At 63.2% G+C, this 109,362-nt stretch overlaps 3 protein-coding genes across 3 annotated transcripts; 2 read left to right on the top strand and 1 right to left on the bottom strand.

Moving 5' to 3' along the window:
- The first annotated feature begins 1,001 nt into the window (after window positions 1-1,001).
- On the top strand, window positions 1,002-35,285 carry ADAMTSL2 (ADAMTS like 2). Its single transcript, XM_042911993.1, has 19 exons — window positions 1,002-1,115; window positions 1,923-2,013; window positions 2,578-2,720; window positions 3,390-3,465; window positions 4,501-4,603; window positions 4,979-5,124; window positions 5,262-5,385; window positions 7,844-7,924; window positions 10,405-10,580; window positions 16,223-16,571; window positions 19,168-19,531; window positions 24,129-24,226; window positions 28,378-28,504; window positions 29,580-29,793; window positions 29,891-30,046; window positions 30,588-30,758; window positions 31,454-31,630; window positions 33,686-33,830; window positions 34,555-35,285. The coding sequence occupies exons 2-19, from the start codon at window positions 1,924-1,926 to the stop codon at window positions 34,671-34,673; spliced, it is 2,859 nt and encodes a 952-aa protein (XP_042767927.1). The 5' UTR covers window positions 1,002-1,115; window position 1,923; the 3' UTR covers window positions 34,674-35,285.
- A 2,619-nt stretch (window positions 35,286-37,904) lies between these two features.
- FAM163B (family with sequence similarity 163 member B) lies at window positions 37,905-70,488 on the bottom strand. The gene is made up of 3 exons (XM_042911988.1): window positions 70,418-70,488; window positions 39,249-39,364; window positions 37,905-38,722 (listed from the first exon to the last, which is right to left on the bottom strand). Exons 2-3 carry the CDS (start codon window positions 39,339-39,341, stop codon window positions 38,324-38,326), a joined length of 492 nt encoding a protein of 163 aa, XP_042767922.1. The 5' UTR covers window positions 39,342-39,364; window positions 70,418-70,488; the 3' UTR covers window positions 37,905-38,323.
- Window positions 70,489-88,873: 18,385 nt separating this feature from the next.
- On the top strand, window positions 88,874-108,596 carry DBH (dopamine beta-hydroxylase). The gene is made up of 13 exons (XM_042912129.1): window positions 88,874-89,191; window positions 90,926-90,988; window positions 91,746-91,892; window positions 93,493-93,750; window positions 94,613-94,789; window positions 95,443-95,545; window positions 98,798-98,964; window positions 101,636-101,779; window positions 102,185-102,223; window positions 102,886-102,945; window positions 106,452-106,579; window positions 106,954-107,113; window positions 108,069-108,596. Exons 1-13 carry the CDS (start codon window positions 88,874-88,876, stop codon window positions 108,198-108,200), a joined length of 1,896 nt encoding a protein of 631 aa, XP_042768063.1. The 3' UTR covers window positions 108,201-108,596.
- The last annotated feature ends 766 nt before the right edge of the window (window positions 108,597-109,362 follow it).

Genomic DNA, 109,362 nt, shown 5'->3' with positions numbered 1-109,362 from the left:
AAGTGTGCGCCAGGCCAGCCGGCGGCGGGCGGGGGAGCAGCCTGGTGGGAAGTGTGAGTTCCTCCCTGTCTGCCTGACAGCTATAAAGGCGGCCGCGCCACAGAGCCGCCACTGGGCTGCGCGCCTCCCCGGGAACCCCCTCTCGTGGGTGCTCTTTGAAGTGGAGGACGGAGGCGGCCAGGGGGAGGAGGAGGGCGGGCGAGGGGCAGAGCCCGCGGCCCTCTGCACTCTGAGCCTCCCCCTGCTCCCGGCACCTGGCGCCTCCCTCGCACAGCGGCTCTGCCCCCTTCCCCGGGAGGACGACCTGCTGACCCGGGGGCCAGGTAGGCCACCTCCGCCTTCCCGCGTTGCCCCCCCGCGGCACGGATGGAGCTCTGAGGGGGCCGGGGGGCCGGGGCATCTCCTGGTCCCCCCCCCCCCCCGGGGAGCCGTTATGTAACAGGAGGAGGGCTCACGGGGAGGGGTCCGGACCCTCAGCGCGTGGCGACGGTGGCCCCTCAGCTCCCAGCCTCGGGCGCCTGAAGCCGGTCTTTGCACGGCGAGCCTCTCCTGCCGGCCGGTGGCTGTTTTTGGACCCCAGGGAGGGATGGATCCCGCGTGAGCCGGACCTGGCCTGTGGCCAGCGGTGTCTGGGAGCCTTAATGAAAACCAAGTGTGGGGCCGGCTCAGCACCTGTCTTCGGCTCAGCAGGCAGGAGCTGGGGCACCGACTGGCCAATGGGGCTGCCGAGGGGGGTGCTCTGTGCTTGTGTGAGGCTGGGGGGGGCAGGGGGGGCTGTAGGTGGAGGCCTGCGGGGGAGGGGGGCAGATTTGGAGTTGGCTTCGGGGCTGGCGGGGCGGGGGGGCGACTTTCACACCTTCTTCCTTGAAAGTAGCCGGGGGCAGGGGACGAGTCCCCGAGTCTACTCTGGTCTGGGTGGGGGGGCGGCGGGTATCTGGCCACCTTGCTGTGTGGCTTTGGGCGACTTGGCTCCCCTCCGTCGCTTCCAGGCTGTAGGGGGACAGGCTTGGCGGCTTCTGAAACCCCTTCTCTGACCTGCTGGCAAGTGACACTCAGGACCTGAGATAGACCCTGGACAGAGGCCGCCGAAGGCCCCCGTGCCTCCCTTCTAGGAGGTAGGCGTCCACACAGCGGAGGCAGATAGGGGAGGCTAAGGGCTCCCCTTGGTTTGACCCCTGGCAGGGAGGTCGAGGGGTGTTTGGGGCTGACAGTGCTAACTTGTTGGGGAAGAGACAGCCCCGTAGCTCTGGTCTGCCCTGACTCCACACCCCGGGGGACAAGGGAGGGACACAGGCGCCTGGACTCTGTGCGGCCTGAGATCCCTGAGGGTCCCGGGCCCGGCCCCCTCCAGGGCAGGGGTAGCAGGGGCCAGAGAGAGGAAGGGGCTGGCGGAGCGGGTAGCATCCAGGGGCCCCTCCGGCAGCCCCGTGTGGCTGGCAGGGAGACCACTGTCCCAGGTGGGCAGCTAGCACTGAGCAGGTGAAAATCCCCAGGGGCTCTTGTTCAGGCCAGTTCCCCCAGTGGAGATGGCGGCCTGAGTTCTGGGGCTTGGCTCCCTCGTCCAACGGGTGCGGCCTGGGCCTGCAGCCTCCTCAGCTGTCCCTGCTTTTCTCTGCAGGCCCTCTCTAGGGAGCTCAGGTGGTCAGAGGCAAAGCACACATCCCTGCGCACCCTTAGATGGGAGGTGGGGCAGGCTTTGCAAGCTCACCGCCGCCTGTGGGTCTCGTGCCTGTGGCAGGCATCGTTAATCACCCACCCGCCTCTCCCAACGGGGCCACCAGGCAGCCACTACCAATCAATCCCAGAGAGCCTCTGGGCCTCGGTGCTGGGCGGGCCCCCAGGGCTCTTCCCTTAAGTGGACCCTCCTCAGCTGTCAGAGGAGCTGGGTCTGGCCTGGCAGTGACCGTGGCCTTGCTTCCTAGGATGGGTGGCAGACGGCAGCCTTCACGCTGGGTCTGGTCCCTGCTGGCTGTGGCACTTCTGGCTGGGCGTGTGGCATCTACTGGGGCCACGGTGAGTGGGGAGCAGGGTCCCTCACCCAGATGGGCTGAGGTGGGAGGGGCTGCGCGGCAGGTGTAGGGCACGTGTCCAGCGAGCCCTGCGTGCACTCCCAGATCCCCACACAGCCCCGGAATATGTCTTACAAGCTGATCAGACCAACCCCTATCAGACCAGCCCCTACGGGGACTCTGGCCACTCTGGAGCCTGGCTGATTTGGGCAGGATGGGGTTGGAGGGGGCTGAGTGCTTCCTTCCGAGCAAAGTCCTGGAAGGAGGCGTGTAGACGGGGCGGGCTTGTGTCCCGCAGAACCCAGGCCGGGGCCCAGGCTGCTCGGGAGAAGATAAACAAGGACGGTGTGGCCTCAGGCTCCCGCCAAGCCCCCAAGATGTTCCAGATCTCGAGATTGGGAGGGCTTAAGGCCCACGACTTCCGGGGAGTTCCCTCCAAGACCGCCCTGGACACCTGGGCGGGGGTGCCGAGGGACCCAGCCGGGCTGTGTGCTGCTGACCACAGCAAGGGATGGCGGGCCAGTCCCGTTCCAGCGTCTTCTAACCTTCCGTGGGGACTCTCGCCCAGGACCACAGCCCGACGTCCAACAGCCTGGAGGGGGGCTCGGACGCCACCGCCTACTGGTGGGGAGAGTGGACCAAGTGGACGGCATGCTCCCGCAGCTGTGGGGCCGGCGTGACGTCCCAGGAGCGGCACTGTCTGCAGCAGAGGTGTGGGACTAGCACGGGGGTGGGCAGCGGGTGACAGGTGGGTGGGGGCTCAGGCTGGGAGGGGTCTTCAGGCGGAGGCGGCACAGGCCGGGTGAGTGAGCCTTTTTGCTGGCCTGTCAGGGCCGAGGCTCCTGACGGGTCCTGGGCGACCGTGTCCTGGGGTTCACCCTGTCCCGGGACTCTGGGGACAGACAGCCCTTTCGTGAGAAGGCATGGTCTGTTTCTTGGGATTTTTTTCAACGAGGGGCGAGGTCTTTCCTGGTCCTTCTTTTCTGAAAACCCGAGTCGAATTCACACAGGAAAAAACATAGGATAAAGTGGTTACCATCGGGCGGGCCCGGGTTCAAATCTTGCTTCTGCTACGTCCTTGCTGTGTGACCTTGGGCAAGTCGCTTCATCTCTCTGAACATCAGTTTCCTCACGTATGGAGTGGTACGGAGTAAACGTTCTTGGTATTATTATCAGTTCTGTGTACAACCCTGGGCTCTATGCCGGGGGTGCAGAGGTGAAGTGGTATCTTCCCTGGGCTGCGGTGGAGTCGTGGGGGGCCAGAGGAATTAGGGGGGGCTTCCGGGGCCCAGCCCAGAGGCCGTCTGGAGCAGGGGCACGGTCGGTGCCCACAGCCCGCGGCCCCCAGCCCCCAGCTCAGAGCCCAGGTCTTCCCTCCAGGAGGACGTCGGTCACGGGCTCGGGGAACAGGACCTGCACGGGCACGTCCAAGAGGTACCAGCTGTGCAGACTGCAGGTGAGGCCCCGCCCGGGCGGGACCGCAGCCCTACCCCCAAGCTCCTTAGGCCGGTCTCAGGTGGCCCCCAGACCCTCCAGGCACTCTGCGCCGGGTCTGCCCTTACTTCCGGTTGAAGAGAAGGAGGGTGAGGGGTCCTGGGCTCAGAGCCCCCTTCACGCCTCGGGTCACATCTGTGCTGTGCACGCGCAGGGGTGAGGACTGGCTTCTGCTGGGGGCGGGGGCTCACGTGCGGCCTCTAACGTGCAGATCTCAGGCTGCTCACAAGTCCTGTGCCAGGTGCTTGCTGGGAGACCGACAGTCACCAGGTGTCCCGTCCCCAGCCGTGAGAAGTCTCACTGCAGCTCCCCAGGGGGGACAGGAGATGCTGACTCTGGCTCAGCCTCTGGGTGCCCTTCAGTGGGGCCAAACCAGTCTGGACCTGAACTCCCCCCCCACCCCCCACCACCCAGAACAGGTGTGGGATAGAAAGACAGCAAGCCATAGGGGTCTTTGCGTCCCCGTGAGCGTCTCGGGGTATGTGCACGCCCGAGGAGTTAGGGCCTAAAGGGAGGCGGGTGGCCACAGCTCCTGTGTTGGCATCGCTGGTCTGCTCCCCTGCTGGACGCTTGTGAGCTCCTCCGAAGGGAGACCCACCTACCCCCCCGGCGTGACCGGCTGCCCCCCACCCCCAGGCCTCCCCCCTCTGCCCTGGGCCGCAGGCGAGTGGGGGGCAGCGCCTGCACAGCCGAGGCCGGGGGCCCCTTCCGCGCCCCAGTGCCTCTGGGGAGGAGGCTGGGGTGGCGGGGACGTGGAAGGACCCTGCCCGGAGCACCAGGAGGGCCAGCGCATGTAGGCGTTTGAGGGACGGCAGCAGCCCTTTCGGTTGCCCCCTGCTCCTTCCAGAAAGCGAGTGGGACTGAGGGAGAACGAGAGGCCACCCCAGCCCGGCCGCAGCCACTTCCTGCTCAGCCGGGACAAAAATGCCTTTGTCGGGCCGAGTTCCTCCTGGAGCCTCCTCTCTCTCTCTCTCTTGCTCTCTCGCTCGCTCCGCAGGAGTGTCCGCCGGACGGGAGGAGCTTCCGGGAGGAGCAATGCATCTCCTTCAACTCCCGCGTGTACGACGGGCGGACGCACCAGTGGAAACCCCTGTACCCCGGTACCAGGCCCTGGGCTGCCCAGGGGGGAGCAGAGTGCGAGGGCGGCCCCTCCACACCCGACGGCTCCCTTCTGGGGACGGTGGGGAGGGGACACCCTGGCCCGGGGTGGGCAGGTGGACGGTGAGGCCCGGCGGGAGGGGTCAGGTCACAGGCCACCGTGAAGAGGAGCCGGCCTCTCACTCACGGAGCAGGTGCCGGGCCGCCCGGGACCGCCGTCCGTCCGGGGATCCGTCCCTTCCGCTCTCCCGGCCTCAGTTCTTCCGTTCGCGCAATGGGTGGGAGGAGCTAAGGCGGGTCTCGGCGGGAGGGACAGGAAGTTCCTGAATCCCCCCCCCCCCCCCCCCCCACCCTGAGACCCTCCGTCTCCCCGTCAGACGACTACGTCCACATCTCCAGCAAGCCGTGCGACCTGCACTGCACCACCGTGGACGGTCAGCGGCAGCTCATGGTCCCGGCCCGCGACGGCACGTCCTGCAAGCTCACCGACCTGCGAGGGGTTTGCGTGTCTGGAAAATGTGAGGTTGTTAAACATTGTAGCAAAAGTACCACTGGTCTCACTGCGCTGACCGCCCCGCCTGTCCTCCTGTGGCAGTGGCGGCCCCGGGGGCCCGGGTCGCAGCGCCCTCCCAGCGGCCCTCTCCGCCTCCCTTCCTGCAGCCCATCGGCTGTGACGGGGTGCTCTTCTCCACCCACACGCTGGACAAGTGCGGCGTCTGCCAGGGGGACGGTAGCAGCTGCACCCACGTGACAGGCAACTACCGCAAAGGGAACGCCCACCTCGGTAAGAGCCGCGGCGCCTCCCCCCCTCCTTCCCCCCCGCGCCTCCCCCCTCCCTGTCCGGTCCCGCTGCGCGCTGTCTCCGGCCTTGGGTGCCTCCTCGTGAGCTCCTCTCCCTCGCTCTCGGCCACCTGAACGTCCCTGCTGTGCCCAGGCGGGCCGGCCAGGTGCTCGGAAGGCCCCCTCTGGCTGGGGATACTGAGCCGCTCTTTGTTGACTGCCTACTGAATACCGGGTGCCTGAGTGCACCCTCGCCTGGGGGATTGTGTTTGGCCTCTGCGGCAGCACCCAAAGGGGGGAAACCGAGGCACGAGTCCCATCCTCGTGTGAGGCTGATACGAGATTTGAGTCCGCGGCCTAAGCCCTCCAACCCGTTTCGCAGAGTCCGCCCCTCCCTTCCCTTGGGCAGTGGCTGGTCGGTCACCCAGCGTGCCCGTTTAGGCCTGGCTCCCCAGGGGCTGGTGGGGGTGGAGGACAGGTGGGGATTTGGGGGTCTCTGCCTGTGACAGGACTTTGTACTTTGCAACGGTGTCACTTTAGCACTCAGTACCACGCTGACTGCATTTCTGGGTCTCTCCAAATGCTTGTGGGGTCAACCCGGGTTATCACAGCCTTCAGACTGGGAAAAGCAGGGCGCTGGAAACCCACTTAGCAGATGGGGAATCCGAGGCCTGCACAGGATTGCCTGCTCAAGGTTCCCGAGCGAGGGTGGGCAGGTCCGGACTAGTTGGAGCCACCGTGGACCCGGCTGCCGGGGACCCTGACCGTGTCCACCCCACACAGGAGGGATAATTTCAGAGCTAACGTTAGGGCTTAGACGAGGGGCCCGGGGATGGGCCTGCTGGGCTGAGGAGGGACTGGATGAAGACCGCAGGGAGGGTCTGAAATGGAGGGCCCAGGGCAGAGCAGCCGGACAGGTGTCTGAAGGACCCACAGCCAGCGTGACAGGCAGAGGCTGCTCCTTGCCGGATGCCGGGACGTGTCTCTGAGCACCTGAGGGCCGTGTCCCGTGGACTCCCGGCGTGGGGGGCCTGGGGCTGACGCTTCCAACCCCGCGACATCCACCTAGTCCTTCCTGTGCCGGGGCCGAGGCGTTCGTGCCTCGCACATTACGAGGCAGGTCCTGGACGGGTGCCACAGACGCGGGAACAGGCAGAGAGGGGTGAAGACACCAGTCTGAGGTCACACAGCCGGGAGTGGCAGAGCGGGGTCTGAACCCAGACAGCCTGGCTCCTGGGCCTGTGGTCCTAAGCGCTGACCCACCGTCTCCCCTGATAAATGCGTGCGCCCTAACCACGCCGGCGGCCCTGGGCCGTGCAAGAGCCGTTATTAGATGCGCAGGAATCTTGTGAGCCGGTTGCTAATTTAAAAATGAACGTATTTAAACCCACATTTGAATAAATGGCAATTAAGCCAAATCATCATTTCCTGTTCATTTCACCGCTGTGTGTATTATGGGCGTGTAGGGGAGACGCTGTCGAGGGAGGCGAGGCGGGCTAGTGTGTGCCTCTTCCCTGCTCTGCCTGCACCCGGCCCAGCCCTCGGGGAGCCTGAGACGGGCTGGGGCGGGGGTGGGGGTGGGGCGCGGTTTACACTGCAGACCAGAGCTTCCCGCTCTGCCCCCCAAGGAGCCACTCAGCGCACTCTGGCTCAGGGCCTTTGGGCGCCTGCAAAGGGGGGCGAGGGGGGTACAGGTGGACGCCCCTCGCTGCCACTGTTCCCTCCTGGGAGACTTTTCTATCTTAGGGCTTTCGGAATCTCTCCTCTGGGGTCTCCTCCCCAGACCACCCTCTAGGCCGTGCTGGCAGCACCCGTCCCTTCCTCAGACCCCGGCCCCCCTAGACCCTCAGTCCCTCCGTTGGGCGTCTCTGTGGGGGTCCCCACGGCTGCCTCCCCACCTTCTACGGCCCTCAGCTGTGTTTGCCCACCTGCGTCTCTGAGCGTTAGCAAGTCTGTAAAATCAACATGGTGCTGGGCCAACACGGGCCTTTAAAATAGTAAGAGTGACTGTGCCCTTGGGGCCAGGCCCTGTGCTGTGCAGAGATCTTCCCACATGACGCAGAGTGGGAGCCATCATCCCTGTGTGCAGATGAGGAAACTGAGGCCCAAGAGCTCCAATGACTTTTTTCAGAATCATCTTGGTGACATGTGGCAGAGTAGGACCCAAGTCAGTTTGACCCCAGGCAGATTTAAGGTCCCTGTGGCCCACGGTGTCCCTCCAGAGGGGCTGGGGCAGGGCCTTCGTAGGAGAGGGTCATGGAACCTGGGTGAACCCGAGCCCGTCCCCGGGTGGCACAGTGCGTGTCTGCAGGGCCTTGGACGCGTGTCTGGGCCCGGGTGCAGCTGTTGAGGGTGGGGCTGCCCTTAGACAGCACCCCTCCCCCACCAAGAGCACAGGAGGGTGGTGACTTTCCAACAGAGCGGGGCCGGCCCGCGGCTCACTGTCATCTGATGTCCCCCAGGTTACTCTCTGGTGACCCACATCCCGGCCGGTGCCCGAGACATTCAGATTGTGGAGCGGAAGAAATCTGCCGATGTCCTAGGTACGCGTGGGGGGCCTGGGTGCTGCCTCATGTGGACTTGTGGGTGTGTGTGGGGCCACACGTATGGGTGGATTCTTGACCCTGGATCCGTCCTGCAGGAGAGAGTCAGGCCCCAGAAGCCAGAACTTGACCTGGCTGTGTGTAGACGTGTGTGTCGGAGAGGGGGCTCGTAGGGAAGCTGACCCCACCCCCACACGTGACAACACGTAGTGACTTCCTGTCCCTGGAGAGCCTGGCCCAGGCCAAAGCTGGAGGTGCTGGAGGTGGGGTCTCTGACCGCCCCTCCCCCAGGGCACAAGGATGAGACTCAGGAGGCGAGTAGGTTGAGGCAGATCCAGAGCCCGGAGGTGGCCCGGCTGGAGGCCTTCAGCCGCACAAAGCAGAAGTGAGACTCAGACTCGGGCCTGGCGGCTCCCTGGTGGAGGTTCTCGCCCCTGGATGGTCTCTGCGGGGCAGCTGGACCTTGGTAGGTCGGGGGCCTTCGACGTGAGGATTCTGGGCTTATTCGCATAAGTGAGGCCCCGAGCTGATGGCAGTTTCTGGAAAGGCTGCCTGTGTAGTTGGAGCGTTGTCCTGACAGCCTGCCCTGTCTGTGCCCCCCGGGGCGCAGCCCGAGGCCCTTCTGGCTCAGGTGGGTGGGTGCTGACACCACTTAGCTGCTCTGCACGTGGCCTTGCCCTGGGTGGGGGCGGGCGGGGGGCCCCGGGCAGGGAAGCTGGTCCCGACGCCTGGCTCACTCGCCTGTGTCTCAGGGCAGCGTGGGAGAGCCGGGACGGCTGGGTGAAACCCGCCCTTCTCGGGGGACGCCGCGGGTGGGGGACTCTGCTAAAGGTCCCCGCGGTGGAACCTGGGCTCTCGTCCCCCACACCAGCAGTTCTGCACACTCCAGGCCCCCGGCCCCACCACCCGAGTTCGGGAGCCAGGCCTCTGCCAGGCCGGTGGCTCTGTCCCCCGCTGGGAGGGTGGCGAGGCCAGGAAACACGGTGTTCTCAGAGCTGGCTGCAGAGAAATGGCTCTTGAAACAGCCGCGTGGAAACAGCAAGGGCAGCCTCGGAGCAGAGGCAGAGCCGCAGGAAGGAAGGTCATTACTGTCAGGAAACAGGCTTTGGATGCCGGCCGGGATTTAACCCTATGCACATACCTGGAGGCCGGGCAGGCACGCGCCCCAGGAGGCACAGCTCGGACCCTCACTCACGGTATTTTCTGACGTCGCTGCGTCGAGGGTATTTTTCCAGCAGACGAGTCTCGCTTGCTGCGTCTGCCTGATAATAAACGGATGCCCCCCCCCACCCCCCCCACCCCCCCCTCCCCTGCTCGGATTGCATCAGGAGCTCTGGAAACTGAACTCTTCCCCTCCCTCCGGCCAGCTTCCGGAACTGGCTCAGAGGACACCCTCTGAAAGACACGCTGTCCCCCACCGTGTGGAGCCTGCCTCCTCGCTCCCATCCCCTGGGCCCAAGGCCCCGAGCACCCTGCGAGCCCTCCGCAGCCCCAGGGAAGGGCCAGCTGCCCTGAAAAATCACCCCAGCTCTGGAGAGTTGTCCCGGCCTCCGGGGTTGGCAGGAGACGGGCTGCTGAGGGCTGCACGCACGTTCCTGCTGTCTGGGCGTCATCAGGCTTGGGTCAGGCCAGGGAGTGGCTGTCCTTCTGAGGTCCCCTGTTCCAAGTATCCACCCACACCCCGTCTCAACGAGAGGGCGACTGAGAATGTGCCCGGCGCTGCCGTCAGGCACGCCTGGGAGAATGGACTGATGGGGTAAAAGGTCAGCCTGGTCACGGCAGCACGGGCCACAGAATGTCACGGCTCCCGGTGTCGGCGTGGCGCTGGCCAGCTTGGGGTGGGCTGCAAGGGCCTGCCGGCGCTGGTGGGACAGCGTTCTGGGCCAGGCAGGCCAGGGCTGCAGTGTCGCTCAGTGTGGACCCTGGAGGGGCATGGAGGTCCCCTCCCCGTGTGTGGTCCCCTCCCTTCCCAAGGTGGGAAGCTGGGCAGGGATTACTCACCCAGGGTCACGAAGTGAGTTCTCAGCAGGGCCGGGCTGATGGCCCTGCCCTGAGCCGGCCAGTGCCTGCTGTCCAGAGCACGCCTTCCCCGGGCACTGACCTCCTGGTCCACTTGGCCGCTTAGCCTATGCTACTCATCACCTCGCAGACTCTGGCCTCTTTAGAGGTGACCAGAGACACCAAATGGGCCCCGGGCCAGCCACCTCCACCTCCTGATGGGAAAGTGCACTGACCTCTCCTTAGCATTCGCTGGCCGGGGCCACATGCTGGACATGGTCGGAGCTTCCGACTCCCCCACGAGAGGAGGTGTCCTGTCTTCGGGGTATTCGGGGAGGGTCGCGGGGGTGAGCTGGCCACAGGTGCCTGAGTGAGTGATACTGGCCACTCCCTGTCCGCCCCCCCCCCCCGCCCGCCGCCCCGTCCTCCCTGTGGCTCGTCCAGCTCATGTGACCAGGTGGCTCTGCCCTGTGCTCCTTTAGCTCTCGCGGACGAAGCCGGCTTCTACTTCTTCAACGGCAACTTCAAAGTGGACAGCCCCAAGAACTTCAACATCGCGGGCACTGTGGTCAAATACCGGCGGCCCATGGACGTCTACGAGACCGGCATCGAGTACATAGTGGCCCAGGGGCCAACCAACCAGGGCCTGAACGTCATGGTGCGTGAGCCGCGGGCTTCGGGCCGCCAACGCCGTGCCGTGGCCCCAGGGTGTGTGTGCACGAGGCAGCGTCTCCGCCCGGCGTGGCGAGGGTCGTGCTCGGTCACTCCTTGCGCACCCATCCGCTCGGGGTTTGATTCCTGTACTTAGCCTCTATCAGCTCATTAACGAGTTGCTTCATTTGCCCGTCCCCTCGCTCACCCAGCCACCCACTGTCTCAGCCCTCACCCAAGTAACCATTCATTCATTCACTTGCCACAGCCGTTAGCGCCCCTGGTGGACTGCAGTCATCAGGACCTGCGGGGTTGCTAAGGACAGGAAGTAGACGGGGACTCAGGCCCCCTCCCCCACTCCATAGTTGGGGGTTTGTACCCCCCGCGTACTTCCCTGCCCCGGCCGCATCGGCACTGTGGCCTCTCTGCCAGGTCCTCAGTGCTGGGGGGCCCAGGCAGTGCCTGTGGCCCCCCCCCCGCTACCCCCCCGGATGTTCACGGTTTCTGGGGGCACAGCACAGGGGCGAGGAGAGGGCGGGAGAGTTTGGACCTGCTCTGCTCAGCTCCCTGGGAGCGTTCCCATGGCTAGCGTCTAGAAACAAGTGTCGTTGCTTTGTGGCCCGGCGTCGAGGAAATGTACAAGGACTCGTCCCTGGAAACAGGTGACGCCCAGATGGGCAGTTCTGGTGTTTTTCAAGGTCTGCGGGTGTTCGTGGAAGCTGAGGGGTACAGTGGGGCCAGAGCCTACCCGCCCGACCTGGCATGATTTCTGGATCCCACCGTGGTGGGCGTTTAGATCCTCACTTTGTAGACAAGAAACCTGGGCACACAGAGATTACGGACTTGCCCATCACGGACCTGTCGGCGGTGCGGCCGGGCTTGGGGCCCGGGTCAGCCTGGTGCTGGAGCCGGTTGTGTGTCTAAGTGCCCTGCCAGAGGGGTCTCCAATTGCGGTGCCCTCCCCCCGCCACCTCCCCACACTGCTTCCTGGCTGCAGAGCGTCCCTGGATGGCCCCAGAATCTAATGGGGGCCACGTATCTCCTCGCCTGCCCCTGGAGCTGCCCCTGAGGCAGGCCGGCCGGCTGCCTGGCTTCCCTGCCTGCCCGCAGGAGCTGTGTTGCAGGTCAGGATCCCAGGAAGGGTCTGTGAGCAGCGGGGTTTAGGGCGTGGTGACAGGAGCAGTGGCCGTGAGGGGGTGAGGGGGACAGGCCTGGACAGAGGGAGATGTTGAGCCGTGCTGCCGGTGTGGTCAGAGCCTCAGCTGATCCCAGCGGGGGCTCTGGGGTCGCAGTGGCCCCTCGAGTCCCCTGGACTTGAGGCGGAGAGGCGTGGCCCGGTTGCTGGAAGCCACAGAGATGGGCGTGGCCTCGGGAGAGGCGGCTCTCTTCGGCTGGCCGAGGGACGTTCCTGGGGCAGGGCTCGCTATGAACTGTCCCCAGCACACTCCAGGCAGCTCACTGAAGGGTGGGGCCCGGGGGCTCGCCGCCGTGCCCGCTGGTACCCATTTGCCTGGTGGAATGCTTGGCAGGAAGGACTCCTCTAGAATTCTGGCTGGCTTCCCCCCCCCGGGAAGGCTGGCGAGGTGACCGGCAGCTAGCCTGGGGCTGCCAGCCAATCACATCACTTGCCTCCTGCGCTACCCACTGCGCTACTCCTCTGCTAGTCTAGGTGGCTCACCTGGCCAGGTGTCCCTGTCCCTCCTACCCGAGGGGTCTGGGCTCCTGGTTTCGGGGCCCTTTTCCATCCCTGTCCTTGTCCCGTGGCCACGGGCAGGGCGATACCAGGAGGAGCCCCCGTGGGGCAGCAGGGAACCAGATATATTCTCTGCCCCTAGGGTTGAAGCATCCCGACACGGCCTTGGTGGTCAGGGTCAATCCCCCTGCTGGGGCGGCCACTCCTCTCCGGCTGCTCTCTGCGCACAGGGTGCCAGATGGCCCAGGTGGCGGTCACAGCTTCCCGTTTGTGGAAGTGTTTCCCTGCATCAGGACCTGTACACCTGCAGACCCTAAGCCGCAGGGACTAGAAACCCCAAATGCCCACGGGGTCACTGGGAACGATTGCGGAGGCGACTTCCATTTTGTGCTTCCCGGGCCCACGCTGTCTGCCCGGTGGGGACGCAGCACCGACTGTGTCGGGGCGATTCCTTGTATATTGCGTCGTGGAGGGCACCCCGGCCCTCATCCTCGCAGGGTCCTGCCGTCTCTACGTGGCACCGTGGCCTCAGCGTGCGCGGTCGCATCAGGCCGCAGCGTCTGAGTGACGCAGCCTGTGCATCTGACGGTCACGTGCCTGCTGAGGCACCTCCTTTGCTGTGACGTGGGTCCCTTTGTCCGATGCAGTGTCACGTGCCATCCTGTCTCAGCGGATCAAATGCTCTGGGAGCCCTTGGGCTTGGGGGCCGCAGGCGCTGTGGTCAGGGAAGGCAACCTCGCGGTCACTTCCCTGCTAGGACAGAAGGGCGTCTAACGTAGCCCGCTGGCCGTCAAAGGGCTGACGGCCTCTCGAGGCACAGTGCTGCATGTCAGTCTCTGTCGGTGCTGGAGGGCTTGGTGAGTGACCGCCCTTGCCCTCGGGGCCACGCGTGGTGGCCCATCCTTGCCACCATGGCTATCCCCTTCATGCACCTGTTGTGCCATCAGAGGGGGGACTGATGGCAGAGGCTGGCCTGTGTCACCTGGCAAGGCCATTTCACCTATAACCTGGTGTCCGGTGTCCCTCCCATGGGGGGATGCTCCCAGGGGCGCGTTAACAAGGGACACGGCGGCTCCCATCTTCCGCCTATGGCGTGGACCCATCCCCACGTGTCTCCTCCAGACCTCCTCACCCCCTCTCAAAGCCCTTTCCACCCAGGATCCTGAGCCACCACCCAAACCGTGTGCACCGCCCACGAGGCAGTGTGTATTCTCACCTCGGGCTGCTGTGCGTTTCCTACAGATTAGATGATCCCACACGCGCCCCGCAGAGCCCCCCAGGAGGAGTTTCCCTCAGTGCAGTTTTTTTGAAGCCGCCCCTGAATGGGGCTCCAGTGAAACAGATCCCATTTTCAGCTCATACCGCCCTGCCCCGCCCCGTACCAAGCCGACCCGTCTCTGAATCAAGTTTGGCCCTTTCTCTCCTCTCAGACTTCACCCTAACGGCACCCCGTGCACCTGACGTTGTGAGCTGACAGATGTCAGGGCAGGGGCCTCGGGTGATGAGAGTCTCGGTCACCTGCTGAGCCGGCGGTCCTGTCCTCTGCTCTGATTGTGCCTAACCCCGGATGTGACATTTCCATCTTACGACGGGTGGCTGCGTGACTCCCGGCTGTGTCACTCGATGTCCCGTGGTCACAGGGTTCCATCTCTATAGGGCCTGGTAGCATGTCACAAGCTCTTTTCGAAATGATGTGATATTTGTCGTGGGCGGCATGGCTTCGCTCCGGAGCGCTGGAGGACTACGCGATCCTCTTCCTATCAAGGCCTGCCAGAAAGCCCGTGTGACGTCTTTCCCCGCCGCTATAGAACCAGCTGGGTGTTATGGCCCAAGTGGCAGGCTGTTTATCCCGCAGCCTGGACCGACTGTAGAGCCCCTTCTCCTCAGGACCCCCACTGAAAGCTGGCAGCTTTTACCCAGTATGTGGATTGGATCCACATTTCTGGATATGTGCCACGCTGTGTCCAGAATTCTTCTTCATAAGGGAGGGAATGCAATGCAATCCTCTGCCCTCTGCTTTCAAGGGTATGTCCTGGCATGCCCTAGGCCACTGACCCTGAAGCGTTCGCCGATGGGGGTGGGGCACTGGATCCCCACAGGGTTCAGTGTCAGGTCTTCTGGAATCCGTAGGCTTTCCAAGGCCTCCCGCATCACTTCCTGTTCAGCTGGCCTGGTAGACATGATGTCACCAACGTAGAGGACCCGTGTGATGTTCTGTAGAATGGTCCAGACCCCCCTGTACTGTATTACGTCGAGGAATGGGGCAGTTAGCACGGCCCCGGGTACAAACCCGCACGTGTATACTCTTGTCCGTTCCAGGTGAACGAACACCACTTCCTCCTCCCCACGGGGGTGGAAAAGAAGGCGTTTGCCACGTCGGCGGCCACAGGTGATCGACCTGAGGTCGTGTTAATCTGCTCCGGGAGCTGCATCTGAGGCTCCCGCTTGGCGGGGTTTGGAAGGGCTCCCCGTCATCCTCCCGGGTCTGTCTTGCTTTCATGGGCGCCAAACCGCTGAGTGAAGCGGGGCATATGGGGACCACCGCCTCGCGTCCTCCGGCAACCTCAGGAGTGGCTCTGATCTCTGTAGTTTCCCCGGGATGCAATTCTGTTTTGGATTTACTCCCTGGGATGGGCACGGGGGTCAGGGGCTGGGGTCACGGGCTTCCGCTGAGCTTTCCCTGCGATGGTAGCGCATACCCTACAGGCTGAGGAGCCGACTGCCAGCAGTGGACTTGGGAACCGGGTAAGCCTTGGACCCAGGGTGAGCCACACTGGGCGCACCGTGAGCCAGACCTGGGCCACACTTGTTTGTCACCCACAAGCTCTCGCGCTAACAGGGGGCGATGATGATGCTTTGGGTCCCTGATAAACAATGACAGCTTGGACCCTGGTTCCCAAATGTCTGTCCATTTCTCCAGCAAACAGTTAATCAAGTCGACGGCTGTAGGCTCTTTGGGGGAAGAACTGGGAGAATCATTACCATATACACTTGTGGTGGGTCCTTTGTCCTGGGGACCTGGCCGTTCCATCATTCCGTGGATCCTGGGTCCAAACGCTGGCCCAGGAAATGGGATAGGGCTGTGACTTTTCTGGGGCAGCTGTCCTCCGCCCCCTGAATATCCACCCTTGATACGTTTTGATCTTACATACTGAGAAGCCCCTCTTCTGGTCCCGTTTATTTGTCCGGGAGTCCTTTGTCCTATCCGCCGCGTGCAGACGTCTCTGTGGGTCAGGGCTCCCGGCCACCACGTCGGCCTCCCTTATTCTGATGATCGAGGGGAGTCTGGTTCTATCACAGCGTCTCCTGGCATCCGCCCTGGGCTGCGGTCACTCAACGGTGTCCCTCGAAGTGAAGTCAGTGCCTTCTCGCTGGCCAATTTCTTTTCACGCCGGTGAGCAGGATGTCCTGCAGGGGGCTCCTGCAGGAAACGGTCACCTGGCCAATTTTCCAGCCTTTCCCTCCGCTCCCACGCTCCCACTACCTGCTAGGCCTTTATTCTCCACTTAGTGCTGGCCTCACTTTCTCCAAGCTTCCAGGAACCACCCTGGGGGGTGCACTGGCACTTTCTCTCAGAGCTCCACCCGGGGTGGGAATAAAGTGCAGATGGGGTTTTAGTCGGCTTTATTACTTAGAGCATCCTGTGTGCTCGGGGCACCCTTCCCGGCCTGCGCCTCGAGTGGACAGCTCCCTCTGCCCCGCCCTGGGCGTGCGCCCCTGTTCGCGGGGCTCTGGAGGCCGGCTGCCCTTGGGGAGCAGCACAGCGCGGGCAGGGCCACCGTCCTTCAGTCGAGGGCGCGTCCCTGGGAAGGGCTGGGCTGTGGGCCGCAGCCGGGGCTGCTTCTGGCGGGCCGGGACCGGAGTGCAGCTCTCCTCTGGGGGCTCGTGGCCCACGAGCCCCGAGCCGCTCCCGGCTTGTGCAGAAGGGGTGAGGTCCCGCTTCTCCTCCTCCCCAGGTGTGGAACCAGAACGGCAGGAGCCCCTCCATCACCTTCGAGTACACGCTGCTGCAGCCGCCGCATGCCCACCGCACGCAGCCCGTCTACTACAGCTTTTCGGAGCCCGCCGCGGAGAGCGCGGAGAGCCAGGAGCTGGACGGGGCCGCGCTCCTGGGCTTCCTGCGGCACAACAGCTCTTTCTACGGCCAGGCCTCCTCGGAGCGGCTGGGCCTGGACAACCGGCTGTTCGGCCACCTGGGCCCGGGGATCGAGCTGGGTCTGAGCAAGGGCCGGGAGACCAACGAGGTGTGCGAGCAGGCCAGCGGCAGGGCCTGCGAGGGACCCCCCAGAGGCAAGGGCTTCCGAGGTAACCAGGAGGGCCGGGATCAGGTGGGGGCTTCCCAGGGAGGGGGCCTTGGGCAGAGGGTCTTTGGGCCCCCGCGGCCGGCAGACGAGGCCCGTGAGAGGCTCCTACTCGCGGCTCTCCTGGGACAGGCACGGCACGGGCCCCTTCGCACATGCCCCGCTTTCCATCCGTTCTTCCAGGGGGATACAGGTGTCCCCACTTGACAGATGTGGCGGGGGGCGCTGAGGCTTAGGTGGGGGCTGGGCTTTCCCACATCCACAGTTGAGCTGCGGGTCAGACCCGGGCAGTCTGTCCTCAGAGTCCGTGTGCTTGCTCATTCGGTAGAGGCAGACAGACAGCACGCCACAGGGTGGCAAGAGCTCTGGAAGGGGACATCCGGCCAGCGAGGGGGCGCGGGCGGACCCTGAGTTCTCAGAGAGTGTGGCCCCTGACCTGAAGGTTTGGGAACCAGTGAGGAGTAGCTGGGTGAGGCTGTGGGAGAGGGTGGGGTGAGAGAGAGCCGCTCAGGGCTGACAGCCTGGCACACAGATTTCAGGGAGGCAGCAGGAGGTGTGGCCGGAGATGTAGGGATTCGTGAGGGTCCCCGAGTTGCAGGGGTGCGTGAGGGTCCCCAGAGACGCAGGGGTGCGTGAGGGTCCCCAGAGACGCAGGTGTGCGTGAGGGTCCCCAGAGACGCAGGGGTGCGTGAGGGTCCCCAAGATGCAGGGGTGTGTCAGGGTCCCCGAGATGCAGGGGTGCGTGAGGGTCCCCAGAGACGCAGGGGTGCGTGAGGGTCCCCAGAGATGCAGGGGTGCGTGAGGGTCCCCAGAGACGCAGGGGTGCATGAGGGTCCCTGAGATGCAGGGGTGCGTGAGGGTCCCCAGAGATGCAGGGGTGCGTGAGGGTCCCCAGAGATACAGGGGTGTGTGAGGGTCCCCGAGATGCAGGGGTGTGTCAGGGTCTCCAGAGACGCAGGGGTGCGTGAGGGTCCCCGAGATGCAGGGGTGCGTGAGGGTCCCCAGAGATGCAGGGGTGCGTGAGGGTCCCCGAGGTGCAGGGGTGTGTGAGGGTCCCCGAGATGCAGGGGTGCGTGAGGGTCCCCAGAGATGCAGGGGTGCGTGAGGGTCCCCGAGGTGCAGGGGTGCATGAGGGTCCCCAAGATGCAGGGATGCGTGAGAGTCCCCAGAGATGCAGGGGTGCGTGAGGGTCCCCAGAGATGCAGGGGTGCGTCAGCATCCCCGAGATGCAGGGGTGCGTCAGCGTCCCCGAGATGCAGGGGTGCGTCAGGGTCCCCGAGATGCAGGGGTGCGTCAGGGTCCCCGAGATGCAGGGGTGCGTCAGCGTCCCCGAGATGCAGGGGTGCGTCAGGGTCCCCGAGATGCAGGGGTGCGTCAGCGTCCCCGAGATGCAGGGGTGCGTCAGGGTCCCCGAGATGCAGGGGTGCGTCAGGGTCCCCGAGATGCAGGGGTGCGCCAGGGTCCCCGAGATGCAGGGGTGCGCCAGGGTCCCCGAGATGCAGGGGTGCGTCAGGGTCCCCGAGATGCAGGGGTGCGTCAGCGTCCCCGAGATGCAGGGGTGCGTCAGGGTCCCCGAGATGCAGGGGTGCGTCAGCGTCCCCGAGATGCAGGGGTGCGTCGGGGTCCCCGAGATCCATACCTGCAATTTGGACGTGTTCCTGAGGGCCATGCACCGGTCACCAGGACTGCCTGGGCCGACACTCCAGTTTTTGAGACCCTGAGAACCTTCTAGTAGAAGACATTTTTGAGGTTGTATTAATCCCCCAGGACAGCTGTAACAAATCACCCCAAACCGGGGGGCTCACGACAAATAGAAATTCATTCTCTCCCAGTTCTGGAGGCCAGAAGTCCAAAACCAAGGCGTCAGCAGGTCTGACACTCGCTCTGGAGGCTCCAGGAGGTGGGGGCGGTCCTTCTCGCCTCTCCCGGTTTCTGCAGGCCTCAGGCGCTCCTGCGCTCAGGGCCGTGTCCCTCCGGCCTCTGCCTCCGTGGTCACACGCCTTCTCTGTGCGTGTGTGTCTTCTCTTCTTCTAAGGACAGCAGCCATTGGAAACAGGGCCCACCCTAGATCCATGATGACCCGTCCCTCCATCCTTAGCCACTTTTGTGAGGGTCCCGTTTCAAATAAGCTCACGTTCTGAGGTTCAGGGCAGGTGCGAATTTTGAGGAGGACCCAATTTATTTATATATTTTGGGGGGGGGGAGGATACAGAGCGAGCAGGGGAGGGGCAGAGAGAGAGGGAGAGAGAATCCCAAGCAGGCTCCACGCCGTCGGCACAGAGCCCGACACGGGGCTCAAGCTCACAAACCGTGAGCTCATGACCTGAGCCGAAAGCAAGAGTCGACGCTTAACCGCCAGAGCCCCCCGGGGGGCCCCGAGGGGGACCCTGCTTCATCCCCTGCAGGTTCCCCTACAAGAGGCTGTGCAGGCCGGCTCGCACACCTCCGCTTGGTGATCTGTGTGCTCTCACTGCCTCCGGGAGCCTCTCGGTTCAGGTGTTCGCTGCGAGCCCCACCGGCCCCCCCACCCCGCCCCCACGGGCGGCCCTTGCGCCCACACAAGGGAGCACTGGAGAGTGAGCCACCTGTCTCCCTCGTAGACGGCAATGCCACCGGGACGGCTCTCGCGGGGGACAAGGATGACCCAGAGGTGGACGCGCGTCTCCCCTCTCAGCAGCTCCTCTCTGCCAATGCCATCTCCGACCGGCTCCTGGGCACCGGCTCCGACTCCAGGGAGCTCCCCTTCAATGACACTGGCAACAGCATCTTTGTGCAGGGCGCCCCGAGGAGCTCCCCGGCTGACAGCCTCTACGAGGACAACGAGGGAGCCGGCACTTACCTGCTCAATGGGTCCTACCTGGAGCTGAGCAGTGACAGAGTGACTAACACCTCCTCCGAGGCCCCGTTCCCCAACGCCAGTGCCAGCCTCCCCGCCGTGGCCGGGAACAGGACTCACAAGGCCAGGTAGGTCCTTGCTCCGCTGTCGGGGGAGCCGGGGCGGGTCCTGGCAGGTGAGGCCAGACCCCGGGGGCAAACGGGAGACAGTCACTCGTGGCCGGGCTCCCCGACCCCTGCATCCGAGCAGGGCAGAGGCCTGGGTCGTAGCGAGTCTTTCCCGCAAGTTTGGCCCACGGGTTACAGCGGTGCTGAGTGCCCACGTGCGGCCGTGACGCCGCTTCTGGGGGAGGGGGAGGCCGACAATTGTGAGTGCTCACTGTGGGCCAAGCTCGGGCTGGGCACCCGTAAGCACGGGAACACCCGTCACAACCGCCCTTAGCGTCAGGGCAGTTACGGGGACTCAGAGAGGGTCACGGAGCCCGAAGGCCTGGCTTCTCCGTCCGGACGGTCGTCGCACACGTGGCCGTCGGGCAGCTCCCTGGATGTGGAGTGGCTCAGCACCAACCTTCACTGCAGCCCGGGAGGAGATGGGGAAGGGTCCCGTGGGGTCCTCAGCCGGGGGCCAGACCCCGGAGCCAGGCACTGGGAATGAGGCCTTCTGCTTCGGGGGCTGGTGCTGCCTCTAGGACCGGTCCAGTGAGAGTCTGTCTACCTGGGCCAGGCCCCCAGAGCCTGGGATGCACCTGGGGATGCCTGGACAGTCACACCTGGGGACACCTTGTCAGCCACACCTGGACAATGATAGCTGGGGACGCGTGGACAGTTACAGCCAGGGATGCCTGGGCAGCTACACCTGGGACACCTGGACAATGATAGCTGGGGGTGCCTGGACAGTTACACCCGGGGTCAGCTGGACAATAACAGTTGGGGACGCCTAGGCAGTTCCCTGGGGACATCTGGACGGTCATGTCTGACCCTGGGTTAGCGGCTGGGAGCAGGGTGGCCCTAGTCCTGCCACCACCCCTACCAGGAGACAGTCCCTGGTGACAGGTCCCTTAGGCTGATCATGGCCGCCCTGGAGTGTCCCTGCACCGTTCCCCAGAGGCTCAGGGGGCAGTGAGGCTGCTTCAAGTAGAGCGAGCCGGGCTCAGCAGCCACCCGAGGTGGGTGGGGGCCGGAGGAGGGAAGGACTCAGTGGGTTTGCTTTTGTTTTCTGAAGACCAACCCAAACCCCTTGGCTTTAGACACCAACACGAATGGAGCCCTGGCCAGGGCTGAGGATGCAGAGGTGGGTCTCCTTGGGACCCTGGGGGTCCACTCATAAGGTGATGCGGTCCGGGTGACCCTCTCACCCTCGCCCAGGGGACGAGAGCTGCGAGGCGGGCCTCCCACAGCCCATGAAAGTGCCCGCCCCTTTTCTCAGGCTCTTTTCTGAGGCCCCCTCCCCCCCCAGCTGCAGGGACCGCCGGGCATCGGGCTCACGGGGCACATCTGGTTACCTTTGACAGGCTCTGGGTGGAATTCTTGTTTGCAAATTTGGACGGAATAAAGCTCTGGGAGCTTCTGTGGCCGCTCTTCTCCCCCCAGGGCGGTCTGCTCACCTGACCAGGGGCCCAAAAGTCTGCAGGGTGTGGGTCTGGGGGGCATGTGGGACCCAGCGGCTGAGAGGGGTGACAGGCTTCGCTACCAGGCGCAGGTCTGAGTCCGAGAGCGGGGTTCGTGGTTGCCGGTGACTGAGGCTCCCAGCCCAGTTCCCGCGTCTAACCAACCTGGGCTGCTTTCAGCTCCTGGGCTGTGCCCAGAGGGTTGCAGTCTATCCCACGCAGAGGCACCGGGGAGGACGCGACAATGGAAACCCCAGTCGTGCAGTGAGCCTCCAGGGCGGGGCCGGGCCTCCCAGGGGCTGAAGAAAGTCGGCTGGCAGGTCTGACACTCAGCGTCCCCCTCTCAAGGGGTCTGTGGGGGTGACACAGGGGCCCTGCTGCTCTAATGCAGCCTGCGGCCTGGAGAGAGCTCTGGAGACCCGGGGCGCCGTCCCGACTGTGCCCTGCACTTCCCCGGTGACTCAGACACGTCTCTGACTCCCCGTCCGCGTCCCTGAGTGAGGGCCCGCCAGCCGGGCAGCCGAGGACCCCCGGGGCCAGATCGGGCACGACCTTTGGGTCCTCAGGCCCCAGTTCCAAGAGTCTCTCCTGCCCCACCCCGGCTGAATCGTAGCCCACTCCTCAGCCCCGCTGGGGCCCACTGCAGAAATCGATACGCTGGGTCGTCCGCACTCGGAAAGTCCCGACGCGGTGACGGGGCGGCGCCTCCAGCCGGCTGCCATCAAAGGATGCTGGAGAGCTGAGACCAAAGATGGTCTTTTGAGATAAAGGGCTGAGGGAGGCCGCGGGGAAACCACCAGGCCAAAATAGCCACCGCGCACGGCGCGTTGTCCAAACACAGGAAGTCGCGTCTGCTCGACAGAGGCCGAAATCAAAGGGGCAGCTCAGAAAGGAAAGGTTATTTTCATCTCAGAACAGCCTCAAACAATCAAGGGAGGCCCCCCGGTCACCAGAAGCAGACGTTGGGAGCCAGCGTGCGAGACACAGAGACGCAGGGTCTCTCTCCGGGGCCCTCGGAGCCGTCCTGGCAGGGACTCTCCGGCCCGCGTTGTCTGGGCCCGGAGCCCTGAGTGTGGCGCACAGGGGCACTCTCTTCCTTCCACAAGGAGGCGGGCGAGGGGCTGGTGGTTCGGGCGACTCTGTGGGTGTTTCTCTCCTGGGGCGCTGGCCACTTGCAAGCACAGAACGGTTAGGCGTTCCGTTGTTGTGCAAACACGAGCAGGGTTTTTCAGGAGGGGCTTTGCTGGGCCTGACGTGTGCCCGTGTAAGAGTGATGTGTGGGCAGCCCCTCCAGAAATACCTTTTGTGCTTAAAACCCGGAGGGTTATTTTGAACCAGGCCGCTCTCTCCCGAGTCCAGGATGAGTCACGAGGCCTGCTGGCTGAGGAGCATGTAATTACCGCAGTTCCCCCGTGGGTGGGGCGGTGGGGCCTGGCTGGGACCTTCTCATCTCTGTTCTTGGGGAGAATTGACAGTCGTCGTCGTCGTCGTCGTCGTCGTCGGAAGGACGGCGGGGGTAGGGGACCCAACCAGCAAGAGTCGTGTTTCCTGAATCAGGCTTCTGGGAGGGCTTGCTCAGGGGAGCTGGGTGCTCCCTGGGGGTTTCTACGGGGCCTTTGCTCCGAGATGACAAGGTCTTGAGTGGGTGGGGAAACCGCATTTAAGATTTTTTTTCTCCTTCTTCAGGAGGTGGGAGGGGGACCTTCCCCTCCCCCCAGAAATCTGTGAAAGGGAAGGGCTGTCTCCTGGTTGAGAAGACAGCAGGTGAGGGGCTCAGCAGCTGTGAGTGGCCCTGAAACCGGCCACCAGCTCATGGCCTGCTCCCTCCGCCCCCTGCTTTCTCCTCCTCCGCCCCTCCCAGCCCTCCGGCTTCCTGGGTTGTGTAGCCCCATCAGTAGACTCGGTACCTAAGGCTGTGGGCGGAGCATCTCCTGGTTTAGAGCAAGTTGCACCTTCGGGGCAACAAACGTTCCTACAGAAGTAAACCTCCGAGCGCGTCCACTTGTGAAGCCCAGACGCGGAGCGAGCTCCCAGTGGGATCCAAACCAATGTCTGGATCGTAGAATGGACTGGAAGGCCCTTCGGAATGGATGCCCTGCAGCATTCATTAAGCCCGACCACCGAGGTGGCACAAGGTCCCCGGGGAGGGACCCGTGCGCACGAGCCCACAGGGAAGCCTTGTGAAAGGGCGTCAGCTCCGGTGGTCTCCAGCCGGCCCCTCGCCGGGCACTGGGGCGGCGCCCGGTGCAAGAGGGATGCCGGGGCCTCGAATGGTGTCCCGTCAGCCGGGCCATCGCCCCACGTCCCCGTCTGCAGGTCGCAGGGCTTCGGGTTGTGGGGGGAGGGGCTGCATCTCAGAGCAGAGGCTGGGGATCTGGGAGGACCCCTTCCCTCCTCCCCTGCTGAGTCCAAACCCAGCCTTCATGTTGGATACTGAGGCTGGGCCCCAGCACACCAACTGGTTCAAAGAAGCAAACGGTCCTAACAATAGTTGGCTTCAGCCGCCCGCGCTCCGGCCAAGAATCATAGCTGGTTGCTGGCGCGGGCCCAGCTCGCCTTCCTCGCACCGGCAGCCATCACAGACCTGGGCAGAGGCGTCTGGAGGGGACCGGCCACTCCCCTGTCTGCCGCTGAGCTTTTCTGTTTTGACACTTGGAGGCTGAATGGCCAGTGTCCCCGTTCAAGCAGAGTCGGGCTGAGGGAGGCCTCAAGGGGAGTCCTGGCAGGTTCTCGGCATAGAAGGTGGCGTCTGCGGTCCCTCCTGGGGGAGCGGAGAGAAGGAGTCGCCTGCCCGCGCTAGCAGGCGGCGTGCGTGCGTGCAGGGCGCAGAGGCAATGCTGGGGGGCCCCGAGCTCACCCCCCACCCGGAAGGACCTTCAGCAGCTCCCGTGTCTGCCTCAGACTCTCGCCTGTCCAGGCTGGAGAAAGGCGAACGTCCGTTCTGTCCCAAAGCGTGCCTCCCCGCGATGCCCCCTCCCGTCCTCTGCTCTAGACAGTGGGTGGGCTGACCCTGATGGTGGGGACTCCCCCCGGGGCCGGGGCAGGCGCGCTGCTCCCCAAGAGCCCGTGCCCGCAGCCCTCGGTGAGCGCCCGTGCCCTTCTCCGCTTCTCCCTTCCAGGACCAGGCCCAAGGCGCGCAAGCAAGGCGTGAGCCCAGCGGACATGTACCGGTGGAAGCTCTCGTCCCACGAGCCCTGCAGTGCCACCTGCACCACAGGTACCAGTCTCGGCTGCTGGCCGGAGCCACCTGCTCAGCGTCCCCTCCCAGCGGGCCTGGCTCTGCGGGGCCCGCGCACTCACCAGGGGCCCCGAACTGCCCACAGGGAGCTTGTCTAGTAGTTTCCTGATCCGGGAGGTGGCATGAGGTCACAGGGGTTGGTGTCCTCATGCTCACGGCGTGTGGGACCGTGGGAAGGACCCCGGGGGGTGGGGTGCGGGTGCTGCCACCCCCCCCCCATTCACTGTTGTTTGTATGGTATCTTGTGAGAGCGAACGTCCCTTTGGTTAAAACTACGACGTCTCAAGTGGGGAGGATTTTGCTTTTGTTTACAGCAACCTAGGAAGGGAAACAGACCCACAAAGGACTGGAACAGATGCTAGGACCTTGTCTAGGACCTGGGCAGGTAGAGGGGAACAGAGACCCCCCTCCCCCGGTGGTGCCCAGACAGAGAGACAGACACACGTGGTTAGTGGTCAGTAGGTGCCGAGCTGGGATTGGAACCCACGTCTGTCCGCCCACGGGGCTGGCCACCCGCACCTTTGGATGCTGGCCGCAGCCGCTGGGGACCTGGGTTCCCTCCGCTGGGGCCGGCTGCAAGCTCAGATGTCAGACCCAGGACCAGCCCCTGTGGCAAAGGTTGTGGGGAGACCCCGAGTGCCACCTTGCCTGTGCCTGGAGCAGCTTGTTTGGGTTTGGTCAGCACCTGGGGCTGCCCCTGAAACTGCATGATGCCCCCTACCCTCCCCCTGCCCCCCACCCCCAAACTGGCCCCTGGCGTCTCTGGCCAGTGAGCAGGATGAGGCGAACCCCTGGCGGACCCTGGGCAGCCGGGAGTCTGGGCTTGATCGCGCCTCCTGCGGTCCTGCTCGGCACCTGAGGAGATGCCCGAGGGAGCGGCTGGGGAGCCCGCCCTGCAGGGCTCAGAACGGACCCCGGGTCCTTACGTCCTGCTCACCTCGGAACTCGCTGTCGGTTAGGGAGCCGGGGCCCCCCCTGCTATTGAAGACCCTCCCGAGCAGGGTTCGGGGCACGCAGCGTTTGGAGGGCACGAGGCCGGCTTTGCTGGCCGTGCGGTGAGCGCGGGAGTGGCACCACCTGGCCCACCGTGCCACGTGCGCTCGGCAGGTTGCTTGGTCTGTCTGAGCCTCACTTTCCTACCCGTAAGATGGCACGGGCCCCTCCGCCACGGCGGTCGTGAGGATAGGAGGGAGAGGAGAAGTGAGCTGTCGCGGCCAAAGCGCAGGTGCCAGGCCGCTGGTCTTGAGAGTGAGCCGCGGGGGCCCCTCCCAGGGCTGGGCACGGTGGGGCGCTGGGGGGAGTCTGCCTTGCCGGAGGCTGTCAGCAGCGCACGGACCGGTTCTGACTGAGAGCCGCACAGCCTCCGGGGACGCAGCGAGAGCTGGAATTGTCACGGAGCACAGCCTCGGAGCATCTCCGTTCCCTCCCGGACATAGGGCTGCCTGGGGAGGTGACATCGCCTGAGGTGGTGGCGAGGGGCTGATGCCTGGCCCCGGGGTGGGTGGGGGGGGGGGGAGACAGTCCCCAGGGAGGACACGGCACCCCTCCTTGTCACCTACAGAGTGACCAGGCGGGGGGTGGGGGGACAGGCTGAATTTGTCTCACGTGGCCCAAGGGGCACAGTAGGGTGAAAGAAGGAAGGAAGTGGGAAAGACAGATTTGGGCTCTGCTATGGAAAAAGCTCTGCTTTAGAGGAGGCTGTCCAGGAGTGGAGTGAACGGCCCCGATAGAGGGTGAGCTCCCCATCGCCGCCAAGGCACCGAGCCGGGTCCGGTGGCACCCGGCCAAAAAGGCGGAGTCGGGGCCCTGCCGAATGGCCCCCCGCCACCACTTCCCGTAGGCTCTGTCGGAGTCAAAGCTCGTGACTGTGGCAACTACTCTCAAAATCCCATTTGGCAGAGGAGTGCCGAGGCCAGACGGGGTGGTGGTGAGGTTACAAACCCGCTGGGGCTCGTGGTGTCTGTGCTGACGTCCTTGAGTGTCCTCTGCGCACAGCAGGGGTCCCTGGGCACCCTGTGCTTGGCTGCGAAGGGCCGTCACAGCAGATCTCCTGCCTCCCGAGCTAGCTCCGTTACAGAGTCCCTTTCTTTCAAAATGCTCTTTGGGGCAGCAGAAATACAGGGAATGTGGACTCTTAGCCTGAGCTTGAGCCCAGCTGTGGTTTCAGACCGTCCCTTGGCACTTCTGGGGGGTGGGCTGGGGGGGGCGGGGCCGGCAGACCCTGAGCCTCGTCCTCTGCTGGTGCAACACGCGATCTGTGTTTTGTGCCCTGGGGTGCCCTGCTTGTTGTTGTTGTTGTTGTTTTTTAAATTAATGTTTATTTCTATTTGAGAGAGAGACAGAGACAGAGTGTGAGCAGGGGAGAGGCAGACACAGAATTGGAAGCAGGCCCCAGGCTCGGAGCTGATAGCACAGAGCCCGACGCGGGGCTTGAACTCATAAGCTATGAGATCGTGACCTGAGTCAGAGTCGGACGCTTGACCGACTGAGCCCCCCCTCCCCCGCCAGGCGCCCCCTTGCTCGCTTTTGCTTAAAGGGAAGGCCTCGTGTATGAGGTTTCAAAAGCACTGTGTCCGAGACTGATGTCACGAAGAAGATTGCTACCTTGACTCTCCCGGCATCTCGGGGAGGTTCCCAACTTGAGGATGACCAAGCCGAGGCCTGGAGACTCTGACAGTGTTCACGTGACCCCGCCTTGACGAGGGAGAGACTGAGCTGGGTCTTGAACCCCAGTCTCTTTTGATCAGGACCTGCCGTGTTTCCGCTCAACGGTGAGGACTGAACGGACAGTCGGGCATTTGGCGAGGGTCTGTGAGTCCCCAGCCCTGGACCTCCCTGGGCCCCAGAGCTGGTGTCTCTGGAGGCCTGGAACATTCCAAGCAGACCTGGCCAGGAAGGCAGCCTCCCCTCAGAGAAGGCTAAAGACGACACAGCCCAGTGCTGGCACGGAGGAGTCCTTTATGGAAAGAAGAAAAAAATCCCCACGTAGGGCTGCTTCCCGGGCGGTTCTGTTCCATCCCGGCTGGGGCTTGGGGAGGTGGGAGCTTACAGACACACGCCGCCAGAAAGGGAGAGTGAGGTGGCTGGGGCTCTCCGTCAATGGGGAAATTGATTTCCTCCTGGGGCACTGGCAGCCCCGTTGAAGAGGGTTCCATTATCTCCATCATTCAGGGAGGCTGGGTACCTCCCCCCCTCACACACACACGTGCGCGCACACACACACACACACACATCAGCAACAACAAACCCTAACCCTTCACGTGGGCCTTCACTGATGCTAACAATTCTCCCTGAGTCATCCTGCCTCCTTGGCAGGGACCCACCCACTGTTCAGTGGAATTGGCCATGTGCCAACACACTGCCAGATGCAGGGGTGCAGGGGTGCAGGGACATGCGTAGAAAGACCAGAGGGGTAGAAGATGGGAGTGGGGTCAGGGAATTAACAACATTGGGTGAGGGCTGGCCCTTTACACATCATCCCCCTGATGGGATTTATAGAGTACCGGGGAGGCAAGGAAGATAAACACACAGAGTGGGGATTAAAGAAAGTTGGAGAGAGTTGGATAAGGACTGAGGCATGCCACAGGAGAGCAGGGAGGGTCTGAAGATCTAATATAACATCTGGGGGTGCTGGCAAGGGCTCGAATGGTTCGTTTTCAAACATATCCATCCATCTACCCACCCACCCACCCATCTATCCATGTTTCCATCTACCCACCAAACTCTCCATCCATCCATCCGTCCGTCCGTCTATCCATCCATCCAACCATCCAGCCAGCCATCCAGCCATCCACCCATAACCTGCCCACCCATCTATCCATCCATCCATCTAACCATCCACCCACCCACCCACCTACCCACCCTCCTATTTACCCATAGGGGTGGGTGTGGAGGTGGGGGTGCAGAGAGAAGTCAGACCCTGAGACGTGTGGGCAGGGAGAGACTTCAGATCCACAAAACTGTCCTCACTGGGCTCTGCCACTGTTCGGTAAGCTGGTTACTGTCGTTATCCTCAGTTTAAACCAGGAAGCTCCGAGAGGTAGCTGCCTTGCCCGTGGTCACATGGCCCATCTGCTGGTCCCCAAGGGGTTCGCTTGTGACTCACAGGCTCTCCCCTTGTCCTGAACCAGGAGTCATGTCGACCTACGCCATGTGCGTTCGCTATGATGGCATCGAGGTGGATGACAGCTACTGTGACGCTCTGACCCGTCCTGAGCCCGTCCAGGAGTTCTGCGCGGGGAGGGAGTGCCAGCCCAGGTACCTGCCACCCAGCGCCCCGGGCACTGCGGGGGGCAGCCGGGGCTCTGCTTCGACTCTGCCCAGGGGAGCGACGGGAGCTGGCTAGCATCCTGCTCCTTCCGTGGGCGCTGTGGTGGGCAGGGCCTCAGGACCTGTGGGGTGGGGGTGCCTGCCAGGCTCTCTGCCACGGGCCACACGTGGCTGCCGAATTTCAGCCAACGTCTCCCACTGCAGATCCTGGAGCCACCCTGTGCATCACTCATCATTGGCCCCCACCCCCAGGCACACAGGAGTTTTATAAACCAAAATGGTTATTCCCGAAATTCCAAGCCGCCTGGCTGTCCCTGGGATGTGGGGGGAGGCCCTGTCTTTCTGGTCCCCACCCAGGCCTCCTGTCCCGCTTCGCAAACAGTCAGAAACTGACAGAAACTGAGCCCTAAGCGTGTCCTTTTCCAAGTCATGACCACGGCGGGAGCTGACGCAGGGTCCCCGGACTGGGGGGGCGGGTGGGGAGGAGGAGGAGGCTACACAGTTCTACTCTTCTGGCTCCCTGCACATTTGCTCCCTTCTGAGAAGCTGGTTGTGTGGTTCTTGGGGCCTGTCCTTCCCCTGGGAGCCCCCTTTGTGTGTGTGTGGGGGGGGTACTGCACAGGCTCTGGGACGCTGAGGCATGATCCCAAAGTAGGAGAAGGAAGGAGGGGGGCACTTTGGGAGGAAGGAACAGCGTGGGCAAGGGAGCAAGGCCAGGACGTGGCTCTTGAAGTGACTGGAAAGCCAGGTGTCCCGCCTGGAGGTGGGAGCAGGTGGAGGCCACACGGGTTCCTAGGCAGGCGGGCCAAGCACACACCCGGGGCACCAGCAGGGCATCGGCGCCCCTCCTCGGGTGTCTCCCGGTGAGGGGGGGGGGGGCGCTCAGGGTCACCTAGACAGCAGCTTCCCCCCCCAGGGGGCCTCACCAGCTCCCTGGCTGGCTTGGCCCCGCGTGATTTTGGACCTGGGTGAAGACGTGCATTCTCGGGGTCGGGCGTGGGGTTGCATGGGGTCCCGGAAGGAAGGTGGGGGGGTCTCTGAAAGCCGGCCCCTCCCGAGGCAGGTGGGAGACCAGCAGCTGGAGCGAGTGCTCCCGCACCTGCGGCGAGGGCTACCAGTTCCGCATCGTGCGCTGCTGGAAGATGCTGTCCCCCGGCTTCGACAGCTCCGTGTACAGCGACCTGTGCGAGGCGGCCGAGGCCGTGCGGCCCGAGGAGCGCAAGACGTGCCGCAACCCGGCCTGCGGGCCCCAGTGGGAGATGTCCGAGTGGTCGGAGGTGAGCGCATGCGCGGCCGGGCGCTCGGGCCCGTGCGCGCGGGCCCGTGCGCGCGGGCTGTGCAGTCCTGACCCCGCCCTCGCCCACCCGCTCACAGTGCACGGCCAAGTGCGGGGAGCGCAGCGTGGTGACCAGGGACATCCGCTGCTCGGAAGACGAGAAGCTGTGTGACCCCAACACCAGGCCCGTGGGGGAGAAGGACTGCACAGGCCCCCCCTGCGACCGCCAGTGGACTGTCTCCGACTGGGGCCCGGTGAGGGGAGGGCCGTGGGGGGGGGGGGCACGCGGAGGGGTGGCCGGTGCCCAGTGGCCGCGGGGCCGCCTCACGCCCCCGCCGTTCTAGAGGGAGGGATGTAGGGTTAGATCGGCGAACCAGCCGTTCTCCCGGTCACGTGAGGAGTCATAGCCTGTATCCAAAACCGAGTGGCGACTTCGGGGTCCCTTTTTATGACCTCCCCGTGTGTCTGTCTGTGTGTCCGTCTGTCTCTCAGCTGTGCTCACCAGCGCTCCCCCCCCCCCCCCCCCCCCCCCCCGCCCCGGTGCTGGGCGCACAGATGACCTTTTTAGGTATTTTAGGTGTGCTTTTGTGTGTCTGTTTTCCACCGAGCGCGTAATATTTCTGTAATTAGAACAGAAAATGTTATTTAAAAAGTGGTTGCCATGGCAGCCGCTCCCTCCCCCACACCGCCTGGGGAGCCGGTCCTCTCTGGGAGTGACAGCAGGGGAGGGGGGTGCACTGGGAGAGGGTTTCCGCCCCTAACCCCCCCTCCCCGCCCCCCCCTTCCCCCCTGCAGTGCAGCGGGAGCTGCGGGCAGGGCCGAATGATCCGACACGTGTACTGCAAGACCAGTGACGGCCGGGTGGTGCCCGAGTCTCAGTGCCAGATGGAGAGCAAGCCGCTGGCCATCCATCCCTGTGGGGACAAGAACTGCCCCGCCCACTGGCTGGCCCAGGACTGGGAGCGGGTGAGTGCCCCCAGCCGCAGCAGGGCTCCCCTCTGGAGGGCTCTGGGCTGAGAGCCAAGTGGCCAGGTTGGCGGATTGGCCAAACGAGGAATTAATTGCAAGATATGATGGCACAATTCACTGAAACTTAATTTGAAATGGAAAAAGCCAAAAAGGTAAGAAAACCCCTTAACACCTGCCAGATCTAAATAGGCAAGTACCTGATGATGCAGAATTGGTCTTGTGTCCTCGGCCCTCTCCCAGCCCCCACTTTATGGAAAACGGGGGCCGGGGGCACTCGGGCCTCACAGACTCTTGGCCCCTGGGTCTTGGGCAGACGTTCGTTCTCATGACCACCTCGTCTGCCCTCCCCACCCCCGCCGGTCACAGTCACCAACTTGCCTTTTCAGACGGGTCGTTCTCAGCCAGTTGCTTCAGGTAGATCACCATTAGCCGAGCCGTCTTGGGACAAGTTGTCACGAACCGTTGTGTTTCCAAACAGATGGTTTTCCGTGAAACGGCTTTTGATCAAATGTGTTTGGGGCCAAAGGGTTATCGACCAAAGAGTTCTCAGCCAATCTGCCATTGACCTAAACGTTTTCACCCCATCGTTACTGACCGAGCCATATCCCCGGAGTCGTGGAGTCACGTGCACGGTGTCCTGGTCCTCCTGGCCTCTGGCCTCTGACCCGGCCCCGTCTGTCCCCCGGTCTCAGTGTAACACCACCTGCGGCCGAGGTGTGAAGAAGAGGCTGGTGTTGTGCATGGAGCTGGCCAACGGGAGGCCACAGACGCGCAGTGGCCCCGAGTGCGGGCTGGCCAAGAAGCCCCCTGAGGAGAGCACGTGCTTCGAGAGACCCTGCTTCAAGTGGTACACCAGCCCCTGGTCGGAGGTGAGCGCCCGGCTGGCCCCTCGGGGCCACGTGAGGCCGGAACCTGAGTCCTGGTCCCGCCTCGGTACCTCGAGCCCTGCCCCAGACGCGCCCCACCCCCGCCTCTGTTGTCTCCTCCGTGTGTCCTTAGTACCCGTGCCCCCACCCCCGTGCCCCTCGTGCCCTCTCCACCTGGTGATGCCATCAGTTTTCAAGAGGTGGCGGAGGGGGAGGCCCAGAGTGGTCTTTGAGCGTCACTGAGCGGGGAGGGGGTAGAGAACAGGAGCCCCGGGGCCTCTGTCGCCGTGGCCAGGCTGTGTGCTCCGGGGTCTCCGGTGCCTGTGGCCTCGGTGTCCTCATGGGCCAGCTCTGAGCACTGAGGGGGATGACGCAGGGGTGTCACAGGCGGTGGGGAGCCCTGTACGTTGCACCGTGGTGGTGTCTCAGACACACGCACGCGAGGCTTCCATGGTCTTGGATGGTGGAAGGCACATCCCCAAACCTTAGAGTTCAAGGTGAAGATTCTTAGAGTCGGTAAGACAGGGGTGAGTCTGGGGATTCCGTGAGTGTTGCCCCGACTCAGAGGGTGATGGGCCGGGACCTCTGCACCCCCCGCCCCCATCCGGGCTCAGGGATCTCAGCAGAGAGACTCAAGGTGGTATCTGGATGCAAACCTCGTCCTAGATGGGGCCTACTGGCACCCAGGCTCGTTCGAGAGCGAAAACACACATTTCCCCATTCTGTGTCATCCACAAAAGGACCCACCGGGGAGAAGGAGGGAGACTGGGGGCGGGGCGGGGGCTTCCAGACGAGGCGTGGGCAGAGCCAGCGCCTGAAGGATAAAGAATAGGTTTCTGGAGGGGCCAGGAGGGTCTAGTGGCTACGGGGAGCAGAGTGAGTCATGTCTGGGGGCAGAGCCCGGCAGGGAGTGGGGGAGGACGTCAGGTGGGGCCGAGAGGCCGGTGAAGTTCGCCTGGGGCTCCAGGCCCCCAGGAGCCACGCCAGCACGGCGCTTTGGAAGGTACTTCCTGCTTCAGAAGATGGGGGCCAGGAGCTACCGGGTGCAGGTGCTGGGCTGGGTGCTGGGTGCCGAGCCCTGAAGGGGGGAGAGCCACAGAGAGGGAGCAGACCCTGCCCCCCAAACAGCCTGAGGGCATTGGGATAGGGACACCCGTATTGCGCTGATGACGGAGGGTGGGCGGGGGTGGGGGGGGTGACCGGCACAGGTGGACCACGGTGGGTGTGTGGAGCTCTGGCGTTCTGTCCCTGTGGCTGCCCCTCCCTGGGATACGGGCTCAGTAAGAGCTCATTCCTCCCCGCTGTTCTACCCCCTCCCCAGGGCCGGAGGGTCCCCTCCGGGGGCACGCGGAGGCTCCTCGGAGCGGCCGCCCGCGGTCGATGGTCCTGTGTGCTCCGTGCCAAGCTGGCCGCCTCTTGCCTCCAGACTGGGCCAGCCCCCCATGCTGGGAGCGGGTGGGTGGTCCCCCGTTAAGTCTTACTCAGTTAAATGGGAGGGTGGGTCCAGGGCCGGGGCCTCCCACCCCTACCCCGCCTCAGGGACCCAGGGCTCAGGTCCCAGAGGCGCCTGGGTGACGTGGGGTCACCCACGTTGGAGGGGGGTGGCAAGAGGGAGCCACCGCCTGCAGGATCTTGGCAAGAAGACGACGGGGCAGCCGGGGTCAGCAGATGTCCCTGGTGCTTGGGTAGCTCAGCGGGGTTTTCCAAGGGGAACATCTGGACGAGGGAGCCTCAGGCGGGAGTGTGGCTTTGGAAGATAGGTTTAATTGGCCGGCAACACAGTTTTTCACTGGAGAGGGAAACCAGCGCTCTCCCTCTGCCACGGCCCCGTGTGTCCTGAGGGTCCGTCTCACAGGCCCCGGGGAGGCTGAAAGCGAAGGACGCACCCGGGGACAGTGGGGAGGGGAGGGGCCGCCCCTTCCCTGGGCACCTGCTGGAGCTCCCCCTGGGTGGGGATGGGACCCGGCCGCCTGGTGGGAGGGGTGCGGTCGCCCCTCCTTGGGGCCGGAACCCTCCGCGGCCAGGTGGGGGCTCCGGCCATGCTGTCTCTCCCATCAGTGCACCAAGACCTGCGGGGTGGGCGTGCGGATGCGGGACGTCAAGTGCTACCAGGGGACTGACATCGTCCGTGGCTGCGACCCGCTGGTGAAGCCTGTCGGCAGGCAGGCCTGTGACCTGCTGCCCTGCCCCACGGAGCCCCCAGGTGAGGAGGCGGGGGGCCGACAAGGCGGGCAGAGCCAGGGGCCAAGGGGACCAGGAAGACCGAGCGGCTACGGACACCGAGGCCTGGCGGGGGGCGGAGGCTCCTCCTGGGATGGTGGAACCCGGCTGGGAGGTGAGGGTGGGGAGGGCGGCAGGTGAGGCCTGACTGGGGCCGGGGGTCCCCAGGAGCCACACCAACACCTGTATCTGGCTTCAGATGGTGGGGCCGACCGGGCGGGGACCGGGAGTCCGGGGTGACTCAGCCTGAGCCGGGCACATGGGAGGCGGGGGTGGCCGGGCCTGACGTGGGGCCTCGGCGCCTGGAGGAGGGGCGGGGGTGCTAGAGTTCTGTAGAGGGGACCCTTGTGGGCCTCCTGGGAAGGTTCGGGCCTCCAGGGGTGAGGTCAAGGACTCCTCCAAACCCTGGCCCTGGGCATCACCCTTGCTGTGCGCAGATCAGACCCCTCGGGGGGATAGCGTGGCGTCCTGGGGAGGGCTGGGGGCAGGGGTGGCAGAGTAGCAGGGCTGGAGGGCCCGACGCGGGTGGGAGGCCCATTGCCCCTGGAAACGGGCACGTAGGGGCCACCTATCCACGGGTGCTGCCAGCGGGGGCCACCCCCGAGGTGGTGGGGCCGGGGGGTCCTGTCGAGTTTCCACCCCTTGGCCACCGGTGATGCCCTCCTCCCCCCCCCCCCCCCCCCCCCCCCGCCGTGTCCCTTCCCCAGATGACAGCTGCCAGGACCAGCCAGGCACCAACTGTGCCCTGGCCATCAAGGTGAACCTCTGTGGCCACTGGTACTACAGCAAGGCGTGCTGCCGCTCCTGCAGACCTCCTCACTCCTAGCCACCGCCGCCGCCCCCCAGAGACCCGAGCGCTCGGCCCTGGGGGCCCCCCAGCCACTGGGGCCCCTCTGCGGACACCCTTCCCGCAGGGTACCCGGGCTGTGAAGACGTGACACTGAGCCTCTGCTCTCCCCTGGGGAAGGAGAGCCCCCCCGCCCCCACGAGCGCGCCCCGGGCCCCTGCCCCTGCCCGGGAAGGTGTCTTAGGGCTGCAAGGACGGTCGTGTTTGTGGGTCCCACCGGCCAGCCCCCAGCTCCACCCAAGGGGCCTGGGAATGTCCTCTCTCCCTCCAGGGCCGTGGGGTCGAGGACCGGGGCTGGGGCGGCGGGGAGATCCGGGTGCCGCCTCGGACCCGGATCCTGTTCGGGTGTGCCCCTTCCAGAGGAATTGTATCTCGCAAGTAGCATCCACTTGCCTCGTTCTATGAAGCTCTCACGCACGGAGGGACCCGCTGCACTTTACGCCCCGGGAGGAGGCACTCTTTCTCACGGCACACTAGGATATGGTCGTCAGCCAGTGCTCCTGTATGTTAATAAAGTGGTCGTATTTATGGCGGCATCGTGGGCTCCCAGTGGCTCTGGCGGGAGGTGTGTGGTGGCCGTCGGGCTCCGGGAGCCAGGCTGTCCCGCCCTCGAGTCCGGGAAGACCGGCTGAGGCCTGGGTCCGGGACCGAGCTCGGGGCCTAGGACCGAGCAGCGGTGCCTCCCTGAGGAGGGGACGGTCGGGGAAGCAGAGGTGGGGCGCCTGCAGGGGTGACGGGGGTCAGGAGGCATCGGGACCTGGATGTGTTCTCAGAACCGAGCCGGTCTCCCGCCTACTGACCGAAGTGGAACCTAGGGAGGGGGCTGGGGGGCTGGAGGAATTGTACCACCTGAGCCTTGGGAGAAAAGGCTGGCCTTGAGATGTCTAGGGGAAAAACAGGAAATGAGGCAGGGGCGGGGGTGGGCCCCAGATTGGGAGCTCAGGAAATATCATCCATCGTTACTGTTCCTGAACCTCCTAGAAGGGCTAGTTAATCTGGACTTGGGTGGGGGGTGTGCGGGGCCACTGGAGGGCTTCCTGGGGGAGGTGGTGTTTAGGCTGGTCCAGCAGCAGGAGTGGTTCTCCAGCATGAAAGAAGGGGAAGCAGCCAGCACGGAGTCTCCAGGGAGAGGGCGGGGATGGGGAAGATGCTGAAAACCTGCTCTGGCCTCAGCTGGGGGCGGGGGGAGGAGGACCAGGGTGTCCGCCCAGCTCGGGAAGCAAGACTGCCATGGGCTGAGGGTGCCACGGGGATCGTCTTCTTCGGGGACACGTAGCAGGGCGGCAGGCGGCTGCCAGAGCAGGGCCCGGCACCCAGCGCTCAGGGCAGCATTGAGGGTGCTGCTCAGTGATGAAGGTCACTGAGGCCCTGGGATGGGCTTGCGTGAGGTCCCCAGCCCCAGGAGAGGGGAGTCACAGTAATCCAGGGGTCTGGGCCCTCCCCGATGCACCCTGCTGCTGTGCCCTGTGGTCACCCTTGCCCCCGGTCCTCCTTTCGGACCACACTCGGCACTTCCTGTGTGCCAGGCTCTGCCTCCAGTGCTCTATCAGCCCTGCTTCACGAACCTCCCAAGAGCCCCTGAAGCGGGTGTCGTTATCACCCCCCCGTGCTGATGGCCAACACGGGCCCAGAGGCCATCAGACACTGGTCCCAGGTGACTCAGCCAGTCACCCCCACCCCGCTCTCCAGGAGCTCAGAGTTTAGGCCAGCGGCTCCCGGACTTGGCAGACAGACACGGCACCCTAGACGTGGCGTGCCTAGACCCAGGCCCCCAGATGGGAGAGGAAAGGCAGACCCTGCCTGGCACTGGGCAGGACGGGGTCCCCTCCCGGAAAGTCCCGGGCAGAGGTTGGGCTGGCTTGGAATTGCAGGCAGACCGAAGGCGGTGGCGGTGGTGCTGGAGAGGAGTTTTATTGGCTTTCTCTTTCCTCGGGGAGCACGCAGCCCCCCGCGGGTCCCCACAGTGCAGCTGCACGAACTCACAGGGATGGGTGTTCACCTCATTTTAAGTGGATCTATGAATCGATACAGAGGACAGAGACCAGGGAAGGAAACAGGAAACCGGAACAGAACAGCCACAGGAAGTGCCGCCTCCTGGTGCTCGCCCCCCACCCCAGCCCACCCCCCAAGCAGATGCGCAAAACAAACTCATGGGGTTCCACAAAGGAGGAGAGCTTGGGCTGCAGGGAAGCTGGGGGTGGATTCCATTAGCGTGTCCCAAACTGAGGCTGGAGGTGAACGGAAGGAGAAAGTAAGAGAGAAAGCTGAAAACAGTAAGCCCTCCCTAACGCTGCTCACGTCCGGACGACTCGGGGGCATTCAGCAAGAGGCAGGTGCTCGGGCTGTCCTCGGCTCAGGGGCCCTCAGAGGCTGCTTTGTCTTTTAGGAAGGTGGCTTCGCCGAGGAGCCTGGCAGACAGCAGCTACCCTGCCTCTGGGGCCCTGCTGTGCAGGAGGAGATCTCGCCCCTGGCCGGTGGGGGAGCTGCGTTCCCCGTGCCCCTGGTCACTTCCCTGGGGTGACCACTGAGCATCACTTCCCCAGCAGAGGGAGGGCGCTAGAGAGGGGCTCCCAGGGAGACCTCGGCCCTGCTGGGAGCTTGGCGGAGAGTGGGCTCAGTTGAGGTCGGACGTGGAGCGAGAGCGGGATCCGGGGCCCTGCTCCCCGATCCTCCTGAGAAACGGGGAGGCTGGCAGAGTTCGGGTCGGTCTCCCCTGGGACCAGAGCTCGAAGGGCTCTGGATGCTGAGGCCCAGCGGGTGGGAGGGCCTGTCGCAGGCCTCATGGGGAGCAAGTGGGTCTGTTAGGTCCTGCTCCCCGCCCTGTGCACCCCACCACACCTGGACTTCGGAACGGGGTGCCTGTTTCAGTGCGGGTGCTCCCACAGCAGGTGGTTGGCCCGTGGCCTCCTCTACCCTCTGTGCCTCCCTCTTTCACCAAAAAGCCAGTTGGGGCTGTGAATCCCGAGGGCCTGGTTGCCCCTGAAACTTCCGGGACATCTGCAGGAAGGCCAGCCCAAAGAGCGTCTCCGCCGCTTGGCACCGGAAGCCAAGGATGTGCGTGTGAGCGGGAGGGCGCGGGGGGCGGGGTGTGCTCCCCACCCCCCGCGCCGTTCTGGGACTTAATACGTGGTCTGCAATAGCCAAGGAGGGCTTGTGCTACCGGGCCAGTGGCATCGCGGCTGAGGCTCGGGGCGGCGGGCTGGGGTTGGTGGGGGGTGGGGGGTGCCGGGGGGTGGGGTCAGGCCCGGCCTCACAGCCAGCGACGGCCAAGTTGCTGGGGCTGAGGTGGAGGCCACTTTCCCCCTGCAGCTCTGCTGGACGGCAGCTTCAGCGTCCGGAGCCTGGCGTCGAGGCCCCAGAGCCCTGCCTTGCCCTGCGGACTGACACCTGGGAGCTCACCTGTGCCCGCCCGCCTGGGAGCCCCAGGCCCCGCACCCCCTACCCCCGGCGGCCACCTCGTGCTCACCGGGCCCTATCCCTGCAGCGAGCCGCGGAGCTCCCCGACCGGCCCCCGTGGGGACAGGGAGGCGCGGAGGGCTGGGCGGGGCCCCGGTCCCGGCCCGGGGCCAGGCTGACGCGCCCCGGGGACCCCACCATGGTCTGGGGGCCCGTCGGGCGGGCGGGGCTGCTCAGACGTCGGTGCTGATGCTGCGGCTCCGGGAGAAGGCCTCCCGCATGGCCGAGAGGCGGTTGGGGTTGAGCGCCTGCAGGCCCCCGAAGGCCCCCGGCGGCGGCTCGGCGTCCTCCTGGCTGACGCTCTGGTAGGCCACGCGCTCGCCGCCGTTGCGCACGTCCTCGTCCTCGGGCTCCTGCAGGAAGAAGGCGGGCGGCTCGTAGTGGGAGCAGCTGCGGCAGAGGGTGCGGGCCTGCGGGCTCTTCTGGCTGAAGGAGGTGGAGGCGGCCGGGTAGAGCGCCGGCCCGTTGGTGAGCACCAGGCTGCGGCCGCAGGGCAGCGGAGGCGGGTTCGCGTGCACGGCGAAGTCAGGCTCCTCCTCGTCCTCCTCCGACTCTTCCTTGCAGCAGTAGTACTGCGGGCAGAGGGCTGGTGACCCGCGGCCCGCCCGCCCTCGCGTGCGCGCGCACGCATGCACGCACGCATGCGGCCAGACGCCCCGCCGGTCCCCACGGCAAGCTGTGCGGGCGGGGAAACCGAGGCCCAGGAGGGCCAGGCAGCCTGAAGATGGGCGCTGTGCTGTGCATCTGGGCCTGCTCTCGGGGTTGGGGGGCACTCGGAGGGCCGTCCGGTGTGGGTAGGGAAGGGAGAGTGCAGGGGGCCAGAAGCGAGGCCCAGACGCTCACTCCTGCTGCTCTCCCGCATGGCAGCTGCGTGCGCCGTCGGCCAAGTCCCTTCCCCTCCCTGAGCCTCCTCGGCCTCGCCCTGCGGGGGGGGGGGGGGGGGGGGGGGGGTTTGGGAAGCCCTGGGAGGGGTGAACCCTGGCAGGTGGGACCCAGGCCGGGGCGGTCTGCTGGGCACTTTCTCCAGCAGGACCTGCCCCTTCCCCTCTGGCGGGGCCCCAGCCCTCCTCGCGCCTCCCTCAGCGCCCCCGGGGGTACCTGGAGCCGGCAGTAGCACAGAACAGCGATGATACAGAGCAGAATCACAGTCGCCAAGATGCCCCCAGTGATGACCACTGTCCCGGCTGTCATCCGCCCCCTTCTCCATCAACAGCCTGCAACACACATCACCAGGTTTCCCCGCATCACTGCTTCCTCCTTGCAAGAGCCACCCCTTCTGGTTTAGAAAGTCGAGGAGACTGGCCCAGAGGGGAAAACAGAATCCCCCGGGGCATGTGCGCAGGAGGCAGGGGCCGGGGCCGGGGCTGGGCCGCGGTGCAGGGCAGGCCGGCCCTGCCCCTCCGTCTCCGGGCCCTGCGTCCCACGTCTGGAGAGGGCGATGCTAACAGGACGCCCCAGCCCGGCTCGCGGGGCTCCCGTGAAGATTTCGGCACTGAGCGTAGCACGCTTTCAGGGAATGGCGCCCTTCCAGGCTGGCTCTCCCAAGCTCACGCATTTCTAAATTCACCCAAACACAGTCAAGCTGAACATATGGTTTTGTAACCGAACAAGATCGTCCTTATTTTTCCAGATCATTAAATTTCCTTCCGCGACATCGCTTCTAGTCACGTCCCGTCGTCTGACACAACCCGTCCGGTTGTGGTAAAACACACATAACGTGAAGTTCACCACCACGACCGTTTTTAAGTGTGCGGGTTCGGTGGCGGTAAATACTTAACACCGCTGTGCAACCCGTCTCCGGAACTTTTGTCGTCTTTCATGACTGAAAACCAACCCTTTTTTTTTTTTTTTTTTTTTTGATATTTAGGTTGTTTACATTAAAAAGAAAATACTTTAAGTGGATGTTTTAGTAAGTGTTTTTGCAGCTAAGTGACGGGAGCCATTTCAGCTACACGGCCGGCTGCTATTACTTGTTCAGGAGAAGTTCCTAGAAGGGGGATTTCTAGGCCGAGGGACAGGCCCTTTGTAAACTCTTCATCCTGGAAAATGTCACACAAAGGCAGAGAGAACGAGCACGTGTCACCAGCCGTGTTTCTGTTAGCTTTTCCCTCCGTCCGGGTGCTGAGAAACCGGTTCCAGAAAAAAAGCATCCTGCCTCGTAGGCTCTTGCGATGTCCGTCCTCGAGACGGCCTGTTTCAGGGGTTTAACACCTGGCTTGCAAAGTTCCCGCGTGCCTGACGATCACCTCCCACAGGCCAGTAGTCGCTGGCTCGGGCACCCCTGCCTCGACTGGCCATCCCTCATTTTCTTTTGCAGGGGGGGCAGTGTGTGTGTGTGTGTGGGGGGGCGATTGAGCGTATTAAAGGAAATCCCGGAGCGTGTCAGTTTACTCATAAATCCTTCAGTGCAAAAGCTGACAGATGAAGACTGAAAAAAACAAAAATCAAAACCATAAACGCCCTGTGTGTGTTCAGCTTCCTTCACTCAGCTCGAAAATGTCTTTTTACAGTTGCTTTGTTCAAATCAGGACCCAGTTACATTTGGCTCTTTTGACTCTAGAACAGTTCTGTTCCCTCCTCTCTCGCCCTACGCACCCCGCCGCTGTTGTTTATAGAAGAAACTGGGTCGTTTATCTTCACAGAATTTTCCATGTACTAGAGCTGGCTGGGTTTCCTCGAGTGGCTTCGAACACTCTGGCGCTGTTTTGTCTTCTAAACTGGCTTCCTACCCAGTCACCGTTGGGGGCTGTGACTCTGTTCTGCCTGCCACCACGTTGAGATCAACGGCTGGTGGGTCCAGCTGCCGTCCGTTCCCCCGCTGGCCCTCCACCCGATCGACTTACCAGCCCTTGGGGATTGTGTCCTAGATCCATTATTTAATTAGGGGGCCGCAAAGAGTGGCTTTGCGAGCAGTACGGTCTCTCCTGCATTGACTAGCCCTGGTCCTTCTCTGAAGAACTCTCCCTAGTACCTACGTAGTTATCCTGAAAATACAGCGTGCAGAGGAAAGGCACAGGTGCTCAGCTCTGTATCAATTTTCAGAAGAGGGGGGTACCCCCAAGAGGTTTGCGGTGGTTTTCTAGTATCACTGTGATCTCACTGACTTTTATATATTTAATGTAGTTCAGTCCACATTTTAATGTTCAAATGATCCCATTGGGACTGTGGGGTTGGAGGTCCCTCCACAATGGCTCCTGTGTTATTTTGATGGGACCCCCACTAATCCTTGATGGCATTTTGCTTTACATTTTTTTTTTAATGTTTATTTATGTTTGAAAGCGAGAGAGAGACAGAGCACACGTTGGGGAGGGGCAGACAGAGAGGGAGACACAGAATCCGAAGCAGGCTCCAGGCTCTGAGCTGTCAGCACGGAGCCCGACGCGGGGCTCGAACCCACGAACCGTGAGATCATGACCTGAACCAAAGCCGGTCGCTTAACTGGCTGAGCCACCCAGGTGCCCCGATATTTTGCTTTTAGGTACAAGGTGTCCCAACTAGGGAATACTTTTTTTTTTTTTTTTTAGGAAGAGAAAAATAAAACGTAAGTTTCTATTGACTTTATTCCTTATTAGTTTTTCCCTGTTATATATAATAACTTAAAAATAACAGTACCAGGGGCACCTGGGTGGCTCAGTCGGTTAAGCGGCCGACTAACATGTCCACTGAACATGTCCACTGAACAGAACATATTTATTTGTTCTCTTTTTGTTCTCACCCCCTCAGGAGTGGATAGTAACAAGACTATTTCAAAGTCACTTGAAATAATTCTTAGTATGGTTTTTCTATCCACTCGATACTCAGGTTCATTCATTCCAGTTAGTTCTTCCCTTTTTAAAAAATTGGTTTAATTTTGCATTTTAATTGTAGAAAACATTCGGTTCCAAAGTCAAAAGCATAAAACCAGGTACATTCAGGGGTCTCACTTCCTGTCACTCCCCGGCTCTGCCCCAGAGGGAACCATTTTACTTGGTTCTGGATTTATCTCCCCATTGCCTCTTTTTCTTCCTTCCTTCCTTCCATGTTTATCTTTGAGAGAGAAAGAGTGTGTGTGAGCGGGAGGGGGTGGGGCAGAGAGAGAGGGAGACCCAGAATCCGAAGCAGGCTCCAGGCCCCCAGCCGTCAGCACAGAGCCCGACACGGGGCTTGAACGCATGAGCCATGAGATCATGACCTGAGCCAGCTGGACCTCAACCGACGGAGCCACCCAGGCGCTCCCCACTGCCTCTTTCCAAAAATATAAGGAAATAGACCCTTCCTCCCTTCTCTGAAGCTAAAACGGCACTCTGTATAGACTTTCTGTACCTTCCCCTGCTTCACCTAGCGGTCTGTCACTGCGTGTACCACACGCTCCCCGGTCACTCCGAACGTCCCCAGGGACCCCTCCCGAACCTGGCTCCTTTTCGTAGCCGCACCGCACTCCGCAGTGTGGGGGAAGCCCCGCTTGCACAGCACATTCCATGGGTGGGCATTTGCACTATTTCCTACTTCTTGAGACGACAGGAATGTGCAAGGAAGGGTTTCACGGTGTGCACGTTTCTCAAGTTTTTGATAACCCTTGCCAAAGACTTGCTGGAATCTGGGCCCGTTTTTTCCCCTCCAGGAACGTGTGAGAATTGACACGGGATTTTCAGACTCAAGATCTGAGCAGTTGGTACGTGGGGAGCGAGGGGCTGCACCCCTGTACGTGCACGCGGCTGGTGGCGCCTGACCTCAGTCCACAGTTAACTCCGAGGAGCCCCTAAGAGTGACCTCCTTCGGCCCCGCCACCCCTCTGCCCTGGCTGTGCTCACCCCCAGGGCAGCAGTGTGGGCAGGGGCAAAGCTGGGATGGGAACCCAGACTCCGGACGGATAGGCAGACAGAAAGGCAGATCTGTACACACCCAAAGTGATGAGCCGATGAGACATAGACTCACAGACGGCTCCGAATTCAGACAGAGGTGCAGACAGGCAGATGCAGACGGGGCCCGAGTCAGGAAGACACAGCACAGGCCACACAGACAGACAAAGCAGGAGCCCCAGGGACCCCCACATTCCTGGGCGCCCTGCCAGGCGGCTCCCACCCACCTTGGCCCCCAGGGCGGCTGAGGCCAGCTGGCCTGCCGGCCCCACCAAGGGTGCAGGCCGACCTGGGGCCGGATCCAGGGAGCAGGGTGTGCTGGCGGTGGGGGGCGGGGCTGGGCAGGGGCCAGGCCCGCCGTCCAGATGCGTTTCACGCTTTTCACTGAGGTGAGGCAAAGCAAAGCAAAGCAAAGCAAAACAAAGCAGGCAGATGTTGGCCTCACTCCCCCGTGCCCTTCCCTCCTGTGGGGCTCACGGGATACCACAGCTCACCCCAGCCTTCACCTGACGCGGCCAGAAGGCGGCAGCGGGATGGACCCTAGGCAGCCAGGTGGACCCCAGGCAGCCGGGTGGACCCCAGGCAGCGGGATGGACCCCAAGCAGCCGGGTGGACCCCAGGCAGCCGGGTGGACCCCAGGCAGCGGGATGGACCCCAAGCAGCCGGGTGGACCCCAGGCAGCCGGGTGGACCCCAGGCAGCCGGGTGGACCCCAGGCAGCGGGATGGACCCCAAGCAGCCGGGTGGACCCCAGGCAGTCGGGTGGACCCCAGGCAGCGGGATGGACCCCAGGCAGCCGGGTGGACCCCAGGCAGCCGGGTGGACCCCAGGCAGCGGATGGACCCCAGGCAGCCGGGTGGACCCCAGGCAGCCGGGTGGACCCCAGGCAGCGGGATGGACCCCAGGCAGCCGGGTGGACCCCAGGCAGCCGGGTGGACCCCAGGCAGCGGGATGGACCCCAAGCAGCCGGGTGGACCCCAGGCAGCCGGGTGGACCCCAGGCAGCGGGATGGACCCCAGGCAGCCGGGTGGACCCCAGGCAGCCGGGTGGACCCCAGGCAGCCGGGTGGACCCCAGGCAGCGGGATGGACCCGAGGCAGCCGGGTGGACCCCAGGCAGCCGGGTGGACCCCAGGCAGCGGGATGGACCCCAGGCAGCCGGGTGGACCCCAGGCAGCCGGGTGGACCCCAGGCAGCCGGGTGGACCCCAGGCAGCGGGATGGACCCGAGGCAGCCGGGTGGACCCCAGGCAGTCGGGTGGACCCCAGGCAGCGGGATGGACCCCAGGCAGCCGGGTGGACCCCAGGCAGCGGGATGGACCCCAGGCAGCCGGGTGGACCCCAGGCAGCCGGGTGGACCCCAGGCAGCGGGATGGACCCCAGGCAGCCGGGTGGACCCCAGGCAGCGGGATGGACCCCAAGCAGCCAGGTGGACCCCAGGCAGCCGGGTGGACCCCAGGCAGCCGGGTGGACCCCAGGCAGCGGGATGGACCCCAGGCAGCCGGGTGGACCCCAGGCAGCGGGATGGACCCCAGGCAGCCGGGTGGACCCCAGGCAGCCGGGTGGACCCCAGGCAGCGGGATGGACCCCAGGCAGCCGGGTGGACCCCAGGCAGCGGGGTGGACCCCAGGCAGCGGGATGGACCCCAGGCAGCCGGGTGGACCCCAGGCAGCCGGGTGGACCCCAGGCAGCGGGATGGACCCCAGGCAGCGGGATGGACCCCAGGCAGCGGGATGGACCCCAGGCAGCGGGATGGACCCCAAGCAGCCAGGTGGACCCCAGGCAGCCAGGTGGACCCCAGGCAGCCGGGTGGACCCCAGGCAGCCGGGTGGACCCCAGGCAGCCGGGTGGACCCCAGGCAGTCGGGTGGACCCCAGGCAGCCGGGTGGACCCCAGGCAGCGGGATGGACCCGAGGCAGCCGGGTGGACCCCAGGCAGTCGGGTGGACCCCAGGCAGTCGGGTGGACCCCAGGCAGCCGGGTGGACCCCAGGCAGCGGGATGGACCCCAGGCAGCCGGGTGGACCCCAGGCAGCCGGGTGGACCCCAGGCAGCCGGGTGGACCCCAGGCAGCGGGATGGACCCGAGGCAGCCGGGTGGACCCCAGGCAGCCGGGTGGACCCCAGGCAGCGGGATGGACCCCAGGCAGCGGGATGGACCCCAGGCAGCCAGGTGGACCCCAGGCAGCCGGGTGGACCCCAGGCAGTCGGGTGGACCCCAGGCAGCGGGATGGACCCCAGGCAGCCGGGTGGACCCCAGGCAGCGGGATGGACCCCAGGCAGCGGGATGGACCCCAGGCAGCAGGATGGACCCCAGGCAGCGGGATGGACCCTAAGCAGCCAGGTGGACCCCAGGCAGCCGGGTGGACCCCAGGCAGCGGGATGGACCCCAGGCAGCCGGGTGGACCCCAGGCAGTCGGGTGGACCCCAGGCAGCGGGATGGACCCCAGGCAGCCGGGTGGACCCCAGGCAGCGGGATGGACCCGAGGCAGCCGGGTGGACCCCAGGCAGTCGGGTGGACCCCAGGCAGCGGGATGGACCCCAGGCAGCCGGGTGGACCCCAGGCAGCGGGATGGACCCCAGGCAGCCGGGTGGACCCCAGGCAGCCGGGTGGACCCCAGGCAGCCGGGTGGACCCCAGGCAGCGGGATGGACCCCAGGCAGCCGGGTGGACCCCAGGCAGCCGGGTGGACCCCAGGCAGCCGGGTGGACCCCAGGCAGCGGGATGGACCCGAGGCAGCCGGGTGGACCCCAGGCAGTCGGGTGGACCCCAGGCAGCGGGATGGACCCCAGGCAGCCGGGTGGACCCCAGGCAGCGGGATGGACCCCAGGCAGCCGGGTGGACCCCAGGCAGCCGGGTGGACCCCAGGCAGCGGGATGGACCCCAGGCAGCCGGGTGGACCCCAGGCAGCGGGATGGACCCCAAGCAGCCAGGTGGACCCCAGGCAGCCGGGTGGACCCCAGGCAGCCGGGTGGACCCCAGGCAGCGGGATGGACCCCAGGCAGCCGGGTGGACCCCAGGCAGCGGGATGGACCCCAGGCAGCCGGGTGGACCCCAGGCAGCCGGGTGGACCCCAGGCAGCGGGATGGACCCCAGGCAGCCGGGTGGACCCCAGGCAGCGGGGTGGACCCCAGGCAGCGGGATGGACCCCAGGCAGCCAGGTGGACCCCAGGCAGCCGGGTGGACCCCAGGCAGCGGGATGGACCCCAGGCAGCCGGGTGGACCCCAGGCAGCGGGGTGGACCCCAGGCAGCGGGATGGACCCCAGGCAGCCGGGTGGACCCCAGGCAGCCGGGTGGACCCCAGGCAGCGGGATGGACCCCAGGCAGCGGGATGGACCCCAGGCAGCGGGATGGACCCCAGGCAGCGGGATGGACCCCAAGCAGCCAGGTGGACCCCAGGCAGCCAGGTGGACCCCAGGCAGCCGGGTGGACCCCAGGCAGCCGGGTGGACCCCAGGCAGCCGGGTGGACCCCAGGCAGTCGGGTGGACCCCAGGCAGCCGGGTGGACCCCAGGCAGCGGGATGGACCCGAGGCAGCCGGGTGGACCCCAGGCAGTCGGGTGGACCCCAGGCAGTCGGGTGGACCCCAGGCAGCCGGGTGGACCCCAGGCAGCGGGATGGACCCCAGGCAGCCGGGTGGACCCCAGGCAGCCGGGTGGACCCCAGGCAGCCGGGTGGACCCCAGGCAGCGGGATGGACCCGAGGCAGCCGGGTGGACCCCAGGCAGCCGGGTGGACCCCAGGCAGCGGGATGGACCCCAGGCAGCGGGATGGACCCCAGGCAGCCAGGTGGACCCCAGGCAGCCGGGTGGACCCCAGGCAGTCGGGTGGACCCCAGGCAGCGGGATGGACCCCAGGCAGCCGGGTGGACCCCAGGCAGCGGGATGGACCCCAGGCAGCGGGATGGACCCCAGGCAGCAGGATGGACCCCAGGCAGCGGGATGGACCCTAAGCAGCCAGGTGGACCCCAGGCAGCCGGGTGGACCCCAGGCAGCGGGATGGACCCCAGGCAGCCGGGTGGACCCCAGGCAGTCGGGTGGACCCCAGGCAGCGGGATGGACCCCAGGCAGCCGGGTGGACCCCAGGCAGCGGGATGGACCCGAGGCAGCCGGGTGGACCCCAGGCAGTCGGGTGGACCCCAGGCAGCGGGATGGACCCCAGGCAGCCGGGTGGACCCCAGGCAGCGGGATGGACCCCAGGCAGCCGGGTGGACCCGAGGCAGCCGGGTGGACCCCAGGCAGCCGGGTGGACCCCAGGCAGCGGGATGGACCCCAGGCAGCCGGGTGGACCCCAGGCAGCCGGGTGGACCCCAGGCAGCCGGGTGGACCCCAGGCAGCGGGATGGACCCGAGGCAGCCGGGTGGACCCCAGGCAGTCGGGTGGACCCCAGGCAGCGGGATGGACCCCAGGCAGCCGGGTGGACCCCAGGCAGCGGGATGGACCCCAGGCAGCCGGGTGGACCCCAGGCAGCCGGGTGGACCCCAGGCAGCGGGATGGACCCCAGGCAGCCGGGTGGACCCCAGGCAGCGGGATGGACCCCAAGCAGCCAGGTGGACCCCAGGCAGCCGGGTGGACCCCAGGCAGCCGGGTGGACCCCAGGCAGCGGGATGGACCCCAGGCAGCCGGGTGGACCCCAGGCAGCGGGATGGACCCCAGGCAGCCGGGTGGACCCCAGGCAGCCGGGTGGACCCCAGGCAGCGGGATGGACCCCAGGCAGCCGGGTGGACCCCAGGCAGCGGGGTGGACCCCAGGCAGCGGGATGGACCCCAGGCAGCCAGGTGGACCCCAGGCAGCCGGGTGGACCCCAGGCAGCGGGATGGACCCCAGGCAGCGGGATGGACCCCAGGCAGCGGGATGGACCCCAGGCAGCGGGATGGACCCCAAGCAGCCAGGTGGACCCCAGGCAGCCAGGTGGACCCCAGGCAGCCGGGTGGACCCCAGGCAGCCGGGTGGACCCCAGGCAGCCGGGTGGACCCCAGGCAGTCGGGTGGACCCCAGGCAGCCGGGTGGACCCCAGGCAGCGGGATGGACCCGAGGCAGCCGGGTGGACCCCAGGCAGTCGGGTGGACCCCAGGCAGTCGGGTGGACCCCAGGCAGCCGGGTGGACCCCAGGCAGCGGGATGGACCCCAGGCAGCCGGGTGGACCCCAGGCAGCCGGGTGGACCCCAGGCAGCCGGGTGGACCCCAGGCAGCGGGATGGACCCGAGGCAGCCGGGTGGACCCCAGGCAGCCGGGTGGACCCCAGGCAGCGGGATGGACCCCAGGCAGCGGGATGGACCCCAGGCAGCCAGGTGGACCCCAGGCAGCCGGGTGGACCCCAGGCAGTCGGGTGGACCCCAGGCAGCGGGATGGACCCCAGGCAGCCGGGTGGACCCCAGGCAGCGGGATGGACCCCAGGCAGCGGGATGGACCCCAGGCAGCAGGATGGACCCCAGGCAGCGGGATGGACCCTAAGCAGCCAGGTGGACCCCAGGCAGCCGGGTGGACCCCAGGCAGCGGGATGGACCCCAGGCAGCCGGGTGGACCCCAGGCAGTCGGGTGGACCCCAGGCAGCGGGATGGACCCCAGGCAGCCGGGTGGACCCCAGGCAGCGGGATGGACCCGAGGCAGCCGGGTGGACCCCAGGCAGTCGGGTGGACCCCAGGCAGCGGGATGGACCCCAGGCAGCCGGGTGGACCCCAGGCAGCGGGATGGACCCCAGGCAGCCGGGTGGACCCCAGGCAGCCGGGTGGACCCCAGGCAGCCGGGTGGACCCCAGGCAGCGGGATGGACCCCAGGCAGCCGGGTGGACCCCTAACGTGTGTGGCGCCGCGGGAGGGCAGAGAGGGCACTGGGACTCTGTAGACGAGGAGGCGGGTTGGGGCGGGCGGGTCCACGCACACCCTTCTAACAGACGGGTTCCCCTGCAGCCGGAAGCCATAACTGCCCCACTGCCAGCCACCTGGGATCCGGGGCCTCCCAGGCCCAGGGGGTACCAGCGTCGCCGCTGTCCTGACTGGCGGGATTACATCTCCCCGCCCCCCCCCCCCCCCGCATCTGCAGAGCCACTCATTCTGTGACTATGTCACCTTTGCTGGGGTTTCGGCTCTTTGTACCCCAGACGGTAACTGTGTTCCTACTTCATCAGTGGGAGAACTTAGCTCGAGAGAGAGCGTGCAGGGATTAGACTCTGCTGGGCCGTTCGGCGCCCCCAACACCCCAGCACCCAGCAGACCCCCTGGGGCCAGCCTGGCTCTGCCCTCAGTTAGCACGGGGCTTCAAACGCCTCCACGTGTCCGTGCCTCAGTCTTCCCCTCTGCACGGCCAAGAGAGGAGCACCAAGTGTCCCCCCCCCGGGCCGGCCGGCCGGGGTGCCGTGCTCCGGCTGTTACTGTCAGTATTTGGGTCCCTGTCCGGCTCGGGCTCCCCCGGCAGGTCCCGGAGGGTGCTGGGGAGTGGCCGTGGCGGCCGTGGGGCCTCTCTCCCAGGTCTGAGATACGGAAGGCCCCTTGCTCGGCCCGGCTGTCGGGGGCCCTCCGGCGGCAGTCAGCCTGGTGGCGTGGTGGGACGGGTGCCGGTGCAGGCCAGGCGCCCGGGGCTGTCAGCAGCCCCAGCTCCGACACCCGGGCCACGTCCAGCTGGAGTGTCTCAGCCTCGCTCTGCAGATACGCGCCTGCCGAGGGGCAGCGACACCTGCGACGGGGCGCCAGACCCGGGGCCAGGCCCGGCCAGCAGGCGCGCACGCGGCCGGCGGCTCTTCTGGGGCCCCGGCCTGACATCGGTCCATAGTTAACTCCGAACAGCCCCTAAGAGCGACATGGCCTCCTTCGGCCCCACCCTCCTGCCACCCCTCTGGCGTGGCTGTGCTCACCCCCAGGATGCCCTTCCCTCTGCCTCTGCAGAGCCTACCCTGCCAGCCGGGCCCAGAGCGTGTCTCCTCCTCCTCCTCCTCCTCCTCCTCCAGGAAGCCTTCCTGCACTTCTCTAACCTTGAAATGCCAGTGCTGGGATGTCCCATTCCTCTATTTAGTACAGTTGGGTGGGAACGGAGAGGCCGAGGACAGTGCGGGGCCAGGCGGGACCCGTCCATGACCTCACACAGTGAGTCAGCAGAACGGCAGCCAGAGGCCGGTTTCTCCGATTCTCACACCGGCCGTCCTAGCCGGACCGTCACCTTTCAGACCTCCTTCCTGTGCCTGGGGACTCTGCCCCACCGGACACCATGGTGATGAGCCTGAGGGGCCCTCGTCCTGCCCGAGATTGGGGGTGGGGGGGGGGCAAGCGAGGAAAGTCCTGCCGTACACTTGCTGGTCACCCTGGGTCAGAGGCCTCTCTCGGGCCTCAGTTTCCTTGTCATTGTATTATGGGCGTGACGTCACTGCCCAGGGTGGGAGAGGTGAGAGCCGCACACACGTGGACGCATGCTTTCCTGGGGGCCCGGAGGACGCCGGGCCGGCCCAGTGGCCACTCCCTGGACACTTGCATCCTGAGCAGGGTCGTGCTGAGTGCCCAAGAGACCAACGGGGGGTTCCAGTGGGGGGCAGGGCTCCACACAGGTGGCACCACACCCAGACGCCCACCGGGGGCTTCCTGGAAGGATGGACTGGCCGGGCTGGCAAGAGGAGGGGGCGGCTGTGGGAGGAGGGACAGCAAAGCAAAGGCTGGAGGCAGAGAGGCGCCGGCAGGCCCAGGGACAGGCTGGAGGAGGCCTCTGACACGCGGTCCCCCCTCGGCTCTCCCTGAAGTCTTCGCCGCCCTGCCAGCCAAGACGGTTTGGCCAGGATCGCGCTGAATTGTTAATCTGCCCCCTGGGACCATAAACGGTTTTAAAGCTTTATAAACGGCTTTACTTCCCTGTCCCCACCCTGGAGTTTTCCAGGGACAGGCTGAGGGACGGCCCGTCTGTGCACCCCCACCTCCACTCCCAGAGTCTGCGGAGGGCGCCACCCCCCTCCGGCGGGCACGGCAGGCGGGCGTGGGGAGCCGGCTGCTTTACGAGCCCCGGGCGTCTCCTGCCGGGGGTGGTGGCGGGGGCGGGGCGCAGGAAACACCTGGCCTCAGAGCCAGACGCCAGCCCTCCACCTGCCTCCCCCCCACGGAGCCCCCTCCCCGGCACAAGACCCCGCGCGCCTGCCATCTGGACGGCACGTCCTGCGCTTGGCTGCAGACGCTTCTACTTCCCTGCTCCCCTCGAGCCCCGCGCGGCACAGGGCACCGGGCTGTGCCAAAGGAAGGCCTCTGTCCGCCGCGTTCACCTGAGGTGCCCGGTGCTCCTTGGGGCGCCAAGGAGAAGCCAAGCCCTGCGTCCTTGCACGCCGGCCGGGCCTCTGGCTCGTCTCGACCAGTGACTTCCAAACCCGCCGGGCACCAGATGCAGGGGCGCCTGGCAAGCACGGCCTCGCGGATCGGCACGGGGGCCCTGGAATCCGCTCATTTAGTAAAGCAGCCCTCGCGACCGAGCGTTGATGGTGCCGCTCACTTCCGGATGGGGAGACCGAGGCTGGGGGAGCCAGGCTTAGGCTCCTGCCGCCCCGCAGGCCTTTCCCCATCCCGCCGTCTCGGCAAGGGCTTACGGAGAGCCGGCACGCCTTTTCCTCCACAAACACATCTGTCTGGTTACAAAAGCGCTCCTGCTACCTGGAAGCCCGAGGGCCCCGTGGTCCGCGAGCGAGAGCGTCCGCGCAGTTCCTGTCTAGACCTCCTCCACATTTGTTCCTAATTTCACGCTCCGCGGGCTCCCAGATTCCTGTGTTTGGTAATAAATAGGCGGGGAAGTGCTCGGCAGCACTGTGGCTGGTCTCAGAGATATTCTCCAGAGCCCGGCTGGGCTGGGCTGGGCTGGGCTGGGCTCGGCTGGCGGCCTGGACGGGCGGTTCCCAGCGGCGCCTGGAGATCTCCTCTCCAAGCTCCTCAGAAATGCAGGCCCACCTGGTGCGGGCCCCCCCCCCCCCCCCGCGAGCCAGACCCGCGCCCACCGGCAGGGCAGGCCGGGGCCGGAGCGCGCCCGGGGCAGGGGGTGCTGGTGTTCAGGAAGCCGGGGATGCCCTGGGCTGGCCTGCTTCGCGGCCTGGGCTCCGTGAGGGACCGCGGGGACGAGCACAAGGCCCGCGCTATTTTGCTGGCTCTCTCGGGGGCTCATAGACTTGTAGCAGTTCTCCCCAGACCCCCGCTGAAGACCCCCCACCCCGTCCCCGCCGCCTGGGGCCAGCGCTGTGAGAGCAGGTGGTTCCCCGCTCCGTTCCCACCGCCCAGCCCAGCCCGGGGCGCACAACAGACACTCGACGCTCACAGGGACGGTGAGCTCTTGAAGAATGAATCGAAATTTCCAGGACGGACCCAGCAGAGCCAGGAGCGCCCGTGAGAAGTGAGAAGGGGGGCGGTGTGTCCCTCTCATTTCGCCCCACGGCTCCCCCCGGGTGGCTGCCCCACCCGCACTCCCCAGGCCGTGGGGGATGCAGGGAGCAGATGCATTTCTTTGCAAGATCCCCCCACCCACAGCCTAGGGGCAAACCGAGGCCGGAAGAGAAAAAACAACGCACCGAGCCAGCAGAAAAGCCCATCAGATGGACACCTTGTCTTTGTGCCCCCTCCCGGCTGCAGAGCCGAGGCCGTGGACTACAGGGAGAGGATTCAGGGCAGACTCTGGGCCCTGGAGGGCTGGGGGGCCTGGGCCACGGCCAGGAAACTGGAAGGAGCTGCCTCCCCCGACCTGGACTGGCCAGGGGGCTCGGCATCCCCACTGCCTGGGGAAAGAGGGCGCCCCCAGCTGGGTGGCCTTCCTGCCCCCTCGGGCACGGTCCCCAGGCACTTGCTGTCCTCTGCCTCAGGCACCTCTGGGAAGGCAGAGAGCCACGAGAGGTAGCCCTTCCTTCCCTCTGCCACAGAGCCATGCCAGGGTCACCTGGGGTCCCCCCCGGCCCTTCGGGGGCAGTGGGCAGCACATCGGGCCAGTGGGAGCTACCGGGCCAGGCTAGGGGACACCTACGAGGCAGGCCACCACACTGTCCCTCTTGCAGTTGGTCCTGGAGGCCCCGCCTCAGCACACCGTCCTGCTTCCAGAGGAGTGGCCAGTCGGGGTGCGCTGAGGCACGCGGTCAAATGAGGCCGGATCCCCCGGCTCCATGGGGACCAGGCTTGGTGGTGTGGAGGGCTGGGAGCATGTGGCCGTGCCCTGTCTGTGCAGATGGGTGGCTGTGCCCCCCAGACAAGGAGACCTACCCAGGGTGACCCTGGATGCCTGCCACAGAATGAGGGCTGAGCACAGGCCAGCGACCCTGACCTGCCCCCTCGGGCCCCAAGGTGGTGGGGGCGGTGGGGGATGGGAGGAGGCAAGGCACCCCGTGTCTGATGTTGTTGAGCTCAGCAGTGTCTGGCCCTGGGGCCCCAGCAGCCCCCAGACCTCTCCTGTCTGACGTCCTGTGATCTGTCTGAAAGATGTACGTGTGTCTGTGAGGACAGTTCACACCCGTGCGACTCCAACGCGGCAGAGAAATCCGCCCTTTAGCAAAGAGGCTGCCCAGAGGTTCCTACCCTGCCCTCCCGCCCATGCCGCCCCACTGGGGCTCCTGAACCTAAGTCTGGACAGGTCACTGCCTCCCTCAAACACCCTGGGTGGCTCCCCGGTACCTCACATTAGCAATAAGCACACTGTCCTGTCCTGAGCACCCCCTGTGCCTGGCAGGGAGTGACAGTCTCCACCAACATCTCTAATCCCTAGGAGAGTCTGAGCAGGTATCATCACCCCATTTTACAGACAAGGAAACGGAGCCAGAGAGCTGCACAGGAGGTCACATGGTCCGGGGTGAGGGAGCTGGGGGTGAACTTGGGTGTGCCACCCCAAAGCTGGTGTCTTGTCTTTCCCCCCTTCTCCTGGCTCCCCCCTACACGGCTTGCCTAAAGAAGGGGGGCAGGGACAGGGGCGCTCTCTCCTCCTTGCCCACTGGACTGACGGACGATAAGCCCCATGAAGGCAGGAACCTGGTTCACCACGTTTTGTGGCCCTCCTGTCGCTAGGGGTCAGCATAGTGCAAGGACACAGAAGGAGTTCTCAAACGGGGGGGGGGGGGGGGGGATTTCTGAAATGAACTGGGGTCTAATTGGCGAGCCCCCACTGAACAGGCCCAGAGCTTGGGAAGGGAAGGGACGGGGCTTTGCCACTGTGGCTCTCACCTCCCGCGCCTGCCTGCCCCCCAGGGTGTCCTGGGCAAGTGGGGGAGGGTGCGGCAGGCACAGAGTCTCGGGCCAGGCCCGTGCGGGGTCCCCGTCGGGAGAAAGGCAGGCGAGGTGCGCCTTCAAGAGCTCTGTGAGGCTGGGGTGTCCCAATCCGTGTCAGGAAATGGGGGGGGGGCAGCTCAACCGTAGTCCGCACCGGCCTCTTCTCTCCCTTAAAAGTAACAATGTGTAGATGTTGGGTCTGCAAAACCCTTTCTGTTGCTTGACTTAAATTTTTTATTTTTATTTTCAGCTTCCTCTTCCAAGAACTGAGTGCAGCTGGCACCACGGGAGTTTCCGTTTATTAAACACTGACTGCGCCCCGGCGCTGAGCCGAAGGCTGTGCCCTTGACATTTCACTTAACCTCATGGCTACACTCAGCCCAGGCCCCGTGAGTGTCTTCACGCAGAGACAGGGGAACTGAGGCCCGGAGAAGGTGCTGCGTCCAGGCCTGGACGCGAGGAGGAAGCACAGTCAAGATCTGACGCCAGGCCTCTGCCCGTCGCCCTGGCTCAGCACCTCGAGCTTGATGAAGCCCTAAAGACATTCAGTAGACCCCTCGTGGTCTCAGCCCGGCAGAGCGGAGCAAACAGGGCTCAGGGATGCTCAGCAGGGATCCCCCGTCCCAGGGGATTCAGGGTTCCCCAGGGGGGTCTCCCTGCTCTCCTTCTCCCCGCCCCCCCCGCCCCCCCCATCGCTCCACAAAGCTTTGCATCCGATTAGCACGGGGTTCCCAGTGTGCACCACTCCACCTTGGCACTGTCCGCCTGTGTGTTCAGGGACAGCGACCCCGTGCGTTGTGCGCCCCACACCTCGGCCTGGGCCAGGCCGGCTCCCCACCAAGTGCCAGTCCTCACCTGGGCTGCGTCAGCGTTCCCGGGGGGGCTCTGGACCACTGGGCTCCCCCCGGGAGTTTCTGGGGTACACTGATGCTCCTGGGACAGGGGCCACATCTGGGGAACGACTGTCCTGAATGATGCCCCCCTGCCCCGCCGCCTCCAGGGCAAGTCTGGACCACACGCCTCCCAGGTCCTCTGAATAGAGTCCACACTCCACCGGGCTAGCACCGACCACCCACGTCTGCTGCGGGATGGGTACTGAGCCGTGATGCGGACGCCGGTCTCAGGTCTGTCCTTGTCCCGCGGTCCCTAGACTCAGGATGCCCCTGGGACCACTGCCCGCTGCCTCTCAGGTGGCTAAGTCCTCCTGGTCCTTTGGGACGGGTCTCAGGTCCTGCCCCCTGCAGGGAGCCTTTGCTCCCTCTTCCGTGGGCCTGGCCCGTGTCCTCCATACCCCGCAGCGTCACTGCGTGCTGCCTTCTCGCCGGCCTTCCCAGTCGACTGCGAGCCCCACGAGGGCTACAGCAGAGCCTCCCCTTGATGCACGGGCCCTGGAAAACAGCAAGAGCTCTATATGTGCCTGTGGATCAAATCACGTGCCAAGGCAGAGCCCTTGGGAGCTGAACACGTGGGGAGGGAAGGGAGAGGGGAGACTTTGGGGCTGTAGATGAGTTTGGGGGAAGAAGACCAAGCCAGCTGTGGAGGGGCTCGCTGGAAAGGGCAAGGGAAGGAGGGAGACTGAGGAGACCCTGACCGCGTTTGCTCTGCTCCTTCTTGCTCCGGTGGTGTGCCACGGGGAAAGCCCACCGCTCCTGGAGAGCCTCGGTTTACGCATCTGTGGAAGCGGGGCGGTGGTGATGCCCGCATTCGTGGTGCTTGGGGAGAATGCACGCACCACCCCGTTTAAGCCTGATCATCATCCTCGAGGTTGGAATTATTAACCCGTTTCACAGATGAGAAAACCGGGGCTGGCGGAGGTGATGTGACCTGCCCCAGGGCACACGGCCAGTGAGGGGCAGAACCGGGGGCCCGATGAGGGGTTGGGGGGCTTTTACAGAAATGCTGGCTGCCTCTGGCATCTCACAGGATTGGACAGGCACCCAGCCCATCACTGACAGCCCGTTGTGTGCTAGATCCCGCCCCCAGGGCCTGGGGAGGGGTTGGGGGGCGGTACTCAGCCATCCGAGCCATGCTCGGATGCCCCCACTGGTCCAGGACCCCCAGGTGGGTGTCTCCACATGGCAGGGATGCAACTTGCCCAAGTGCAGAGAGCAGGGGCAGATACCCCACGGCGGCGAGGCCCCGCTCCGCCGTCCAGACGAGGCGCCCACGTCAGCTGTTTCCCTCCTTGCAGCCGATGTCCCCCCGGTCCTGCCCGTTAGCTCCCGAGGAGCTCAGCGGCCTCGAATCGGCCGCCTCCGTCACATCACTGGAGCCACCGTGGCTGATGACATCTGTTCTCCCATGGAACCCTCACCGCAGCCCCTGACAGATTCCCGCCGCCCGAGGCCCGGCTCGGATGCCTCCTCCTCCAGGAAGCCTGGGCTCATGCCGGTCGGCGCTGGTCTTTCCCTCCCGGCCCTGCTCAGCCTAGGAGTCAGGAAGACTTGGGTGTGAATCCAAACTCTCCTCCCTACTGTCAGGGTGGCCACGGGCCCCGGTCCCCTCACCTTTAAAACAAGATGTTAACGCCTGTCTCCAGCTCCCCTCCCTCCTCCTTCCTCTCCCCCTCCCTCCTTCCTTCCCTCCCTCTCTCCTCCTTGCCATAAGCACCATGAGCGCGGGCAGCCTGCCAAACACTGTGCTGTACCGAGGACACAGAAGTGAGTGGGGGTCGCCCTCCCTGCCTCCTCCTGGACCTCAGGAAGCTGGACTGTCGGGCAGGCCAGACGTGCACCCTTGACCCAGAGCCTTAAATGCTGCCCGTGGTCTGGAGTTGCTGGTGGCCTCCACGGAGCCCTCACTGACCTCCTCTCCTTTGTATTTCTGTCCAGAAGCCCGTGACTTCTCTCCTCTTGGGCTGTGAGCTCTGGGGCCCGGCCCATCTCGGCTCCCAGCCCAGGGTGCTCAGTGACAGCTTCCGAAGAGATAAGTGGGGGCCTCGGGGGCGAGGTGGGGGCCGGGGGGCATTTCTAAGAGTATGCCAACAGGTGTCGTTTTGATTGTTTTTTGACAACGCGAGCCCCTGCACGGACACTGCCCCGTGTTGGCTTTCCTACCCGTGTCTCATGTCTGCACGTTCGGAGCCACGGTTCGCCTTTGCAGACGCCCCCTCCCCCCCTCCCCCACTACAGCCAAGAATCCCCCTGGAACTCAGGCCTGAGCGTGACTCTCCTGGTCTAGGCCCCAAACACCTGCGTGTCCCTGGCCCTCCGAGCTGGTCTCTGGTTTTCTTCCTCAGCTCTGCATTTTCTATTGCCGCCATGCTTCTTAAGCCAGTCTGGCTGAGAGGTTTGTTCCCTGGGCCTCCCGACCACAAAATGCACGGTCTTGCCTCTGAGCCTTTGCTGGTGCCATTCCACGCGCCTTGAACTCCCTTCCAGTTCTGCTTATTGAAACCCCTGGCTATTGGTCAGCAGGCTCCTTGAGTAAGCCCTTCCTGCCATGGACACAGCTCCCCCTTCTGGGATCTAGTGGCCCTCCCTGCCCCTACTCTGTGCTTGGCGTCGATCATTTATCAACAATTCAGCTGCAAATATTTATTAAGCTCCTACTGCATCCTGGTTTCTGCTCTGGGTCTCCGCCTTTGAAACAGCAAGTGCAAAGGCCCGGGGGCAGGCAGAGCAAGCTGGGCTCCAGGAGCCGGAGCACAGGAGCGGCAGGAGGAAGCGGCACAGGGTCGGCAGAGACCAGGCTGCACAGCAGGGTCCGTCTGCTCCCGAACAGCCTCCACGGAGCATTACTGCCTGTCTTCTCACGGCTTCAATTTCATGCCCCCTCCCTCCTGAAATGCCCTCTAGATTTGTCATCCCTCACCTCTGGATGTGTGTCCAGTCTACCTGAGGTTGAGAGAGAACCATCGGAAAGGATTCTAGAGAACGCGGCTCGGCGTTCCCGCGGGTCCAGGGGGAGGTCCTGCTCCCACCTGTCGTAGCTCCCGGAGCACTGGCCACAGAGCCCAGAAAAGGGCTGGGACTGGGTGCTGCTCCGGTCCTGCCCGACAAGCCCAAAAGCTCGAGCCGAATGAATCGAAGCGTTTCCAAGTAACAGCCACAGCCCGGAACAAAGCTCACGAGTCCGCACAGGGGTGTGGCTCCCAATCAGCTGGGAAGTTACCTGGCCTGCCAAGAAGCCAACGATACGATCCATAACGGGGAGAGAAGTCAGGCCGTCGAAACTAACCCAGAAACGGCACAGATGACAGAATTAGGAGGCGAGGACATGGAAAGCGTTACGACAGCTGTCGCCCCCGTGGTCAGAACGCGGGAGGAGAAACTGGGCACGTGAAGCAGAAACACAGACGACGTTAGAGAGAACCGAACCGAATTTCTAGAGATTAGCGATTTCTCAGGTGAGAAATACACCACGTGGGAGTAACTTCAGAGTCGATGCTGCAGGAGAAGGGGGCTTGGGGGCCCAGGTAGAAACAGCCAATGAAACAGCAAAGGGACAAACCCCCGACCGAGGAAGCGGGGCTCCGGGGAGAGGACCGGAGCCCCCAGAGGAAAGCGGGCGCAGAGAGGTGACTCATGAGAAGAAATGTTGGTGGAAACTGGGATCCCAGACCCTCCACAAACCGGAAACCCAAGAAACACGAGGGAAGCCGCGGCGAGGAACGTTCTAATAAAATCGTCCCAAACCAGCGATACGGTGAACATCGAAGACAGAGGAAAAGGCACGTGAGGCGCAACGGAGGCACGCACAGACTGCGGTGGGAACGGTGAACGCCAGGAGACAGCTGGCAGCAAGTTTACAGTAGGGGGAACACCAACGTAGAATTTTCTATCCAGCAAAACTCTTCCCGAAATTAACACGAGAGTGGCATTAGTATCGTCTCCTCTTCTCGACGACAGAGTCCTGGAGGGCAGGATCACAGCTTGGCTCCTCGCCAGGGCACGCTGCTTGGCTCTATTGCTGGAAGATTCTTCTCACTGGGTTTGGGTCTCCAGCGGCCCCATCTGTGCACGTGTTGGGGAATCGTGTGGGAAGGACTCCGTTCTATGGGAGTTGGGTGGAATCTGGCTCGTTTTGGGGGAGGCCCAGTGGAGGGAGCAGCGGCCCTTCGGGGGCTCTCCCCACGGGGGACCCCCAACTTCCCGGACCCGAGCCCTGCAGAGTGAGCTCAGGGGGTGGGAGGTGCGGGGCGCCTTCTGTTATGACCGCCTTGCGCCTTGTATTGACCTCGCCCGTGCCCACAGGAGTGTAAAAAGCAGAAAAGAAATCTGCTTGATGTTTTAAAAAAACAACAAACCAAATATATACATATGTTTTAGCTGTTCACAAGGTTACAGCAGTTTCCATGGCTACAGCTGTAAGCTGCGTGCGGGGAGGTAAGGAGGTGGGCTCTCCTTAACCCAACAGATTGGGGCACTTGGACAGTTTCTGCCGGGGACCCAGGCGCCTGGCCGCCGGACTGGAGGGAGGGACGGAGGGAGGGAGGGAGGAAGTGCGCAAGAAACGTCAGCTGTCTGCCTGCGCCCCCGGGACCCGTTTCAGTGGCGACTCAGGACAGACCACTTGTGTCCTGACGGCTCCCTGCAGTCTGAGTTTTCAGGTACAGACGGCGTCTCCCCAGAGAGCGGCCCCGTGAGTGAGGAAGACAAGAGTCACACTCATTCACAGGTGGGCACCGAGGTCACCCAGGAAAGCAGGTCGGAGAAGCGACCCGCTGGGCTGCTGCCTGACCTGTCCAACCCAGGACTCCTTCCCGTGTCACGGCCTCGGGCTACCTGCACGCGCCGGTGGCCTGCAATTCCCCCCTGGCCAGGATGGCCCAGAGCAGCCGGTGGGGCTGGCGCCAGCCGTGCCCTAACGAATCCAGGCAGTACCTCCTCACCCCAGAGCTGTGTGTGTGCATGTGCGTGCACGACATGTTTATGCGTACGCGCGTGCACGTGCGCGCGCCCGTGTTTGTGCATACAGGCGTGCATGTGTGCGCCCTTGTGTCTGTGCGTACGCGCGTGCATGTGCGCGTGCCCATGTGTTTGTGTGTACATGCGCGCGTGTGTCCATGTGTGTGTGCATACGCGCGTGCATGTGTGCGCCCATGTGTTTGTGCGTACACGTGTGCATGTGCGTGCGCCCATGTTTGTGCGCACGTGCGTGCATGTGCGTGTCCAGGTGTGTGTGCGCACGCACACGTGTACGCCCATGTGTGTGCGCGTATGCACGTGCACGTACACGCCCATGTGTGTGCGCGTACGTGCGTGCATGTACACGCCCATGTGTCTGCGTACGCGCGTGCATGTGCGCGTGCCCATGTGTTTGTGTGTACACGCGTGCGTGTGTGTCCATGTGTGTGCGCGTACGTGCGTGCATGTACACGCCCATGTGTCTGTGCGTACGTGCGTGCATGTGAGCGCCCATGTGTTTGTGTGTACACGCGTGCGTGTGTGTCCATGTGTGTGTGCGTACGCGCGTGCATGTGTGCGCCCATATGTTTGTGCGCACGTGCGTGCATGTGCGTGTCCAGGTGTGTGTGCGCACGCACACGTGTACGCCCATGTGTGTGCGCATATGCGCGTGCACGTACACGCCCATGTGTGTGCGCGTACGTGCGTGCATGTACACGCCCATGTGTCTGTGCGTACATGCGTGCATGTGAGCGCCCATGTGTTTGTGTGTACACGCGTGCGTGTGTGTCCATGTGTGTGTGCATACGCGTGTGCATGTGTGCGCCCATATGTTTATGCGTACACGTGTGTATGTGCATGCGCCCATGTTTGTGCGCACGTGCGTGCATGTGCATGTCCAGGTGTGTGTGCGCACGCACACGTGCACGCCCATGTGTGTGCGCGGACGCGCGTGCATGTACACGCCCATGTGTTTGTGTGTATGCATGTGCATGTGTTTGTGTAGGCATGCGTGTGTCTATGCATAGGTGTGCATGTCTGTGCGTATATGTGTGTGTGTTGTACGTGTGTGTGTGTGTGTGTGCGCGCGTGTGTTGTTAACCTTAAAAATACAATAGCCAGTTATTTCACCAGCAAAGTGGGTTTATTTGGGAACAGCAAAGAATTGAATTAGGGAAACTTAGGGCTTTTCCGGAGCTCGCGTGTCCTAAACTGCAGTTCTCGGCTAGTTCTTTTTTTAAAAAAAATTTTTAACGTTTATTCATTTTTGAGACAGAGCATGAACAGGTGAGGGTCAGAGAGACGGAGACACAGAATCTGAAACAGGCTCCAGGCTCCGAGCGGTCGGCACAGAGCCCGACGCGGGGCTCGAACTCACGGACCGCGAGATCATGACCTGAGCCGAGGCCGGACGCTCGACCGACTGAGCCACCCAGGCGCCCCTCTGCTATTTCTTTATAACCTTGTGTGTGTGCATCTACATGCATGTATATGTGTGTGTACACACCATGTGCATGTATATGTACACATATATGTATGTATAAGTGTATGCAGCATGCATATTTATATCCACATGTGTGCCTGTATGCGCGTGTATGCATGTATATGGCATGTGCATTTATATCTGCATGTGTGCCTGTGTGCGTGTGTATGTGGTGCTGATGGTGAAGGAACAGCAGGTGAGTCCAGGCAAAGGTGAGTTGAGCAACCCGGAGGTTCCAGAGGGACTGGCTGGACGGTCCAGCAGCCGGTGGGCGGGGGGGGGGGGGGGGGGGGGGGGGTTGGGCTGTGAGCTGCCACCATCCGTCCGGGCACTCCCCTTGGAGTTCAGATGCCCCCAGGGGACTTGGCACCTACCAGGGAGCCCCCCTGGATCCCTGCCTTGGTCTAAGGTCAGTGCAGCTCATTTAAGACAGGCCCACCTTCTGCGCTGGGGCTCCAGGCAGGGTCTGGAGCTGGGTGGGGAACCAGAGGGCAGGAGGACGGGGCGGACGGCCAGGGCACTACTGGAGCCTGGGAGGAGGGTCCGGACAAGCTGGTAGAATGCTGGACTCCCAGGGACTTAGAGCCACGCGGCTCAGAGTCTCAGAGAATCAGAATATCTGACCAAGAGTCCCCCGCTTTCCCCCGCACACCGGGAAGGGACTTCGGACGTTACCCGGTCTAATCACCGGCTCAAGGAACAAAGGGACTTTCCCTCTTGAAATCACAGTTCATCCAAGACAGCCTGAGCGGTGGGATACACACCCTTAGGGGATGGGGGACGGTGGGACCCCCTCGGCTCCGGGCCACATTCCAGGGTTCGCTTCTCCCCAGGGGTCACCCCAAGTTCTCTCCAAGTACAGGCCTCGGGGAGCCCGAGGCGGCCCCACCTGCCTGGGCGCACGGACGGATCCTGGGGGCAGAGGCCTCACCAAACGGCGGCCGTCAACCTGGCCGGCCCCACCCCCACCCCCACCCCCACCCCCACCCATTTCTTGGTTCCTCTGACATAGTTTCACGGGCTCAAGTGCCCCGGGGCACGGGCACAAGCTCGCCCTGGTCCCGTCTGGCACCTCTGCTCTCCGCAAGGCTCTGCCAGCTCGGCGGCCACCGTGACGCCGTTGTCAACTTCTGGGGGCAACTCTGCCGCCCTGAGCAGTCCTTGGTGGCCCAGGCTTCAGCAAAGACCCTGCCCGAAGCGGTTTGTTTCACATCAACTTTCCTTTTTAAGAAAATTGGGCTCAGCCATTTTTAAGTGAGTGTAGGCGTGTTGTTGAAAGGGCCCGTCTTGCAGATTGAATGATTTTTAAAAACCCGGAGGCCTGGCCGGGAGCTGAGGCCTGGCCTGGGTGACCCACCAGCCCTGGAACCACCTCGCCCGACGCTGAAATTCCTGCAGCTGGAAAACGGCAGGTGCCGCGCGGAGCAGACCCTGTTCACCTCCCAAACTGCTTCGCAACTGGCTGCACTCTTGCCACGCTGGCTTACTTCCCGTTTCTGGAACGTTCTGAGTCTTCCTCCCGGAGGAGGTTCTGAGTGTTTGGAGGGGAGACCCTGATGGGGAAATAGATGTCATCTGTGGCTCTAAACATGGGGTGTCTCAGTCCGGGGAGAGGTCGGGGAGAGGCCACGGCGGCCCCTGGCAGACAAGGTGGGGGCGTCAGAATGGCACAGAAGCTCCCGGCCGTCCGGTAAATGTCTACCAAGTGCTCCCATCCACGTGCCCGGCACTGCGCCTGGTTCTGGGCGCACTGGCGGACAGCATCCACAGGTGCGCTCCTCAAGGGGGCCCCCCAGCCTGTGTGCTGACGGAGACCAGTCAGGAAGACCCAAAGGGCCAGTGTCACGGTGGGCCCGAGGGCGTGTCATGGGGCTGAACCTCCCGGGAGGTGACGTGGGGTCAGGGACACGTTCCTGAAGCACACCGTGGCCAATGAGATCTGCTCTTCAGGCAGAGAGGGGAGTAGGCGGGACTGCCCCCCCTTCCCCCCCAGAAGGAAGGTTCTGGGCATGTTCCAGAACGGGAAGTAAGCCACCATGCGGGAGCCCAGTGGGGGCGGACAGGCCAGTGAGGAGGTCGGGGGCTTCGCAGGGTCTGTGGCAGGCAGGGCCTTCTAGGCTGCAGCCGGGGTCCGCGCTCTGTCTTCAGCTGGGACGGGATCGAAGCAGGGTTCCGACCCCCAGCTGCACAGATGACCGGGAACCCAAGTTCCATCACAGGTGCTACTCAACAGGCCCTCAGAGACCCCAGAATCTAGCACCAGGCCCCCTCTGTCGTGCTCCTACCGGGCATCCGGGGTCTTACACGGGGGTGAAGAACCCTCACCACCACCCTGCGAGAGGGGCACAGCTATCTGATTTCTGTGGACCGGGAACGTAGGGCACAGAGAGGGCTCACCAGCCCAGAGGAGCCTGCGCTGGCGGCTGGGCAGAGTCGCGGGGTCCTAACCCTTGTGCCTATTCAGAGCATCCCACAGATTCTGCAGCCTTGCTGGACCCCTACCCGTTCGCTCCCACGCCTCCCTCTTGCCCTCGGGTCTCACGTTCAACACTGGGGATGATCCCAGAGAGAAAAGGTTGGACGCGGAAAAACAAGACAGCCCGGCGGCAATAAAACCTACCACAAAAGTGATCATTCAGGACGCTGCATCGCAAAACAAAAATTGTCCTTTTGAAACAGAAATCTGTTTAGTAATTAGAGGGAACTCTCGTGTGGGAAGTTCCACGAAGGTAAAATTAAAGTTGCCTATATTTTTAATTTTGTAAATGGGTTCGCACTGAGCCAGGAGCCTTCTGTATAATGAGTGTTTTAACCAAACAAAAACTCCAAGCACAGGTAAATACCACAAGTTCGCAATTTGACGATGTTACAAAGAAGTTGCTGTTTTTTTCTGAGAAATATTCGACTTTTTTTTCCCCCCGTCCTCCTTTGAACCAAAATTTGGATCATCATATCCTGGAATCAGCCCTCTCAAAAGCCATTGCTGGTTTCGCAATGTTTCGAGGGGAGACCCTGCCAGCAAAAGACATGTGGGTCCTTCCCTAAGCCAGCTGGGTCTGCCGGCTTCTGGGAGCAGCGGGGGGCAGACGCCCTGCAGAGAGAAAGGACTTCTGGACTAGGCGCTTGCCTTGGAATCTGAAAAATGAGCATCTTTGCTGTAGGAAGGTTCCCGAAGGTATCGAGTCAGTGCATTTGCCAACAGCAAGTGAAAGAACTGGGAAAACGGGGAGTAAATGTGACATTCCAACACCGCGAGGCAAGGCCTCTGACAAGTGTCAGGGACACATTAATGATGCGTCCCAGCCTCCTCCTACGCCCTGGGACACACGCTCCTGTGCTCCGAGCAGCCTGGCCAAAATAACCTGAGCCAGCGCTAGGGGGATGTGCTGGCGGGAAGCACAAAGCCAGAGCCGGCTGGCGCCCTGGAGTTGAGGCAGGGCCGTGGGGCCGTGGCGGGGGCTCGGCCGCGGGTCCCTCGCGTGTGTTACTGGGGCGGCGGGGAGCCTTTTTGAGCCTGGCAGAGAGACCAGAGCATGAATGCCGACCTCAATCACAACAGATTTGAGGCTCCAAGCCAATGGGACCACCAGAAAGTGGCCAGCTGGATGCCCCCACCCTTACAGGGCACGGACTACTGGACACGGTCAGGGTATCTTCTGTGAGTCACTGATTACCAAAGTCAACAGAGAGGCGTCTTGCGTCCCAGGGATGGCAGAAATGCCCCGTCTCCCCCGGCACGCTTGCTCCTCCCCACTCCATACTCCTTCCGGGCTTAGCTCAAGTTCCACCTCCAGGAAGCCCTCCCAGACTGCTCTGACCCATGGGGTATCTTCCTCTGAATCTGGGATGCCTGCTGCCTCACACCTGTGTCACAATCCATCGGGAGGTGCTTTGCCCAGCTCTCTCATTCTAGTCACAAGTGTGCACTCCCCCCCTGGAGTCCCCCCCCCCCCCCCACCGAGATCCTTCCCTGCTGGGATCACACCAGTGAATGAATCAATAAAACTATGCGGCACAACCCAAAACCCAGGATGACCCACACGCCTGCTCACTAACACGGGGCCAGGAAACACCAGAAGACGGGTGCTGATGCGGGGAGAGGGTCCAGATCTGCCGACAAAAGAACAGGGAGGAACACAGGCCGAGGAGCCCCTGGGTGATGGATCCCCGGGGGCCCGGCCTGGGGGTGGGTCGAAGCGGGGAAGCCCCCCCGGGCTTATAGTTTGTGAAAAACAAACAAACAAACAAACAAAGGGATGGCTTGACTTGTCTTTTACAGCCAGCACCAATTTATTTCATTTCAAAATCCCTTTAACGTATTAAAATTTAACATATCTCAGCTAAATGTGTAAGCCTGGAGGAGACAGTCACCTGCGATGGCTTTCCTCCGCTGTTTTTGTGTACAGAATGTCTTCTGGAACAGCGTGTCTCCAACTTCACGGAGCACAGGGATCGCCCGGGGAGCCTGTTAAACCAGGAGGTCTGGAGGGGGTCTGAGGATCTGTGCTCCCAGCAAGTCCCCAGGGACGCGAGGCTGCTGGCACCCACCCTGGGCAGTACCGTTCCACGTGCCAGTTCGGACGGGGTGCACGGCCAAGTACAGCAGATGACGATAAGTAATAAGAAATGATAATAATACTAATAAAGGAGGGAGGACTGTTCCCCAGGGATCCCGGCCGCCAGAGGGCCCCACTGGCCAGGGCAGCCCGGGAGTGCCCCAAGGGTCACCTCTGCCACTGCTGTGGCATGCGGAAACTGTGGACCAGGTCGGGAAGAACCCAGATGCAGGCGACGGTCAGGGAGCCGGGGTGGCCCCCAGGCCAGTCTGCCCTGAGCCCACTCTGTGGCTGAGCCAGGAAACGAGCACCCACGGGGGCTGCCCCCGGGGGTGGACCTGCCCTGGAAGAGAGGTTTCTGTGAGCGCTGAACAGTGCCCGCAGCCCCCTCCCCGGTCAGCCAGCTGAGACGCAACCTAGCACATCCTTCGAGGTGGATGTTAACATCGTCACCGAGCAACCCAAGGCCCAGAGAGGCCAAGTCACCTCACTAGGGACACTCAGCATGGACAGAAACACGGCTCTGGTCAGCCCCAACGGCCACGCTCTCCCCCACTCGACCACACCACCGGGGAATGGGGCGAACGAGGCGGCAGCCCCCGCAGCCTGGCTTGCTGTAGGGCCACCACCCAGGCCCCTGGCCAGCCTCCACGTGGGCCTCTCGGCTGGCCCAGGCTTCTCCCGCCTCTGCCACCTGGGAAACCCGAGCACGGGGGTACAGGTGGCTGGCTAGACAAGGGCGGGGCCCAGTCCCGTGGGAACCCCTCGAGGTGGGCGGGGACCGTGTGCAGGCGACAGGCGGTAACACGGAGCCAGGCTGTGACGCCAGGCTGCTGCTGGAACAGAAAAGTCTTCCTCGAGGCCCCCGGGGCGGCCTCCTCACCACTTGGGCGCGGCCCATCCTGCCTGTCCGGCCACGCCCGGGTCTCCGGCCCGGTCCCGTGTAGAGCAGAGCCCTGTGACAGGTAGGTGTTCCGTCCCGGGCCTCTCCCACCACCCAGCACGCTGTCTCCTCGCCCCTCCCTCCGAGGGATGGTCGCTTCCGCCCACTTCTCAGTCCCCTGGTCCAGGCCTCCATGGTTTCCCTTCTGGCTGGACGCAGTGGCCTCCTCCAGAGCCTTCCTGCCTCCAGCCTCACCCTCTCCACGTAGCCCGTTGTGCCGCAGCCCGAGAACATTCCCTAAAGGCTACGTCTGGCCGTGTCCCTCCCAGGCTCCCGACGTCTGTGGTTTCTGGGGATCTCTGGAGAAACCCACCCCCGGAAGCAGGGCTTACAAGCCTCGCCTGATGGGCCGCAGCCCAGAAGATCCCACAGCCAGGAACCAGCAGGCTTGACTCAGACCCGGGGCAAGGAGGTCAGTCCCCCTAGAATTCTTCCTGTAGCGCCTTCCACCCTCAGAGGGCCCCCAGCCGGGGGTGGGGCTGGGCCAAGCCTGGGGGAGGGCTCGCCAGCTCGAGCCTGCTTGGGGAGGGGACCTAATTCCAAAGGGAACAAAGAGCTTTGCAAAGAGAAACAAGGTGCCCGCACCAGGAGCCTCTCCGCGCGGCAATGGGAGGACAGGAGCTGGCAGACGCCGAAGATGCCGGGCTTGTCAAACCCCCTTTGGAGCAAATCCGAAGGGACCGAGACACCGCAAGGAAAACCAGCACCAGGGGGAGAGCAAAGGCAGGCTGAGAAGCCCCCGGTCGCGCTGGTCTCAGTGGAGCAGACCCCGGGCTGAGCCTGGGGCTGTCCCCTGCCTCGGGGCGGGGGGGGGGGGGGGGCAGATTCACAGCTGCCGCCCTGTGCTGGCGGGGAAGGCAGGAGCGCCCTCAGTTTTGCACACGAGGAGGCTGACCGCTTTGCCCACGGTCGCCCAGGATCCGCGCTCTCTGCCACACAAACTGCCTCTTACTGACGTACAGACGCAGACTGGCTACTTTGCAGAGAGTGGCCGGGCCAGGGGCTGCCGGGAGGACGGGAGCGGGGCTCTTTTGCCACCGTGCCTTGCCTCCTGCCCGAACTCAGATGCAATTTACAGAGATGCAACGACTCTCCCCCCGCAGCCCTGCCTGCTCCCTCACCCCTTCTGAGTGCTGCAATTATTCCTGGCTGGGTGTCGAGACCATCGCTCTGTGGAGCGGATCCGTGGAGCCCAGGGGCCTCTCTGCGGGACTGGGTCCCTGCCGTGTAGCCTCCGGGCCGGCCGGGCCATATGGCTCACCCAGAACCAGCACCAGGAGTCAGCGATTTAGAGCCGGCCCCCAAACATGCAAGGCTGGGACGATCACTTGAGTGGGGGGCTTGGGTTCAGATTTGCCCCGAGATTTCAAAATCCCTCTGTGCTCCCTCAATACTGCACGCTCACTCTGGGGCCTCGATGAGCAGAGTGGTCATGGCCCATCAGGGGCATGGCATGAGCCACCCCATCATCTCACAGATGAGAGACTGAGGTCTGGAGAGGGAAGGTGACTTGCCCAAGGTCACCCCGAAAGGTGGACACAACTGGGCAGATGAGTCTTGGCTCCACGAGCTGTGCCCACCTTTCCCCGAGCGCCCTTCCTCCTGTTTGACGATTGTGCCGGTGCAAGCAATGCGCGTCTGGGAGCTCGAGGCCTCGGAGGCTGGGAAGGGCTCGGTGGTGGACGCCCTCCCCTCTTCCCCTGGAGAGGCTAGGGTGGAAAAGCTGGAACATTTCCATAGCCAGCGCTCTCAGCAGAGAGTGCCAGAGAGCTCCAGAAAGACCAGCCGATGGTCCCCAGAGCTCCCCACGTCCGTCCCCATGCACCCCGAAGGCACCGAGGCCGGGAGAGCCTGTGGGTGGGTCCTTCCCAGACACCCCCAAACACTTCAGGAGACCAGTTCCAAGGGAACCCATTTCCGAGGGAATCGGGACCAGTCAGCCCCTCTGGAAGTTCAGGTGGCAGGGAGACCAGAAGTCAGGAGGATGCAGGGCACAAGGCTCACCCTGGGTTTTTTTCACCCCGTCACGCAGGTGCCCCACAGCCGCGCCAGACGGAAACAGGAACAAAACCCCAGCTTGCCTGAGCCCCAGCCTCAGGAGCGAGATGGACTTGTCCCGAGTTCCCAGCACCCCAGCTCTTCCGAAAGCTTACGGTCAGTGCACAAAGAATTAAAGTCGGTCCCTCCCTCGGCCCAGGAAGCACCGGTGCCACCTGCTTAGGTAAGAAGAGGTCTCTGGTCGTTTGGGCTCCATTGTCAGTGCCACTGGCAGAGGCGGCTGGATGCTGTCCTAGCGAGCGCAAACCTTCGGGGGTTGGAAGTCCTCACCGCTCCTGGAAGCCCCCCACCCCCACCCCGCCCTTCCCGCCCCAGGAGCCTGGCCTGGCCCGAGCAGAGGGGAGGGCCAGGGAAAGGCTGGCAGGTCGTCCCCTCTGGCTCTCCTGAGCTCCAGCTTCCCGAGGAACGTGAAAGGAGGGCAGGCTGGGGCTAAGGCCCCTGGGACACCCTCTTATTTTCAAGAAGGGTCAATGAACTTGACCCTTGAGACTGTCGTCACAGAGCGGTGGGGCTGAGATGCACACTGGCAGGGCTCTTAGTGCCCACATGGCCCTCGGCCTTGGGAGCACAGGACACTGGGTGGGATGACGTGGCAGAGCTGGGAGGGTGGGCAGGCAGTCTCTCCTGGAGTTTTGGTGTTTGGAGTCTTTTTATTCCTGGCTGGGGAAACCCAAAGGCCAGCCCCGTGCTCCTCCCCCCCGTTTAAGCTGAGATTTCAAACAGACAAAGGTGGGTGGGCGTGCGGCCGGTGGCCGTGACTGAGGCCGGTGGCCGTGACCGAGGTCAGCACCACCACTTACTGGCTGTGTGACCTTGGACAAGCGACCAAACCTCCCTGAGCCTCAGTTTCCTCCCCTGTCAAATAGAGCCAGTGCCCCTCTCTGATGGGTGTTGGGTGAATTGGATGAATGATTACACAGGTCAGGTGCCGAGCACGGTGTCTGGTCCAAGGCAAGTCTCACTGAAAGGTCTCGGCTCCTGGCACCACAGAGAACAGAGGCCAGGCTCCTCTCGGAAACTTTCTCTCCCCGATTTCCTTCATGCCCAGGCCAGGAGAGAGACCAGGCGTCCCTTGGCACCGTGGGTCCCCACCTCCCTCCCTGCCTCGCTGCCCGCCTGGGTCTCCGTTCACAGTCCACGGCCTCCTCCCCAGGGGCGCACGTCCAGGGCAGATGGAGATGGGACGGGTGGTGTGGCCCGGCAGCTGCGTGGGGCAGGGACCCGGCTCCACACTGCCCGGCAGGCTGCAGCGGGCGCCCCAGCCTTCGTGGGCACTGAGCCGGGGCTTCCCTGCCTGCGTCCCCGGCGGCCTCGGCCCCCTCGCCCCGCGACCGCTCGGCCCGCACTCGGCCCTTACCTTGAACCATGGGAACGGCGCTGCCCCCGGCCGGCCGAGGACTTGGGCGCACGTGACGGGGCGGTCCGGCGTCCGTCCCGGGCAGGGCGCAGCTAGCGGCGGCCGCTCCTGCCCAGGCCACGGCTGCGGCGCCTGCTGGGGCCGGGCGGGCGAGGCGGGCGCTGGGGAGGCCCGGAGGCCCGCGGGAGGCGACTGCGTGCCCGGGCGGGAGCCCCCTGCCAGCTCCGGCTGCGGCCACGGCTCCGGACGCGCAGGCTGGCTCCCAGCGAGCGGCACGCGCGGTTCCAGCCCAGTCCCGGGCGCGGGGCGCGCGCTGGCGGGAGGGCGCGCGCACGAGCCGGCGGGGAGCGCGCCGCCGGCCCCGCGCGCGCCGCCGTCGGGGGCTGCGGGGAGCCGTTCGGGAGCTGTCCCTGGTGCTGACCGCTCGTCCGCTGCGGGGCCCAGGCCGCGGGACCTCCCGCCCCCGCCCGGCGCCCCGCGGGGCTCCCGTGGCTCTGCGCCCGCTTTCTGGGATTGGGAGTCGGGCTGAAGCTGCTGCTGCTTGTCAACAGTGCGACCTTGGGGCAAGTTCCTGACTCGGGGAGTCTCTCTGGCTCTCACCTGTGAAAGGCGCCATAGCGGTGCCTGCAAGGTTGGTCTGAGAACGCAGTTCAACCAGGTCCAGGGGCCTGGCACACAGTGGGGGCTCAGTAAACTCTGGCCTTTTTCATGGCTTGTTTGCATTCTCATGGTGGGCAACCGCCAAGCTAGGGAGAAAGGGCGGTGCCTGTCCTGCTCTGGGGCCTGGTGGCTGCCCTTGGATCTCTCAGGGCATCCACAGAGGAAGGGAGCAGACTCCTGCTTTGGGACCACAAAGCACAGATTTGGGACCAATGGCTTCACGCTGAAGCAGGACAGACTGGGCTGCTTCCTTCCTGGCATGAGGTCCTTCCACCTGAAGGGAGTGCTCCAAGAGGCAGCGAGTGACCTCTGTCCCTGTAGATAGACACTCAAGAGGAGGCTGAAGCCGCGGGGACCCCGAGCCGAGAGAGAGGTCTGAAACTAAATATTACTAAAGAATATGTAAGGCACTAAGAACCGTGCCTGGCTCATTGAAAACGTAATACGACCGTTTGCTTCTCCAACTCTTAAGTTCTTTAGAAGACTCTGTATCTTGGTAGGAAAAACCTGTTACTTCGCTCCTGTCCTAGAGACGGGAATCCTGGGGACACATAGAGGGGGTGGAGGGACCTGCTTGGAGTCCACTCCCACCTTACAGATGGGCTGAGGAGAGAGAGATAAGCACCGGGCTCAGAGCCACCCCACAGGACCGAGAGGGTGAGTATGTACGAGCCAGATAGACAGGCTCCAGATGTCCAGCCTCCTGCCTCGCCCTGTCAGGTTCCCTAGGAAGGGTCACTGCCCAATTTCCCCAAACTGTTCAAGCCACTTTGACCCTGGAGAGTTTCCTTACCTCATTCCTCTTAACTAATGGAAAGGGCTGGTGCCTGCCCCGTGAATGTCGAATATCTCCGTCCCTTCCGAGCAGGATAATTGAACATCACCCGCCTCGCTTCCTAAGGGATCGGGGCGGTGCTTGATTCATTAATTAACTGTGCACAGTACCTGCTTCCACCAGGCACTGACTTCATGATAAACATCACTCATTATGTGCTCAGTACATCCCCGACACAAGGCTACACACGTGGCCCGCACTGTCTCGTTGAAATCTTCTCAACAATCCTGTGAGATGACTTTGCAGGTGAAGATTGGGGACTTAAGAGCAGCAGACCGGAGCTGGCTTAGACTGAATCCTAAACACATGCTCCTCATACCCTTCTCCCAGATTTTCGATGTGCTCCCAACCTAGGAAAAAATATGGAAACATTAATAGAAATTCCATATGGGGGGGGGGGGAGAGACAGAGAGAGATGTATACCGGCCAGCCAATCAGTGCCTGAGGAGTCAGCCTAGGAATCCTTTAAATCGACATTTTCCGTCAAAATCCCCATTAGACAACTGAGCCACCTCTTTTTTCTTTTTCTTTTTTTTTTTAATTTCAGGATTGCTTAGATCTCGGCAAACATGTGCCAAGAATTTTAAAAGGAGCATCACTGCCAAAGTCTCTTCACCAGCCGGCTCCGATGCCCTGCCACTCCTGCCCCCGCCTTCTCTTCATTCACACTCGGCAGAAGTTCCCAGCTGTGGGTCCAGAGCTGCTGACCTCGTGAAGCAGGGGTTTCCTTCCCAAGCTCTGCAGAGGTGGGCTCCCGGGGCCTGTGATGGTGCGCTCCGAGCCCGTTTTGCTTCATCCACGACTGAATGCTCCCCACAACGCATAAAGTAGACACACTTCTTACTCACGCGTTGTCGGTGGTGGGAGAGGCGCGAAGCGACTTACCGACGGTCGCACGGGCCGCGAGAAGGTGGCTGCGGTGAGCGGATTTCACTTGGATGTTGATGCTCGATGGTGCCCACCAAACTCGCTCTTAAAACCACGTCCAACCCTTTTTCCAAGAATAAAAATGGGGGGGGGAGCGAGGAGCCACTGGTCTGACTTTATAGAAACAACCCACCATCAGGTTCGCTTAAATGGCAAATTCTCCTGACGCGTGCCTGCAGGCAAAAAAAAAAAAAAACCATTTGAGCTACACGTGGTTCTGTCAGGCTGGCCAGAAGCGGTCCTGGGGGCGGGAGGCACGGCTCAGTGCCACCTCGCTGGCGCTCCTTCCTCTTCCATATGCTTTCGGTTGCACGGCAACTTCAGTTTATGGCGGCTACTGTGTCCCCATCACTGGCATCTCTCTCCCGGCACAGAGCTTCGTGGCTCTAACTCAGATCCAACAGATGGCCGAGTTGGTTGCAAAAGCCCCAACACATTGGAACATAGGTGGCGGTTGATGAGGGTTCATTTCCCACTGAGGGCAAATGGAGCTTTTGTCGGATCAGCCCCATGCTGTCAAGACGTGACCTTCCTACCCATGTGTTTCTCGGGGGGCAGGGCGGATAGCTTGCAGGGGAGGGGCCGTGATGACCACTGCCCGTTTCTCTCTACGCGGTCACTGACTTGACGCATAGGAACTAATTACGCGGGTGACTGCAGGGGCCTCGACCCTCTGACCACAGCCCCGCACCCAAGACGGTCACATAACCATCCGGATGGAGTGCATTACGTCCTGGGAGGCAGAGGATATGCGCCCAGCCGCGGCTTCTCACCTGAGTCTCATCCAGCTGAGAGGGAGGGGAGCCAGGCGCTCCAGGAGTGAGGATTCGGCCAATTCCCTTTCTGGGAACCCTCAGGAGGGAGTGAGCTCCCCGTCTCCAGACGGTGTCCAAGCAGCAGCTGGCCGTTCACTAACTGCGGAGTCGAGCTGGCCGAGCTGGCCCTCGGCGGTGGGGGGGACCCCTCCAGCCTCGGAAGTCTGTGGAGTCTTAGAAGGGGGGGCCGATGGCAGCTTGGGGTGGGCACCCCACTGCCCGGCCCCCATTTCAGCTGCCCGGTGGACCTCGGGCCACCAAAGGGGGCCCCATGTTGAGCCTTCCAAGTTCTTTCCCCAAATGGGCACTGGGGCAAATGACCGAAAGCGGCCGCTGTTTCCTCCGGCGGGTACTTATGGAAATTGCCGGGGGCTTCGGGCAATTACTAAATTAACCTTAGTTTGGTCTTTGGAGTGTTTTCTTTTCCCGGCCTGCGCTCCCGAGGGGTTCTTCCACTGACTGAATGGGCTCCGCGGCAGGTCCACTTATGTCACTGAACCTGTGTCTACCCAATTCCAAAATATCCGTCCAGGTCAAGCCCATTTAGAGAATAGGATTGTTTTTTTTTGTTTTTTGTTTTTTTTTTTGAGAGATGATCTGGGCCATGACATTGCCATTATTTTGTGATGTTGGCTGGGCAGAATACACTCGCGTTCCAGATCAAGGGCTCTGGGTTGGGTGTCTTTGGGACGTGACCAGGAGCAGGACAAGGCATCAGAGCGTGCGGGGGAGAGCAGGAGTGAGAGGATGAGACAACCGCCTGTGCAGAGGGCCGGGCGCGGGCGGGGCGGGGGTGCCGGGGGGTGCTTGGGCGCACACGGCGGTGTTTCCATGGCCCCGGTTTGAAAAGGCAGCCTTGTCTGTTTGAGCAGAAATTGCCGGTGCTTTTCAGTCACCGCAACATCCTACAACGTTGTGACAGCAAGCTTGATGTGCTCGTTCTTCAGCAACCTTCGAGGATGATGGGTGCGGACGAGCTGATGCCGAGCGAGGTGCTGGGGAGCACTCAAGGGTCCCTGGGGGCTCCCCCGGTGAATCACAGTTCATCCCGACGGGCTCTCATGACCTCACCGCCTCTTTCCCGGCCAGCTTGGGCTGCGCGTGCCTGCACTCATTCTTCCACTCACGTGCCGCGCACTGTGGGTGCAGAGAGGCCCCGCTGTCGGGGAGCTCGGACTGGGTGAGGGTTCAAAGCCGGAGGAGACAGGGCTCCCTGGGCCGGGTGGGGCTGGATCCAGGACTGCACTCCCCGTGGCCGACATCCGTGGCGTGCTGATTGTCACGCCCTGGGAGACGAGGACCGTTCTCTCATTTTACCCGTGTGGCCTGAGAAGGACCGGAGCGCTTTGGCCACTGCCGTCCTATCAGATGCATCCCTACCACCAGCCCCTGACGCCCTGGCTGACGGTGGCAGGTTTGGATTGGGGGCCAGGAGGAGGGAGGGTGTGGGAGGAGGGGAAGGACGGGAACGGTAGGGTCAAGTGCGGGGAGGCAGGATGAGCGGGGCAGACCAAGGACGGGAACAGTGCCCCAAGGTCGAAGGGCGCAGGGGTGAGGTGTGGGATGCCGAGGCCTTGCTGCTGCACCCCTCCACACGCACACGTCTGGCGGCCTGAGGTGGCTCAAGAGCCTCGGCTGGGGTCTGTGCTCCAGCTGCTGCCCCTGCGGTAACACGACCCGGAGACGCCATGGCACTTTCGTAGCCCCCTGAAGAAGCACGGAGGACGACCTTCAGCCTCGGGCTCCCCCGCGCTGTCCCTCTCTTCCTAGCACCTGTGCACGGTCTCCACGGTCCTGAGTCTCGGGCACCGTCTCCCCTGTTGGCTCCCACATCCTCTGCGTCTCTGCTCTGGGATAGAAGAGCCGTGCGGGCAGACATTTGTCCCTTCCGCTCTCCACTGTCCCCCGGCACCAGCCTCAGTGGGAAGGCATTAGCCCGAGGCTCTGTGCTGGTCCTGGATTTCTCGCCCCCTCTCCCCCGGATGAGGGGCGGCCAGAGGCCCGGCCTCCCTCTGCTCCTCGTGCCCCACTGGACACCACTGGCCACGCGATTTCTCCTGTGGGACCGACAAGGAAACTGAGGCAATGAAGTGCAAGTGACCGGCCTGGCTGCAGAGTTAATGAGCGACTCGGGGGTGACTCGTGCCCAGAGCCGGTCCCCACAGGGCCTGCCGGGAAGAAAGGGCAGAGCCTGTCTGAGCCCGTCAGCCCTGGGGACGCGTGGACCACCACAGGACCCCTGAGCCCACCCCACACTCGCCCGGAGCCCCTCCGCTGCAGGAGCGGCCAGACTGTCCCCTGGATGGGGTGCAAGCTTGGCCACCAGAGCCAGCCCGGCCCGCCCTCCCTCCGCAGGCTGTCAGCCTAGCCAGCTCTGGCACTGTCTGCGCCCAAGCTCTCATCCTCCCGGCCTTTGCACACGCTGGTCTCTGCCCGAGACGCCCCTTCTGCCCGTCACCATCTGGCGAACTCCTATGCACCCCGCAAGGCCCAGGCTCAAGTGGGGCAGCCTCCAGGACCCCAGGGGGGTCAGAGCCCTTATGTCTCCTGTGCTCCCACGACTCTCCGGTCAAAAGTCTAACCTCGCCTTCTCTGTAATCGCTTAACTCCATGTGAGCATGAGCACCTCATGCCTGGGGGCCGAGTGAGTTGGCCTCATTTATTGAGCGCCTACTGTATGCAGTAGCGGTGGGTGCTGGGACGCAGGCGTGCGTAGGACAGGCCCAGCCTTTCTCTCTCAGGACCGATGTCCTAATGGGTCTGCTGTTGTCTCCTCCACGTGCCCGGGGTTCGGCCTGCAGTTGGGGCTGGTCCAGAGTTTGGACCTGGGGATGTGGATCTGGTGCGGGCAGAGCAGTGGAGAGAAGAGGGCTTGGAGGTGGGCAGAACTGGGCTCGATCCTGGCCCTGCTCACTGGGTGGGCGAATACGGCTGAGCCTCAGTTTCCCCACGTGTGGTTCCGAGCCACCCAGATCTGCTTATCCCCCAGGACGAGGGTGGGATGACCCTCGGCTTGCCTGGGCGAGGCTGGCAGCAAGGGCCGAACCTTCTGGCCTGGGGCCTGGGTGCTGGCCTTGGGAGCCCCAGTCCCACTGGCTTCCCCCCATCCTGGGCGGCTGGGGCCTTGGTGAGACAGGCTCCCTACCTCCGATGGAGTCTGGAGCGGGGCTGGCATTTACCAGTGGCCCCTGCCTGTGGCAGCTGCCCACTGACCGCCCCGTGGACCCCACAGCCCTGCCCGGGAGGCCTTCCCTCCTCCCCTGGGCTTTGGAGAGGACTTTGCATTCTCTGCCTTTCCCTTGGCAGCAGTCTGGCTCGCGAGGCTGTGGGGAGCACTTCGGGGTGAGCGTTTGCACGCGCCCCCAAACCAGGGCCCATGGACGCGTGCTCCCAGCCCAGGCCTGCCGCTCTGCCACTCGTCTCCTCTGCTGTAGGACACGCGGCAAGGAGGGGAGGACCAGCCACTAACCCGCCCTCCACGTGACCCCCACCCCCACCCCTGGTCCTGTCGCTGGCCCCCGTCACTCCGAAACAGGATCGGCCTTGTCTGGAGGTATGAGCCCTCGGTGTTGGTGGTCCCCCACCCCCCCGCCCACCCGTACCCCCTTCCCCACAGCCCAGGGTGCTTGGTGGCTCCTGTATGGGGAGCCACTGTCCCTGCTGTAAACCCATAATCCCGCACAAGGGGTCTTGCCCTTCCCAGCGCTGGCCTGGCCTCTCCCACTGCACCATTTTCCTTTGCTTTTGCTCTGTTTCGTCTTGATGAGAAGCTTGGGGGTAGTCACGTCACCGCGGGACAAACAGAACAGTGGCTTGCTTCCCCATAGGGGACTTTTTGAGACTCCCGTGTTTGTGAGCCGTCCCTCCACTGGGAGCCTTGTCCAGACTTGCTGGGACTGACTGTGGTTTCCTCCCCCTGAAACCCGGGTCTGAGGACCCCGCCACACAGGTGGCAGCGTGTGGCTCTCGAGAGGGGTGACAAGGCCGTGTGTAAGACGTGGGTGGACGTCTGCCTCGGGCCTCTGTGCCCTCCAGCTTCCCAACAGGCATGGCCCGGAGGGGGAGTGGGGGTCTCCGTATCCCTGGCTCCCCCGCTTTAGGGCCACGTCAGGCGGGGTTGGGTCTCCCCGTGCCACGTACCCTCTCCTCTGACCCCCTTCTCCTGGGGCCTCGCCCCCTCAGGCCAGGGCGAGGGAACGGCACCTGCTCACTGCCCCTCACCTTGTGGCTTCCTTTCCTCACTTGCCCACTTCTCCATCAAAGCCCCTTTACTAAAAGCCTCCTTGAGCATCATCGGGTGAGTGACCCTGCCTGAGGTGCCCTCCTCCCCGCCGTGGGGACAGGTTCTGTCTCCCTGCAGCCTCACGGCACGGGGGTCCGTCATCTGGTCCATTTCCCCCTACTTGTATCTCATTGGGTGGCTGTGTTTTCCCAGCTGCCGGGGAGGTTGAGAGCCCCCTCATACGCCCGCTCCCATCACCTGCCTGTTCCCCCATTTCCGAGTCTTCGTGTCTTGACACGGATGTGCAGACACTCTTTATGTGCTCATCTGTTTCGTGGGGTGCAAAGCCTTTCTTCCAGGCTGGTGTCTGTCTTCACCTTGGCTTAGGTAGGGTCCGTCATCGAGCTGGGGCCGCTGGCTTTTAGGGGCCAGACCTGCCAGGCTTTCGTGGCAGGGCTCCAGAGAGGCTCAAACAAGTAGGCGAGGGGCGCCTGGGTGGCTCATTCCGTTGAGCGTCCAACTTCGGCTCAGATCGTGATCTCACGGCTCGTGGGTTGGAGCCCCGCGTCGGGCTCTGCGCTGACAGCTCGGAGCCTGGAGCCCGCTTCGGATTCTGCGTCTCCCTCTCTCTCTGCCCCTCCCCTGCTCGCTCTCTGTCTCTGTCTCTTAAAAATAAACATTAAAAAATCAAAAGAAAAAAGTAGACGAGATTTTTCCATGCCACTTGTGCCATTTTCATTTTGTGTTGAATTTCTAACCCATCTAGGATTTTTGTGGACATGAGCCACAGGCTGACCTGTTTGTGTTTTAATGTTGTCTTGACACTCGCATGACCAGTGGTCACTGGCTCCCTATCCAAGTGAAAATTGCATCGTTCCAGATATGCAGGGTCTGTTCCCGGAGCTCCTGCTGCGCTATGATCCACAGGCCTATCAGGTCACCAACGTGGGACAGAGGCAGCTTGGACAGCTCAGGGGAACCACGCTACGTCTCCGTGTCCTTTCGTCTGGCTGCCAACATTTCCTTGAGCGTTCTCCTCTTCTGAATGATCTGTATTATCGACCTGTGAGATCGGGAATCGTTTGGGGGCCCTAACGAAGACTGGGTTGAACTGTAGATGGACTGGAAGAAGCCCAACCCCTGGACCAGTAGACCAGAGCAGCAGAGACGCTGGGACCAAACAGCCGGGGTTCAAATCCTAGCTCTGCCACTCCCTGGCTGTGTGCCCTTGGACAAGTTGCTTGACTTCTCTGGGCCTCAGCTGCTTCACCTAGAAAACGAGGTAACAGGAACACCAATACCGCTCCAAGATTTGGTCCAAAAAAACAAATGAGCTAAGATCATGAAAAAAGCATACATGAAATCAGACATCATCTTTTTTAAGGTAAATCCTTATTGTGTTGACTACCAGGAGGGGGTGGAGGGATGCTGCCATTGAAGCTCTGATACGCCCTTGATTGTTTCAGGGACGTTTGAAGATGGGAGACGTGTTTATTAGAATCAATATGGTAGACTGCTGTCTTTACAACATTCTAACGTCTCCCAGCAAGGGGGCTGGTTTGTATCTTCATTGATTTAGATTTTCCTTTTTTTTCTCTTGCGGTAAAACTTTATAATATTCTTCATATAGGCTCTTCAGGGCCTTCAGTACATTTGGGGGGGAGGGGGGTAAAGGGATCTTGAGGCCACAAAGTTTGAGAACCAGAGCTCTGCATTCTTAGAGAGGCAGGGAAAGCTTGGGGTAGTCAGAACGGATGCTGGAAAAGCAGCTGATTGGAGTCAGCAGCACTTGCTGATTGAAAAGAAATGGGGAGAATCTTGCTAACCCATCAGAGGGCATTTAACACCCGTCTTCGGCCGGCGCCCTGCTCATTGGCAAGCACAGGAAGCGCTCCCGGGGACAAGCTGAGCGTCCCTGTGCGGCTGCCTCCCCCGTGGCCAGCTGGCCTGGCGAGTCCGCTGGACAGAAACGGAAATAAAAGACGCAGATATCGAACCAGAAGAGGCTGAGCGGGTGACTGCTCCCTGACACTTGGAAAATTCCACTCGGTAAATCCAAGTGAACCCGGGGAAGATTGATTAAGACAATTAGGCGTTTGACAAAGTGGCCAGTGACAAAATAAACATTGTGGGTGGGGGAAAAAAATCAATGTTTTTGTACCCGTTACCATAACCCAATTATACGTGTGATGAGAATCTGTGTTCACTGGAGGAGAGGCCGGGGGGCTTCCCCGAACCTGTGATATCTCTTTATTTTGCGAAAGCACAGCAAATACGGCAGAACAGACACAGATCTGAGCGGTGAGCACATGGGCATTTATAACGTCATTCTCTGTGCCTTTCTCGTGTTTGAACCTGTCCCAACGCAAAGACGATAATCGATCCCGTTCCTCGTGACAACGAAACCGCCCAGGCTTCATTCCGCGTCCCATCGGATTTTATGTCCCCATCTTTTCTGCCGGCCCGTCTTTCTCTTCCTCGGGTTGAGATTTTTGTTTGCTCTGGTTGAGTAACTTGAGTTAAGGCTCTCAGAAAGGGGAGTGGTGGTGAAATCCCCGAGTCCCTGAACATCTGAAGGGTTTTCTTTGCTCTCAAACCAGGATGCCCGGTTCGGGATGGTAGACTGAGTAACGCCTTCTCTCTGAACTTGGAAGGAGAGTCCCGCGTCTCGTGCGGGCTCACGCCGCTATTAGGAGAAGGCACGGGGACCTGGCTCGCACCCCTCCACTGGGGGTGGGGGTGTCCCTCCCATTCTCACCGTTGCTCCTGGCACCTGCGCTCTGTTCTCTCCGGGAGCATCGGAACCTTCGCTCTGCTTCTGCTGACCTGGAAATGGGCCATCGCGCGACTGGAACAGGCCTGGGTTCATTTGCTCTGCTCGGCACCTGGCGAGTTCTTAGAGCCAACGACCGGTGTCCTTCTGTGGCCCTGGGTCTTTCTCTGGACACTCTCTTCCCTCCATCCCCACTGTGCCGCTTGAGGGAACATCCATCAGGTGGCCGAGGGGCGTCTGGAGCTGTCCCCAGGTCCCCAACTTCTGCCTCGTGTTTTCCGTGACTTTGCCCTTTAGGACGAATCCCTTGCACGGCCCCTGGCCTCATCTTCCAGTGTGCTGATTTGCTCTTCAGATGTCTCCTCTCCGCTTCCAGCCCATCTATTTTAAATTTCCGAGATCTCTAATTAGTTCTTTTATATAAAAGCCCATTCTTGCTTCACGGATCCGATAACCCCTCTTATCTCTCTAAAGGTAGTAATTATACGTCTTTTAAAGGCTCCTCTGTTGACTCGATCGCGGCGCTCCCCGGTGTCAGGGCTCCTGTTTCTGAGATGACGGCTCTCTTTTCTGGGGTTGCTTTGTCTCACATGCCTGGTCATGTGGGCAGCGTGCCTATTTCTGCACTAAAGTCCCCGTTTGTCTGTCCGCCGCGGCCGTGTCTGTTTCTGAGGCTCTGACGGAGATGGGGAGGTCCGCGCACCCAGGCGCGGTGGGCAGAGAAGTGCTCCCGCGGGCTGGGGGCCTCTAGCTTCACTGAGCTCTGTGGTATCCTGGTCTCCGTCCTGCTGTGGTGACCACCCTCCGTTTGGACCTGGGGACTCAGGGACTCTCTGCCGTCCACGGCGGCAGGAGGCGAGTACCCTGACCACTGCCCCGCCCCACCGCTGTGCCCTACCTCCCTGGCTCGGGATGGAGGGGGGTGGCCTCCAGCCACGTCTGCAGCCACCCAAGCTGCGCATCTTGGGGGACGCGGTTCCCCCCGATTTGGTTTCCTTGAGTCTTTTTCTGTGATTCCTACAGAATTCTGATGCTCTGAAAAGACTCCTTATTTACAGCCAATTTTATTATGCTTTTTTTTTTTTGCTTTTAAAAACATTCTTCTGACACCTGGTAGGATTTGGGGGATGGCATATTTAGTTACCCATTTGGCTGAGGGCCCCGGTATGTTATAAAACACCCTTGAAGCGCGTGTCCGCCCCGGATGCCCAGCAGACCCCTCTCCAGGGCGGTGGAGGCCCCCCCGGACAGTCCAGCACGAGTACCAGCTACCTACACACACACGGCGTTTCTTTCCTGCGGATGAGCCTTTCAGACCGAGACTAAAATTTGCGTCCGCCCAGCATTCTGGGGTTGCACAACAGAAAATAACCAAAACGCTCAAGCCGCAGGGCCTTCCTCTGGGCGAAGGATGCTGATCTCCCGCCTGACGGAGGCTCTGGCCCCGCTGGACCTCCTTTGCCCCTTAAGGTCCGTTGGTCTTGGTTCCCAAAGACTGGCCTCCATGCAGAGCTGTGGTCAGTGCCAGCCAAGGGGGCGACCACATCAGCCCCCGGGGGAGACTGACACCGGGGACTCCGCAGGCCCCTGGAACGGACCTAGCGCCCTGAGCGGTGACCATACCGTGACATCAGCCGTCCCAGTGCCGTGGGACTTCGGACGCAGACCTGTTGTCCAGGAACGACGCAGGCCTTTGGTAGTGACACCCTGCACAAAGCCAGCCCTTCCGCTGCAGATATTGACCAAGTGCCACCGAAAGATGTCCCCCCCGCGCCCTCCAGCTCACGCGGCCCCCTTGTCTCCCACTCACGTCAGATCTATGTCCTGGTGGTTTTAATTCGCCTTCCCCCGCCCAGTGCGTTACAGGGTGAGTCTCTCCCTAACTCGATCAGCTGCGGGAAAATTGGATCAGAGTGGGCAGGTCGCTGTCCCCTTCTGGCCACGTGAATGTCAGACGCCCCCAGGCACGGAGACCTGCTCATTTCGGTAGCTTCCTCTTTGAAAAGCAGATGGCGAGCCTTGGGCTTTATTGAATTTGTGTTTATGTATGTGATGCATTTGATTGTAGCCTGCGGGCGGCTGCCTAGTCCCAGCGCAAATCTGGCCCATCAACCAGGTCGAAACCTACTTACCTGTAAGAAACCATTTGTTCTCGGGGAGGCGGTTTTGTCTTCGGTGCCTGGCAGAGCGGCCGGTGGCTGGACGACTTCCTTGATCAAGACCTTTTGAGCCTTGGGAATGACTTCAGTTAGGGAGCCCAGCTGCCTTCGGCCTCCCAGGCTCCCACCTGCAGGGATCTATACTGAAAAATCTCAGGCCCGAGTTCAAAGGACAGGCGTGCACGAGCTGCCTCTACCGGTTTAATTAAAAAGCCAACAACCCCAATCTTTACCAACAGGGAGCCGGTCACATGGATCGGAGCACAGATACAATGGAAAACTCGAGAGCTAGCCAGAGGCTCGAGGTGGGCCAGGTGTGCTGACGGTGGGTGTGTGTCCAACACGGAAATGGGGGGGCCCGGGGCGAGGGCGTGGGGACCCGCGTGAAAACCAGCGCTTCCTCGCGGACACAGGATTACCGTGTGATCGAGCAATTCCACGTCTGGCGTGAGCCGCAAAGAACGGAAAGCGGGGACTTGAGCAGGTGTTCACCACAGCCAAGTGTCCATCAGCAGACGATGGGTAAACAAAACAGGGTCCGTCCACACCACGGAATGTCATTCAGACAATCCCGATACGTGCTGCAACGTGGATGAACCTTCTCGAGGACATGATGCTGAGGGGGATGGGCATGAAAGGGCCACGAAAGGGCAAACACCGTATGACTCCACTTACCTGGGGGCCCTAGAGGGGCCGAAGCCACTGAGACGGAGACAGAAAGTAGACAGTGGGGGCCGGGGGCTGGAGGAAGGGAGAAGAGTCAGTGTTTACTTGGGTGGGGGGGGGGGTCAGAGTTCCAGTTTGGGAGGGTGGAAATTTCCGGAGACGGCTGCACAACAGTGTGAATGTTTAATGCCCCTGAACTGTGACCTTAAAAATGGTTAAGGCGGTAAATTTTGCGATGTAATGAACGTAACAAACACACAAAAAATAATGAAAGAAAGTTAAAAATACATTTAAATAGTGAAAGGAATTCTGAAATACGACGCACTGAGCTATTAACAGTGGTTAATTTTTGAGGGTGGGATTCTGGGGGCTTTGACTTGCCCTGTCGCGGATTGCGGGCACATTCGTGCTTGAACGACAGCCCGCAACTGAGGGGCCCGGAGCCCAGAGACCAGAGCCAGGGTCAGGGGGCCGTCCCAGCAGCCACGCCCCTCCTGTGAGGGTGGCTCACCACCCCCCAACCCCCCACCCCCGTGAGATGAGCGAACACTCCTGTGGCTCTCCACCTCTATCACTCTCACGGGGGCAAGAGCCCCTTCCTGCCAGTGACGCTGATCTAAATGTCAAGGGACAGCACTCCCCTGGCCGTGCCCCTAATGCCTCGGATGCAGACACAGCTGCTGTCGGTCACCTTGGCTCTGGGCAGGACCTCAGATGTGGTTCGCACTACACCTGCGAGGTGCTGCGTCTCTGGTCTGATTTCCAAATTCACCTGCCCCCCAAGCAGGCATGGGGGGCAGGGGGCTGCGGGGCGGGGCCCCTCTGACCCTGGGGCCCGAGTCGTGTTTTCTTGTCTGTGGTTTAAGGAGCTGGGGCAAGTCAGAGGGGGCAAATCCCCCCGGATTTCTGCAGCGGCTGGTGATGGTTGACACAGGGTGTGGCGGCCCCAAGCTGCTTAGGACCAGGGAGGGGTGTGGTGGCCCCCTGGACGTGGGCCTGGTCTGTGTGCAGCCCCCGGCTGCCCTTCACAGCCCCGTGTCCTGCTTCCCTCAGCTAGATTACTGGATTTTCCTGGCGCCAAGAGCTCCCACGCAAGGGGCAGAGCCTGCAGCCGCTGGGGAGCGGCTCGGTCGGGCCTGTGTGTCTTAAGGCCACCCACCGGGCTCGGGTGCCCCCCACTTGCTACGATCTGGGCGCTGGGGAGCCAGCCAGAGCCGGCCTCACGTGGCACAGGCAATGGGGGATTACACGCGAAGATGACAGTTCAGACGGATGCGGAAAGCCAAAGGGCTTATTAAGACGCCGAAATTGGTTCCAAATGAGGTCAGCCGTCGGAGCGCCTTGGAGGAGAGCCAGGCGCTGAGCAGCGAGCGGTGTTTATTTCCTGACAGGGTGGTGGTGACGCTCTGGGCGACACCCCCAACCCACCCTGCCTTCGGAGGGCAGACCGCACCTCAACACCAGAGCACAGCCAGGCGGGGCTGGGAGCAGGGGTCAGAGGGCACGCAGGCGGGGGCTGCCCGGCTCAGCACTTGAGGGCACCTGGGGCGGGCAGGTGTCTCACCCGGTGCTGAGCGTCGCTTCCTCATGCCGGGTCGAATTGCACGTTTGTAACAATCCATTAATGCAAGGGACGCACATCGCGGCAGGGGCCGTGTGATTGGCCAGGTCCCTCCCGCCCCCCCCCCCCCCCCCCCCCCCCCCGCGGGGCCCAGCGCTTTCCTCCCTGGATGCATTTCTCCTCTGCGTGTCCCTTCCTCCTGACTCCAGTGGAATGGCCCTGACCTTGGCGGCCTCCCCGGTGCAGTGCTTGCTAGAAGCACACTTCGGGGTCCTTGACCTAGCGTGTGGCCTGGCCTGGCCTGGCCCCAAGGGCAGGTTGCTCAACCTCTCTGCGGCCTCGTCTCCCAGCTCCTGGCATCCGAGGACAGTCGCAGCCCTGGCCCCGAGGCTGGCCAGGGTGACAGGGAACGAAGCTGGTGGCCGGCTGGGCGAGGACCCGCTTTCCAGCTCCTGTTGATTCCTAGTACTTGGTAATTATCTTTTCTGAGATCGGCTGCATCGGCTGTGCCGGATGCAAGGGGACCGCGGGCACTGCCTCCCGGTTCCAAGCTGGAGGAAGAGAGCGCCGTTTAAATCCTGTTAAAAATAAACGTGTGTCTGTAGCACTCTGCTGTTTACTAAGAGGCACACAGGCCTCCCCTCCTTTGGAGCAGCTCTGAGCAACTGTTGATCTCCCCGTATCCAGGGAGGAATGGGGGCGTGCTCAGCTGCCCAAGGGCCTGCCCGGGGCTGGCACTGTGTCCCTGGGCTCCTGGCCCCGGGCCTCTCTGCCTCTGCCTGCCCAGACCGCTGGGTTGAAGGCAGCCAGAGGATACATTACTGTCGTGTCCGACCCCTCTGGCGATCTGGGTGGGGAAGGGGGCTTCCCCAAGGAGGCCCAGCTGGGAGCCGGCCGCATTCGAACCCAGGGCTCTGAGCCCCCGGGAGATGCGGCGTGAGGGCCCCGGGGTTTCGCTGCCCCGGAGTTAGTTACCGCGGTTTGTGGCTCAGCCCATCTTCCGACCGGAGCCACCTGGATGGTTGTCACCAAGGCCACCAGGAGGCTGGCCCAGAGCCGGGCACGCCCTGATCCCGGGACTGTCCAGGCTGTGTCCTGATCTCAAACGCCAGCACCTGCTTCCACAACAATTTGGAGAATGAGGGCCGTTCCCTCTCAGGTGAGGCCTTCGGAGCCTGGTCTCTACCCCCAGCCCCCCGACCCCGGCCTGGGCCCGCCTGTCTTCTGTGCCGGGCTGCTTTGCCCAGAGCCTCTGGGACTAGCCCGTAGCTAGCCACACACCCCCCGGTGCCCCCGACCCCCGGAACACGGTCCTTCCAGGTCCTACTGGAGACCCTCCCCAGCCTCCGGGAAGCTTGCCGGCCGCCCCAGGCCGAGGGGCCTCCCTGGACTCCGACTTCTCCCTCGTGCTCCGTGTCTGTGACCTCTCTGGGCTTTCCCCAAGCCCTGGAGGGAGGGCCTGTGCCATCACCCCCACTCGTGTCTCATTCGCTCAGCAACCCTTTATCTTTCACTCTGCCTCCTGCGCCTGGGCCCCGTGGGGGACACAGAGGACAGCAGCGTGTCAGACGGCCGCTGTATTGTGGCAAACGTGGCATTCTGTTTGCCAGCAATTTCCTTGTAGCGTGCCTCATCGATGTTTCTCGGCGTCACCCGATTCTAAAAAACGTTCCTTTTTTTGTGAACTCGCCCATTCAGGCACCTCATGGTTATTTCCTCGTAACGCTCCCTCCTGCCTTTTTGCTTCTTGATTAATTTCTTCATTACTGCTTTCGTTATGTGTCTACGTTTGTCTATGAGGCATTTGCTTCGCTATTTTCCTGAAAGGTCATCTAGCTCTCAACACCTCAAGTGGAACATTTACAGCGACATGACTTCTTAATTGTTCCCTTGAACCATTTGCTGTGTAAGGAACAGAAGTATTCGCTTTGGTCTGGGGTGCCGGGAGGGAGCCCAGAGGGCCCTGGGAACCCACACCTTATGCGCTCCCAGAGAGACAATGTATACCTGGGAACTAATGAACCGTTCTGTACCTTAACCCCCCAGGTCCAATCATCATCTGCAATGCCTCCTGGGGGCCAAGTGGGCCCAGGGGTCGGAGTCACTTGTATCCATAGATACATTCCTTTGTTGCCAGAGCGGGGATTTCGAACCCATCTGTCCCCCTCCCTGGCTGGGAAATATGTGGGGCTACCTTTCCTTTAGGCAGAGGAGTCTTTATGGGGGGTGGCGAGGGCTGGATGTAGGGCTGCATAATTTCCCTGCGGACTCTTCTTTCTTTCCCCAGTGGTTCTTTTCCCGGGGGGGCCCGTCGTGGGCAATTCCCCCACCGACAAATCCCCAGGTACTTTCATTGGTGGGGGGGCTGCCCCGACCGACGCTAAGGCCAAATTACATAGAATCGGGAATGCAAGAAGCTTCGCTTTCCGTGAGCCGCCATGCAGTCCCCATCCGTCCAGCGCCCGGGCCCTGCCATCGGGCCGGCTGGACAGCTTGGCTTCCGGCAGTCTTTCCCCTGTCTGGTTTGGCTGCCCGGGGCACAAAGCACCACCGCCAGGGTCCCGTGAGGGCTGGAATGTTCCCTCGGTCCCATCTTCAGGCAGACACAGTCATTCCTTCCGAAGGAGCAGTGTTCACAACGAGACCTAGCCTGGCGCCGCCTGTGCAAGGCCAGCCTCTGCAGACACCTGAGGACTAAAAGCTGGGTGCCAGCTGGTGACGCCCCGGTGTTCCTACGGTTGGGCTCTCGGTGTCTCCGGAAAGGGGAGGAAGAGGAGGAGGGGGACGAAGGAATGGAGGGAGGCAGAGTGAGAGCGAGTCATGTGCCCGGGGGGAGAGGGACCGAATTCAGGGCAGTCAGGGAGAACTTTCTGGAGGTGGCAGCCCGACTAGAGTCAACGCAGTCTGCACAGAGAAGGATGGGGGTGACTTGGGGGGCAGCACCAGGGCTGTGAGCCCCAATGGATCTGTGCAAAGGCCCTGTGGTAGGTGTGGGAGAAACGGTGCTATAGGCCAGCAGGTGCGGGAGGGTTCAAGTTCAGGCAGGGTCCACTCAAAGCTAAGGGACGTCATAGCGCTGGGAACTTGGGTGGCAGGGAGGCAGGCCCGTCATGTGCACCTTTTTCTGCAAAGTCTGTCCCCCAGCGATGCACCCCGTGCCATCTGGCCCCACCCCCCCAGCAGTACACCCACTCCTGCTGGAGCAGCCGTGGCACCAGCTGGAGCCTGTGAGGAAATAGACAGGAGACAAAAGTGGGAACAGCAGGCCATGGAGAGAGTGTCTAAACACAGGGACTATGTGGGGACCGTCTTTTATTTTTAGGTTGCAGTTGGTCCACCCTCCAGCATCGTGGAAATGGCTCACCGGGCCCGGGCCCCAGCGGCAGTCTTACCTACTCACTGGTCACCCTGGAAATAAGCCCTCGGGGCCTCAGTCTGCCCATCCATGGATGGGGCGGCCTGGGGCCCATCCTGCGTGTGGCTCGGGGACAGGACCAGACAGCCCGCCCGGTGGCCGGCCCGGTGCCGGGCTGACGGCGTCTGGAAGGCCTGCTGGCTGCAGGGAGGGGCCGCCCTCCAGACAGCTCCGCAGAGACGATACAGACAGAACGAAAGCAGCCAGTCGGCTTCAATTCCCGCTGATGATGTCCATGTGTCATTAGTGCCGATTAGGAGAGCGAGGGACGCAAGGGTGTGCCCCGGGGCACAGGCTGGTGGGAGGGTCACCGGGACAATTGAATTCCCTACCAGACAAATGCGATTACCGGGGCAGCTTGGGCCCACCCCCTGGAGGGTCGGGACATAAAAGTCCCAGTGGGGCGGCCGAGCTCGCCCGGCCATGCAGGTCCCCAGCCCCAACACGAGAGAGGCAGCGTCCATGTATGGCACGGTGGTGGCCATCTTCCTGGTCATCTTGGTGGCCACACTGCAGAGCTCGGCCCCCCCCGAGGATCCCTTCCCCTACCGAATACCCTTGGATCCCGAGGGGTCCCTGGAGCTTTCCTGGAATGTTAGCTACGCGCAGAAGACCGTCCACTTCCAACTCCTGGTGCAGGAGCTCAAGGCCGGTGTCCTGTTTGGGATGTCGGACCGCGGCGAGTTGGAAAATGCTGACCTGGTGGTGCTCTGGACCGACGGACACGGCACCTACTTTGGGGTGAGTCGTGCCGAACCCCAGCGCTCCTGACCTTGTCCTCACCCAGCCCCCGCCCGGCCTTCACCCTGCACTCACCCCCTCTCTTAACCCAGCAAAGGAAGCTCTCCCTCCTCTGCCTTCCTGTTTACTCTGACCTTAGCCAAGTCCACGCCCCAAGCTCGGGCATCTCGGGGATTCCGATCTGAGGACAAAACGGATGCCCTCCGCGGTCCCTGAGCACACATCCCCAAGCAGGACGCGGCGTGCCAGCGCGCCTGTGCCCCGGCCACTCGCGTGCCAAGCAGATGAAGGCATCCGCTGCCCCCCACCGATGAGGGTGGAGCCTGCGTCCCCCACCGGCACCAGCCCCCCCCCCCCAGCACACCCCGTGGGCCTGGTGGCTGCACGTGGCCAAGCACAGCAGCAAGCACCCACAGACCTAGCTTGCACATGAGGGTGCAGTGAGCAGGTGTGCACCCCCGCCCCCCCCCGCCCAGGTGTGGCACAAACCCACCGAGCTGACCCAAAATAGGAGGTGCTCTTGACTCCGCGCCTCCAAAATTCACCCGTATTTTTTACCGTAAACTGTAGGGGAAGGAGGAAGTTTCCCTTCGAACCAGAGATGGAGGGACTGTGGGGCCCTCAACAAGCTCCAGGGAGGTGCAGGTGCGCGGAGGCAGCCCCTGGCCTGAGCCACCGCTCCCACCCTCGGCCCCAGATGGGCCTCTCTGGGGATGAAACCCACCTCTCTCCACAAAAACAGACACAGGAGGGTCTAACTTCTTTGTTTTCATTTTTTTTTTTAATGTTTATTTGTTTTTGAGAGAGAGAGAGAGAGACAGACAGAGACAGAGCACGAATAGGGGAGGAGCAGAGATAGAGACAGAGCGTGAGCAGGGTGGAGTCAGAGAGAGAGGGAGACACAGAATCGGAAGCGGGCTCCAGGCTCCGAGCCGTCAGCACAGAGCCCGACGCGGGGCTCGAACCCACGGACCGCGAGATCGTGACCGGAGCCGAAGTCAGACGCTCAAGCGACTGAGCCACCCAGGTGCCCCCTCCCCAACTTTTTTTTAAGGTCTTTATCTGTGAGCAGAGGGTTTTTCTTAATCCGTTTAAGTGGGGGAACCTGCAGGGGCCCCCCCAGGCAGAATGGGGTGCAGTTGCCCAGATCTGGTTTGCTGGGCTGCACTGTCTGCTCACCGTAAGGATGCTCGGTGGCCCCGGGGAGGGGTCACGGCCAAGAAATACCTGGGGCAGCCCCAGCTCTGAACGGGAGTAGCCGGGCCCCCGGATCAGGAGCGCGAGAGCTCCTTGAGGGGCAGCGATGCCTGCTGCCAAGAGAGCCTGGGTGCCCCCCCACCCCCCGCACACTGCAAGATTAATTTGCACAACAAACTCCTGTGCAAACAAATGCCAGACTTGTTTTTCCTCCGTTAGCCGTATGTTCAACAAATACATTCTAGATTTCCAGCTGAACTCTCATACACTAACTTTCTGCCTCTGCTTTTTAAATTAGGCCTGCAAATTAGTAGTGTCTCTTAGCAGGAACTTCACTGTGGGGCTTTTCTCTAGGGGAAGTGTTGCAAAATTCTCTGTAGGTTTCTTTTTCTTCTCAAGGAAATGGAGCAAACATGTTTGGGGACACAGGATTAAAAACAAAATCCCAAGGCCAAGGGCTCGTGGTGATCCCCAATGGGAACAGAGGCCTTTGGCCGGTGGGGCGGGCTCTTCCCTCCCTCCAAGCATCCTCTGTAGGTGACTGCTTTCCCGGCACTGGCCTGCAAGACTAGGCCTGAGAGTCAGGTCCACAGGAAGCAGGTGCGGGGAAGGGAGGGCAGGGCTCGGTCAGATCAGCCACCCACTAACCCCCGGGGCAAAATGCCGCAGGCCTGTTTCCTCCCTGGGCCTCAGTTTACTCTCTCCAGGCAAGGTCAGGGCTGGGCGAGGGGAGTGAGAAGCCTGGGGCACCGTGAGTGAAGGGGTGCTCGCTCTCAGGGGTGCGTGAGGTCAGGGAGGGCACGGGAGGAGAGAGCCACCTGAACCCCCGCAGCGGATTTCTTCCTCGCCTCCCCCATCTGACCCAGTCTCCACGTGCTGTCGTGCCCCTCCCTCTGCAGACGGGTAGGGGGGAGCGGTATGTGTCCCAGACATGCATCGCCAATCACGGTGCCTTCTTAGCAATAGATTCCTGGGTGTACCCAGAGGTTTGAGACTCCCGCTTGGGATGGCTTCTGCGGGCACACCGTCACGTTGCACCGGGGTGTCCGAGGCCCGAGTCTTCATCCCCGCTCCCCCCGTCCCCTGGGGTCTCGGAGGTCCGCGGGGAGACCTCCCTGTCCCTAACCAGCCGCCCCGAGTCCCGGCTGGATTTGAGAGCCCTGCTTCAAGGCGCAGAGGAAGTGAGTGGGATTGGAGTATGACTCTGCTATCTCTAGGCAGACGCACAAAGTGGGAGTCACCCCCCCCCCCCGCCAGACCCAGGAGGACCCCCGGGATCCACGCTGTGGGCAGCCAACCTTGAGCTCTGGCCTCCCGCTCAGCCCCTTGTGTTCAGGGTCGGTCCTTGTCTCTGCAGGACGCCTGGAGTGACCAGAGGGGACAGATCCACCTGGATTCCCGGCAGGATTACCAGCTGCTGAGGGCGCGGAGAACCCCGGAAGGCCTGAGCCTGATCTTCAAGAGGCCCTTTGACACCTGTGACCCCAAGGATTACCTCATTGAGGTAGGTGGTGGCCCCACGTGCTCAGGAGATCGTGGAGCGTTCCCGCATCCTGGGGCAGCGTGCAGAGAGAAAGCCGGGGAAGGATCCCCGAGGTGGCTGGGAGGGGACAAGAGACCAGCTCTGTTATCAGCCTCTGACCCCTTCAGGAAGTATTCCTGGCTGACACCCAGCCAACAGGGTTGTAGATGCGGGTCCTGCCCCCAAGCCTCTCAAAGTGGGACCAGAACGATCTTGCTCCTGCCTCTTTCCTCCTGGCCCATCACCTTCAGGTGGAATTCTGGAAAGAGCCCGGGAGACCTGGTTTCCCAACCTGCCCTGTTGCCAACTGGCTGTGAGGCTTGGGGCCGGTCCCTCCCCCCACCCCCCAGACGTCCTCGGTTTACCTGCCTGTGAAGTGTGGGGGAGGGGAGAGAGCAGGTTGGCCTCTAAGACCCCACCAGCTCTGCCCAGGAGCTCAGGGCCACGGTGGATCCAGAAACACCACAGGCTTCTCATGCGGCTCCAACCCACCCGCTGCAGAAAAGCAACCCCGCTTGGCCTTGAAGACAAAATTCTTTGAATTTTCAAGGGCCCTTGGACCTCGGTCACCTTGTGTAAACTTTACGGTACGGCAGTGACCGGCTGTCTGTGTGCCAGACAAGGAAACTGAGGCCAGGCAGGGGAAGGAGTTGCCCAGGGCCCCACGGCATGGTGGGACAGAGCTGGGCCCTCCGTGTCCTTCCAGCAGGTCACGGGGTCCTCACGCTCCTGACCCGCCTTCCCCACGGACGACACAAGGACAGGCGGACCCTGTCCAAGCACTTTGCAGGGTGTCATCTGATGTGCGGGTGCACTCGGCTCAGAGCTTCGGGGCTGGGTGTCGGGGGGCCTCCCGCCCGGAGCTCTGATACGCTCTTTGGCGAGAGCAGCTCACGGGGGCCCCAGGTTTCGGTGGCCGCAAACTCAGAGAGCAGACGGGCCACCCGTCGGGAATACAAACCCACCGGCGCCCGGAAGACCACGGAAGGCCACGTGTGGCGACAGGCTTGCGTTGGTGGCAGCTGGTGGGAGGAGGTCAAGCCCAGACCCCTGCCCCCTGGGGTCTGTCTGTGACCTCTGGCACGGTGCTGCCTGGAGCTTCCCGTGTCTGCGCTGTCCGGGACCAGCGGGACGGCACGGCTCTCCAAGTCCGATGTTTCTGTCGCAAAGCCTCGAGCTGGTCTGTTTCTCTTCGTGGGGGCGCTGACTCCTCACGCTGAGCTGTTCACGGGACCGGAGGTGATGACCCACAGCTTGTCCCCGGTGACCCTGGGGGCGGTGGAGGGGACAGATGTGTGAGGTGGGCCGGCTGGTCCGGCCCAGCAGTGGCTAGCTGAACCGAAGCCTAGAGGACGAGGCCAGAACGTATTTGGAAAGGAGAAGCGTGACGCCTGGTGCAAGCTGCGGGCTGTGGGGTGACTAGCCTGGCCCGGCCGGGTCCTTGGGGAGCCTCAAAGACACCCCTGCCTCACAGAGACACGGACCGGGCATGTCACCGCCCAGGTGAGGCGGGCAGGGGCCAGGCCGGGCCCGGGTGCCAAGGAGCCCAGCTCTGGGGCGTCTGGGGGTGTCTTGGCTGCAGGATGGCACCGTCCACCTGGTTTACGGGGTCCTGGAGGAGGCGTTCCGGACGCTGGAGGCCGTCAACACCTCGGGGCTGCAGACGGGGCTGCAGAGGGTACAGCTGTTAAAGCCCAGTATCCCCATCCCGGCCTTGCCCGCGGACACGCACACCATGGAGATCCGCACCCCGGACATCCTGATCCCCGACCAGCCGACCACATACTGGTGCCACATCACTGAGCTTCCGGACGGCTTCTCCCGGCACCACATCGTCATGGTACCTGGGGGTGGGGGTGGGGGGCGCAGGGCACATGGCGGGCGGCCTCGGAGGGGCGTGCAGAGCCGTCCGCGGCTCAGCTTGAACCAGATGTGCTCTTCCCGCCTGAACCTGGGGCACAGTCTGAACTTCCTGCGGCCGCGAGCATGCTCTGACCCCCTGTCACCCTGTCATCCTGTCACCTTGCTCACAGCCCACCCTCCCCGGGCCCCTGTGGCCCGACTTCCTAAGACGGGACCAAAGGACACTGATTCTGTCTGTCTGTCTATCTGGTCACATCCCCCTCACAAAAAAGCAGCTCAGTTCAGACCTCAGTTGCTCTAAACACCCACCCAGAGATATACCGTGAGGATAGCAGCTGTTAGTGGCTGACTGTCACCTATTTTCCTGGCCCTGCGGGGGGGGGGGGGGGGGGGCTCGCTCCTCTCCCCAGTAGTATTGTCACCACTGTCTCCAACAGAGAAAGCACAGCCCAGAGAGGTTGTGTGAGTGTGCAAAGACCCACAGGGGTGGCCGGCCGGGTCGCCTGGGCTCAGGCTTAGCCCTCAGGGCAGTCTCTGTGCCCTTGCCCAGGACAGCTGCCTTCCTGTCCCCACCTTATCAGGAAATGGTTGGCCAGGGTCCTTATTGCCTTCACTCTGGAGGTCTTTGTGGGCTTCTGGAAGATTCTGACTGGCTTCGGCTCGGTGGCTCCACCTTCAAAACCCTGGGCCCCAGAAGCTCCTCCCTTAGCCCTCCCATTTTACAGATGGGCAAGCAGGGGCCATGGGGGGAGCTGAGCCCCCACCAGGGGGTGAGCAGGCAGGCATCTGCCGCCCCTTGCTCAGTGTCCTCCCGCCCCCCCCCCCCCGCCCCGCCCCAGTACGAGCCCATCGTCACCAAGGGCAACGAGGCCCTGGTGCACCACATGGAGGTCTTCCAGTGCGCCCCCCAGTTTGAGACCTTCCCCCAGTTCAGCGGGCCCTGCGATTCCAAGATGAAGCCCGGACGCCTTGATTACTGCCGCCACGTGCTGGCCGCCTGGGCCCTGGGTGCCAAGGTGCGTGCCCCCCCCCCCCTCTCCCGGCCTCCTCTGCGCTCCTTGGGGTCCCGCCCCTTCCGCACCTGTGTCCCCCGGCCTCTCGGTCTGAGAGGCTCCAGAGGGTGCTGGCGAGGCCACCAGAGAGGCCCCCGCCCCGTCAGGTCAGCCCCAGGCCCGGCGGTGCCCCCGCTGCTCTCGGGCCCGGAAGGCTCTTCTACAAAAGTGCACAACGTGAGCGTGGGCACTTTGTGGGTATCGATCTCATTTCCCCGCTGGATGTGGGGTTGCGCACAGGGCGGTCCTGGCTGGCGGCCTCCACGGGCTGCACCGAGGGGCTTCCGCCTGCCGCTCCCGCCGCCGATGCAGGGGGCGCGGCAGGGCCGAGCGCAGGGCCCGGGGGTGGGGGTAGGCTCGCCGTGGGGCGCCGGCTCCCTCTACTCCTGACCCCGAGTTGACTAGGGACATCCGGGCGGGCCGGTAATGAGCTGCCCGTCAGCGGGAGAGCCTCGTTCTGGTCCTGCCTCACCGACACCCCACGCCGCAGCTCAGGCCCCAACGGGTGGGTGGGTTTGCCCCGACCCGCGTCTGGGAGCCCCTCGTGAGACGCCGGTCTGCCTGTCTGGGCTGCGGTGCCCAAACCGCCTGGCACACCTCCTTCCCCCACCCTGCAGGCCTTTTACTACCCGGAGGAAGCAGGCCTTGCCTTTGGGGGCGCCGAGTCCTCCAGATTTCTCCGTCTGGAAGTTCACTACCACAACCCGCTGAAGATCCAAGGTAGGGATCTCTGAGCGTGCATTCCTACCCCTGTGCTCCCTGGACTCGGGGAGTCCCTGTGCCGGGACTCAGCCAGCTGCAGTCTGGGAGGGGCTTGGGGTGACCCCACTCTCCGAGGTCCAGCCTCCTCGGACGCCCCATCGAGGCATGACAGCCTCTCACGCCTTTCCCTCTGCTCCTCTCCCGTGACGGCAGAGCGCTCCCCGGGACGGGGCCCCGGCTGGCTGGCTCATCGCTGCACCCCACGCAGTGGGAGCTCGGCACCCCCATCTTTCTCGAACGCACCCACTGCCAGAACCACCCTCTGGGAAAGGCAGGCGGAGGTTTCTTGCCCATTTGCGGATGAGGAAATTAAGGCCCAGGGGTGAAGGGTGAAGGGTGAAGGGACCCCCACCAGGGCCTCGAAGTGGGCAAGAGGGGCCAGGAGGTCTGGGTCTGGACCGTGGGCAGCCTCAGCCACGTATCCTCCAGTGGCTGGACCCACACCTGAACTGCCAAGATGGGGCGGACTCCAGACCTGTAAGGAATCACTTAGGTACTGGTTCGGTCCAGCGGCCCGCCCTCCCCCCCACACCCCGTCCTCGCTCTGTAGTGGGGCCGATAGGCTCAAGCTCAGTGAGGAGAGGTCCCGGGCCAGAGCACTGTCCCCGGTTTCCCTGGAAGTCCCACTTCTCTGAGGCTGTCAGACCAGTAGCTGCCTCTTGTCCCCAACTGTCCCCCCCCCCAACGGGGTGGCCGCCAGCATCCAGGCCCGATGCCTCTGCCCTCCCCACAACTGGCTGGGCCGGAACAGGGCCACCCGGCAGGACGGCAGGCCACTCCGGGGCCAGCGTGGCCCCTGCCCAGCACCCACCCTGCGACGGCTGGCCCGCTGAAGGCACTGCCCCCCGGACTATCTTCAGGTCAAGGGAAGAGTGCCTGGCTTGGGGGAGGGGGCGGCATTTCTGGCCGTGAGCTTCCCCACTGCTCCTTGAAGCCCAACACAGCACGCCTGTGGGACTTTCTATCCACATGGTTCTGTGACGGGGGCGCCTCTAACTGACCCTCAGCAGAGGCACGGGGCTCCTGTTGGAAGGGCACCCGAGGCTGGCCGGGGCCGCAGCAGGGCCGTGCTGTCGCTTTTCAGTGATGTCTGCCCTGGGCAGCCCTGGCTGCTGGATCACCCCGTGCCTGCAGGCGGACGACCAGGGTGGATGTTTAGGATGGCGAGGCCAGTTGACGCCTCGTCAGAAATAGAAATGTTTCCATCTCTCTGCTGCCCCGGCACCTTCTGCCCCATACGGCCACATAGCCCTGTCCTTCTAGCTCTCTGTCTTTTTTTTGGTTTTGTTTTAAGGGATGCTTGTTTTCATTTGTGTGCATGAGGAACAGAATAGTCTGAGAGATGAGAGCAGGAAGTTCAGGCTGGGCCCCAGCCCGGGCCTCTCTAGCTGCATGACCCTGGCGGGGGACCCCTTCCCCCATCATGCAGCTGTCCTGAGGCTGGCAGAGCTCTGGCCTGCGGCCCCCGCTGGCCGTGGGCACCGGGGTGTGCTCCATCAGCGATAACTAACTCTTTCTGCCACCCCCGGAATTATCTATAGTGTGCACAGAGCAGGGCATAAGTCAGCTCGGGCTTTAGCATGATATGGGATTTATTGCTCATTTAAAACCTGAAAGCAAATGGATTTTTGAAAACTCCTTAAGCGTCAGGGAGGTCTGTCTCTTCCTGATTATCTGGTTATATTTATGGATCCTTTGCCAAATATAAGGACGCTCAGTCACTTCACAAATCTGGAGATGGGCCGCTTTTCTATAAATATCAAAATGCCACAATTATTTCATTATTTAATCCCCATCTGAATTTTAACCAATGGCATCTCCCTTGTTATTATTATCCTCTGATGTAACCAGCCCAGAGATACAGACGCTGAGTTTGGACATTGCATGGGGCGGGGGGGCCGGGAGTAGGGCAGGGGGAGGCAGAGGCAAGAGGGGGCGATCTTGGCCCCACCTCGGGGTGAATGAGCAGTGAGTCCGCGGCCCCTGGCAATGCTCCGGGCTCAGATCCCGCTCCGACACTCTCCCGACCTGCGATCTTGGGCAAGGTCTCCAGCTCGGGCTGTGAGCCTCAGTTTCCTCATCTATAAATCGGGGCGGATGATTCTTCAGTGACATGGGCTCCTCTGCCCATGTCCCAGCTCTGCAGTACGTTCTGAGGGGTGGAGCCACGTCCGGCCCCCTTATTTCCCCCCACCCGCCGACCCCCGTGGGACTGGCCCAGGGCTCTGCCCTGACACACGTGGGGCCTCGGCTGACCGATTCCGGGCAGGGGTAGAGCAGGGGCTCCTGGAGGCCACGTGGTTGTGTGGCTGTGCCTGTGGCTGCCAGCATCCCTGACCTCTGACCATCAGTTTCATGTGACCGCTGGGAGGCCTGCCCGGGGAGCCTCACGGACTGTGCAATTAGCAAACCGTAAGAGGAACCGGCCGGAGTGGCTGGACAGTGATGGGCAGAAGCCCTGAGTTCTCCTTTGGAGGAGGCTCTTGAATTTGAGCCCAGAGAGGCCCAGAGAAGGACGGCGACTTGTCTGAGACAACAGCACACTGTCGTCCAAGGGGAGTCCGGGATCGTGCGTGAGCCCAACGCCCGCCCTGCTCCAGGGCCCCACCCTCCCGCTCTCGTTGTTTTGCGATGCCCTCAGCGCACGCCCTGGGTCTGCCTTGACCTTGCAGGGCGGTAACCAAAGGAGTAAAGTGGGAGGCTGCTTCTTGTCGACTAGAACACGCGGATGTCCTCGCTCGCCCACGTTTGCCAGGGGGTGGAGGCTCCTGGGGGGGGGGGGCTGGGGTGGACGCCGTTCCCCACCCTCCTATTTGCACAGATTCCAGTGCAGACGCCTCTGAACGTGGGGGGGGGGGGGGAGTGGGGGGGGGGAGAACATCAGAGCATTTGCAAAGCCGCCTGAGGCGTTGCGAGCTTTCTAGATATCTCGCGGGCGCCTCACCCCCCACTGACGCATCGCTCGGTTTTCGTTACCCGCCTTTGTCAAGTCTTTCCAAAGCATCGACTTAGTTTTCATAGAAACAACAGCTCTTTCTCTCCACGTGGGTGTCGTACCGAGCGCGTCAACGCCTGGCATAAACAGGTGTGGGAGCAGGTGCAGGGCGCGGCCGAGGGCGGCTGGGGGGGGCTGCCGGAGCCGGAGCACGGGGCCGACCGGCAGGGGCAGCCGCGAGTCCTTCCGCTCCCCTGCGCCCCTCTTTCTGCCAGGCCGTCGCGACTCCTCGGGCATCCGCCTGCACTACACGGCCAGGCTACGTCCCTTCGACGCGGGCATCATGGAGCTGGGGCTTGTGTACTCGCCCGTGATGGCCATCCCCCCGCGGGAGACGGCCTTCGTCCTCACCGGCTACTGCACGGACAAGTGCACCCAGCTGGTAAGCGGGGCTGGGCCGGGCACCTCACCCTCCCTCGCCCTGGTTCCCCCGGCTGGGGTCCTACGGGCGGTTCCCACCCGGTCCACAGCACGTGCCGGCCAGCGCCTCCTCGCGCCGCCCTGAAAACCAGGCTTTCATTCCGAGAATAAGAGAGACGTGCGTTCACCGCCAAACCACGGGTACTGCAGCTGCTGATAAAGCCCCCCCCCAGACACCCCGTTTTCGGCTCCTTTGTGTCCTTCCAGACTACAAATGGCGACGTGCCCTTATATGTGCTGTCTAAAAGCAAAGAGACCGAATAGGAGACATGTGTCCTGCCACTTACTTGCCTTTTGGCGGCCACATGCCCTCGCCCAGCGTGGTTCCACTGTGGACCTCAGCAGGGCCAGACCGCCGAGGCCAGGGGGCACCGATCTCGGGGCCGTGCGAGGGCGGGTGGGGCGCAGGTCGGCACGTAGAGCCGGAGCGGGCGGTGGGGACCTCGCTTCCAAAGGAGCGGCAGCCTTCCCAGGCTCTGCGCCCTCGGCGCTCCCCTGCCTCGCCCGGCTCCGCCTGTGTCCACCTGCCCCCTAGCCGCCCGTGTGCAGACCCCTGCCGACTTCTCACCGACGACGAGAAGAAGGCTACTGGGATGTCCTTGCACACCAGGAAGACGTTTTCTCAGGTAGAGTCCAGAAGATGCCGTGCACAGAGGCCGTGAGCTTGAATTTGAATAAATCTCACAAAGTGCCCTCCAGAAAGCGTACCTGTTCCCCCCACCCCCGCCACGTTATCGATATTTTCAATATTTCCCCAGTCACTTGGAAGAACGCTTCACTGTCGAGCGTGAATTTCCCCGACTCTTTGTAGAGCTTGACAGTGAGGGTCTTTTCATCCGTCTCATCGGCCGTGTTCTTTCCCGTGAACATCTGCTCACAACTTTGTTTTCCTAGCGGGGTGTTGGCTCGTCTTAGATTTGTTGCCGGGGGTTCTTTTCTGTTTTCTGTCTGTGGCGAATGCCGCCACACCGTTGGCTTCCCACAGCGCCCCGCTGGGTAAGCGCTGACCGCCAGGCCCTGCAGCCGAGGAGCCGGGGGCCGGGGCCACAGTCCCAGCAGGTGCAGGGCGCGGAGGCGCGCGTGGGTCTGACCTGCAGAGCTGTGGCCACCGCAGCGGGCTGCTTTGCGACGTGGCATCGGGCGCGCGTGTCTCCCCAGCGAGCTGGCTCTCCACGTGGACTTGTGCTCCGCGTGGGCTCCCCGAGCCGAAGAGAGATCGAGCCATCAGACTCGATCGGTTCCTTCTTTTCTGAGACCAGCATCTGGCGCTCTTGCCCGCATCCCCAGAGCTCCCGTCAGTGATTCCTCCTGCCGCTGGAGAGGCTCTGTGGCCCCAGGCGTGGGCCTGGGGCGTGACCCACTGAGGACGCACCAGGGCAAGTGGCCCCGTGGCACTCTGACCTCTGGAGAACGCCTCTAGCCCGCGTTTTGGGAAATGTTCTGTCGAAACCAAGTCTGCGTGACGTTAGGGAGAGCGTCCTTCCTGGGAATGTAGACCAGCCTCCCGATACTTTACCACCAGGAGAGAAAAACTCAGTTTGCCCCTCCTCCCCTTCAAATAGTACATATTTTTCTGAAAATCGCATGATGTGGAAAACCTGTTGAAGGGTCTCCACGGAGTCTGGCCCTGTCTCTCCTTTAGCACATCACCGAGGGGCATAAATTCGGCAGCTAAAAGGCCGGTGTGGTCGACATATCCTCGTCCAGATGGACAAGCCAAGAAAAAGTATAGCGTTCGAGACCACAGGCCCCCGGGCGAGCGACGAGGCTCTGGGGCCGCGGGGAGAGAAACCCAGGGTCCCGCAAGCAAGCGGAGGCTCCCAGTCGTCACAGGCGTGGCCGTAAGCCTTCCCAGCCCCAAATCATTGAGCGGGGGCCGGAAGTTTCCAAGATGCCAAGGGCAGGACAGCAGCAGGTGGAGGGCAAGAGGGAAAGCACGAGGTGAAATCAGCCGACGGGCAGAAATCTCCGCAGCCTGGGGTCGCTCGGCGACAGAGCCACGGCCGCAGGAGCCCCCGGGCCGCCAACAGTGTGGACGGAGCAGAGCGGAGCACGGTGGGGTGCCGCCGGGGAGACGGCGGGTGGGGAAAACGCTTCACACGTGTAACCGTTTGAGGAAACGTTCTGTCGAAGCCAAGTCCACGAGACGTCAGGGAGAGCGTCCTTCCTCTGGGAAGTCCCCTCACGCCTCAACGGGGAGGGCAGGCGTCTCGACGTGAGGGCTGGAGGCCCCTTCCGAGTGCCAGCCGACGGCTTCCGCGCTCGGTGCCACGGCGGTCAGTGCCACGGCCGGAAGACAGCGTGACCGTGAAGCAGGGGAAGGTCTCCCGTGGGTCGTGCCACAGGGCAGCTGCTGACGCTGGTGCCCGGCGGGCGCTGGACGGGACCGCCTGGCACCGGACCCGAGCCCGCCGAGCCGGGGGGGGGTCCCACTGTGCTCCCTCCCTACGGAGTTTCCCGATGGGGACTCAACCGTCCAGGGAGAGAGACGAGGCTGGGCAGGGCAGACGTTCTGGGGACGCGGGCTCGGTGGTGTCGCTGTCCCGCGGCCCGCGATCCGGGCCGGCGGTCAGCACGAGGGCAGGCGGCGGGGTCCCCCGCGTGCCGGGCTCTGACCCCGCCCCGCCCTGCAGGCCCTGCCTCCCTCAGGGATTCACATCTTCGCCTCCCAGCTCCACACACACCTGACGGGGAGGAAGGTGGTCACTGTGCTGGTCCGGGACGGCCGAGAGAGGGAGATTGTGAACAGGGACGACCACTACAGCACTCACTTCCAGGTAGGGGCCGCCCGCCCCGCGGGGCCCGTTCGGTGCCCGGGCTGGGGGCCTGTTTCACCTACTGTCTCCCACGGCCACAGGAGCGTGCCCATGCCGGGTTCCTCGTCCTGGGCCGGGCCAGACACCTGAGAGCTCACAGCGGCCAGCCCCTCCCCTTTGGGGGTGCAATCCAAGGGAGGGACTCTGGTGGCAGATTCTGGCATGTGGCTTTACAGATGGTAAAGTCCGTCCCGGAATACCACCTTCTGGGGCTAATCCCTTCCTGGCTGGAGGCCACACTTGACCGGTCCTGGCTTCCCCCCCCCCCGCCCCGAGGGGCTGGGAGCACGGCCCCAGAGGGCTGCAGAGGAGAGGTGGCTGGGAGCTGGTCTGCAGCCCTCTGAACTCTCCCCTCCGCCCACCCAGGAGATCCGCATGTTGAAGAAGATGGTGTCCGTGCGCCCGGTGAGTGCCCAGTCAGGAGCGGGGAGGCGGGGAGGGCTGGGGGCGCCCCCACAGGAGGAGAGAAAGGCACGAAGGACGGCACGGGCCGTGTGAGGACTTCTAGAAGCACGTCCACGCGAGGCGGGGGCTGGGGCCATCCCACGGTGAGGTCCACCAGGACGTGACCGAGGCCTCAGAGGGCCCGGCGCAGGCAGCCCCGGGGGGCCTGGTGCACAGGCAACATGCCTGATCAGCCAGCAACAAGCCCTGAGCTTTAGGGAAAGACAAAGGCGTGGGGGTCGCTGGTGGGGCCCCTGATCATGCAGAAGGGGAGCCGGGGCTCAGGCCGGGGCTTGGCCCAGTTCACCCATGGGCTGTGACGTGAGCAACCGGTCCGCACAACAGTCCTGCCTGCCTGTGACCTGGGTACTGAGGGGCGCAGAAGCCAGTGCCAATGGGCAGTCAGTCCCTGGGAACACCCAGATTTTGACCCTCACGTGTGGGGGGCCCAGAGGCCACCCTGAGGTTCCTCAGTAATTGATGGATGACTGCGGACCGTGGCACGTGCCTTCGTGCCTTTCTCTCCTCCTGTGGGGGCTCGGTCAAACGTGGGAGCAGCCCGGTGCACCTGTTACCCCCAAGTGCACAGGTGCTGATGAGCGTCTCTTGGCTCGGCTCCCCAGGGGGACGTGCTCGTCACTTCCTGTACGTACAACACAGAAGACAGGGAGCTGGCCACCGTGGTAAGTCGCGCTGACTTTTCCCTGGTGCCTGCTCACGGAACGTGTGAGGCCGGGGCGGGGCGGGGCCGGGGGGGGGGGAGGCGGTCCCTTTTGGGGCTTTCTACCCTTTCGGGAGGACAAGTCTTAACTCATTACCTAGAGCGTAGGTTGCCGGAGGGCAGGGGGTGCCGTCCCTCGTTCATTCGGTAAACTGGAGGTTCTCGGGGTAGGGGTCCCTCGGCCAGGCCCCCCTGGGAACTTGGGAGAAGCAAAAACTCACAGGCTCCACTCCAGACCTTGAGTCGGAATTTGGGTGGTGACACGTGGCCATCCCGGTTTAAGAAGTACCCCCAAGTCACTCTGACGCCTGCCTGAGTCTGAGAGCCTCTGCAGTAGACACATCAGCACCTGTGTGCGGACGCTGGGGAGACGGGCGTGCGGCTGATCCCTGTCTGTGCGGAGCTCCCTCACCCAGGGGGACAGGCAGAGTTGGAATAAACACTAAAAACCAGAACAGGGAGGGCCCAGAACAGGGGGGCCTCGTCGAGTAGGGAAGGGGGGGAAGTGGGGGCGGGGGACGGTGACCGAGTGCCCGGGCAGAGGGAGGCTGGGGAAGGCCCCCGAGGACTGAGAACACCCCCGGACCTTAGGTGACGAGCCTGCAGACTGTTGAGGGCAAAAATAAACGGGCCGCAGAAAGACTGATTTTCACGCCATTGCCGTTGGGGCCTTTTGGCAAAGACAAGTCCGTGCAGGTGTGCGGTTGGCTGTGCCGGGCAAGGGTGTGGATGGATGCACTTGGGCTGCACCGTGGGTGGCCCGGGAGGAGACACCGTCTTCAGGGCTGGCTGTGTGGTGGGTGGCCATACGCAGGTCCCCGACACCGTCACCCGGCCGGCGCCCTCTGTGGAGTGGCAGCCAGTGCTATTAATAGTCACGCGTGCTCGGCAGGCATCGACCAGGGCTGTCCTGGCAAACTGACCGCCGGCCAACACGGCTTTGCTAATTGTCTTCTTGGTCACCGTGGTCCCCCCCCCCCCCGTTAGCATCCCGAGAACCTCGAGGCTCCTGGAGGAACAGACCTGGGGCTACAGCCCCCCAACCCAGGGCACCCCACTCGCGGCTTTATCGAGACGTATTTCACATGCCAGACGATTCGCCCATTTAAAGCGTGCCGTCCAGTGACTTTTTAGACTCGGCACAGCTGTGTGCAACCACCCGCACCATCGAGGTCAGAGCGTGTCCTCTTTGCAAAAAGAAGCCTGCCCCCTTAGCCGCCAGCCCCGCCAGCCCCCGTCCTGCCTCCCGCCTCTGTGGGTTTGCCCACCCCGGGGCCTTCAGGTAACTGCACTCATGTCATCCGCACTCTTTCCTGACGGGCGTCTTGCCCCCAGCGTCACGTCCTCGGGGTTCTTCTGAGATGTACCCAGTGGTAGCACGTCACTGCTTTTCCCACCGGTCGTCAAGGGAGGGGGCTCTGTGTTCTCACAGGTGAGAGCTGGGACTCAGAGAGGGAAGACGCTTGCCGGAGGTCACACAGCTGATAACCGGCCGTGCGCCCGCAATGCGCTTGAGGCACGATTCCTCCCTCCCTCCCTCTCTCCCTCCCTCCCTCTGGATTTGGGGTGACAGCTTCTCCGGGTCCATGGTCATAAACTCGGGGAGTAGGAGACCTTGGCAGGCACACAGCCCTGGCCTGAACCCCACAGCCACTGCTTCTGTCTCGAGGAGGGGCTCAGTACATAGAGCAACAGTTGCTAACAGGGACTGCTTTCTCCACATGGCGGGCTGGGTCCCACGGCTCACCCTGTCCGAGCTCAGGGACCCTCTAAGCCTCCCCAGGACCCTGTGAGGAGGTTCCAGGGGGAGACAGTGCTGGGGGAGCAGCCAAGGGCCCTCGGCCCCCCAGGCAGCAGGGCTGGTCCGGCCGCCGAGCTCACAGGGGCCGCCTCTCCCTACAGAGCTCTGAGCTCTTGTACGATGAGCCAGGCCCCTGGCAGGACCGCAGTATCTCCCCATTCCGCAGGTGGGCCTGCCGGGGCCGCGGGCCAGGGCGGGGCAGTGAAGGGGACGCCCCAGGCCCACCCCCACCCAGTGTTACTTCTGCGAGGGCCATGGTCACTGCCCCACCCACCTCCTCGAGGTCAACTGGCATCCGGGCCCAGGATGTTCAGGCCAGGCGCACCCCTGATGTCTCAGACGCCAAGTTCTTCGAGCCGAGGCCCCGGGTGCCCCACTCCCTCCTCTCAACTGCCACTGTCATCACCCCAGAGGGACCGAGGAGCAGGGCAGCTGACGGCTCCCAGCAGGCACTCACAATCTGGCCTGCACCGGAGAGACAGGGGCTTTGGGATGTGATTTCCATCCCGAGGCGAAGGTGAAGGGAGGGCTCGCACGACCAGAGCCTTCCGGGGTCAGGACTCTCCTTGGACGTCCTGGGGCGCGGCGTGCGAGGGGGCTCTGGAACCGGACGAGAGAGGTGACCCTCCCCATCTGCGGCCAGGCCAGGCGATAAACTCAGGGCCCCCGGGGCCCTGGGGAACCAGAGAACAACACAGGTAACACTGTCCGGTGGGGGCCGCCCGGGAGCCAGGCAGATCAGCTCACGGGAAATTTCCTGTGTAAACGCGCTGACCTCCTCGAGAGCGGCGTCCACACCGGGACGGGGCTGAGACGGGCCTTCGGCTGGGCTCTGTGCAGACTTCGTTTCTACCGCCAAGGAGCAGTGCCCCTGTTTCCCCAAACGCCCCTGCCCGCCACACGCTGCACCCACCGCCAGGCCCGCATCAACATGCACAAGGGGCCGGGAGCCCAGGACACGGCACAGGTGGCCAGGGCGGCCCGCGGGGGTCTGGGCTGGCCGTTCTCTTGTGGGGCCGCTGCCACACGGAGCCTCTCCTCCAGTCCCGCTCCCCACGGCCGCCTGCTTCCTGTTCCACCGGGGTCTGGGTTGTAAGAACAGGGACCGGGCCAGGGGCCTGAAGCCCGAGACGGCCGGAAGAACCCACTCTGCCCCCTCCCACACGACAAAGCCACAGGGTGGCCCTGGGAGGCCGCCATCCCCCGCCTCAGAGTCGAGTTCTGGAAACGACCGGTAGACGGTGCGGGTTCCACGGTGCGAGGGGAGTTCTTCCCCGCTGTCCTCTGTCCCCAGGCTCCCGCTGGCAAGGGGGCCCCTCCTCAGCCAAGGTTGGGAGGTCGTGTCCACTCAGACCTTGCCCCTTTCCTTCCCCGGGACTCAGTTTCCATATCCATAAAATGGGCGCGCCGACACCCCCGTGTCCTCACCCCGTGGTCTTTTTCTTCCTGACACTCGTGGCCACCTGAGACGCGGTCACCGGCGGGCTTGCTTGTCTGTCTGTCCCGTCAAGGGAGACAGGGAATCCCCAGAAGGCAGGGACTTTGCTCATTCGGAACACCACCCGTGCTGTGCCCCAGCGAGTGAAGGCGGTGAACAGGCCCGGAAGCCGGCGGTGGTGGCGCCCCACGAGGCACCGGTCCTGACGGGCGTCCTCCCCGTCTCGCAGGGGGGCTTCGGTATCCTGGAGGAGATGTGCGTCAACTACATCCACTACTACCCCCAGACGCAGCTGGAGCTCTGCAAGAGCACCGTGGACCCGGGTTTCCTGCGGGAGTATTTCCACCTGGTGAACAGGTGACAGTTCCACGGGAGTGTGCCTGCCTGGGGTCTCCGTCCCCGGGCGCGGCGGAGGACCCCCCCCCCCCCCCCCACCGTCAGGCAGCTGGGGAAGCGTGAGCCATCCAGGCCGAGTTCTGGGAGCACGTGCTGCCCTGGGAGGGGCCCGTGGCAGGCATCACTGATAGATCCCCGTCCTCTTGTCCTGCTGAGCCTGGAATTGGCCCGAGGAACCCTCCGGGCCCAACCCTGGAGCGGCCGTTCCCGGCCCCCGCTTGGCGTGGAGGCGGCGGGGTCGGGGAGGAGGCGGCCTGAGTCCACCTGTCGGGGGCGGGGGTCACCCACCGCCACCCCATCGGCCCCACCGCACTCCTCCCCCCTCCCCCCACCAGGTTCAATGGTGAGGAAGTGTGCACCTGCCCCCAGGCCTCTGTCCCTGAGCAGTTTGCCGCGGTTCCCTGGAACTCCTTCAACCGAGACGTGCTCAGGGCCCTGTACGGCTTCGCCCCCATCTCCATGCACTGCAACAAGTCCTCGGCCGTCAGCTTCCAGGTGCGTGCGTGGGGGGCGGGGTAGCCGCAGGCAGCAGGCCACCCGCCCGAGGCGACACCCTCACACCTTCCGACCCCCGCCCGGCGGCAGGTCCCCGGGTACTGCCCCTGGGCGCCCCAGGCCCCGCCGAGGACCCCGGGGGGGGGGGGGGGAGCGATGGGGCTGCGCCCCAAGGAGCTGGCAAAAAGCGCTCCCTCCGAACAGCTGGAGAAACCCGGTGGTGCAGACGGGCCCAGACAGACAGAGGGCCTGCAGCGGGGAGGCTGATCGGCCTGATGGCCCTCTCCCAGGCGACATCACGCCCAGGGGCTTGTCTTGGTGGTGTGAGTGGGGCACCAGCAATGCCCCCAGAGCCCAGAAATGAGGGGCAGGGGGGAGGGGCAGGCGAGAAGCCGAACAGTCTGAAGCTGGAGGGGCCTCCTCGTGTGGGGCCTGCTGGGGTCCAAGGGCATCTCACTTATTCCCGAGAGCAGAGAGCGAGCCCGTGGAGGCCGGGCTGGTGCGGGGTGGGGTGTGGAAAGGTCTGCGAGCCTGCAAGTCTGGGAGGCAGATCTCCTGCCCTTCGGAGCCAGATTAATTGCCGAATCAAACATTCCCGGCACCGAGGGCGGGGTTGACGCTGGCTTGGGAGAGAGACGCGGTGTGGACATCTCATGTGGTTGAAAACGCGGCATCTGGTGCGGCCTTGTTGGAGAGGAGGGGCTAAAAACTCAGCCTACACCCAGGGCCTCTGATTTTGCTTCATCTGGGTGACACTTGAAGTGAGGGACAGGCGGTCGGGGGGGTGGGGTGGGGACGGGGGTGACTCCAACCGGAGGGAAGGAAGGTGAGTTGGGTTGGGATAAGGTGAATTTGAGGGCAAGAGCCCAAGAGGTCACGGGGAAAAGTGGCTGGGAAGGTGGTGCCCCATCTCACCCCTCCAGCCTCAGTTTACCTCCTGGTCCCTTCCTTGCAGGGTGAATGGAATCGGCAGCCTCTGCCTGAGATCATCTCCAAGCTAGAAGAGCCCACCTCTCACTGCCCAGCCAGCCAGGATCAGAGCCCCTCCAGCCACACTGTGGTCAACATTGGTGGGGGCAAAGGTTGAGTGGGGGACTATCTCTCCCCACTCCATGCTACGGCTGTGGGATCACACCAGCTCTGTGCACCCCCACTCTGTGAAGACCCCTGTGTGCCCAGGATGAATGGGCAGGGCCCAGCCCCCCCCCCCCCCCCCCCCCCCGCCTAATACCATGGTCCATTCTAGCGTTTGCCCCTCAAGGATCCCCTGCATGCGGAGAGGGTCCCGTGAGAGTCCCCTGTTGACCCACCTGGGACTGGGGGCGACCAAGGCCTTCTCCACACCCCCCTCGGTGGCCTAGAGTCCAGTGCCCCCAAAGCCCCGCCTACCTCGCCGAGAGGGGCTGGTCCTGGCTGCGGGGCGGACCCCCTGACACGGCCCCCGCGTCCCCAGCCCCCGTGGATGGCGATCTGTGTTGGTGCGCTCTGGGTACACGTGCTACTTAAACGTTTCCCTGCAGAGTGGCTCCTTTGTCACAGTGGGCGTCTTCCCTGCCACGGAGGCAGGACAGCCACTTAGCTAGTTAGACATTTGCCTGGGGAGACTGCTCTCTCCCAGGGTAAACAGATATTTTCGCCCACCTAAAGGGAAATGCTAACAAGTCTCACCAGCACTGAGAGATGAGTCGGCAGAGACCCAGACGGGGATCTGGGTGCCAGCTCCTCGGGGAGGTGGAGTTATCAGCCCCGGCTGCTTTCCTCGGCGGCCGTGGGACACGTGCCTAAAGAGCAGGCTGTGGAGTCAGGCCTGCGGTGGAGGTGGGACTCGGGTGGGTCACTCCCCCTCCCTGAGCCTCAGTCTCCTCATCTAGCAAATGGGGCCCATGCTGTTGGGTGAACGAGACCATGAAACTCACACGCGGGCCGGCCCCTAGGGGCACCGCCCCCACGGGAGGGGGCCTCGTCTGAGCCTCCTTTCCACGGCGGGCGCTCCGCCCCTGGAGGAGCCGGTACGCGCCCCACGCGTCCTGGGCCAGTCTCCAGCTTCGTCCCCTCTGCGCTGCCTCCCATTTGAGGCCGCGTTTGGCTCCCTGATGGTTTCTGCAGGGACTAACGGATTTGGCTCTGTTCAGCCAGTTCAGCAAAATGCTGCACGGCCTCTAGGGGAGCAAGAGGGTGATGGATGGGCCTCCCGGTCCTCCCCGCTCAGAACCCGTCGGCCTCTCCTCCTGAGAGCCATTTCATTATAG

Source organism: Panthera leo, chromosome D4 (genome assembly GCF_018350215.1).
Source record: "Panthera leo isolate Ple1 chromosome D4, P.leo_Ple1_pat1.1, whole genome shotgun sequence".
NCBI lineage: Eukaryota > Metazoa > Chordata > Mammalia > Carnivora > Felidae > Panthera > Panthera leo.
This window is presented reverse-complemented; position numbering and strand designations above follow the sequence as displayed.

What these genes read in the sequence shown, in the direction of transcription:
- DBH (XM_042912129.1), top strand. Translation starts at nt 88,874, where the DNA reads ATGCAGGTCCCCAGCCCCAACACGAGAGAGGCAGCGTCCATGTATGGC. An exon ending in GTCAGGTCCACAGGAAGCAG is followed by an intron (nt 90,989 to 91,745) that starts GTGCGGGGAAGG and finishes TTGTCTCTGCAG; the next exon opens with GACGCCTGGAGTGACCAGAG. An exon ending in CCTGGGCCCTGGGTGCCAAG is followed by an intron (nt 94,790 to 95,442) that starts GTGCGTGCCCCC and finishes CCCACCCTGCAG; the next exon opens with GCCTTTTACTACCCGGAGGA.
- FAM163B (XM_042911988.1), bottom strand. Translation starts at nt 39,341, where the DNA reads ATGACAGCCGGGACAGTGGTCATCACTGGGGGCATCTTGGCGACTGTG. An exon ending in TGTGCTACTGCCGGCTCCAG is followed by an intron (nt 38,723 to 39,248) that starts GTACCCCCGGGG and finishes CTCTGCCCGCAG; the next exon opens with TACTACTGCTGCAAGGAAGA.
- ADAMTSL2 (XM_042911993.1), top strand. Translation starts at nt 1,924, where the DNA reads ATGGGTGGCAGACGGCAGCCTTCACGCTGGGTCTGGTCCCTGCTGGCT. An exon ending in AGATGTCCGAGTGGTCGGAG is followed by an intron (nt 29,794 to 29,890) that starts GTGAGCGCATGC and finishes ACCCGCTCACAG; the next exon opens with TGCACGGCCAAGTGCGGGGA. An exon ending in CTGCCCCACGGAGCCCCCAG is followed by an intron (nt 33,831 to 34,554) that starts GTGAGGAGGCGG and finishes TCCCTTCCCCAG; the next exon opens with ATGACAGCTGCCAGGACCAG.